The sequence below is a fragment of the Saccoglossus kowalevskii genome, chromosome 18 (assembly GCF_978046115.1).
Source record: "Saccoglossus kowalevskii chromosome 18, keSacKowa6.1, whole genome shotgun sequence".
Lineage (NCBI taxonomy): Eukaryota > Metazoa > Hemichordata > Enteropneusta > Harrimaniidae > Saccoglossus > Saccoglossus kowalevskii.
In genome coordinates, this window is record NC_140658.1 from 30,934,529 (window position 1) to 31,062,151 (window position 127,623).

General features: G+C 37.1%; 4 protein-coding genes and 1 non-coding gene across 5 annotated transcripts; 4 read left to right on the plus strand and 1 right to left on the minus strand.

Annotated features, from left to right (window-relative positions):
• Positions 1-1,892: 1,892 nt before the first annotated feature.
• Positions 1,893-1,999, plus strand: LOC146732298 (U6 spliceosomal RNA). Its single transcript, XR_014927108.1, has one exon. It is a non-coding gene; the product is annotated as a U6 spliceosomal RNA (small nuclear RNA).
• A 639-nt stretch (positions 2,000-2,638) lies between these two features.
• On the plus strand, positions 2,639-12,514 carry LOC100373913 (BAG family molecular chaperone regulator 2-like). The gene is made up of 2 exons (XM_002732869.4): positions 2,639-2,853; positions 12,031-12,514. Exons 1-2 carry the CDS (start codon positions 2,646-2,648, stop codon positions 12,393-12,395), a joined length of 573 nt encoding a protein of 190 aa, XP_002732915.1. The 5' UTR covers positions 2,639-2,645; the 3' UTR covers positions 12,396-12,514.
• Positions 12,515-15,007: 2,493 nt separating this feature from the next.
• LOC100374067 (ras-related protein Rab-23-like) lies at positions 15,008-66,190 on the minus strand. The gene is made up of 6 exons (XM_002732870.4): positions 65,888-66,190; positions 23,953-24,220; positions 23,373-23,458; positions 23,015-23,171; positions 21,927-22,093; positions 15,008-20,364 (listed from the first exon to the last, which is right to left on the minus strand). The coding sequence occupies exons 2-6, from the start codon at positions 24,105-24,107 to the stop codon at positions 20,225-20,227; spliced, it is 705 nt and encodes a 234-aa protein (XP_002732916.1). The 5' UTR covers positions 24,108-24,220; positions 65,888-66,190; the 3' UTR covers positions 15,008-20,224.
• A 195-nt stretch (positions 66,191-66,385) lies between these two features.
• LOC100373353 (ubiquitin carboxyl-terminal hydrolase 14-like) lies at positions 66,386-93,550 on the plus strand. Its single transcript, XM_002732865.4, has 13 exons — positions 66,386-66,482; positions 78,783-78,961; positions 81,560-81,664; positions 83,200-83,303; positions 86,283-86,472; positions 87,060-87,196; positions 87,516-87,630; positions 88,414-88,479; positions 88,924-89,016; positions 90,313-90,438; positions 91,274-91,382; positions 91,664-91,771; positions 93,001-93,550. The coding sequence occupies exons 1-13, from the start codon at positions 66,467-66,469 to the stop codon at positions 93,141-93,143; spliced, it is 1,491 nt and encodes a 496-aa protein (XP_002732911.1). The 5' UTR covers positions 66,386-66,466; the 3' UTR covers positions 93,144-93,550.
• A 9,648-nt stretch (positions 93,551-103,198) lies between these two features.
• On the plus strand, positions 103,199-117,438 carry LOC144348173 (uncharacterized). Its single transcript, XM_078007670.2, has 2 exons — positions 103,199-103,713; positions 116,463-117,438. The coding sequence occupies exons 1-2, from the start codon at positions 103,402-103,404 to the stop codon at positions 116,757-116,759; spliced, it is 609 nt and encodes a 202-aa protein (XP_077863796.1). The 5' UTR covers positions 103,199-103,401; the 3' UTR covers positions 116,760-117,438.
• Positions 117,439-127,623: the final 10,185 nt, after the last annotated feature.

Here is a 127,623-nt window from a genome sequence, read left to right on the forward strand (position 1 = left end):
GACAATCACTCATATGATAAGCTCCGCTCGACAAAGTCGACAGCGGAGCTAAAAACTGCTATATGCCGACTAGTGTACATTTTCTAATGTGCACGAGGCCGGTTATACAAGGAAAGTCGGAACTTGTATTACTAGTATCTAAAATAAATATTTTAGTCATTTGTTCACGTACTATTAGCGTGACTTCGAAGGCTAGATTTAGTAGTCACGTTAAAAATTTAATTTGGCCGGCGCGTGGGCACTTAGTTACGGAATTAATTTACCAACAACTAAACATAACATCATGATGAAGAAGCCAGTAATTAATTAGTACTGAGTCACGTGTACCATTATTGGTCCGTCATCGGAAACTCTGAAATCGTCTGGTCCGTGTCTTATTCATGTTCTATTTACCGTCATATGCTGCGCTATTTCTGGAATACGCTTTTTATCACCAAGTAACAATAACGGTAAACAATACCAAACCTTATAAAGAGCCTAAGGTATATGACGGAATACAGTATTCATATCATTAAAACATGAATAGGGGTATTTCTGGCTTGTACTCTCTGAGCCTAAGGTATATGACGGAATACAGTATTCATATCATTAAAACATGAATAGGGGTATTTCTGGCTTGTACTCTCTGAGCCTAAGGTATATGACGGAATACAGTATTCATATCATTAAAACATGAATAGGGGTATTTCTGGCTTGTACTCTCTGTGACGAATTTTAAATTTGCGACTCTTTTCGTTGAATCCGCTATGAGATAATGAGAAAAGCATTGTGAACTGTTCACATTTTTAACCTGTTTCAGCGGCCTAAAGTCACGTGAAATTGATTGACAGCAGTTAATTATTCAAGCTTTAATAGTAGCGCGTCCTATTTTCAAGTTCGTCTTTTTGACAATTATCCGACAAAATCTGAACTTGTACACTACTTATTGTCATAAATACTATATTTAATCACTGCTGTGATATTCAAAGTTCATGGTAACCAAGCTCCGGTAAAGACGAGTTTTCACAGCTTGATTATGTCGTACTAAATTGGATGTATATGACTATGAATATCACATCAGTGATTAGATATAGTATTTATGACAATAAATGATGTACGAGTTGAGATTTTGGCAGATAAAACTAAAAAACATGAACCGGAAAAGGGGACGCGCTAATAAACTTGAATAATTAACTACTGTCAATCAATGTCACGTGACGTTGGGCCACTGAAACAGGTTGACGTTTAATCTCCGAAAACATTTACACAGTTCCTAATGCTTTTCTCATTATCACATAGCGGATTTAATGAAAATCGTGTTCGCAAATTTAAAAAGTTGCAACAGAGAGTACGAGCCAGAAATACCCCTAGTCGTGTTTTCATGAAACGAATACTGTGTTTAGTATTGTTTACTGTTACTTGGTTACTTGATGATAAAGAGTGTATCCAGACAGACGATCTATAGAGTCATGAGTTGCCAATGACGGACCACAGGACTGTGAACGGGCCAATAATGTTACTTGCCTACTTAATGACTTGCCTACAGTCGCTGGCGGCGCTGTCTATTAAACGAGGGCGTTATTGTAGGTCAAACCGTCGGTCAAACCACTGTGAGTAACCGTGTCAAACGCTGTTCGGGGTAAAACTACGTCGTGGTCGAACTATGTTTAAACATACTGTAGCTTGTATAAATAAACTGTATTACTTGTGTTTAATAAAATGATAACTGCATTACGGGTGTTTGAAAACAAACGCTCTGCTACCATTCTATGGTTTTCACAATGACGCGTAACTACCTAATTTGCATATGACTGAACACATTGAACGTATCGTATACGTATATTGCGTTCACCATGTGTAGAATGTTTTGAATTTCTCTACGCTTATATAGCAAATGAAAACCCCTATAAGTTGTGCTTGCTTCGGCAGCACATATACTAAAATTGGAACGATACAGAGAAGATTAGCATGGCCCCTGCGCAAGGATGACACGCAAATTCGTGAAGCGTTCCACATTTTTTCCCTTCACACAAGACCCATCCATTTCCATTTTATATAGGACATGGGAGGCACTGACCTTCCATGTACAAGCAGTTACTCAGCGTTTATTTTTCTTTAATTTCTATCTCATACCTTCGTAAACGCACACTATTTAACGGACAATCATTGATACATTACAAAAAAAAAAAAAATAAAAAAAAATTGAATATTATTGAAAAAAATTATGATTGATTGAATAATGTTGAGGCTAGTATTTGCTTAAAATAACGTGTTTTGACTTTCAATAAAAATCCAGTGTTTAAACATTTGAAAGACTGGTTTCAACTGAAATATCTTAGATTTGTAGTAGATGCCAGTTATTGATATAATACCAAGTACAAATAAAGAAATTGTTATTATGCATTTTGACGTGTAACCTTTCAATGAAGATTGGTGTACACCGAAAATTAGCGTTGTTAAGCAGCCTACAAGAAAAGTTAGAGATATTATAAAATTTCTTTACGATGAAACAAGGCTTACATAGTTGTTGCTATGTTTTATTTTAGTATATTCCATATTGCACTACAACATATTGCACACGCACGTGCCGTGGAATTCCCAAGAGAACGGGTAAATTACTCGTTCTGTCGTGCCTGCGCCACCTACGTCTGTTACAGTATTTCAAGATGGCGGACCAAAAGAAGAGGGGCAAGTTCGATCGGACGGACTCGATGGCCAGTCACACAGACAGACTGATTGCTATGCTGGACCAAGTAGAAAAACGAGTAGAAACACTACGAGAACATGCCATCGCCATGGAGCAAGAAAAGGACCACCTCCTAGAAACTATCGATCAATTTCGGAATATGAAAGAGTTAGACTTCGTGAGTTCCGGTAAGATAATCAAAATTATCGAAACTTCGCGGTCAACTTGAATGCCTATTCGTGGCATAGCCTTTTCGCCCCTTTTTGATATATTATCAGACATTATTTGACAAAACATACTTCTATGAAAGATCTAAAAAGTAATCAGTTGCCACACACAGTATATATGACATGAACCCGGATATGAAAGTCCACAATATTGAGTCACACCCCTTGGACCTTGGATTTGTAGGCAAAGGCGTCCGTCGAACTCGGCCGGCGGTAGAAATCGTCGGTTGGCCGGTTTATGTGGCTGTTAATGGTCTGCGAGTTTTGTTCATTTCAGTCATATCACGGTAAAAAAATGAAATACTACAGGATACACGGGCGACCAGCATTGACAATGACAATGACAATTAGTTTGGATAATTAGAGTACTAACAGATTTTCACTTATGCTCCGGTTAGATATAAAATACACCACGAATATTCACTTTTGAGATATAATTGTTGGTATGTGTTGGTTCTTGGATATTTCATCTTCGTCGTCCTTTACTTGGTTTAGTAATTCGAACTTCCCAGTTTGCGTAAAAAGGTTTCGCGATTTCGACATCGAAAATGCCTGTGCATCATTATTTGCTGAGGGATGGCCGCTTAGGTATGTGCTCTGTAACTTGCAGCAAATGAACCTAAAAACGTTAGGTACTAAAGTCCAAAAAGTACGTTTAAGTTCTGCATTTTTTCATAGCATAAAAACGATTTACTCCCTTGCATATTGTGACACCTTCAAATCAACTGATTTCTATACCCCTCAAGAGTCAAAAAGGTATGTACCTCCATTTTACCACAACTTGTGAAAGTCTTTTTTGCTTAACGTGTTCATTTGCCTTCAATTGCGTTTCAGTGGCTGTCACAGTCGTATTCTGAATCTTGCCGATAACTTTTTGGTTCAAATTCACTTAGATATCGCTGAGAAAACTCAAATTTTCAACTAAAGCTAATTTGCATAACAATGTTTGTCGCATACGACTTATTTACCACTTCCGTGTCACTGAGAATGTTCTAGAACCGTACTGTGTCTGGGTGGAATATTCTAGATTTTTTTTAGAAACTGGTTGAATAGGTAATAGAACACTGTAGGAGGCAATAGAAGGTAATGGAACATTCTAGAAATTTGTAGTAAGTTCCAAACTCATTATGTATGCTGATGTAATGGTCTATTTGTATTCAACTTATTATCTTTTTTTTTTTTTTTTTTTATGCCTTTTTGTTCCCTTACTCTTTATGTGGTTATTTTTCTTTTACTAATATCTGATTTGTAACCCTTTTCATCCCCTCCGGGGGATGTTGTGTGTTAATAAATAAATAAAATTTATAGACATATTTATATATACTCCATATATAGGGGAGTTGTTCAGCACTGAGTTCAGATCTGAGATCTCGTTGAATTGTATTGGAGTTTAAGTATCTAGTCATTGGAGTAGTGGAGTTTTACCGCGTTATTGTACTTGATGTTTGCAGAGTATAATAATACCAGTACCAGTTGAAACCTCATCTGTTGGCTCCGTGTTCGTATTTTATCATCGCCGCCAGGGAAGTCTTTCTATTACTGTTGCCATTTTGGTATTTGAACCATCACACCTGTACTATACCAATTACGGTAATACCGGTATTACAATGCGTGTGACAATGTTTTTGCCATTGGTCGCCATATTGGACACCCATACAATTAGTTATTTAAAGATATGACCTTGGTAGTACTTATTAAGCTTAAGTTTACACATTCAAAGTCATTATATGCAAAATGACAGGAAGTTGTAATTGATACCATCTGTTTCAATTGAATAAGTGATCAGATGCTAGGCAGACTCCAGTGAACTAACATCCTGTAACAGCACTGTAATGTTTTTTGGGAAAGTCCAGGATTATTGAAGGAACCCGTTTTTGACTGAGCTGCTTTCGTGTTTTGACGCCTGATTGACACCTGCAACTCATATTCATTCTATTTTTTTCCAAATTTCCTATTTTGAATTTTGTTCCATTTTGAAGTTAGTCATTTGTGAATTAAACGGTTTGCTATTAGCATTCAACAATTTTTAAAATAACTTTTCATCAGTGTTGTGGAGTAGAGCTTTGAGTGCCGATCACAATGTCAAAAAATAACAGTCCAGTTTAGACATGGCCATACATGGACACAGTTTTTTATTAATGGGACAAGCTGGAACTGGCAAGACTAAAACTCTAATTGAACTAATCTAGAATTTGAGGAAGACCAAAAGAGTTCAAGTTACAGCTAGCACAGGCATGGCTGCAAGTCAGTAATTTTTTACTATCCAAGAAACGAATCAGGACGATTTCTTTTGTTTCCAATTCGTTGTAAGCCTAGAAACATGGCAACGTTGTTTTTGGTGAATATATAACATGTTCTGTTCCAATAAAGGATTTTGATATGCATAACAATTCCTTACTGAAACATTTCCTGTACAATGTCACTTCATGTTCAACATGTTGTTGAATGTTTGCGTCACTGTACGTAAAAACACACTCTCGAACTTGACAATTTGAAAGTTTAGACCATTGAGCAAATAGATGGAAATACCAGTTGCATAAATCATGAAAATTGATGATTCGACTGCTGACCGGGATAGCTGCATTTAGTGTTCTTTTCTATGCAATATAAAATCATATCGATGCTGTGGGCGTAAGTAAGTACTAGTAAACAGTCCGGGACATAGTCAATACATGCTGGTAGGCTGGTTGACAATCCGCTCCGCTCAAAAAACAAGCAACATGTTTTTAGCTGTTTCCATGGTAGGACATGAACGTGAAGCTAACGTCAGTTTATAACTAAATGGGCCCTGTATACGAAGTTCGCAAAAACCATTTAGTCTTTAGAAGTCACTTAGTTTATTACTAGGATGTATTCTGCTGTTACATTTATTATTTGCAACTGTTTTGCGATAGTATTTTCTAGAATGAAGGCAGCATTTACAGTTCATTCAAAGTTCAAAGTTGGGTTGGGATTATGTTGATACAATGTAACAACGTCTGCGTCGGTGATATCTTACCAGTGCGCAACGTAGCCAAAATAAAAACCCTGAACACTGCTATTACAAAACTGGTAGGAGGTAATACATTTGGGGCAAAAGTATTCAAAAATCAGTTTTTGGCTGTTGCAATGGCAGTGGTGGACCAGGATTTTTTTTCAATTACTGACGGTACGACCTACCTGTGAAGTATGAACAAAATCAGCCGAGCCAAAAAAATCACAGAAGAAATAATACGTGAAAACACTGGAAATCACACACAGACACACACACGAAACGACAAAAGTATAAGGGCAATCCTAGCGGAGCAGACCGCCAACAATGTTTGTGAACAAACATTGACAAACGATCATAAGATAAAGTTAAAACAATAGCGTTGTGGCTCCTTCCGTTAGTACCTTCCGTGCTTGAATATTTTCTTAAAGGCCGACTTATAATTATAATTTGGTCTCTGTGTGTCTGTATCTCAGAATCCCTTGGACAGATTCCGTTCATTCTTTGCATGTGCCTAGTACGTTATGTGGGACATATGCACATGCAGTGGTTTAGCCGGTCTAGTCAAACACAAGAATGTGTAAATGTGCATTTTTATTGGATATTTATCAATTTGGCCCGAAACGTAGTCACTGCAAAACTTGGCCGAGCAAAATCATGACAAAATGTACTCTATTCGTACTCATTTTACATACAAAATTGTACATGAACGTCATGTTGTGGTGCTTCGTGGATCACTATAAAAATAATCATCCTTGCTACGAGCCGGAAATAAAACATATTACCAACTAGCACGGCGGCAGCGAATCTCTTCCTTAATACCAGTCATGTGGAAAGTGTCAACAATTCGTTGAATGCTTTTCATGACATGCGCATCGCATTTCATTTCGAGCGATTCTACATTGAACACGGTTACTAGTAATCGTGATGATGAGTAATTAAAGGCATCTCATAACTACAGGCACAATTGTTGAGAACGGCCGTTTCTCGTTGACAAGTTGATTTCAACCACCGTCTGTGTTTTCAGACAGACATTTTATATTCTGTCTGGTTTTGACAACCTCATGCCCCACGTTGCAAAGAAGCTCGTCTGTGTTTTCTTTCCTGTAATTCATTCCATTCTATTCTCTAACATAAACAACGCACTCTGGCGTTTATTTCACCTCATATGCAAAATTTTGAAAACAATGTGTGCGGAGCTTACAGTCCCGGCAAATTCGAAACTCAACGCTTTTGAAACCCATTTTTCCGGCAAATCAACAATATGTCAGAGAACAATAGTGTTGTTGGGCATGTTGTGTGGCATATAGCTTTCTTTTGTAAACTTGTGTCACTGACCACTTCACACTTTGGCGATTACTGTAAAATCTGTATTAGAAGCTGCGGCTTCTATTAAAATGGTACAATGCAACAGAAGGGATGTGGCTTCTATTAGAGCGTCTAAACATATGAGAAATGGTGAATTTTTGGTTCTCAATTATTCAAAAAGAATGGGTGCGACTTTTATTAGAGATGCGGCTTCTAATACAGATTTTACGGTACAACTTTTATCGAACCGAGATTGACTGTATTCGTAGGCATGGTGACGACCGAACCCGACCAGATGCAAACTCTGCATGTTTAATCAGATAAATAATTAGTCTGAGACCTGCATTAGTCTTTGAAGACTAAACTAACTTTTAAAAAATAATTTTTATGGAAATAGTCACTATAAACCCTAACCCTTGCCAACCTCTGAGTATGTGGGAAACATGAGAAATCACTAGAATTGCTAAATATATTATGCCCCACCCCTTTGATAACACCCAAATGCTGTATGTTTTTCCCAACCTTCCCTATACCTATACTTTTGTCCATGGGTCCACAGGTAAGTTTCATGAGAAAATGACCTACTCCTTCAGGCATCTATAAACTTTGCTATCCCAAAATTAGCCCAATAGTTTTCCCACGTACAATATGTACATTTATGTGTATCACAAGGTGGGGTTGCCACTCATACGTCAATGCACGGTTACTAGAATGTGTAACTTTCAGAACATCTACGATACACAAAACATGTAGCTATTGACTGTAAATCTGATTGGTTGTTTGCCATATCGTTGCCATGCGACGTACACTATGGTTCAAACCTGTAAATCTGATTGGTTGTTTGCCATATCGTTGCCATGCGACGTACACTATGGTTCAAACCTGTAAATCTGATTGGTTGTTCACCATATCGTTGCCATGCGACGTACAGTATGGTTCAAACCTGTAAATCTGATTGGTTGTTCGCCATATCGTTCCCATGCGACGTACAGTATGGTTCAAACCTGTAAATCTGATTGGTTGTTTGCCATATCGTTCCCATGCGACGTACAGTATGGTTCAAACCTGTAAATCTGATTGGTTGTTTGCCATATCGTTGCCATGCGACGTACAGTATGGTTCAAACCTGTAAATCTGATTGGTTGTTCGCCATATCGTTCCCATGCGACGTACAGTATGGTTCAAACCTGTAAATCTGATTGGTTGTTCGCCATATCGTTCCCATGCAACGTACAGTATGGTTCAAACCTGTAAATCTGATTGGTTGTTTGCCATATCGTTCCCATGCGACGTACAGTATGGTTCAAACCTGTAAATCTGATTGGTTGTTTGCCATATCGTTGCCATGCGACGTACAGTATGGTTCAAACCTGTAAATCTGATTGGTTGTTTGCCATATCGTTCCCATGCGACGTACAGTATGGTTCAAACCTGTAAATCTGATTGGTTGTTCGCCATATCGTTCCCATGCGACGTACAGTATGGTTCAAACCTGTAAATCTGATTGGTTGTTCGCCATATCGTTCCCATGCGACGTACAGTATGGTTCAAACCTGTAAATCTGATTGGTTGTTTGCCATATCGTTCCCATGCGACGTACAGTATGGTTCAAACCTGTAAATCTGATTGGTTGTTTGCCATATCGTTGCCATGCGACGTACAGTATGGTTCAAACCTGTAAATCTGATTGGTTGTTTGCCATATCGTTGCCATGCGACGTACAGTATGGTTCAAACCTGTAAATCTGATTGGTTGTTTGCCATATCGTTGCCATGCGACGTACAGTATGGTTCAAACCTGTAAATCTGATTGGTTGTTTGCCATATCGTTGCCATGCGACGTACAGTATGGTTCAAACCTGTAAATCTGATTGGTTGTTTGCCATATCGTTGCCATGCGACGTACAGTATGGTTCAAACCTGTAAATCTGATTGGTTGTTTGCCATATCGTTGCCATGCGACGTACAGTATGGTTCAAACCTGTAAATCTGATTGGTTGTTTGCCATATCGTTGCCATGCGACGTACAGTATGGTTCAAACCTGTAAATCTGATTGGTTGTTTGCCATATCGTTGCCATGCGACGTACAGTATGGTTCAAACCTGTAAATCTGATTGGTTGTTTGCCATATCGTTGCCATGCGACGTACAGTATGGTTCAAACCTGTAAATCTGATTGGTTGTTTGCCATATCGTTGCCATGCGACGTACAGTATGGTTCAAACCTGTAAATCTGATTGGTTGTTTGCCATATCGTTCCCATGCGACGTACACTATGGTTCAAACATAACTAGCTTTAAACTAGCTTAGCTTGTTGTCATTTATTGTGATCTGTCTAAATATGTTTTATATTAGTGATATCAAAATTGACATATACATTTATTGTGATCTGTCTAAATATGTTTTATATTAGTGATATCAAAATTGACATATACATTTATTGTGATCTGTCTAAATATGTTTTATATTAGTGATATCAAATGTAGGTGAGGATACTTGCTTCTAGTCAAAGCCAAGTGTTACTGTTAGTCAGCTTCAGACTGTGCTATATACAATGGATGTAAAATACATTGTCTGTTTACATACTGCCCCTCTGAACTATGCATTGTTTATTAATAGACCCTCCAGTAGACCTCACCTTTCAAACTGTCCAAAAAAGACCCCGGTCGTTTGATTGCAACCCCACACTTTTTGAGTATTTTCTAGGTTTTAACTCAAATTGTGCCGCCCTAAAACCGACATCGCACACACAATTGAAAACTTATTACAGTGTTTTCTCCTAACCTGTGGTTAGTAATTTTTGCCGTATAAATAATCAAACAAATAAATTGTCACTCCCTATCTAATCCGACCGTTTTAACTTTCGAACTTACACTGTAACCAAAATCAGCACTCCCCGCGCTACAAAACTCCCGCAAAATATCTCACGGTCCTCTAAAAAACTCCTGTACTTTTACTTTTCGACTCATGCAAATAAATTGTCCCGCTTTCAAATCCAACCGTTTTAACTTTCGAACTTACACCACAACCGAAATCAGCGCTCCCTGCGCCAATAAACTCCCGCTAAATCACCTCCCGCCCTCTATAAAATTCCCGTAGTTACATCTTTCGACTCACACAAATAAATTGTCCCCCTGACAATTCCAACCTTTTTTAATTTCGAACTTACACTACAACCAAAATCAGCGCTCCCCGCGCCAATAAACCCCCGCTAAATTACCTCCCGCTCTCTATAAAATTCCTGTAGTTACACTTTTCGTCTCACGCTAATAAATTGTCCCCCCGTCAATTCCAACTATTTCTAATTTCGAACTTACACTACAACCAAAACCAGCGCTTCCCACGCTAATAAACTCCCGCTAAATTACCTCCCGCCCTCCAAAAAATTCCCGTAGTTACACCTTTTGACTCACGCAAATAAATTGTCCCCCTTTTAATTCCAACCTTTTTTTAATTTCAAACTTACACTACAATCAAAATCAGCACTCCCCGCGCTACAAAAACTCTCGCCAAATTACCTCCCGCCCTCTAAAAAATTCCTGTACTTATACTTTTCGACTCCTATCATTTCCAGCCCTCCCTAGTGGCTCGTCCCAATCGTCCTATGCCACTTTATCATTCATTTTTAGATGGTTCGCACCCACTTCCGAACCAGTCTTTCGTTTTTTCGTTTCTCCCACACTTTCGATCCCCAAATTTACCGCTTTTTCTCTCCCCTTAAACCACGTTTCTGATGGCTCCCTTTCGATTATATTACTTTTCAACAACATCCTCACGTTTTTTTATTTTTATTTACTCCCGCCGATTACTAGACTTGCGTCCAAAAACACCGCTGCTCAACAGCTGTCCCACCCCATAAAACCCATCGCCTATTTGCCTAGTTACGTTTAGTTTTGGTTTTTTTCTATCTCCCTTTACAATTCCCCCGTTGACACCTCGCCAGGTATTTACACTTCCCATCCTCACCGCCCCTTTGAACGACCGCTACCAATCAGACTGTACAAATAGTTATCCGCCACGGTGTCTACTCCCCAGTAGCACCGCCGACCATACATCGACGCCCTCTACGCCACGGTAAATGATAAGCGCCCCAAATTTTTACATACTGGCTCGCCCCCACCCCTTCGTTCATAATAGCAACAATGTCGTCTCGCACCTCCTCCCTCCCTGCCAGTCCCCGTTATTTCCGTTGATATATTTCACACCATTCCTACGAAAATTCCCAACAGACTTTTCTAGGATCTCCCGAAATAATCGAAGCTCCCCTCAAAAATCACGTTCCATTAGTATGTTTAAGTGTAAACTCGCATTTATTCAAGCCCGATAAATCGCGAAGCCACTTCTCATTGGCCGTTCCCCTACACTGAGTGTATAGGTGATTACTCTCTCTTACTATATTCTATATTTTGAATAATTAATTAGAACAGTTAATACCCCTTAGTGGCATGTTGGTTGCACTAGGCTCATTATTGGAAGAGCCAAGTTCAAATCCTACCTGGGTGAATGTGTCTTAGACTCAATGGGCAGGTTAAATCTACTGGCCGAGTATCAATCATTAATGTACAGTATATGACTAGTCCTGGTTCATGACAAGATAGCGTATTGGATTGCCATAATGCAGCAAGATGGTCACACAGCTCTGTCACATGCAATCTTTAGCATATATATGTGAACACTCCAACTTTTTAATTAATTTAATTTATTAAAAAGCTGTCTGGTCAAACAAAAAACCCTGCACCATTTTACTTGCATCCATTGCCTCAGCCCAACCAAAATTGTGAAATATTCAGTAGTTGAATCTTAATGGTCACAACTTATGCAACGTGTTGCCAAGTAACAAGACTTTGTTGTTGATTTCAGGTGAAAGAGAAGAATTATTTATAACAGTTGATAGACTACTATGTCGTTGCCTAACAGTGGACGTCAAGGTATCTACAATTAGGAATGAAGTACAACAACAAGCCCTAGATCGCATCAATCGTATGCTACAAGACCTTTCTGAAAAAAGTAAATCAGATTTGGTTGGCTGTAAAGAACTCGTTGTTATGTATTTGAATGCTTGTTCCTCTGATTCGTCAGGAATACCAGATCAGAAGTTTCAGATGACGGTCATAGAATGTACGGTAGATGACCAGAAAAAGATTCGAAAACGACTTCATGATTATTTACAAGTGCTTAACAATACAGAGGAAGAACTGAGCAAACATAAAATATCTGTCTCGTAGTATTTATTTATACATTTATACAAGTTTTTATCTTTACTGGATAATTATCAGCATGGAAAGTTTTTTTAAAAATTTAAAGTGGGAGGGTAGTTACCTGCTCACGCGTGCGAATTGAGTCCCAAGCGACGATAACAACTCACGCTAAAAATGCAAAGGCTCATGGGTAGACGCTTGTTTGTAAACAATTACACACTATGAACATTTGATGCATGCGTAGGTGACGGCTCTCCCACTTTAAAAGAAACCCCATTTTATTCTAATAGGAAGTTGGTTACAAGGAGTCTTTAGTGTATCCTTGTATTTTAAAGCCCCTTTCTGCAATTCCAGGGATTACATCAAACACTGTTGTTCATTTATTCTTTGCTTGCCATTATAATTTTAGTTCAGCTTGCACAGTGTATTGTTCAGAATTCTTCTATCATTTTACAAAGTATCAGATGCTTACCCTTGTGGAACGTTTGACAGAGACATGATTTATTTTGTTCACCTTACAGTGGCATTTGTATTTCTTTATATTTTTGTGAGACAATTTCTCTCATGAAAGTAAAAAAAACCTGGGACAAAAATACAAGGTACAGATAGGTTACATCTACTAACTGGTTACAATGACCTACATTGTAACTGTATCACTGCCTGAGAGATTACCATACATCCAAATAAAACACTTTCTGTGCAATCAGAACGAACTACGGACTGTGGTAGTAAATTAAATTGCATTTCAAGGCAGTCAGGTTAAGTGATACTGCATGGCATTAAATTTTCCCAAGGAATGATTGTCATAACAAGTCAGTATTTTTGAGAGAATCTGTGACTCCATGTCTGAAGGACTACACTCAAATATACCGGTAGTTTGCAATTTTTTTCCCTGATTCTTAAAATGCTGAACAATTTGTGTAAAATATGAATTTAAAACTAAGCATGCTTTGTGTTACTGTAAAAATCTGTTACATTCAACGTATGATTTCCAAACATAAAATAACTTGTGGAAATGTCAGCACATAATGCCTACTAGTATTTTCAATATATATTTTGTATTGATATTGGCTGATGACATCATTGATCTTTCAGTTGGATTCAACTGCCATTGACATTTATAAAATAGTTGGAATTGGTTTGTTGTCTATAGTTACGCAATAGCGCCCTCTTGGTTAAAGTTAATGATTTAATCAGTCCTTTTGTTTTTAAGTGCACAGGTAACTTTCTGTAGTTCACAATGCAAATATAGTGTATGAATAATGTATTAAGGAATATTGATCACACAAGTTTTCACAAAAACTTGATATTTACAGATTGAAATTAACTCAGTTTTGCTTTCACAATTTGAAATTAAAATGATTTATTCAACAGCTTTGTGTTTTTTCTACAGTGTAGCTTAGAATGAAATTAAAGTTGAACTGAAACTGTCACATTGCTTTTACAAGCTATGAAATAAGCTTAGATTTCTTATTAGTAAGTTAAGATCACAAATGTGTTTTAAAAAGCACTTTAATGCTTTCTGTATTAGGAGTTACCGTAGTACTGCTTAAAACATGTCAGTATTGTAAGGAGGAATGAATATCTGATAGGAAATGGCTCAACCCTAACCTCACAGTTGGACCAATCAGAGTACTGCTTGTCTGTCAAGTTTTTTTAGGACGCATTAAGCTTTGTTTATATGCTTAAATTCAGCCGGGAGAAGACGGATAGGCAACTACAGAAATTATATTGTAATCTTTTGCAAAGGTAATCACATATTCTACTAGGTGAAGGGACAAAAATGTTGTAAAATGTGACAAGGAACATTCATAAACCGATACTATAGTCTTGATCTTTGCCCCCCCCCCCCCTCAAAATGAATTGATGGGAGAACATGTTTGGCAAGTATGAAGTCCTTGGCTATTTTTTCACATATAGTGACCTTTTTCCTCAAAATGCATTACCGATAGTCTTGCAAATTGCTCACAAATCATGTGTGTCTTTTTCCAATAGTAGAATTATATAGTACCAAGACACATTGTAATGCATGACATGTGATGCTGCAGCACAGGTAAGTATGAAGCTGTAGTTGTAAAAAACTCAGTGAAAAGGCTAGTAATGTTATCACTGTTACTACAAAATTATCTCACAGCACCACGGCAAGAGACATGGCTTGATGTTTGGTAATTAAGGTAGTTTGCTACAATTAAATCCTGGAAAAATGATGTGTAATGATTTACAAGTGTAACCCTCATAATACATACATTTTTTAGCATAAGTCACCCAACAACATTTTGAGATATGATGGAGTGTTTCTGCCAGAGAGAGCCAATTGTAGACTATTAAAAACAAACATTTTTGAGATCATTTCGTGACCCTACATTTATGAGTCACGATATTTAATTAAGGCTTTTAATATCCCCCGCACGGTTATAACACGTCACTCGTTGAGATATCAAAGTCAACCATTAAATGTACCAGAAACAAGATCTTTCAAAGGGCTTCTAACCACATATTTTACATTAACATGTAGATATGCAAGATTTGAAACATCGGATATACCGAGTATATCTTTATTTTTCCCTTATAGCTGTAACCTGCTACATCTGTACATGCGCGCACACACACACACTCACTGAAAAACAAGGAGACCTGGATTAAATGGAAGATAAATTTTGTATTTTATTAATACACAAACTTGTGGAGGGTATGTGGTTTCCTACTTGTGCAGTGGTAACATTTATAACCATAACTCAGGTTCAGGTATTTTATGCCAGAATAATTCTGGAATAAAGCATAGTAAATTGTTATCACATGCATGGCTTACAGTAAACAATTCTGAAATCTACATGTAGCATATATATTCAATACAAAAAGCATAAATCAACTTGTCCATTTATTTTATTTTTTGTGGTACACACATTTTTGCCCAGAATTTGATAAAAATACAAAATACACTTTTACACAAGACAGATTAATTTGATGAGATATTTCTGGTTCCTTGATGTCACAATCAATTAAAATAATAGTAAAAAATGAGAGTATGCAACTGATATGACATGAAAGATAACAAAATCACAAGACAAATATATTGCAAGAAATAATGTAAATAATCAAGTCTGTGAATCTGCTGGTTAGTATTCATTGCAGACTGTTTTTGCCTGTGTTCTTACGTATCTAAGTTGCATATCCTTTAGGTGTTGTGTTTATCATTCTTGTTATATAGAATTTTCTTTCCTCAAACATGTCTCCACTTATGAATAATAATAAAACCACATACAAGCAAGCCAAGTGAAATCCTTTATACATTTTTCCATTGACTGTGAGATACCGCATCATGCATGAAATCAAACTTAAAAACATGACAAACAAAGGTCATAGCATCATAGTGGCAAAACAAAACATCTCATGGCTTTGACAAACACAAAAGTTATAATGTGCTTTACAAACTTGATGATGGTCAATTATGATGGAGTAAGGGTATCTAAATGCCACAACCCCCTTCTGAAAGATCAACTTTTCGGCATTGATCTAAAAAAGTTCAAAATCATGATTGTTGCAATATGCTAGATCTTACAATGAATGGAAAGTCATTTGTTGTTAACATTCACACAGAGATGCATAGATCATATGGAAACAATGACCTCTACTTCAAAGTAAATATAAATTTAAAAAAAATACAATTCTGAAATTAAAATTCACATACATTTAGAGAACTAATAATAAAACACTTCCCCTGTTTATTGGAGGCATCTGGAAAATTCTTTTAAAGAAAATGGAAAACGTAACAACTGTGTATGGAACCTGCAGCACACTTCTAGAAAGCTCTGGATTTTAACCACAACTTGGCAGTTGAAATCAGAATATATAGTACCAAAAATGACACAAATATTCACTAAAATTAGAGAATTGAAGGTATCGTCACAAAATGAACAAAACTGACTAAGGTCTGCCCGAGGTGTCCACACATAAAAATCAAAGCAATTGGGCTAACTATTTTCGAGAAGTCTGAAATAGCATTTCTTAACAAAAATATTCACTAAAATTAGAAAACTGAGTGTATTTTTACAAAGTTAACAAATCTAACTATGGAAGCCGTACGCTAACATGAGAAGTAGTAGAAAATGTAAGTTAATTCTGACAATCATTAATATGAATATCTCCACTCTGTCGTCAGCAGAGCAACATGATTATTACCTATTATAATACATGTACTGTGTACTGCCTATGATTAAAACATTTTTCTCATAAGTTGATCAGTAGCACATGCAAACAATAACTGGACATTGCTTATTAAAACATTCTTCTCATAAGTTGATCAGTAGCACATGCAAACAATAACTGGACATTGCTTGAGATCAATGTGACCATAACAAGATTTCTTGTGTGACTCAACATTTAATGTTTCCCTACATATATATGGATTTTTAACTCGCAATTTAACTTTCAGGTTGAAAAATCAGGGTCAATTTTAGGACTGAAACTGGGGCTAGGATGTTCACTCAAATAAACTTGACTCTGTCTTCTGTTATGACAACAATAATGAATGCCCAACAGTGTCACACTGTATGAGAAGGGTCTATGGCAAGATAATTTGTGAGGTGAAGCCAAACACATAGTGCCTAGACCATACTCCATATCTAATATAACTTATTTAGTTAAATTTGAAGGTTTTTTGTTGAAATGAATTTACTTACGATAGGAGGTTTACACCATAAAAATTTATAATTCTGATAATACTAGTAGTGATATATACCACACAATTAATGCACAGTCCTTTATTCCCTAAGTTATTTGATTGGCTCGGCAGTCAGGTAAGAGACGAGTGAAGCCAAACTGAAATACAGGATTTGATTTACCCTTTGAATGTCTACATTTCCCTTTCTAGAACTTGAATGCAACATATTGCACATAAAATTCTTATATTAATTTTGGCTACAGAAAAAATAGTTTTCATATTTTTGGTTGATTTCAGTGCCATGCCACAAAACTATAAAACAAAGAAGTTTTCTTGTTCACTCATAACAATTGGTATCACACACTGTTAAGTGACAATGTAATAAAGGAAAACATCAATTCAAAATTTTGGTGACCATTATTAATGAACAAGACCACAGTATTCATTATTATTTTTGGAAGTAGTACGGTAGTACTCAAAGCATTTATATACTGACATTATTAAAGAACCTGGATTGACATTATGAAGCATATAAAAAGTGGTGATATTCTATGCACACCCACAAATACACGAATATGAGCACACTGACAAGATGCAATGTGTTACATAATTTGTTGCCTTGGTAACCAAGACATACTGTAAACAGCAGCCCTTGGGCAATTTCCTCAATGACCAAACATATTGCTTTTCTCATCTGAAGAGTGTGCGGGTATATGTATATACTGAATATCAATCAGTGCAAGACAGCAATGTTCTATAAAGTTATAAAAGTTCAGACAACTTTTGACACATCCTGCCCACCCTGAAGAATTCCAGTGAATGACTGAAACTTGTGTCTACAACAGAGAGATCACTATATGCATTCCCCACATGTTAAAATGACATAAATTTATTTAAAAAAAGACAAATGTATTTAGCTGTGCAGTCATCTGGAATTTACTAAATCAGTGAACATTATTTTTTTTATTGACAGGCAACTACAAACAATATCAATTCTTCACACCCATTTCTATCACTAGAGGGCACAACTTATAGGAATACTCGATAGGTGTTCAAGATGCTATTCTAAATATTTTGCAGTTGTTATCAGTCGTAACACATTGCCTATATACAGAAAATGAAATTGGGAAAAAACACTGTCAGATGGTGGTGTGTCAATAATAGAAACTGATTGAATTAAATTGTAAATAAATTGTGATTTGGAGGTGAAACAAGCAGCCTATCGGCTGAGATAGCTCCGCTGTTAGCAATGCACATTTCAATTAAAGAACTGAAGACATCATTAGAAAATTAACAATATGAATAGTATCAAAGCAATCGGACTTACAGTTTTCAACAAGAAGTCGAAAATATCACTTTTTACCAAAAATGACAAAAATATTCACCAAAATTAGAGAATTGAAGATATCATCACGAAATAAACAAATCTGAGAGAGGTCCACATGTAGTACCTATATATGTAGTATCAAAGCAATTGGACTTGCGGTTTTTAACAAGAAGTCGAAAATATCACTTTTCACCAAAAATTGACAAAAATATTCACCAAAAATAGAGAATTAAAGATATCATTACAAAATGAACAAATCTGAGAGAGGTCCACATGTAGTACCTATATATGTAATATCAAAGCATTTGCACTTGCGGTTTTTTACAAGAAGTCGAAAATATCAGTTTTTACCAAAAATGACAAAAATATTCACCAAAATTAGAGAATTAAAGATATCATTACAAAATGAACAAATCTGAGAGAGGTCCACATGTAGTACCTATATATGTAATATCAAAGCAATTGCACTTGTGGTTTTTAACAAGAAGTCGAAAATATCAGTTTTTACCAAAAATGACAAAAATATTCACCAAAATTAGAGAATTAAAGATATCATTACAAAATGAACAAATCTGAGAGAGGTCCACATGTAGTACCTATATATGTAATGTCAAGGCAATTGCACTTGCGGTTTTTAACAAGAAGTCGAAAATATCAGTTTTTACCAAAAATGACAAAAATATTCACCAAAATTAGAGAATTGAAGATATCATCACGAAATGAACAAATCTGAGAGAGGTCCACATGTAGTACCTATATATGTAATATCAAAGCAATTGCACTTGCGGTTTTTAACAAGAAGTCGAAAATATCAGTTTTTACCAAAAATGACAAAAATATTCACCAAAATTAGAGAATTAAAGATATCAACATGAAATGAACAAACCTAAGAGAGGTCTACCCAAGGTACATATACACCAAGTATCAAAGCATTTAGGCTTGTAGTTTTCAAGAAGAAGTCGAAAAAGTAAAACATTGACACGGACGACGACGACGGACGACGACGACGGACAATCACTCATATGATAAGCTCCGCTCGACAAAGTCGACAGCGGAGCTAAAAAATGGTAGCTTGTGTACAATTAGGCAGATAAAGGACCACAAAACAACATAAAAGATAAGAGTGATTAAATGCCAAGCTTTCAGTATGGTTACATATCAAGATCAGACAATTTGGATTCTTTAATGATCTACATCAAATACATGATTTTGTTGGGGTCTTTTACAAAATATTTCATTAAATTAAAAAGAATAAAGTTATCACTATGTAAAGGGTCATGTCACTAGGTAACATTATCAAATCCTCCAGGACTCCATCATAACTCTTCCACCCTGTGGCAAAAAGCAGCCTGGCAGTGAAGTGAATATAGATTCAAAAAACTGCTATCATAATATTATCAAACACGCAAGAAAATTTATAAAATATCTCAAGAGTTACCAGAGTATCAACAACAGAGAGTAGAGATCCCATCAACTTTCCTTAGCACACTGTCAACCCCAATATTTCCAAATAATTGGTTTCACCCATAACAAATTCTATCTTGATTCATTTCACTATTTAAGACACCACTGAGAGGACTGGTTTCAATATTTATAAAAATGTTGATATATTTGCTATATAACTAATATATATGGATTAATGTTTTGCAGTTGCAGATATGAGTAAAATATTTTGGGACGGAATCCAAATTATTCTGACTTTCGTGTACATTACATATAACGACTAATATAAGTAGCATAGTCAGCTGACAACCCTCTAAAACACTCAAAAAGTTATTGTATTGATAAAACAGTGAATTGGGTGGAGAACAAATTTTTAAGCATAATTTTTCTGTAATTGTATTTTCGTTTTGCTTTGTAACGAAATCTTCAGAGTTTGAAACAAAAGCTTCTTTTTTTGCCATGTGTTCTTTGTTTTGTTGGTTTGAGTTGTATCGTACTACCAGTGTCAATATGTTTGTTTGTGTTGTTTACTGTTCCTGTTGTTCCGGCAGTGTCAAATATACTTCCTGAAAATAATATAAATATTAAAACATATTAGAAAGTTTGAAATTTCAATAGTCTTTGTGACTTAAAAAATTGTATGGAAATAGACAATGCAATGTAAAAATTTAGCTGGAATTTATTTCGGTGAGAGGACATTTTGACTGCCTTGTTTATTTTCACTAATTTTTGATGAGTTGAATGTAAAATGTAGGAAAGAAGGTATTTTCACTGGATTGTACTTCGACTGATTAACACCTTCAGTGAAAATAGCAAAAATAAATTCCAAGTGAAAATAAAATAATATGCAGTATTGTATTCTCAATCTCAGGACAATCTACACTAATGATGATATGATTATGAAGTGAGTGGAATGTCGCTCAGGCCAGGAAAAAAAAATTCTCTGTTTCTCATTTCATGGAAATTTTAAAATGAGGCGACGAGGCGATTTTTTTTTTTGAATGCTGAGCTAAAATGGGGGAAATTTGAGACAAGTGTGAGTACAAGCGCATTTTGGAATGCTTTAGAAGGAAAAAAACGTCTGAAGCGCATAGTTCAAAATGATGTACATGGAAACGAGAAACAGAGATATTTTTTTTCTCAGCCTTACATTCCAGGTATTAGGAGTGGCATATAGTGAAAAAGTTTGACATGAGGGGTTTAAGTTTGAATATTCCAAGATATATCACACACGCACAAAATCCAAAAAAACGTAAATTACGATTTTTGATGGTTGAATTCAAAAACCAAAATTATAACAGTAGATAATGAAATATAAGGATTTGTATACATTATACCTTAGAAAACATTTTATTATTGACTAGATCCAAGTTCATTGATTTTCAAACGAGAAGAAGTTTACACAACAGTATGAAAAGTAGTATTTAAACTGTTGTAAAGATATTTGACACCAGGTTTTACTATTAACTATTTGGTAAAGGCTTATATTTAGATTGTGGACTCAGGTGGTAAGTAATACAAGACACTCCAAGAGACGCTGTATGTTTTTGCCACAGTTGCCTGCACTCTCTATTCTCTTGTGCTTATGATTAACTGTCATAATGAATAAACGCCTTCATTTAGGACATAGATGATAACATTTCTCATAGATGACATCATTTCTCTTAGATGACATCATTTCTCTTAGATGACATCATTTTCCATAGATGACATCATTTCCCTTAGATGACATAATTTCCCTTAGATGACATAATTTCTCTTAGATGACATCATTTCTCTTAGATGACATCATTTCTCTTAGATGACATCATTTTCCATAGATGACATCATTTCCCTTAGATGACATCATTTCTCATAGATGACATCATTTCTCATAGATGACATCATTTCTCATAGATGACATCATTTCTCTTAGATGACATCATTTCTCTTAGATGACATCATTTCTATTAGATGAAATCATTTCTTAGATGACATCATTTTCCAAAGATGACATCATTTCTCTTAGATGACATCATTTCTCTTAGATGACATCATTTCTCTTAAATGACATCATTTCTCTTAGATGACATCATTTCTCATAGATGATATCATTTCTCAATCACACAACAACATTAGTAGAACTTACCAATCCGTGTTTGCTGTACTGGTGTCTCTTCTGCTTCACAATTCTGTATTCTTGCCAAGTACCTATCAGATAAATACCTAAATACATCATTCACATTTAAGTCTTCTTTGACCGACGTTCTGTAAAACCTAAGTTTTAATTTCTTGGCTAATGCATCTGCTTCTTCACTGAAAGATACAAAGTATGAATGAAGTTGTAGATTACATCCGGATGTCAATGATATCTTTGTGCTTGAGTTTTCAAGGTATAGAAATACAGCAAGATATCTTTTCATGTCGATGGTATGTACCTGAACACAGATTAATTTTATCAGGTTTGTTTGATGTTTTTTTTTAATTTTCATATTATTTCTTCCAGTTTTACTTGTTGGAATAATTGTGCCAATTGAGACTACCATGAATGGGATGTGAACGTGTAAACTATTCTTCGACATGACCTGTTGGCAAGCGTGAAAGATGTTTACCCTGTGAAAAAATGCGAATCACCTGTCTTTAGGGGGAAAAGAAATCATGTCTATCAGGTCGCATTTTAACATCCGCGTTGTGTCAGTATGACAAAGCATTTTGAATGGTTAATGAAATACTTGACCTGTTGAGTTAATGGATGTTGTTTCAGGTAAAATCATGCGGAAAACATCGGGGCGAGAATTGCTTTGCAACAAGAGTCTTTGTACAATGGAAAATATCCCACATTGAAGATAATGATAACAATCTTGCCTTCAACTTTTTTCCTACAATCCCTACCCATTTTTACACCATAAATTCAGACGGTATGTAAAAAACATCTTTGCTGAGATGATCCTCGAGTATAAGCCCCCCACCCCTCATCATAAATATTGAGACCCCTGAGCTTAAGATTGGGAAGTACGGTACACTTACTGGTCTATAAGGGCATTATCATAAATATTGAGACCCCTGAGCTTAAGATTGGGAAGTACGGTACACTTACTGGTCTATAAGGGCATTATCATAAATATTGAGACCCCTGAGCTTAAGATTGGGAAGTACGGTACACTTACTGGTCTATAAGGGCATTATCATAAATATTGAGACCCCTGAGCTTAAGATTGGGAAGTACGGTACACTTACTGGTCTATAAGGGCATTATCTACCAAGTCTATTTTATTCTGTACTAAAACCATAGGAATATTTCCAACTTCGTCTTCCACTTTCTTCTTCCAACTCTCTACAGCATCAAAAGAGGCACGATCTACTGTTGAAAAGGCTAAAACACAGGCTTGAGCACCTTTAAGGAAAAAAGATAGATAAGAGAGAAAGGGGGTAAGAATATATTTGACATGTACATGTAGCTGACATGGACTGACCTGTGTCTATGTCAGTATAGCTGGTTATACATCCTTATGTCCATTATGTATTAATGTCAGAAAATAATGGCTTGGGCTTGGACATGCATTTAGTTCACTGTCATCTAAGAATGGAGACTCACCTCTGTAATACGACTTTGTGATGGCATCAAATTCTTCTTGTCCGGCGGTATCCCACAACATTAACCTCACTTCTTCTCCACTAATTCTAAACAAAGAAATAGTTCATTAAATTTATAAATAAAATATCACCCACTGTAGTTTGTGCAAAACTTTGGATTAAAACATCACAAAGAAATTTTCTTTTTAGCACAATCTAAAAATGTCAAACTGTTTTGAACTGAATTTGTCTGTGTACAAGAACACAGCATACACCATTATTATTTTTTGGGACATCCTTAACCATGAGTGAAAGAAGAATTTATGAATCAGGGATTATTTTCCTGACTATTTTCTACATTTTACAACAAACCATTCATGCTGGATTTTAGATGTCAATGTGGCACCCTAGGACCCCAGTAAATGCCAATGTGGCTGCCTAGAACCCCATTAACTGTCAATGTGGTTCTCTAAGACCCCAGTAAATATCAATGTCTTAAAGACTTACAAAGACATGTTCAAAAATTTGTGATTTCCCTTGTGATTTATCCTAAGATATATGTATATATCATGTATCACCATTCATCTATAAAACATACTTACTCAATTTGTCTTTCTAAGAAATCAACACCAATGGTTTTCTTGTAATCTTTGGTAAATATTCCTTTACAATATCTTTGAATCATGCTGGATTTACCCACTGCACCATTCCCAACTACAACCACTTTTATCGCTACTTCTATCTCTTCTTCTCTCATATTTTTACAATTCTATAAAAGTCTATTTTGGTTTCAATCTTAGAAGACACTTGCAAGTGGTTGGTGTCTTCTTGCATAAGATCCTTCAAGCTATTTCTAACTGTCTCTACAACCTGCAAGAACAAAAAATAAAATGAAATTAGATATATAATGCAGATTACAATGTATACCATTTCATGGATTTCATTTTTTTCTAAAAGTTTGGTGGTTTGATTGGTCTTGTGTGGTGTTATTAGATGTACATGACTGGGTCAGTGCACACCATTGATACACATGTACAAGCGACCTGACATAGTTGAAATAGCTCCACTGTCCTACAAGAAAATTGTGGTAGCCATGTAGAGAAACACAACCCCACAAAAAAGGTTTGGTTTTGGCTGTTAAGAAGATGTTAACTTAACTTCATCAAACAAATTGTTCACAAAAATAGTTGGCAAGAAGAATTCGAAAATATAATATTTTACCCAAAATTACAAATATATTTGCCAAAAATTGAGATACCATCACAAAATGAACAAATCTAACAGAGGTTTATCGACATAACAAGTATTAAAGCAATTGAGCTGGTAGTTTTCAAGAAGTTGAGTCAATCACCTATGTGAACAGTTCCGCTCTGTCATCTACAGTGTATGATGAAAGCAGAGCTAACAAGTAAAACCATTTGACATAAATCAGTCAAACATTGTGAAGAGAGGACATGCCTAGATTCTTTAACATTCACTGAAAACAAGAACAGTAGCGAAAGACGGTGATTCACAAAAGACACAAATAAACAAACATTGTACGAAACACGTTACACATACATGTAATATCTTTTTCATTTGTTTTGTAAAAAAAACAAGCCCTTTCCCCCTCCAATAAATGGAATGACCAGATTATACCATTTACTTAGCAATCAATAGAAATTCTTATAATTTCCTGACTGATGGTTTGAATATTTAATGCTACTCTGAGGTTTTACATGAATTCCTTTTGTGTATAGAATAGCACAGACATGACGTGATGAATGCCGGGCTTTATCACAAATGGTTGTGTGTTAAACAAATGCAATAAAGATGGTCAGAGCTGAAACAGCATTATGAATTAATCAAATGAAACAAGTAGTCCAATCAATATATACATGTAGCAGACGTCAATTTAATTATATAGTCAATGTCATTAATAGATAAGCACTCTTATTAAGCCTTATTAAAATTAAATATCATTTCAGATAAAGGGCTTAAAACATGGCAAATAATTAGAAATATCCCAGACGCTAGTTATCATCCTGGACAAAATGTCCTCAGTGCAACATGCAACCGAACATGTAGATTTGGCTCTGATCGAATTTTCAGCAGCTTAGGGGTGTCATTATCGAACACCCTACATTTAATCATTCTATCCTGGAAAACCAACAATTCGACTATGTTATAATTCCAAAGAATCATTGCATTAAAACATCTTATACATGTACATCCGGGGAAATAAAATGTGATTCTATAAATCAAATTCATTGGAAACATGTGTTCAAGACTGGAAGTACGGTAACTGCAGAGAAAAAAGTACCAAGAAGAGACAGTCAGTTGTGTTGAGTGAAAGCATACAAGCTGGTGACTCAATATGATTCTTTAATTAAATACATAGCAAAATCTGGATATGTCATTTGCATTCAGTCTGCATTCAGTGTTATAAATGAATAAATGGCATCTTTTAGTGCCTTAGCTATCAGTTTACAAATGCAGATTCTTATCAGTACTACATGTATTGGTACAATACGTGGGTGGGGATTAAATTAAATGTACATGTACAAGGGGTATCAAACTCTACAGTAAATGCCAGGAACAGACTTAAAATTCATTGACTTATTCTTAAACTAAGTTTACACGCACAAAAGGAACTGTTCCATTTTTTGATCAAGAAAACTCTAGTGCCCACAGACAGTTTAAAATTATAGTCATTCAAGTGAAATCTGACAATTGTGTGTGGTACTACTGATACATGTACGACATGCAACTTTGATGTACATGTAGAGCGAACATACTATGTATTCCATGGATATGTAGACTGAACATACTGTGTGTTCCATGGATATATAGACTGAACATACTGTGTGTTCCATGGATATGTAGACTGAACATACTGTGTGTTCCATGGATATGTAGACTGAACATACTGTGTGTTCCATGGATATGTAGACTGAACATACCGTGTGTTCCATGGATACATGTATGTAGATTGAACATACTGTGTGTTCCATGGATATGTAGACTGAACATACTGTGTGTTCCATGGATATGTAGACTGAACATACTGTGTGTTCCATGGATATATAGACTGAACATAATGTGTTCCATAGATATGCAGACTGAACATTCTATGTGTTCCATGGATACATGTATGTAGATTGAACATACTGTGTGTTCCATGGATATGTAAACTGAACATACTGTGTGTTCCATGGATATGTAGACTGAACATACTATGTGTTCCATGGATACATACATGTATGTAGAATGAACATACTGCATGTTCCATGGATATGTAGACTGAACATACTATGTGTTCCATGGATACATGTATGCAGACTGAACATACTATGTGTTCCATGGATACATAGATTGAACATTCTATGTGTTCCATGGATACATGTATGTAGATTGAACATACTGTGTGTTCCATGTATATATAGACTGAACATACTATGTGTTCCATGGATATGTAGACTGAACATACTATGTCTTCCATGGATATGTAGACTGAACATACTATGTTTTCCATGTATATATGGACTGAACATACTATGTGTTCCATGGATATGTAGACTGAACATACTATGTGTTCCATGGATATGCAGACTGAACATACTATGTGTACCATGGATATGTAGACTGAACACTCTGTGTTCCATGTATACATGTATATAGACTGAACATACTATGTGTTCCATGGATATATAGACTGAACATAATATGTGTTCCATGGATATGCAGACTGAACATACTATGTGTACCATGGATATGTAGGCTGAACATTCTGTGTTCCATGGATATGTAGACTGAACATACTATGTGTTCCATGGATACATGTATGCAGACTGAACGTACTATGTGTTCCATGGATACATAGATTGAACATTCTATGTGTTCCATGGATACATGTATGTAGATTGAACATACTGTGTGTTCCATGTATATATAGACTGAACATACTATGTGTTCCATGGATATGTAGACTGAACATACTATGTCTTCCATGGATATGTAGACTGAACATACTATGTGTTCCATGTATATATGGACTGAACATACTATGTGTTCCATGGATATATAGACTGAACATACTATGTTCCATGGATATGCAGACTGAACATACTATGTGTTCCATGGATATGTAGACTGAGCATTCTGTGTTCCATTGATATGTAGACTGAACATACTATGTGTTCCATGATATGTAGACTGAACATACTATGTGTTCCATGGATATGTAGGCTGAACATTCTGTGTTCCATGGATATGTAGACTGAACATACTATGTGTTCCATGGATATGTAGACTGAACATACTGTGTGTTCCATGGATATGTAGACTGACCATACTATGTGTTCCATGGATATGTAGACTGAACATACTGTGTGTTCCATGGATATGTAGACTGAATATACTATGTGTTCCATGGATACATGTATGTAGACTGAACATACTATGTGTTCCATAGATATGCAGACTGAACATTCTATGTGTCCCATGGATACATGTATGTAGATTGAACATACTGTGTGTTCCATGGATATATAGACTGAACATATTATGTGTTCCATGGATATATAGACTGAACATATTATGTGTTCCATGGATATATAGACTGAACATAGTACGTGTTCCATGGATACAAAGACTAAAGATACTATGTGTTCCTTGGATACGAAGACTGAACATACTATGTGTTCCATGGATATATAGACTGAACATACTGTGTGTTCCATGGATATGTAGACTGAACATACTATGTGTTCCATTGATATATAGACTGAACATACTATGTGTTCCATGGATATATAGACTGAACATACTATGTGTTTCATAGATATGCAGACTGAACATTCTGTGTTCCATGGATACATGTATGTAGATTGAACATACTGTGTGTTCCATGGATATATAGATGAAACATAGTAAGAGATTCATGCGAATTTACATCAACAAACATTTTGAGTTTAAGAATGGCTTCTTGTTCTTGTTCAAACTACATGTACTACTTTAACTTGCCACTGTTAATTCAAATACAACAAATTTTTGAATAGGAGCACAACCATGTGTTACAATGTCAGTAGCCAAATAATTACAAATAAAATAGTTCACCTACATGTACATGTATCAGTAGTAATATCCCACACACAATTGAATTACTGCAAAAAGTGGTCACCAACTACAATGTAATACAGAGTGTGTTATAGACCACCAGGTGACAAACCATGCAACAATAAAAACTCATCAATCAACCGAGAATTAATGTTTAACGCTTTCTCTCTTTGTTTTCATTGTACACAAATGACTTGCAGTCAAAATGTCAAGAGATCTGACCTAAATGTATTCCTGTTCACACAATAGCAGTGTATAACACTAATATAATAAGTTCCATCAATGCGAAAAAGATGATTTTGGTGCAAATAATAAAAACGAATGACACAGCTTCATACAGCATCCATATTAAATTTGTACAAAATATCTGAAAACAAAGGTGTATGGTGCCAGAAGTATACATTATGAGAAAAATGAAAAATAATGACTTGCCATGTGCTTTTCCATCTAAAAAAGCAGTATAGTGTTAATAACAAATTTTATTGGTCCATCTTTCAAGGTTAGATTTTACGAGAATAAGGAACCATGTTTGGATTATTTGATTTGTGAAAATGCAGCTTTTTACTGCCTTATACTAAAATATGTAGACCCTCTGAAACGCTATTTCCTGCATTTTGACAGGGAAATTTTGCTGACACAAATGGTCAAATGTTTATTGGTCTTAGAAACTAGGGGAATTATCAGAGCATGGGTTTTATTTTGGAAATCCTGCCAGAGCAACTGCACAAATCATAAGGGCAAATAAATAGCTTCTAAGTATGGTATTCCCAGAACAGCACTAGTTGTTCATGACACTCAAAACTTTAATTCTCAACAACGATGAAAGGACCAGTTACTGCAACAAAGCCCTCCTCCCCGCCCGATACGAAACACACTTATCGAAAAGCTACTAGTATATTAAAAAGAAAACAATTTGAATACTTATTTACAATATATAGTTTTCCCTATGTATTGTACAAGAACATGTCTTTAAGACATATAACTGGGAGAAATACAAAAACAAAATTACAAGGACAGTGATGCCACACACGATGCGACTTTTCATTTGTAAGATGTGAGAAATACCCTGAAACTGATTTGACAGATGAATATAATAACAAATACCCAAATAAATTAGAAAATTAAAATGTAATTTATTGTAATTCCGGCAAGCCGGAAGTATAGTGACCTTACCCCGTTCACTTGTTGTATGATTGGAAAGGAATAAATCTTAAATTTAAAAAGAACTTCTCAATTGTAGTAGTTATCAAACAGTCAAGACAAGAATTTGCATACCTACATTGTAAAATGTCTGTGCTTTACACGACGTTCTTTGAAATTCACAAACATGCAATTGTGCTTCTGTGATTGGAACAGACACGTGTGTATTCATGACAAACAGATATGCAATTTCCAATATCATGTGTACATTGTATAACACTATTACATCTACTATCAATAATGTGCAGAATTCTTGTAGACAAGAATTGCACAGTTAGTAATAAGACAAAAGCACATTCAGGACGTAATAATTTATGCGTGAAAGCCAGACACTATTGTAGACTGCTAATAACCATTTATAAAGAGCCATCATTGTCTATTTATACGTAAAATCATCTACTCAACATTATAGTATCAGTGATGCACAATAAGCACTTAATTTCCATCCACCACTTTTACTTTATACTGATTGCAAGTATTGTGCAGTAGTGAAGTGTTGAACAGAAGGGAGGGAAGGTCAACGACCTAACACAACAATTATTGTTATAACACCCCAAATGTCAGCATTGTCTGGGAAAATACATACTGTTAAATACTATATTTTCGCTTGGAATTTACTTTCACTATTTTCGCTGAAGGAATGATTCAGGGAAAATAAAATCCAGCGATATACTTTTTTCCTATATTTTACATTCAACTCGTCAAAAATCAGTAAAAATAAATATCATACAAAACAACCAAAAAGTCTTTTCAGTGATAATTAATTACGGCTGAAATAAAGTATTTTACAGTATACCAGAAATACTAATAAGACTAATATTCAATGTGGTCACCAAATACAATGTACATACAACTGTATATATGTAAGCTGAAAAATGTTAAATTAATAATCACTATAGTAATACAGGCATTATGCACTTTATTACCGGAATGCATGATGACCAGAAAATTTGCCTGTTTTTAAACCATGTTTAAGGTCTCGACCATAAATCAGTGCAAAGACATGGTGAAATAAAGTTTACTTTAGACAAGCATGAACAATGTCCTTCCACCAAGACTTATTCTGAGGGTTTCCATTTTGTACTACAATAGGGTTTTTGTCTGTATCTTAGGAATGTTCAAACGTGAAGTACTTGGTTACAGTGACTCATACTGTAACAATGAGTCTCACAGTTAGTAGAAGAAAAGGAAATAAAGACTTTATTTATTGAGAAATACATTGTACATATAAAACACATCAAAATTACATGACATGGCTTATTATCTGTTGAATTGTCACTGCTATGTTATTGCAGTTTATTTTATATTTCATCCTCGTCCAAAATTTGTGTGCAACATTTTGTTTATTTTTTTCCATAATTTCTATTTATTTTGACTTAACATAATTTTTCATTGCTTACAGCTCTTATTCAATTGATTTTGAAAAAAAAAAAACCTATGAAGCTTATAATTGTAAAAGGTGAAAAACGTTGAATTTGGTTTTTAAACTGCAAGAAGGGAAATTATAAATTTTACTTTAGACCTTGACACATTATTCTAGCTTTTCAAAAAATCTAAATTTCAGTAAGACACTGCTCAAATTAGTGTTTTAAAGGGGCACTTAACAGTTAAACAAATTTACTTTCTGCATTAAAATTACAATAATAATAACAAAAGATAGATTAACTTTGTAAATAACATAAATAATAGGGTCCCATGATTCTTGGTACAATCCCTGGGATTGAAAGGTTCCTCTTTAAATGCTAACACAAATAACTATGGCTGCTGTTTTAAGAATATTTGCATAATGTTTATCTTTTGGATGGCTTACATGATACCGTAACATCTTATGTGTATACTCTGTTGTTGACGATTCTGATATAACGGTGATAAGCTTCCTGTTGCAAACAATGCATGTTTATCAAATGTCAATTGTCAGCATTATCAGTCAAGACTTTTGAGAAACACGGTCATAACTTTGTGCAACATTCTTTTAAATCACTTTTTTATTTTCTAATTCAATATTCTATTTTATTAACTAATTTACTAATGTAATGCCAAGGAAAAGAAGGAAAGCCATGTGATGGTTACTGCATGTGTAACCCACTTGTTATATGGTATAATCACAGGCATTTTTGACTGCTTATTGACCAATAAGCAGACAGTCATAGTGAAATATTCCTTACAAGGCATTTTATTACAGACCCTAGTAACCATCATTACTACAAGACATGGTAACATTGATATTTATGTATTACTTGCATTGGTACAGTATTCCTTGTAAGACATTTTATTACAGACCCTAGTAACCACCATTACTACAAGATATGGTAACATTGATATTTATGTATTACTTGCATTGGTACAGTATTCCTTGTAAAGCATTTTATTACAGACCCTAGTAACCACCATTACTACAAGATATGGTAACATTGATATTTATGTATTACTTGCATTGGTACAGTATTCCTTGTAAGGCATTTTATTACAGACCCTAGTAACCACCATTACTACAAGATATGGTAACATTGATATTTATGTATTACTTGCATTGGTACAGTATTCCTTGTAAGGCATTTTATTACAGACCCTAGTAACCACCATTACTACAAGATATGGTAACATTGATATTTATGTATTACTTGCATTGGTACAGTATTCCTTGTAAGGCATTTTATTACAGACCCTAGTAACCACCATTACTACAAGATATGGTAACATTGATATTTATGTATTACTTGCATTGGTACAGTATTCCTTGTAAAGCATTTTATTACAGACCCTAGTAACCACCATTACTACAAGATATGGTAACAGTGATATTTATGTATTACTTGCATTGGTACAGTATTCCTTGTAAAGCATTTTATTACAGACCCTAGTAACCACCATTACTACAAGATATGGTAACAGTGATATTTATGTATTACTTGCATTGGTACAGTATTCCTTGTAAAGCATTTTATTACAGACCCTAGTAACCACCATTACTACAAGATATGGTAACAGTGATAATTATGTATTACTTGCATTGGTACAGTATTCCTTACAAGGCATTTTATTACAGACCCTAGTAACCACCATTACTACAAGACATGGTAACATTGATATTTATGTATTACTTGCATTGGTACAGTATTCCTTGTAAGGCATTTTATTACAGACCCTAGTAACCACCATTACTACAAGATATGGTAACAGTGATATTTATGTATTACTTGCATTGGTACAGTATTCCTTGTAAAGCATTTTATTACAGACCCTAGTAACCACCATTACTACAGGATATGGTAACAGTGATATTTATGTATTACTTGCATTGGTACAGTATTCCTTGTAAGACATTTTATTACAGAACCTAGTAACCACCATTACTACAAGATATGGTAACAGTGATATTTATGTATTACTTGCATTGGTACAATATTTCTTGTAAGGCATTTTATTACAGACCCTAGTAACCACCATTACTACAAGATATGGTAACAGTGATATTTATGTATTACTTGCATCGGTACAGTATTCCTTGTAAGACATTTTATTACAGACCCTAGTAACCACCATTACTACAAGATATGGTAACAGTGATATTTATGTATTACTTGCATTGGTACAGTATTCCTTGTAAAGCATTTTATTACAGACCCTAGTAACCACCATTACTACAGGATATGGTAACAGTGATATTTATGTATTACTTGCATTGGTACAGTATTCCTTGTAAAGCATTTTATTACAGACCCTAGTAACCACCATTACTACAGGATATGGTAACAGTGATATTTATGTATTACTTGCATTGGTACAGTATTCCTTGTAAAGCATTTTATTACAGACCCTAGTAACCACCATTACTACAGGATATGGTAACAGTGATATTTATGTATTACTTGCATTGGTACAGTATTCCTTGTAAGGCATTTTATTACAGACCCTAGTAACCACCATTACTACAAGATATGGTAACAGTGATATTTATGTATTACTTGCATTGGTACAGTATTCCTTGTAAAGCATTTTATTACAGACCCTAGTAACCACCATTACTACAGGATATGGTAACAGTGATATTTATGTATTACTTGCATTGGTACAGTATTCCTTGTAAAGCATTTTATTACAGACCCTAGTAACCACCATTACTACAAGATATGGTAACATTGATATTTATGTATTACTTGCATTGGTACAGTATTCCTTGTAAGACATTTTATTACAGACCCTAGTAACCACCATTACTACAAGATATGGTAACATTGATATTTATGTATTACTTGCATTGGTACAGTATTCCTTGTAAGACATTTTATTACAGACCCTAGTAACCACCATTACTACAGGATATGGTAACAGTGATATTTATGTATTACTTGCATTGGTACAGTAATTCTTGTAAGGCATTTTATTACAGACCCTAGTAACCACCATTACTATGGCACATTGATATTTTATTTATAAAGTATTACTTGTTTGTATAGAATAGATGTTCATTCATCATTCATATTAAAGTTGACTTCAATTATTTTAAGCATGCATGCACACATAAGTCTGTCAAATAATTTATTATTGGATATTGTTCTTCATTTCATAAGTCCATAAACAAAATATTTTTTGAAGAAATGTTACCATTATTTATATAGTTGACATTAAAAATAAGGAAAACGATATTGTTTTTTGATCACATGTTGTGAAAATTGTCATTTACAATATAGACACTATGATTAATAAGGGTTAAGAGAAGACACCCATTGAGAAAACAGCATGGGATATAATGATGAATCCCTCTGCACTTCAGACATATGTACACTGTACATGTATAGACACTTAATATTTCTAAGCTGCCAATATAAACAATCCAATTAGAAATCATTTATACATGCACCTATAGCCACACACATACATATCCAACAAATATTTCTTTCAGCGCCATTTTTACCTCAAAACTTACATGTAGATTGCACACTGGTGATATTCCATACAAGAATCACAAATGGTCACTTGTTTGTACATGTATTTGTATTTTTCAACTTACAAATTTTAGTACAACATTTTCCCATAATTTATTTTTTAATATCCGACAAAATGAACAAACTAACCCATTGAGTACAGGTCTTAATAAATTTATTTGAGAATAAAAAAATGAAAACAATTATTTAAGTTGATTTGAAAGGTGGAGAAGTCCACTTTGGTTGTCCTGGGGGTTGAATTACCGCGTCCACCTTGGAGGTACATGTACTTGTAAAAAATGTTGTTTTAACTGAAATAAAGTTGTCAATTGTAAAAATTCAGGTATACAATTTGTTCTATTAGAAATACATCTCCAATAAACGCACATATGCTACTCACAGAACAAATTACATGTGTACAGTATGCTTTCAGTGTCCTTCAATGTCAAAATATGTAAACATTACAAAAAACAACACAAACAATAAACACACATATGTGCATAATTGGTCCATAGCGTATTATTATTCAGAATATACATTGTTATAAGTACATTATTAGTCTACTTAAAAACATACTTTATTTATATACCATAAAACATGCAACAGCTGTCACAACAATAGAATCTGATATGAAAAATCTCATAATTTGGAAAAAATTTAAAACAAGGAATTTCAATGACCCAATACAATAAACAGAATGGATTATTTTAAACAAGGGAACAGGGGTGCAGCACCCTCATGCCATGGCCATGCACCCCCTTACTCTGGGGAGCAGATCCTCTGGCAACCATCAAATTCTGAATGACCAGGGATCACATGTGGCCAGTCTTCAACTGTGATCGACTGATAGTAATTTTGGCCCCAAGGAAGCCATAGAATGCTCCATTTTAACTTAAAATTATCAAAAACTCCACACCCTGGTAGGGAGAACCCTATCTCCCCAACTTGGTGGTGTCGCTTTCTAGAAAAACTCCTGAACAGTATTCACAACTTAGCAGGTTTTTAGCCAGCCACCAGTCAACCTGTCATTTTAGACAGGTGCAATTTCTACAAACGTGATTTTGATTGAAAATTACCCATAAATTACAAAATAATAATAAATAAATTGATTCTTAGTCTGTGGTTACAGACTAGGGACTGCTAGAAAATAGAAGACATACTCAATATTTACTGAAAATGGAATTTGTAGACAATGTACACTGAATGAAATAGAAGATGAACTGTACTTCAATTATGATAAGCTCTCAATATAAATTTATACCAGTAGATCATCCTGTATACATGTACATTGATTAGAATTGTTGTGCACTTTGATTAGAGCAAATACAGTACATTTTTAAGATTATTATAGATTGAAACCTTGGAAGGTGAGCCCTGTCACTAAGCACATACTTACATACACATAAAATGTAGTCACACTTTGTCACCAGCTACAAACCAGAAATCTAACAGTACTTTTTACTCCATGAAATGAATAATTCTTAAGCACCCTCACTTTCATTATTTATTGTAAATAAATGTTGTCAATCATGTCATACAGCAAGAAAACACTGCTTCAAAATAGGAATCCAATTTTACTGCTTACTTTTAAGTAAAGTAGGTGGTCACATGGTGTCTTTTCAGTAAACTAGGTGGTCACATGGTGTCTACATGCATCTGATCCTCAGTAACAATTCAGTGAATGTAAGAACCGTCTAGTAAATCCAAAATAATCACAAAATGTATTGGATACATTAATTGATTGTTTAGAATACCTGCCATTATGTCCATATTTTCTACTAATACTAATACTACTGTAACATCATTTATCTTCACCAGTTACCAGCTGATTAAGATACCTGACAAGCAGTTAGATATGAATGACCATGATATTTTTCAAACAGATGTAAATTGAAATTCTGTAGGCGATGACATATTTTTAACTGAATTTTTTCAGAATATTTCAAACCTAAATATTTTTGTCTCAGCCATTGTTGCCAAAAATGATAATACATTAATTTATAATTGTTGCAGGCAAGTTGACTATTGGTGATTGGTTAGTGGAAACACAGAGTCTTATAAGAACTACAGATAAGAACAGAGTGGAAATCAAACATAACCCTGACAGGTATGCTTTGATTTGTACAATTTACATGAATTCACCAGGTTAAAAATACCACTAAGATATTGTCAGTAATTCCACAAGCAGGGTTCAAAATTAAGGGCCATCCACCTGTCTCACACAGGTTGATTTAAACTGCAACAGGTATGGTACATGTACAAATTGCCTCTCACTGTGGATAGCTGAATATAGATATCAAATTTTTACTAACTCAACTGACCAGATGATTTGGTAGTCTCAAGTTGTGTAATTTCTAGAAAATTACTTTCAGTGTTTCTTAAACTTATAAAATGATGATGAGGTAGTCTCAATTTGTGTAATTTCTAGAAAATTACTTTCAGTGTTTCTTAAACTTATAAAATGATGATGAGGTAGTCTCAAGTTGTGTAATTTCTAGAAAATTACTTTCAGTGTTTCTTAAACTTATAAAATGATGATGAGCGAGAATTAAAATAAAATTTCAAATTAAATTTTGTAATTTATCTTGCTTTACATCATCAAAATAGAGGCACTTTTATTCTCCAACCAATCAAATAACAGCTCGCCACAAGAATAAAAAGAAGAAAGAATTACGTCACTGTCATCCAACTGGAAAGAAAAACCAATAAAATGCATATAATAGGGAATAACAAAATATGCACACATCATACATGTATTTTAAATAAAATATCAGTGAGCAGTATGACTACTAGATAACATGGTATGTGAGTTTTTGATGTAGAAAGTAATAAGGGACAACTTTCATGTGAATACTTTTCATTACTGTCTGCCATTGTTATGTAAATTCTATACTGTACATCAGAAAGAAATTCTATCAGTGTCAGAATGGTGAAAGGATTGGTCAACAAATTTCCTTTCATTCCTTTTCTTTAAAAACATTTTGGAAAAGATTTACAGGCTGATAATGGAGTTTAAACCATTATTCTGCTTCCAGGACTCAAAATATACAGGAAATGTTTCTACGCATATGCCCAATTGTACAATAGTATCACATATACCATAGTGGTATGTCTAAGTCAGACTAAGAATTTATATCAATTATACATGTATATCATACTCAGTATAAATTTTTTTTTTTTTGGTTACTACATGTACAATGTATGTGCTTCTACTGGAAATACACTTCTACATGTAATAGAGAAAATATGGTCCTATTTAATGGTCCCATGTACATGTACAATAAATGCAATTGTGCTTCTAATAGAGATGATACGGTATAAGCGATATGACTTGACATACATATATTACCAAAATCTTTTTATTAGTTGGTTCACATGATTTGTACTAAGACAATAATTCTTTTTTATTTTTCTTCTAAAATTTCAACCACATTGCTGGAAAGTGGCACATTTTGATGTATTTTTCTTTTAGAAATAAGCTTTCAACAGCGAATATTGTAACAGTGATTTGACATGCATAAATACCGCTCGGTATATTTAATAAGTGACAAAGATATTGGAGTAATTTAACAAGTGTAGTCATTTTAATATGTTCCAATCAGAACATATTAAAATTATGACAAGTTTAAAAATCTGATATCATAGAAACAAAACATTTTGACATTCTATTCATCAGGTGTCAACAGAAAATCAACATTATAATTTGTGTGTGCAAAATTCGTCAAGACTTCAAAGATGTCTCCCACCTCATTTGCATCCTATTTCTTGATTACAATTTAATGTTAATTAATCGTCTGCAATTAAAAACAATATTTTTTGAATTGTCAACATCAATATACATTGGATTTTAACTACATTTTGAGGTAATTATAAAGGTTTCTGTTGTAACGACTTTGGTTTCGTCTGTTTTTTAATGTTCCCTGTTCAGTTTAGCCAGGTTTCAAGCGTTCTGTTAAGACAGGTTTCCATTGATTAGTTGAGTATTTAGTTTACACAGGTATTGAAATTGAATGAACAGTGTTCAGTTTACACAGGTTTCCAATGTTCAGCATTTGGTTTTGACAGATTTAAAATGAACAGTATTCAGTTTTGACAGGTTTCCAATGTTCAGCATTTGGTTTTGACAAATTTAAAATGAACAGTACCGTATTCAGTTTTGACAGGTTTCCAATGAACAGCGTTCATTCATTAAATGGATAACTACGCATCAATTATTGATCAGTAGAGTATGCACTCAAAGTAAGACACAATACCACAGTGAGTCTGAATCCAATGGATCAGATTACCTACATCATCATTTTCAGTACTGAATCTCAGCAAATTAGATTATTGTTGCAGCCAACTGTATGCGTATATACCTCAAGGATACATATATGTTATAATGTAGTTAACAATGTGTAGGTGGATGTAGATTGAAGACAGTCTCTCAGTAATCTAAAGCATGTGTTGATATAAGAAACATGCTTTTACTGAGGACATAGTTAGATACAAGCAGCCTCTCAGCTGAGATAGCTCCACTGTTAGCAATGCACACTTCAGTTATAGAAAATAGTGGTACCAGGTAGTACCTTCATGTAGTATATGTATAATATCAAATCAATCAGACTAGCGGTTTTTTTCAAAAATATCACTGAGGACATAGTTAGATACAAGCAGCCTCTAAGCTGATATAGCTCCACTGTTAGCAACGCACATTTCAGTTATAGAAAATAGTGGTACCGGGTAGTACCTTCATGTAGTATATGTATAATATCAAATCAATCAGACTTGCGTTTTTTTCAAAAATATCACTGAGGACATAGTTAGATACAAGCAGCCTCTCAGCTGAGATAGCTCCTCTGTTAGCAATGCACACTTCAGTTATAGAAAATAGTGGTACCAGGTAGTACCTTCATGTAGTATATGTATAATATCAAATCAATCAGACTTGCGTTTTTTCAAAAATATCAAAAAATATCTATCTAACTTAGAGAATTCAAGAGAGGTTCACCTGAGGTGCCTACATGTACACAAGTATATGTATAATATCAAAGCTATATCACTTTTTACCAAAAATATTCACCAAAATTAGAGAATTGAACAAAGCTAAGAAAGGTTAACTTAACACAAAATATTAAAGTAATCAGAGTAGTTTTCAAGAAGTCAAACATGTACATGTATGATAAGCTACGCTCGACAAAGTCAACAGTGGAACTAAAGAAGCCATATTATGCCTAAAATTTATTGTTCCACTAGCTATACATGTACATGTAATCTATCTTTCTTACAAAATTGCCTAAAAATGACTTTCTCTGCATTTGTAGGTTGATTTTTTTAGTTTAATACAGTGCATTTTTAGCACAAAAGACACATCTACAGTACAGTACAGTCCAAGTATAACATTAAGCAATCAACATGTATGGTCACTTCAGTTTGCTTTCAAAACTATCACAAATCCAAATTATAGCATAAATATGATAGTATAGAAGATAAATTATTGATGGCAATGACACTCACTTCAAAAATTAACAAGCCATGCATGGCAGTCAAATTACTTATCAAAATTTAGATATATAGTTTTGTTTATAGTAATATAGCTGGAACATAAACATGTCAGGAATATGATTATGATGATTGTTTAACATTTAAATGATTGACATTTGTATCTGATCATCAAACGAGTATTGAGAGATATTGCTCTGGAACAGCATTAATCAAAACATAATCAGCTATTTTGAATACATTTATAATGAATATATAAAATTTGAACATAATCAGTCAAAGCATGTCAGAGATATGGCTCTAGAAGCCCATTCATTAAAACAAATTGGCCGCTAGCCAGTCATTCTGAATCCGATCTGAAAAATAAAATGATGTGCATCAGGAACCCGTAATGTCTAATGTATGTACCAAGTTTGAACAAAATCCATCCATATATGCCAGAAATACTTGATATTTGATGATTTTTTAGCACAAAAATGGCCACCATTCAGCCATTTTTAATGGGATTGTCAAACCAATATATCTGTATATCTATGACATGATGTATAATGAATATTTAAAATTTGAACATAATCAGTCAAAGTATGTCAGAGAGAGATATTTTCGGACTGCGTCCAAACGAGGACTAAAAAGGTAATTTGAATAAGTTTGCATCAATAAGGCCTGGTTAAATCACAAAAATAGCACCTGTAGACCAAAGTCATATCAGAACATTGCAAGTAAAATGAACTATGTCATGTCATGATAAAGCACAAATTACATCTAGTGTGGGAGTTTTTGCAGATTTTTGTAAGTTATTGGTACAAAATTGCGCTGTTTATATAAAATTTCGTTCACCTCAGATTTTTGTTTCTTAGATTAATGGTTTGATTCTACCAATTTAGGTTTTAATCAATGTAAACAAAAACTGTTCAATTTTAAAGTAATTTTGTATTTTTCAAAACTTTTTGTTTTCACATTGACCATCCAAATTTTATACACATGTGCACTAAGCACTTGGCCATCTTGAATCACATCACATAAATACACAAGCATAAGTACAATGTGTGTGAAATTTAAACGTGATCACTTCAGGCATGTCAGAGAGACTGGTGCAGATGTACACAGAGATAAATACCTAAGTCCATGTTTTAAGACTTCGCCGGAAGAGGAACTTAAAAATAGAACTTGCCCATCCATTGAACAGATTAGACAATACACGCTTTTGTACAATGTTCTTGTCCCAAGCAAAATGCACTTCTCATATTTCCACAAACTGGGACATTATTTAATTAAAATAAACATTCCAACTGCATAATGTTTAAAAATAAAAAATCCAGGCATATAAAACCATCATTTTTTTATTTAATTTGACAACATTTATATGAAACTTGTTTTCACCTCTCCACAGCGACAGGCAATTTCTGCAATTATCTGTCTTAGCTAAAATGCCAAACTCTTGGTAACAAACCTAATTTACAGCAAAACGTTCACAGGTCCAGAGTAAATAGATCAATGAATGAAATAGTTCAATCATGTCTAAATTGCTCTACCGGTATTTATATTTCAAATTACAATCATACATGATGTAGTTACAAATATTAAGAAACCATGCATAAAATTCCAAAATATTGGTTGGTTTAAAGCGAGGGAGTTGTCACCTGCGCATGCATCAGAGGGCCATAGCGTGTGTTGTTATCGTCGCATGAGACTTAATTCCTGCATGTGCGCAGGTGACAACCCTCCCGTTTTAATCAAATTTTGACAAAATCCAGAAATATTCAATGTAATCTATTACATGAAAGTACATGCACTGTAAACTAAACTAATTTTATTTCATCATAGATGTAATTAACATGGTTATTTATAAACACACTATCACATCAATACATCAAGAAGTAAATTTTGGATTTCACTTATTTGATGTATCAATAAAGACAGCAAAGGTCTACAGGGAGCAATAGATCAGATGGAATAGTTAGCCTTACATGCTGCATCTAGGAGACTAACAATTATTTTCTTGTAAATGTTCTCAGGGAGAAGCATGTTTTTCATTCCTTTTTTTTGACATTCCTTTTAATTTCATGCATTTTTAATTCAAATACCACAATTTAAAGTGTTTTTTTTTTCAGATAAAATCACAACATTTCTCAGTTTAAATTCACCTTAGGGTGATGACGTGTGTGTATACAATGTATATACATGAATGAGCTGTCTGGATTGTCACAGACACACATAATGGGAAGTGTACTGTATGCAAACCTGTTAATATATGAGCTGGTAAGATATACCATGGCTCCATGGATACACAGTGTAACTGTAGAGCTCATTATGCACTGTTTGATACAGTAATCAAGTTGAAAGTCAGTAATGCAGACAAGATGTGACAGGTTAATTAAGTGTAAACCATTGAAGACAGGGAGGGAGGCTTATCAAAACCAATGATTAGTAATGGCCATCAATCAAGATAGAGCTTCCTTGCACACTATATGCAAGTAGACTTGCCCAGCTGTGATAATTTTATTTTTTATTTTTTTAAATCCGGGTTGGATGCAAAATTCCAATGACTAGGTCTATTGTGTGACTTATTCATTACATTTAATTATTTATGATACATGTATTAGATGTTATAGAACCAGGGTATAGAACACTTCTAATGACTAGGTCTATTGTGTGACTTATTCATTACATTTAATTATTTATGATACATGTATTAGATGTTATAGAACCAGGGTATAGAACACTTCCAATGACTAGGTCTATTGTGTGACTTATTCATTACATTTAATTATTTATGATACATGTATTAGATGTTATAGAACCAGGGTATAGAACACTTCCAATGACTAGGTCTATTGTGTGACTTATTCATTACATTTAATTATTTATGATACATGTATTAGATGTTATAGAACCAGGGTATAGAACACTTCCAATGACTAGGTCTATTGTGTGACTTATTCATTACATTTAATTATTTATGATACATGTATTAGATGTTATAGAACCAGGGTATAGAACACTTCCAATGACTAGGTCTATTGTGTGACTTATTCATTACATTTAATTATTTATGATACATGTATTAGATGTTATAGAACCAGGGTATAGAACACTTCTAATGACTAGGTCTATTGTGTGACTTATTCATTACATTTAATTATTTATGATACATGTATTAGATGTTATGGAACCAGGGTATAGAACACTTCCAATGACTAGGTCTATTGTGTGACTTATTCATTACATTTAATTATTTATGATACATGTATTAGATGTTATAGAACCAGGGTATAGAACACTTCCAATGACTAGGTCTATTGTGTGACTTATTCATTACATTTAATTATCTATGATACATGTATTAGATGTTATAGAACCAGGGTATAGAACACTTCCAATGACTAGGTCTATTGTGTGACTTATTCATTACATTTAATTATTTATGATACATGTATTAGATGTTATAGAACCAGGGTATAGAACACTTCCAATGACTAGGTCTATTGTGTGACTTATTCATTACATTTAATTATTTATGATACATGTATTAGATGTTATAGAACCAGGGTATAGAACACTTCCATTGACTAGGTCTATTGTGTGACTTATTCATTACATTTAATTATTTATGATACATGTGTTAGATGTTATAGAACCAGGGTATAGAACACTTCTAATGACTAGGTCTATTGTGTGACTTATTCATTACATTTAATTATTTATGATACATGTATTAGATGTTATAGAACCAGGGTATAGAACACTTCCAATGACTAGGTCTATTGTGTGACTTATTCATTACATTTAATTATTTATGGTTGTATTTTGTACGCAGTTCAAAATTGTTAATTATTCATTTGCATACTTTTCATTTGCATAACTTCGTTTGTTTGTTTAATTGCTCCACTGCGCATGTTTCTTGTAGCCAATTCGCTTCGTTCTGTTTACATGCACTGTTTACATCGCACGCTGTTCGTGCCCAGTCATTTCTGTTCGGGTTATTTTCAATTTACTTTCTCGCTATGCCAAGAAGTAAGCGGCGCTCAACATGCTCTGGCTGCAAGCTCGATGTGGAAGCTCACAACTGGGGCAAGCACGGAAAATTCTGCACCGGTCCACCGCCGGAGGAAGAGAATTGCCGTTCACCGAACAGCTCAACTGCCGTCCACCGACATCACTCGCCCACAGTCTCACACGCGGAACCACATGGATATTTTGACGAGTTTTCAGACGGGGATGAAGACGACCAAGCCGAGTTAGCTATTTTGCAGCGCCGGAAACAATCCTTGTTGGCGAGAATCGCGAAGCAAAAATTACAGGCGGAAATCTCCCAGCTAGAAACGGAATTCAAAAGTTGTTCCTTGAACGCACATCCACCAACCACAGGCCTATCATCCACGCGCCAACAGGGCACATCGTCTTCTGATCACCAAATCTCTGACATTTCCCTAGCGGAACTTCGCAAAATGACTAATCTCCGATCGCAGGTTGATCACGATTCGTCACCATACTTCGACGCCATTGGAGCGAACAAAGGACACGAGGCTGAGAACAAAGGACCAGCCGGTCAGTACATTATTCGCGACAGTCTCGTTAATTCCCCCGGGCGTCACGCCGGGAAAAAGTTGCCTGGTTTGAAATCTCCAGAACAGTTTGTTCCATCATTCTTTTCTTCACATGAACTGAAATACGACGACTTATCACTTGAACAATTTCTACAGGGCTACACGCTCTTACTGCAGGACCCATCCATGCCCAAAGCAGAACAAAAGGGCCGGTTACGTCTCCTGCACGATTTGTTTGTTAAACTACCATTGTACAAATGGCCCATTGTCCGGAGCTATCACGCGGCAGTGGCTCGTTTAATCGATGATAACAGACGTACATGGGACAGCGATTACTCAGACGTGAAAGATCTGTTTTTCGATTTCTCAGCCGACAAGTTGACAAACAACGGCAACAGAAATACCCCCAACCCGGACGATTCGCCCGTATTAGTGTGCACAGCTTTCAACGAGAAAGGTTCTTGCTCATTTGATCCATGCAAATTTAAACACATTTGCAATCATTGCTATGTCACCCGCAATCGTTTTAATAATCACAGCGAAAAGGACTGCAAACAGAAGTCCATGTCACCTCTGCACCGTGACAAACCAATCTCCTCGTGACTCCACGCGCAGCCCTCAGACAGCACGTCAACCACCTGTGACCTCCCCGTTAGATCAACGCCTTTACACGTATCTCCGGACGATAGTGTTATCTCGCTCGATTCGGTTAGCAACAACATCACCGGGTCTGACCCAACACTTTCAGTCATCACAAGTGTGTCAGGGGGCTCCACACCTACGCCACCAGCAGCTACATCACCGTTGTCTCTTACGCACAGGGCATTACCCAAGCTCAGCACCACAGTCTTCATCAATAATAACAAGTTCGAATCCCTCGCTCTCGCCGGTCAGTCAACAACCACACTGACATCAAGCATGATCAAAGCGCCAACATCGCAGGCGGTCCTCAGCGACATCAACTTCGACCCCACACCTCATCACAACACAAGCAGGTCGAGGGCTACACACTCGTCATTGACATCATCATCAACTACAACAACAACAACAACTTCTCCATCATCAGCTGATCATTCGTCACCGTCGCCCAGAAACTCTGTGCCGCCAGATCACATTATTTCTAACATTGACGGCAGTATTGCACAACATTACATTGATTTACATCGCAGAATCTCCGCTTCAGGCCTTTATAACTTTCAAGGTTGTCGCATCCCGGTCTCTTCCGGTCTGAACATTCAGTCTTGGCGCCATCTTCTACGCAATTACGACGATGACATCTGCGACTTCTTAGAATTTAGTTGGCCCATCTACTACTCGCGCGACTTTCTTCCTACTTCGCATGCAACGAATCACACCTCGGCTTTACAGTTTGCTGACCACGCGGACAGTTTTCTGGAATCGGAGCTACCTCTCGGCGCATCTGTTGGACCGTTCGACACTCCGCCATTGTCACACCCGCTCATTACCTCACCATTAACGACCGTGGCTAAGAAGGGCTCATCTTCCCGTTGCGTGGTCGTGGACTTAAGTTTTCCAGAAGGCTACTCGGTCAACGACGGCATCCCAGGGGACAGTTACATCGGGGATGATTACAAGCTCAGATATCCTACAGTTGACTCCACGTTAGATCACATCCGTACACTTGGTTCCGGTTGCCTCCTTTACAAACGAGACCTCAGCAGGGCATACCGTCAACTTCGCGTGGATCCGAGAGACTACCACCTTCTCGGCTATTCTTGGAAAGGGAAATACTACTTTGATGTTTCACCACCTTTCGGGTTACGCACAGCGGCCTTAATGTGTGAACGGTCAACCAACGCAGTGCGTCACATCCTACGCAACCGAGGGCACGAGGTGATCAATTATATTGACGATTTTGGCGAATCCCGCTCACTCCACTCAGCTTTTGCTTCTGGTTCTTCGCGCAACATTACAACTCAATGACGTGCTTTTTTCCTCTTCTGCCGTTTCTTTTGCACCCAGCCAGTTCCGGCCACAACACGATCGATTATTCGCTACACACAGTTCCTCGCCCACTCGTTTTCAAGCACGGCATCTATCCGCAACTACCTCAACGGTGTTCAGCTGCTGCATCTTTTCGTCACCGAGACCCCACCTTCACTCGACTCATTCGAACCGCGCCTTGTCCTCCGGGGATTACAGCGTATAACAGCGCACCAGCCTCGCCGCAAGTTGTCTATCACACCGGATATCCTTCTTCGAATTCATCGTCTCTTGGACTTTACACGCGCGCTGCACGCTACGCTGTGGTCCGCTTTCCTCATCGCATTTTTTTCGTTCCTGCGTAAGTCCAACCTGGTGCCCCCTTCAGATACAGCTTATGTCGCCCGCATTCATCTCTCGCGGGGCAGCGTCGGATACAACACCACAGGTTAGATCATTCGTATCACATGGTCCAAGACCATACAGTTCGGCGAACGGGTTCTGCACATTCCCATCCTGGCTATCCCTGGCTCCGCCCTCTGCCCAGTATTAGCCTACAAGCAGATGGTGGACATGTTGCCAGCACCTTCAGAAGCTCCCCTGTTCCTCGCGCCGTCATCTACCAGCAGACTGCATCCTTTGACCTACCAGTCTCTTGTTCGACGTCTGCGATCATTGCACAGCTCCACAGGGCTGGACCCAAACAGCTACTCCGGTCACAGCTTTCGTCGCGGCGGTGCCTCCTTCGCATTTCAGCCGGGTGCCGACCCTGAAGCAATTAAAGCGCAAGGCGACTGGCGCTCACAAGCTTACCTGCTCTACATGGAATCTTCATTCGGTCGTCGCCTCAGGACGGCATCATGCATTCGCGCTGCTATCAAGTCTGGCCAAGTCGATCTGACACTTTGAACATTTGCTTTTGGCGGCTTTCATTTTTGGCCTTTTAATGCTGTATTTCACTGTATGCCAGAAATGTAATTTTAGATTCAACAGAATTAAACTAACTTTTTATTTTCTTTTGCCGCCAATTCGCTTGAGTCGGGTTCGTTCTTTGCCAGTGAATAATTGTTGTATTTTGTACGCAGTTCAAAATTGTTAATTATTCATTTGCATACTTTTCATTTGCATAACTTCGTTTGTTTGTTTAATTGCTCCACTGCGCATGTTTCTTGTAGCCAATTCGCTTCGTTCTGTTTACATGCACTGTTTACATCGCACGCTGTTCGTGCCCAGTCATTTCTGTTCGGGTTATTTTCACCCACCCACCCACCCATTTTTCTATCATTTTGTATTAGTATCACGCTTTGTTTTGTTTCGTTCTTGTTTTTGAGTGCTTTTTATCGTTTTGTCACAGTTCTGTTTTTGCCTTTTAATGCTGTATTTCACTGTATGCCAGAAATGTAATTTTAGATTCAACAGAATTAAACTAACTTTTTATTTTCTTTTGCCGCCAATTCGCTTGAGTCGGGTTCGTTCTTTGCCAGTGAATAATTATACATGTATTAGATGTTATAGAACCAGGGTATAGAACACTTCCAATGACTAGGTCTATTGTGTGACTTATTCATTACATTTAATTATTTATGATACATGTATTAGATGTTATAGAACCAGGGTATAGAACACTTCCAATGACTAGGTCTATTGTGTGACTTATTCATTACATTTAATTATTTATGATACATGTATTAGATGTTATGGAACCAGGGTATAGAACACTTCCAATGACTAGGTCTATTGTGTGACTTATTCATTACATTTAATTATTTATGATACATGTATTAGATGTTATGGAACCAGGGTATAGAACACTTCCAAGAAAGCAAAGTAGGTGTGCATTTGCGCAAATAATCATCATAAAACTCTAAAATTTCGACCACTTTTGGATAATTCTTTTAAAAACTGTCTGGTTTTTAGAATACAAAATTAGGATAAATTTTTAAAAAAATTCAACAAATATAAAAGATGCGTTATATACAGTTGCAGAAATAGAATAGTTATAGAAAGTCATGTCTCTAAACAAATATTGGAGTAAAAATAAGTGAGCGATTTCTGGTGAGGTCAAAATTTTGGAGGCCAATAAATTAGAAAAATTCGCCAAATGACTCGGCGGTTGAATTTTTAGAGTAGGTGAAATTTTAGAGTGTTTATGGTATACACATTAGGGTCAAGTCTCTGTGTGGGTCAGTGTTGCATAAACAGGTTAGATCAAAAGCTGTTCCACAGAACAATCATTAGAATCTATATTTAAAATTATGGTGGAGAAAAAAAAACTTGCAAAGCATATACATGTAGTACAAAGATGAGCATTAAGAAATTAATGTGACAGTCATGATGTACATATACACAGGAAGCCAAGTCGGCGTTCTTTGAAACCTGGGCAAAATAAACGTTTGATCCCTGTAACAAACACCTCATGTGTATGTACAGCAGACCTTGCCTTTTGAGATGACTCTACTGAACACAGCAAGAGGAGTGATTAGAGGAGCTATGTGTGTATGTTATTAACATTTATTTTAAATGGTATGGATTGGAAGAGTGATAATTAGCTCTACTTGCTCTTGATTTGGAAGTGTGATGATTAGCTCTACTTGGTCTTGATTTGGAAGAGTGATGATTAGCTCTACTTGGTCTTGATTTGGAAGAGTGATGATTAGCTCTACTTGGTCTTGATTTGGAAGTGTGATGATTAGCTCTACTTGGTCTTGATTTGGAAGAGTGATGATTAGCTCTACTTGGTCTTGATTTGGAAGAGTGATAATTAGCTCTACTTGGTCTTGATTTGGAAGAGTGATGATTAGCTCTACTTGGTCTTGATTTGGAAGAGTGATGATTAGCTCTACTTGGTCTTGATTTGGAAGAGTGATGATTAGCTCTACTTGGTCTTGATTGGAGAGAGTGATGATTAGCTCTACTTGGTCTTGATTTGGAAGAGTGATGATTAGCTCTACTTGGTCTTGATTTGGAAGAGTGATGATTAGCTCTACTTGGTCTTGATTTGGAAGAGTGATGATTAGCTCTACTTGGTCTTGATTTGGAAGAGTGATGATTAGCTCTACTTGGTCTTGATTGGAGAGAGTGATGATTAGCTCTACTTGGTCTTGATTTGGAAGAGTGATGATTAGCTCTACTTGGTCTTGATTTGGAAGAGTGATGATTAGCTCTACTTGGTCTTGATTTGGAAGAGTGATGATTAGCTCTACTTGGTCTTGATTGGAGAGAGTGATGATTAGCTCTACTTGGTCTTGATTTGGGAGAGTGATGATTAACTCTACTTGGTCTTGATTGGAGAGAGTGATGATTAGCTCTACTTGGTCTTGATTTGGAAGAGTGATAATTAACTCTACTTGGTCTTGATTGGAGAGAGTGATGATTAGCTCTTTCGAGTGTTGATTTGGACAAGTGATAGATGAATGGAGTGATCACTCTCTTTTCAAAGTAAGATATGCATGAAGGAAAGCAAGCACATGATTTCTTACTGCAATTAAAATGCTTGGTTTAGCATGTGCATGTACATTTGTATCAGCACCACAAAAAATAATTATTCCAACAAACTGTTATCGATAAAATCTTTGAGGCATCAGGTTTATGTATTTTTAAAAGCAGAAACACTAGCTTGTTCAGTTTTATTTCTCTTACTAGCTTTCACAATCATATTACTTACATTTCTGGAGTTGTTTTAAGGTCAAAGAGTGACATACGTACAGCAGGGTTGAACACAGTGCCTAACAAAATAATCTGTAATGTAATTTAGGAGGGATAGAAAATGTTTTCCTGTAACCATCACTGGGCAGGTAGGAGTTCTTATTTACCCCCCACTCCAAAATGGACTATACTACATGTATCACATTTATGCCGTTAAATACATTCTCAGTTAAGAAAAAATTACTACAATTGCAAACAAAATTATTTCTGTAGATCAAGGCTAATTTGCATCAAAATTAGCATAAAATAATAAAAAAGTTTCACAAAAATATTGGTAGGAAGGGTTATCGAAACACAATTATTTTTTTTTCAATGGCCTCATAAGTCACTTATAAATCTTAATCAAAGTAATATAAATGTACCTGTTTGGAAATGGTGGCACCTTCTGCTACAAAGCTAGACATGAAATCAATAATTTAATATATTTAGTGGATTTAATAATACTAAGGAGACAAGGAAATCTACTCTACATGTAAATACTTCCACTTATTCATTCATTTATAAATTAACATGTTACTAAGTATTGAATTTATGATATTAATGAATCTATGATATATTATGATATTGGTGTATACCGAACTAAGCATGGTACACGTACCAGTACCTACCAATGGTGCTTTCTAACAAGGAGGTTCATTATCAACAGTGTTTTTCAGAAATTCCGATCAAATTAAAATTAAAATTTCACAAGTTCATATCACAATACATTCCAAAAAAGTGTGGTGCAATTGTTGAGTCTACCGTTTTACTGTTTATACATGTTCATATATTGTGAAATATTTCCACATACTGTAAAATGACTAATTTTCACTGGGTTTAAATTTCACTGATTTATCATTTCAGGCATATTCAGTGGGTTTTAAATTCACGGTTTCGTCATTTAGATAATGTGTTCTATGCTAAATTTTACATATTCACTGGGTTTTAATTTAGCGCATTTTCCAGTCAGCGAAATAAGCTAAATTAAAACCCAGTGAATAATTACTCCCTTTACAGTACATGGACATACATTTATATCTGTAAATTTTGCATGGCGATACAATGTAGTACATGTACTGTCCAAGCATATCTCCAAGACAGCAATCAGCTGTTATTAGTTAGTTAATTACTCTGAACTATTAGGATATACATGTACAATGTATTATGGTTTCAAAAGCCAGCTTTAAACCTTATCTGGTCATGTCAATGTAAAAGTACATAGGGCTGGTAGGGTATGGGTTAAACCTTATCTGGTCAAGTCAATGTAAAATTACATAGGGCTGGTAGGGTATGGGTTAAACCTTATTTGGTCAAGTCAATGTAAAAGTACATAGGGCTGGTAGGATATGGGTTAAACCTTATCTGGTCAAGTCAATGTAAAAGTACATAGGGCTGGTAGGGTATGGATTGAACCTTATCTGGTCAAGTCAATGTAAAAGTACATAGGGCTGGTAGGGTAAGGGTTAAACCTTATCTGGTCAAGTCAATGTAAAAGTACATAGGGCTGGTAGGATAAGGGTTAAACCTTATCTGGTCATGTCAATGTAAAAGTACATAGGGCTGGTAGGGTATGGGTTAAACCTTATCTGGTCAAGTCAATGTAAAAGTACATAGGGCTGGTAGGATAAGGGTTAAACCTTATCTGGTCATGTCAATGTAAAAGTACATAGGGCTGGTAGGGTATGGGTTAAACCTTATCTGGTCAAGTCAATGTAAAAATACATAAGGCTGGTAGGGTATGGGTTAAACCTTATCTGGTCAAGTCAATGTAAAAATACATAAGGCTGCTGGGGTATGGGTTAAACCTTATCTGGTCAAGTCAATGTAAAAGTACATAGGGCTGGTAGGGTAAGAGTTGAACCTTATCTGGTCAAGTCAATGTAAAAGTACATAGGGCTGGTAGGGTATGGGTTAAACCTTATCTGGTCAAGTCAATGTAAAAATACATAAGGCTGGTAGGGTAAGAGTTAAACCTTATCTGGTCAAGTCAATGTAAAAATACATAAGGCTGGTAGGGTAAGAGTTAAACCTTATCTGGTCAAGTCAATGTAAAAATACATAGGGCTGGGTAGGGTAAGGGTTAAACCTTATCTGGTCAAGTCAATGTAAAAATACATAGGGCTGGGTAGGGTAAGAGTTAAACCTTATCTGGTCAAGTCAATGTAAAAATACATAGGGCTGGTAGGGTAAGAGTTAAACCTTATCTGGTCAAGTCAATGTAAAAGTACATAGGGCTGGGTAGGGTAAGGGTTAAACCTTATCTGGTCAAGTCAATGTAAAAATACATAAGGCTGCTGGGGTAAGGGTTAAACCTTATCTGGTCAAGTCAATGTAAAAATACATAGGGCTGCTGGGGTAAGGGTTAAACCTTATCTGGTCAAGTCAATGTAAAAGTACATAGGGCTGGGTAGGGTAAGGGGTAAACCTTATCTGGTCAAGTCAATGTAAAAATACATAAGGCTGCTGGGGTAAGGGTTAAACCTTATCTGGTCAAGTCAATGTAAAAATACATAAGGCTGCTGGGGTAAGGGTTAAACCTTATCTGGTCAAGTCAATGTAAAAATACATAAGGCTGCTGGGGTAAGGGTTAAACCTTATCTGGTCAAGTCAATGTAAAAATACATAAGGCTGCTGGGGTAAGGGTTAAACCTTATCTGGTCAAGTCAATGTAAAAATACATAAGGCTGCTGGGGTAAGGGTTAAACCTTATCTGGTCAAGTCAATGTAAAAATACATAAGGCTGCTGGGGTAAGGGTTAAACCTTATCTGGTCAAGTCAATGTAAAAATACATAAGGCTGCTGGGGTAAGGGTTAAACCTTATCTGGTCAAGTCAATGTAAAAATACATAAGGCTGCTGGGGTAAGGGTTAAACCTTATCTGGTCAAGTCAATGTAAAAATACATAAGGCTGCTGGGGTAAGGGTTAAACCTTATCTGGTCAAGTCAATGTAAAAATACATAAGGCTGCTGGGGTAAGGGTTAAACCTTATCTGGTCAAGTCAATGTAAAAATACATAAGGCTGCTGGGGTAAGGGTTAAACCTTATCTGGTCAAGTCAATGTAAAAATACATAAGGCTGCTGGGGTAAGGGTTAAACCTTATCTGGTCAAGTCAATGTAAAAATACATAGGGCTGCTGGGGTAAGGGTTAAACCTTATCTGGTCAAGTCAATGTAAAAATACATAAGGCTGCTAGGGTAAGGGTTAAACCTTATCTGGCCAAGTCAATGTAAAAATACATAGGGCTGGTAGGGTAAGGGTTAAACCTTATCTGGTCAAGTCAATGTAAAAATACATAAGGCTGCTGGGGTAAGGGTTAAACCTTATCTGGTCAAGTCAATGTAAAAATACATAGGGCTGGTAGGGTAAGGGTTAAACCTTATCTGGTCAAGTCAATGTAAAAATACATAAGGCTGGTAGGGTAAGGGTTAAACCTTATCTGGTCAAGTCAATGTAAAAATACATAGGGCTGGTAGGGTAAGGGTTAAACCTTATCTGGTCAAGTCAATGTAAAAATACATAAGGCTGGTAGGGTAAGGGTTAAACCTTATCTGGTCAAGTCAATGTAAAAATACATAGGGCTGGTAGGGTAAGGGTTAAACCTTATCTGGTCAAGTCAATGTAAAAATACATAAGGCTGCTGGGGTATGGGTTAAGGTAACATATACATGTATAAATGAGGAAATGATTTGAATTGAACCTACTAATAGATAGAATGAAAACGACTGTCCATTTGTCAGTAAAATCAGATCTCAGCAATAAATAATGTACACTTAAATCCACTATGTTGTCTATCATATTGAAATTCATAAAAATCAGCCCAGACATTTCTAAGAATACTGTAGAATTTACATTTGTAGGCCTATTTCATGAAAAAAAAAAAAAAAAAAAAAAAAGCAAGACCAACAGAATTTCGTTCAAAATGTGTAACTGGGACTAAAATATTTTCCCAATTACTCAATGGGAATTTATTTCCCACAGTGCATTAATTGTCACATGCTTGAGTATTAGAATCATTTGAATTGGGTTCTAGTGGCCATGCCTAGTGACATTCACCACCACCGTAATGGACAGAGACCTTCAGCGGTACAACAATTAAAGACAGGGGGGCGAGAGTACACGCCACAGGTACAGAGCCCTTCACAAGTCAATGTCTATTGTCAGAGTCATCAGTACAACAATTAGAGCGAACAGGGAGTGAGATCACAGCACAGACACCCATCTCAGTGACCCTGAAACTACTGAGCCAGTAAGTACCATAGCAATGACTAGTCTTTACAAGGGGTAATCTGCATTATTCATTGAAAAGACAAACAATGCACAACAGTTACAAACAGGTAATATATGATGTACAATACTAAAATGGAACACCCTAGAGTGACTAAGACCATATCTCACATTGCCATGGCAACCAATAGATCTTGCTGTTACATTGTACATGGACAAAAGCCACTACAGAATAGTAGGGTTGTTCACTTTTTCAATGCCATCGTCAGCTTCAACACTTTAAATCAAGAATCAAGAAAACAGTATTAACATGTATATGTACATTGTACATGTATGAATCCACACACAGACCTTAAAAATAATACTGAAAAGAAAGAGTAAATTGATATTCTAGTTTTCAATTTACATGTACATTGATGGATAACAATTGTGTATTTTGATTATCAAAAAAGATTTTCAGTGAAAAAAAAAGGTAGGTACATCGGCATGGTTATAAAACAAGAGTTGACTGAGTGCTGCCTGCAATGAATGCTAATAAAGCTGAGATTAATATATCTAAACTTGTACTCATAAAATTCAATCCAGAAAAAAATGGATTAGCCAGTATGTAAGGCAAGGCAACAAACAGGCGACAAAGAAAACACAGATAATACATGTAAATGTTTTGAGTTATTTTTTGCTGTGAAATAATAATAACTGCATCATAGCTTTTAGATTGATGTATACAGTATAGAAATAATGTAATTAAAAATATTTCTGGGTGTGGCCTTACTTTTCTTACAGATTAGTTGTTTGCAGAAACAATAAGTGCTCACAAAACAGACAGACAGACAAACAGACAGACAGACAGACAGACAGACAGACAGACAGACAGACAGACAGACAGACAGACAGACAGACAGACAGACAGACAGACAGACAGACAGACAGACAGACAGACAGACAGACAGACAGACAGACAGACAGACAGACAGACAGACAGACAGACAGACAGACAGACAGACAGACAGACAGACAGACAGACAGACAGACAGACAGACAGGAGATGGTAACTGATCAGACCCTGGTGCAATACCAGTGAGTTATACCTTCTTGAATATTCACAGTGGTGAAGCCTGAATTCATTGAAGTGACACAAGCTTAGTGTTGGTCAATTATTTTTTAATTCATCTAAAAACTGAGTAAAAATGTTTTTTTCATTGTACTAATTATGCATGGGGTAAAATTTAAGATATACAACCTTGGCCATACTTAAATATTGCCAACTGTGTATGGGTAAATTTTGTCTGAACAACAATTTATTTCTAGATGTATTCATGTATACAGACCATACGACTTGACAAACCAAGTAGTATTAAATCAAATAATAGAAATGTGTGGTTCCTTGCCTACCACAAGGTTATTTTGTCCAAACATAATACATGTAAATAGGGCAAAATCACACAAAATTTCAATGAAACTTGAATGAAACTAAATTTACTACCCAGCATTTTTAGAAAAATGGGAAGAAATAATTGTAAACATCATTAAAGTAAACACAGGTTTTATTAAGTAATCACAAAAGAGGCACAAAGTAAATGTATGATAAAAGAAAAAAAATTTAAATCCAACCATATCCTGCCTGTTTTTTAAGTGCAATTTTGTTTAGCTCTTAACTATATACCCGGTACTCTTTTTTTTTTTTCATTTCAGCAAATTCAAAATATAAAGCTAATACATTGTAGCCCTTGCACAAATCATGTATAAAATACAAGTAACTTGTCAGATATAATTTTGGTGTTAAAGTGAAATAAAAACACAGAGGTGAGACAGGTAAAAATACTTCAGAATTGATCAACTGTAAACTGATATAAGAGTGAGTTAGAGCGGATAAACAGAGTATAATGATACATACTAAAAGGTTCTTGCCTTATTCTATTTCACAGTAAAACCATCGTCTTAGGGATAGGCCAAATTATGCATGGGGGTGGCCCCTCTATCAAAGATTGTTTGGCACTGCAACTCTACTAATTTCTCAAAGCAACTGAAATAACTAAATACACACATGTAAATATACATGTACAATATTAACTCTATTAGTAGTACTGTACATGTGTAGTGACAGTTACCTACATATGTAAGGTCAAAATAAATCTTCATTCCTTATCTAGATAGATAAATAAATAAAAGTTTATGTGCATTTTTAATAGAGATGTGCTTCTAATGGAACAAATACAATATTCATTTTTAACTGCTAGATGTATGCATTTCAACATACATGGTGAGGTCATCGTGCAAGTAAGTCTATAATAATAGATATACTGTATAGGCATAAATGTAAGTGAAAATGAATGAATTGGGATATTTTGGTAAATATTAAACTTGCATAGTAGTCATATCAACGAAAGAAAATTATCTAAGTAAATGCAAGTAATAAATGGACCAATTGTTTTAGTAGGGTGGGTGGGAGCCATGCTGAAAGTTTTCTCAAAATGGAATTCTGATTTCAAAAAGGTGTGATAGTTGTCATGCATGCATTCTCGTACATTCTTGTCCGAATTAAATCATTCAGACATGGTAACATTAGCTACCAGTGTAGATTCTTTGCAATGTGCCAATCACTGAGGATAGCTGACTTTAACATAACCAAGCTGTGTCACATGAACAGCCTCAAACAAAGGTCAAACTGTTTTCAAAATATCGGATGGAATTTAGTTCACTTAAATGTGTTTACACAGAAGTACATGATAGTTTGAATGTTAATCGTAGCAAACTGTCTGAACCAGTTCAGACATATTATATCACAACTAGTGACGACTTAAAGCGAGAGGGTCATCACCTGCACACACGCAGGAATTGAGTCCCAAGCGACAATAACAACACACGCTAAAAACGCAAAGGCTCATGGGTAGACGCTTGTTTGTAAACAACGACACGCTATAGCCATCTGATGTATGCGCAGGTGACGACTCCCTCGCTTTAAAGCAAAAAATGAAAAACATACCACAAGTGATGCAATTATTTCACCTAGTAGCATGGCTCACCTTGTGTACCTTTATGATGTACATGTATTTATTCTTATTATATTATATTATATATCCGGAATGCAGTTTTGCATTATTAAAACAAAAATAGTTTAATCCAGCTGTTCAATTGACAGGTCAGTGGAAATTATTTTACAACATTTTGAATTGTAATTTATTATTAATGAATTTGATCCAATCTACTACATTTAGTAACACTAGGCTAATCCACACATTATACTAATTTAAAAACGCAATCCAAAATGTCAGTTTCTGTGCTCCTACCTACATGTACATTTATACTAAATATCAAACTTATGTTATTGTTTTTTAAATAAGCACCAAAATTTACTGGTTTTCCATCCACAATGGTGAAATACTTTTAGATTTGAGATGTTTTTTACTACCAATGCCTATGATGAATTACAAATTAGGAATTATTCAGAGATAATGGCTTTTATAGGAAGGTAAAATAAACATTAGGTAAACATATTTAAAATCGGTTATATTTAGCATTTGCCAAGTGGTTATACAAATTGGTGGAAAAACAAGGGGCATGTAGTATATGTATCAGCCATTGTGAATACAACTATTTTAAACCTTAACATTAGCCTAGCTGTCAAAATTACCAGAAAACAAGTCATTAAAAATGACACAGTCCCCGTTAAATTCTCTTTGTGCTCGTCATATTAAAGCGGAGGGTTGTCGTGAGCGTGTCCTTGAAACTTGAGTTCCAAGTGTCGTATACAACAGATTGTTTATTTACATCAAAACACGTGTTTCGAGTTGGAGTAATATGGCCAAAATAAAAACAGCCGTTATTCGGCCATCTTTGATCTGATTATGAAACACACTGATATGTATGATGTATGTGCCAAATACGAATGAAAATAGTACATAAATTGTGGAAATATAGTAGTAAGGCCAAAAAGTCAGATAGCTGTCAATCTACCATCCTTGACCAGATTTTGAAACAAATTGTCATGGACATGCATCTTAACATGTATAAAGTACATGTATGTGCCCAATTTGAATGAAAACTGACAGAGCACGTCCAAGATACCGCATTAAAAAACAAAAACAAGATGCCTGCCAGTCGACCATCTTTGATCCAATTGCAAAATAAATTGCCATGGACATGTATCCGGACATGTATAATCTATGTACCAAGTTTAAATGACAACAGACAAAGCATGTTCAAAATACAACATTTTCAAAAAACAAGATGGCTGCCAGTCAGCTATTTTGAATCGAATCGCTAAACCACTGCATGTGCATATGTCCCACATAAGGTACTAGGCACATGCAAAGAATGAACGGAAACGGTCCACAGGATTCTGAATTATGACGTTGGACAGACTGACGCACGGACAGACGGCCGGACGGACAAACTCAGGAACTCACAGACAGTTGGGACTGTATGATCTATGTACTAAATTTGAATGAAAACTGACAAAGCATGTCCAAAATACAACATTTTCAAAAAACAAGATGGCTGCCAGTCGGCCATCTTTGATCCAATTGTGAAATAAATCGTCATGGACATGTATCCTAACATGTATAATCTATGTACCAAGTTTGAATGAAAACTGACAAAGCATGTCCAAAATACACCATTTTCATAAAAACAAGATGGCTGCCAGTTGGCCATTTTGAATCGAATCGCTAAACCACTGCATGTGCATATGTCCCACATAAAGTACTAGGCACATGCAAAGAATGAACAGAATCGATCCAAGGGATTCTAAGATATGACTCCGGACGGACGCACGGACACACAGACGGACGGAGACCGAATTATAAGTCCCCGTTTTCCGACTTCGTCCGAATGGGGACTAATTAAAGTACCCTTGTATCAAAGTTGTTCACATACAATGATGTACACTGCTAATTACATGTAGATATCTGCCAGGGTTAAATGAACCGATCACACAACATTAGGTATATAAAATCATGCATGTCACAGAAACAGTACTACATGTATGAATGGCAAATTGTTTTCAAAATACATACTTGGATTGGATGAATGAATAGACATGATCTACTGGCAGAGAAAACATGCCAAACTGTCCATCAATCGTGCCAGTAAATTGCCCAGATAGTAACAGTTTATTATCAGTTATTATATTTTCAGTAACGTTCATGAATTATATTTCTTAGAAAGAAGCTAACGTGTACATGTTACATAAAAGAGCTTCTAAACAGAAAACTTACTACCGGTACTTACATACACTGTATATAAGTAGTGAAGTATAAAGCAGAATTATGAGAAATCTGAAAATTTCATAAATCTACGGTTGTTTATTAAAGTAGGTCTTATTAAATCTGATTATGTTATTAATTTTTGTTTATTCCAGGGCAATCTGTTCCACATCAGTGCTATCAATTTCGTTAAATTAATAAACAGCCTCAAAAGTAGCTGCATATTTTTTAAGTTTTCTAATGTCTGATCAATATTATTACATTAGACATGAAGTACAGTATACTAATGCCCATACATGGGCATGATGCTGTCATTATTCTGCTTGTATAGTTAATCATCTTGGATTGGAGATAACAGTAGCCCAAGGCTCCACACACAGATACTGATAATTCTGCTCCTAGACAAGCATATCAAAATTGAGATATCAATGTGGCTTCAAAAACAATATGAATCAAGTGTTCTATATTGCAGTACACAAAGACAAAGAATGCAATAACTTGTGTGTGAGTGAAAATAAAATCCGACAGACTACACTACCCTGTACTACATAGTCTAATATCACAATTTCACTTGGTAGATTTGTTTAAATTTAAGCCATGGTGTTCATGTGAGCTGCAGCAAATGATAAACAAATTTGTATTCCACCTTTCACTGCGAAATAATTGTTCTATTATTGAACCATCTGCTTTTTGTTTCCTTCAGCAATCTAATACCTGGCAGAAAATGGCTACACCCAGATGCTAACCTTTTGTATGTTTTGTGAGATTGTTTCAATGTTTCTTACTTGTTTGGTATAAAATTACCGTACCTCTATTGACACCTTTTATTTACAATCATTGCCACCAATAAAAACACACTGACTTCATGGAATTGCTACAGAATGAAAACATTATTATACCAGTAGCACAGTTCATAAGTAAAAGCTTTGAAGTCAGGAGGCAGGGTCTTAGTTGCCATTTTTATGCCTGCTATCATTTTAGTAATCTCATATTTTTTTTGGTATTTTAGTGATTTTGTATCATTTAGTGATTGTATTTTGTTATTTAGCACATTGTTTTCTATTTTTATTTTTTTTTCTGGTACCTTGTGACCATTTTCTTTCCCTTTGGGGATTGTGTAAAAGTCAATAAGTAAATAAACTACATACACTGAAAAATTAAAGTAAGCAGTCCCTATAGTGTATGTTGTTTTTATCGGTAATTGAATTCTGTGTTCAAATCACATGTACATGTCTACCAAAGAACTCATCTATTTGTCAATTTCAATGTAGTATCAGAGCATAGACAGACAATATATGGTAATATTTTATCACACATACATACATACATACATACATACATACATACATACATACATACATACATACATACATACAGACTGAGAAACTAGCATGGCTTCCATAAAAAAAAATCAAATTTATCAATGGCTATATTTATATTGGACAATCTACAAAAAAAATATATACTGTATACTTGTAATCCAATATGTATGATCCTGATAGAAAGCCCTACTCAATTGCGCGAAATGATTCTAGACACATTTACAAACTATAATTTTACAATTTTAGACAAAATGGGCATCAATTTGACGAAGCCACAAAAGATAACATAACCTATAGTATAATGGGTATACCACTTTTGTGCAAACTTACAACTGAATATTAGTGAGGAATTGGCTTACAATGTAGACGAAAATATCATCACCTGCACCTAAATGCATAATCCTTATCTTAAGTTTGAATGAAATTGCCCAATTTATGTTCAATAACAGTTCCAGACATGTTCACAGACTCTGATTTTAAGATTGTGGACTACATGTAAATGGCCTCAAATAAACAAATTATAGATCATACATGATCTTTATGTTAAGTTTAAATGTGATCAGTTAAAGCATGCCTAAAAAATGACACCAGACAGATACAAAAAATATTTCACTTTTTTTTTTTTTAACAATTCAGCCATTTCCAAAAATAATTATTTGTTCATACAACGTATTATTGTTAAAATTAAAAGTACCGGGTAGTACCGGTACATTTTGTAATGTGCCAAGATTTCCAACATGATCAAACTCTTAGACTGGCAAAGTCAGGACTTCTTTTTTACAAAAAAAAAATAATTAATTGTCAATTAGGCATTTTGAGCGCGATCATGAAAAATAGCACGACTTTGAACAAAATCTTTTGTGGTCACATCTGTTTTCGCGATCACACTAAAATAATTAAAACAAATAATTATCTTTTTTTTGTAAAACAAACAAGAAATTCCGACTTGGCTAGTCTATCAAACTCTCTATACTGACTGATGTAAGTTACTTGTGTCTAGTTTCATTTCTAATCCAATTTTATGTAAACACTGCCCCAAAATTATGGTTTTCTTCTCTAATGAAGTCTTGAGTACAGCAAATACATGTACATGTATGAATGTTTGTGACCACTTTGTGCATTAGAAATATGAAACCCACTGAAAAAGCAGCTCATACTTTATTTTCACTTGGGATTTACCGTAGTTGTGTTATTTTTGCTAAAAGATCACTGTAAAATACTTTATTTTTGCTTGGAATTCATTTTCGCTATTTTTGCTGAAGGAATGATTCAGTTAAAATAAAGTCCAGCGAATATACCTTTTTTTCCTATACTTTACATTCAACTCGTCAGAAATCAGTGAAAATAAATTGTCTACAAAACACCCAAAAAGTTTTTTCAGCGAAAATTAATTCCAGCTAAAATAAAGTATTTTACAGTAATCATTGAAAATAAAATCCAGCAAAAATAAGTGTTTTTTTCTTTATTTTGCATTAGCTCATCAAAAATCAGTGAAAATAAACTTCCTACAAAACAAAATTGAAAACGTCCTTTCAGCAAAATTAATTCAAGCTAAAATAAATTATTTTACAGAATTTAGGTTAACACATCACACATATCAGCTATCTGAAAAAGCTGTCAGGAGGCAATGTGTTAATGGTTTCTGAGTTGATAAAAAAACATTCTCTACTCTGGTTGATTATTATCTTTCCCTGCATTTTTGAAATCCCTTCCCAGCAAAGTGCATTGCATAACACGTACAGCAGATGTGACAACCCTGGACTTTTGAAAGTCACATGATCAAATAAACGTGTTGTAATAATCATCACAAGTCAACCAGTCTAGGATACTTGAATAGAATAAATGCATTTTTTCAAATTTATTCACTTTACCAAAAATGAAATAACTGATTCAGACCAGGAAGCAATGATAACTACTAAGCAATATTCCAATATCACAGAGAAATTAGAGCCAACTAAGAATAACGAATTATGAGAAATAGCAATGTAACAAATTACAGGGTGTACAATACAAATACATAGCATTACAACCAATATTGTAATACCGTACTTCCCCTAGTATAAGCCCCTCCTCAGGTATAAGCCCATCCCTCTGTTTTTAGACATTTAACAAGTTGAGGGCATCCCAGAGTATAGGCCCAGGGTGTTTTCACCGAGCGACAGCAGGTGTCGACAACATTTATTAAAATATGCATGAAAAAAGTGTAGGTAGATGAACCAAATGTTGCTTTATTATAATTTTTGAAGCACATCTCTAACAGGTCAAATATAGAAATCTTGTAGGTCCTATACATGTAACATGCTTTTCAAAAATAGAGTAGATAAAGTAGTGTGTTTTTTTTATTTTCTATACATGTATATTTTTTCTTTGTTACAACTGTTTATTGTTTTTGCAGATACATGTACATGTATGACTGTTATAAATCTCATATGTAGTTGTTTACATACCCATCAAAGCCTGCCATAATTTTGTGATGTTTTCTCAAATACAGTCAAAAAAAAGTTTAGGGTCGGCAGTAAAAAAAAAAATAGCGTAGGTCAGGTTGTAGGAAACACCTTTTTTTGCTTCTTGGCGTTAGCACGCTTGTACATAAATACTTGATCATTAAAAATGACTTATTTTAACCATAAACATACCACTGCATGTATGATACTATACATGTTGTCCGACTTCAGAATTCATAATTTAAATTTTGGGATAATAAATTATGCATACTGAGACAGGGAATAGCAGCTCGCATTGCAGGATATAGTCCAGGGCACATTTCACAGGAGAGACAGAAGGCAGCAAATTACAACACCCAGTGTTTCCAAAGATAATGTGCAAAAGAAGAATTTTCTTTTTAGTGTTTATAATCTTGGTTTGCTGAGTTTTGTCGAGAAACATGTATCAAATAGTGCACTTGTGCTTTTGCTGTGTTTTAGTGACGAATATATTTTAAGTGATGAGTTTAAGTTTTTTGGGGAAAAAAGTAAAATTATACTGGTTTGTAAAGAGAAAACACTTCTAATGATTTATGAAGTTTTAAGTGTTTCATATTGGAAATTAGTAACAACGAAAACAATACTGGATAGGTACATGCACATGTAGGAAAGGCTTTCAATTTTTTTAACCAATTAAGTTGTACTCATTATTACAAGAACATTATATTATTACAGTCTACATACTTGAAAAAGGTATGCAAGTTTTCAAGATATACATTTCCTTTATACTCTTTTATAGTGCTTAGTCATTCACTTCATGCATGTACAAGGAAGTAGAAATAAATAACATCAATGATGGAATGCCTAAAAAATAAAATGAATAATTTTGGTCTGATTTCCTGCAAAATATGGATCAGTAGAGTTATTGGACACGCATGCTTTATTTTTATTTGGCCATGGTGACACTCGCATGACAGCATTCTATCAGAGCTGAACAACTGCTCCTCCCACCGATTAACAGGAGACTGTCTCCAATGCTTTCACACTGGTGGGGGACGAACAAGAACCGTGATCTGTCAGAATTCAATTCAGTTCATTCAGAGCCGAACAGAGCAGTGCCCTCAAATACTTCACATAAAAAAAACATGGCTGAAAACGGTTTTGGTGTCGTGCTTGTGTTGTTTCTTTACATGGCACAAGTCTGAGCATGGAGGTTGAAAAGACAATGTACTGGTGTACATTGTACATGTGTATCTCGAATAAACAGGAAACACAGCAACTAAAATATATTACAGCCTATTCGCTTAAGTTATTGTCATGCAAATTACCATTTTGTAATTGTTCAACTGTTGCGATATGTGTAACAGTTGTCAATCTAACTAAACCTACTGGGAACACGTCACCGTACCATAACCGCTTCTACTATTTTTATCGAGACGACTTGAGCAAAACGTGTATACACAGCCTCTATTGCTGGCTCGAGCCATTGAACAATGCTGAACAAGTTGTTTATTTTTATTGACAAGAATCTTAATAATTTTCAACAAAGTAGCATTTAGTAATTTAGCTAGTTTTCCTTTATATCAAATTATTCACCCACAGTACACTGCATATGCTAAATAAACAATGTTAAATTGTTAAACCTGGAATTCTTCAGGTAACTTTCATGAAATAATGTCCCTATGAATGAATGCCCTCCAATTATTACATCGTAACATTTTGTGAATGACAATTTAACCGCTTTACACCATACAATTTACTAAAATTTACATTACAAATACGAATTCAAATACTGATAATGTTCTACCACAAGCATTTCCTTCATTCTGTCAAAACACAAACAGCTGCAAACAATAAATAAATTAAAGCCAGGTGAAGTTTATTCATTGACTGGTGATTGTCAAACATGTAAAAATAATACGTTTCAAATCAATACATATCCCAATACTAAAATAATAGTATGAGCGTAGAACTCCAGCTCATAGGTACGATAGTTTTCAAGATCTCATCCACAAATGAAGCCCGGTATAATGGACCAAATTACTCAACCGTAAAATGCGGAAACGCGTTATTTTGAATTGAAAAGAGTTTTTAAATTAAAATAATAAAGGTGCCAATCAATAAATAATGTGAGAGTTTGCAGCATATACAGTACTCAACAAATCATTAGCTCTGTGTTGTTTAGGGCAAAACAGAAAACGGATCAAAGTCCGTCCCAAATTACGAAAGTTGACAGTTGTTAAAGGTGACTCAACCAGTGAATGACCGAAGGGCGCAAACATGAACCATGCATGGAGGTAAAAAAAAACATGCAAGACAGCTCACTGTTTCTATGATTGCCACTACAGCTGAAAAACAAGAGCGAACAAGTTCAATTACAACGACCAGTTTCCAAGTGTGGTCGCTATGTAAACTATCAACAGCTGATGCATAGAGATAATCACATACGCTCCAAATACATACAACATCAACGTGAAAACTTACCGCACACAGCGTACACAAATTACGAAGATACAGCAAGTCACCGGTAGCTTTATTTTACAACGGTGGAAAACCAAACTTCAATGATGTTCACCGATAAATCAGGCGACCATTTGTTTCACAAATATATTATTGATACCAGTGTTCCAGAATATTACTCCTTATAACAGCAATTCAGGATAAAATATTGATAACAGGCGCCGACTTTTCCGTCGCCGTAGACACTTTCTGGGTGGAATTTCAGTGTATCCGACATGCGTCACGTGATCATCCGTCATGGGTGCTAAGCAGTCCATAATATTATCTTTAAAGCCGCAGGTGTACTATAAAGACGAGTATGCACTATAATGAAACGAGACTACATTAATTCGCATTCATAATACAATGGAAGTGAAAACACAAAAGTGGAATATTTTACCATAATAGTGCCACAAAATATACTGAGATTGTGGTAAGAAGACTATTCATTGGACATTATTTTATAGTTAATGTACCCTTTGGCGAAAAGAACTAATAAACAAACAACATCTTCCGGTTGTAGTCTGAATTTAAAAGTTGTCCGGTTTCAGGAAATCAAACGAAATGCCGGTTTACAAAGGTAGGGAAAGTTTAGTTCTAAATTTACTGACACAATGAACTGGTGTCAATATTAGATTTCGTGATTTTATTTATCTAAAATGACGTTGTACCTTTTAGAAGCATGTCAAACGGCGTAGATGGGAATGACATGTGTGTTTCTTTATCATCATGGCAGACACATGAACACATTCAGCGAATGATATACATGTACATGGAATTAGTTTTAGCTGAGTCACAACATGCCGATTTAAAGTTCAAGATACGTCAATATTCCGACTAAACAAAGATTGTATCATTCATTCGACAAAGTTAGGGATTTAATTGTACTAAAAATGTATACTTGTTTTTATATTTATATACCCTAAATATAAAATATGTTTTTGAAATGCAGTCCCTCGCCCCCTTGGACATTTTCGCCGATATTTAGTCGCCGGAGTGATTCACGTCCCAAATTTTGGTTCTCCGGGCGTCTCTAATAAATACCCTATCTAACCGCTGGACCGAATTAGCGAAATTATGAAAAATTCATAGAAGATTGGGCGAAAATCGGTCGTTTTTGGCCTCAACGTTTTTTTGCTCGGAAACGCAAGGGCGATAAGACTCGATTTTGGCACAGATCTAGAAGCAGTACCTACACACGAATCGGGGTCGTTTCCTCGGTATATACGAATTGGTATATACAAATTACAATAAAGATACTTAAGACATTACACATAAGGTAAAACAAATCACGTGACAATATAATGATAATAACGGTAATAAATCCTAGCTTAACAGTTGAACAGAACGCTCATATAGTCAGTCGGGTGACGCCGAGGGTCACGAACTGTGTTGCAAAATGGCCGTGTGGTTGAAACTGGGTCATGACGTGACGGGCGAGGAAGACATCATTAAACACTCAAAATCACAATAAAACGGGGAAGTGGTTGCATATTATGGCGTAGCCAACATGGGAAATAAAAAAACGCCCAATACAAACGACATGGGTTCAAATCACACTAGATACACACTCTCCAGAACCAAAGCAATCAGAAACCAGCAATCGTTTTGGCTTTTCCGTTCAACTCATCGGAACACTGGAGTAGTTAGAAAAATGAACACCACTTAACGACCAACGTCTTGGCGTGGTACACAAGCGTGCCATCAAAATAAAACAAAATTAGCTTGAAAAGACAGTGGGTTCGAGTCCCGCTCAGAGCTACCGTAAAAACGTAAATCAAATGAACTGAAATCTCTCAAACCGTAAACAAGTAAACAAAGAACGTCGCAAAAAAATACTAAACCTCACAAAACTCCACCATACAAAACTGAATGAATAAATAATAAAATAACTGACGTCTTAAACTGGACGACGCGCAATTTGTTCAACAGTTTCCAGATTGTGACAAGAGATAAACAAGACCCTAGTCAAGGTAAGTTTTGTTAAAGTGTCGATGGCGTTCCCTATATTACGAAAACAATTCAGGCAACAGACGAATATCTTCTGTGGTGTTGTTGAATTTATACTGTGTCTGCGGTATTGTTGATTGAGGGTTCGAAGCCAGCGGTTAACATTTTGTTAGAAAGTTTCACAATTGAATCAAATATCCAATGATGCCAGTATATTTATTTCATTATTTTAACAACTTGCAATGGTGGAAGTTGGTCAAACACGAGTTCTTACACCTAAATAATTATCAAATATTTGTCGACACATTTATTCTCTCAACCTTGTAGAGGTGGAAATTAATTAAACAACAGGTATTTACTCACAAATATAATGGTCAATATTTGTCCATACATTCATTCTGTCAATTTAAGAACTTGTAATTGTTGGAATTAATCAAATGAGAGTTGTCTACACCAAAATAAGTTTCAAATACTTGTCCATACATTTATTCTCTCAATTTAACAACTTGTAATGGTGTAAAATTATTAAATGAGAGTTGTCTACACCAAAATAAGTCTAAAATATGTGTCCACACATTTATTCTCTCAATTTAACAATTTGTAATTTGTGGAAGTAAATTAAATGCGACTTTTCTACACCAAAATAAGTCTAAAATATTTGTCCACACATTTAGTCTCTCAATTTAACAACTTGTAATTGTGGGAATTAATCAAACGCGAGTTGTTTACACCAAAATAAGTCTCAAATATTAGTCCATACATTTATTCTCTCAATTTAACAACTTGTAATGGTGTAAAATAATTAAACAAGAGTTGTCTACACCAAAATAAGTCTAAAATATTTGTCCGCACATTTATTCTCTCAATTTAACAACATGTAATTGTGGGAATTAATCAAACGAGAGATGTCTACACCAAAATAAGTCTAAAATATTTGTCCGCACATTTATTCTTTCAATTTAACAACCTGTAATTGTGGGAATTAATCAAACGTGAGTTGTTTACATCAAACTAAGTATTAAATATTTGTTGAGACATTTATTCTCTCAATTTAACAACTTGTAATGGTGTAAAATAATTAAACGAGAGTTGTCTACACCAAAATTAATCTCAAATATTTGTCCACACATTTATTCTCTCAATTTAACAACATGTAATTGTGGGAATTAATCAAACGAGAGATGTCTACACCAAAATAAGTCTAAAATATTTGTCCGCACATTTATTCTTTCAATTTAACAACCTGTAATTGTGGGAATTAATCAAACGTGAGTTGTTTACATCAAACTAAGTATTAAATATTTGTTGAGACATTTATTCTCTCAATTTAACAACTTGTAATGGTGTAAAATAATTAAACGAGAGTTGTCTACACCAAAATTAATCTCAAATATTTGTCCACACATTTATTGTCACAATTTAACCACTTGTTAATAGTGGAAATTACTTAAACGCGACTTGTTTAATCAGTTGACATCAATGCAACTTACCCGCAGACAGTGCACAACAGAGTATCATTATTGAGCAATTATAAACAGGAACGTGTCTTGGCATTAGGGTTAGGGTTGGGTCAGGTATGGGCAACGGAATTATTAACAGGAACGTGTCTTGGCATTAGGGTTAGGGTCGGGTCAGGTATGGGCAACGCAAATGGCAAACACCCAATTGGCAAGATGTACACTAACGGGTTATGGCATGCATATAGTTTACACAAGTAAAAACACAAAATTGGCAATTTTTTGGACAATTGTAACTCAATAATAGAAATATGTTGTATTTCTATATATATACACACTATATAGTCTTATCAAATGCAAACACATCCAGTCAATCCATTGTGGTCTTGTGGGTCAGTTCTCTACATAGTGATCAGGAGGACCTGGGTTCAATTCCCTTGCCTGCCCATCTTTTTCTCGCAAACACCATTTGGAAATAAAGCTAAATATGACAACAAATTATTTAATTTGCATGACTACCCACATAGCTCAGTTGATTTGTACTATGTCAGCAATGTGAGCGATCGCTGGTTTGAATCCAGTATGTTTAGTTAGATTTTTGAATGCTAGTGAAGACAGTGAATAGGACTTAAATCCTAACTCCTGTGTGAAGACACTCGTGGTACAGTGGACAAGACAGTGCGCTGGGAACTCAAAGATCGCAAGTTCGAATCACGGATTGGACACCCCTACAAAAGACATCAAAGACGTTAAAATCATAAACAGCGGATTCAAAAACTCAAGTCAGGAAAACAGAACACAAGAATACTACTCCACATGAAAGCCAGTCGAAGTCGTCGAAGAATAATGCGACGTACCGTAACATAGGACGATTTTTGTTATAATCAGTGAGACTAATATAATGCCACGTACCGTAACATGGGACGATTTTTGTTATAATCAGTGGGACTAATATAATGCGACGTACCTAACATAGGACGATTTTTGTTATAATCAGTGGGACTAATATAATGCGACGTACCTAACATAGGACGATTTTTGTTATAATCAGTGGGACTAATATAATGCGACGTACCTAACATAGGACGATTTTTGTGTTAATCAGTGAGACTAATATAATGCCACGTACCGTAACATGGGACGATTTTTGTTATAATCACTGGGACTAATATAATGCAACGTACCTAACATAGGACGATTTTTGTTATAATCAGTGGGACTAATATAATGCGACGTACCTAACATAGGACGATTTTTGTGTTAATCAGTGGGACTAATATAATGCGACGTACCGTAACATGGGGTGATTATTTTATTATCAGTGGGACTGATATAATGCGACGTACTGTAACATGGGGTGATTATTTTATTATCAGTGGGACTGATATAATGCGACGTACCGTAACATGGGGTGATTTTTTTCATTATCAGTGGGACTGATATAATGCGACGTATTCAAGTTGTTAACACCTTCCTTTAGCCGTGAATTTTCTTTCTTCTTGTTTGTAATTTTGCGTATAAGGTGCGAGAAGTCGTGCATTTAACATGGCGACAAAGTGAGGCATCTTGCTACATTGTTACATTCCGACTTCTGTTCTTAATTTATTCACGTAATTCCCCATGGAAACACATTTAAACGAACAACAAAAATGCGGACCCTGAGCGGAACTGAAATGTATTGCTCAACAACCGGAAGCACAACGTGCAAAGAAACAGTTAATTTGTTTATTTACTGATAGACCAATAAAACTATTTTGTCTGCCTACATAAACTGCTACATAATTCATTACGCGACAAACCACAAATGTGTATTCGAACCCTGACTGAAACTGATTGTATTAGACGTGTATTCAAGTTATCTGTCTGCGGGCCACACACGTCTACGTGCATACAGTGCACAAAGGCGGCGGCGAGTAAATGAAAAACATCTTGCATTGTGTAAAATATGGCGTGAAACCGTAAAAATTCACTGCAAAAGACGAAAAATAAGTTGTTAAACAAGATAGTCAATCATTCGTTGTGCATTTAACATATTAACATTAGATATGAACACGTACCAAATATAATTTATACCAGGGCCGGATCGACAAAACTGTTTTGGTGCCGGAACGTCCAAACCAGGGCCAGAACGTCTTTTTTTTACCAGGGCCGCAACTGACCAGGGTCGGATCGTCCTGATACCTATAAATAGTCCTCTACTCCCCAGAATTTGACAATGGTACTAGCCCAGAATTGACTTTCTGTTCAGTGCGTCTTTGATTGTAGCAATGTTTACGCCATTGTACGAAAATATGCACACTCGCGAATCTGACAACATTCACTTGAGCGTTTTAGGATAGTGGGAATATAAGCAAATAGATGGAAATGCCAGTTACATCACTCATGAAGATTGATGATTCGATTGCTGGCCGGGATAGATGTATTAAGTGTCTATTTCTAACAATATGACTACACATGCGATTCTCAATTTCGATGTGTAAAATCATATCGCTGCTGTGGACGGCAACAGATTGTTTTGGTTTTGCGGCTCTCTTGGCATGGGCAACTGATTTTTAGATTTCTGTTTTTATATATTCTGACATTTACTTGGTCGTATTTTGTATATACCACTCAGACACTGACAACAAGCGAGTAAAGGGACCGGGACATAGTCAACATGGGACTCTGAAGCCCCGGAAAAAGCGTCATCTTACAACATTAATGAACGAAATTTACAATATTATTCTTCCGAACAATCTGATATTTATGCTGGATAACAAAGTATACAAGTACTGTCTACGATATACTGCAAAATGGAAATAACATATCTATTTAACTGTTGTTGATTTTTTTTACAATATTCCAAGAACACAAAACAAACAACTGACAACAATCGACAAAACAAAAATACTTCACAGTCACTGTAGCCACACCAGTAAGAAAAAGATACTGTGGAAACTCATTGCAAATGTAAATACAAAATAAATGTCAGTGAATACAATATTTATTAATTTGCAGCCTCCATGGACAAGTTCACAGAAGAATTAATACGTGAAAACACTGGAAATCACACATACAGACACACAAAATTGATTTATCCTAAATTTGTAGGAGATACATGTACATTTGGCACGAAGCTAACCAGTTTTTTGGCTGTTACTATGGCAACGGTGTGACCTGCTTGCCAAGTTTGAAGGAAATAGGCCAAGCCAAAACAATCGCAGAAGAATGAATATTTGAAAACACTGAAAATCACACACACAGACACACAAAATTGATTTTAAGGGCAATCCAAGCGGAACGGATCGTCAATAGTGAACAAAAATGTTCGTAAATATTACTGACCGCAAAAGACGGTCACCGCGAAGTGACTTGTTTATGAATCAAAAAAATATCTTCGAAAAATATTTTACCACATAATAATGAGCTTTCAGAAGAAAAAGAATTGGAATTGTTATTTATATTTGTAGATTTTCACCATACTCAATTCCGCAGTTTCAAATTTAGTGTACACTGTGGGATAGTTAGGCTCATGACCACAGTAACTTGGGGGCTGAAAATCAATAAATACTAATTTTTTTAAAAAAATCATCTGCTATACGTAGATAAATAAACAAGTTGTAAAACATGGCACCTAGTAAATCGACACCCTGTCGGTTTCAAATTTCGATTTCTTGCCTTAAAATGCGAAACAAAAATTTTAGAGGGAATCAGGTGTTACGTTAATAACCATTGTTCATAATCGCTAACTTGGTTTTATTCAAAACTGCACAAATCCCGCATTTTCTGATGATACAAATGTATCAGACGATTTCATGAACGAAAATGGCCAGCAGCCAGAATCAAGGGGGATTCACACAGAGTTCTGGGTAAATCAAGGAAATACTCGCTGTTACGGCACGCCTGATTGGCTTAAAATGAGTATGTTGAAATTTGTTTTCAATATCATCATTCAAAAGTGTTATTCCCTTTTCAAAATCGCACTTCAGTGCTTGAATGTGTTGGGTGATATAATATTTTGTAGTTGGTGTTGGATCGTGCAATGTTTTAGTCCCGTAATTTTGTTGACATACAGCCTCATTTACAATGCGATGCACTTATTAGAGGGTATACACCATGATGATAACTGTACAGAATTGTCACACGCTTTTTTCAGAAATTCCACTATGCTCGAATATTGAGCAGCCATTCGGTATTTGATCTCCTCGTGAGATGTCCCCAGTTTGACAAGAAACGCGTCCGACTGTTGTCATATTGTTATTATACTTACGTACCGACCGACAAGCATCCTGCCAGGCGTGGATAATAATTTGTAAACAATAGGCATAGTCGTGCGATGTGGTATTGGCTTTAAACAATACAAGTCAATTTTGTAAAATTAGCACCTCTTTGTTTGTAAGTAAATATTTTCTGACGATAGACGCAGTCTTTAGATTGAAAGCTAAAATTCATTCAAAATCAATTCCACCCCGATGTAACATGGGCAAAGCGGAGTTTACGATCAGTTTACGCTACTCAAGAAAAAACAACGTGTTTATTGCGTGATTGGGTAAAATACATCATTTGAACTGTTATCATCGTGAATCATGTAAAAATTCTTCTTTCAAGACTTCTTTTACCTTTCAAAAATTGCTAATCACCTCTTTCGAAAACCATCATGCAGTTTTCATCTGAAATCCATACCAACACATCGTGCTACGACATCGCTTTACTTCTGCAATGTAATTTTTATGATCACGATCATTCGAAAAACTTCGGGTTCTACCGGCATTACCATGCGGCATTCTGATTGGTTAATGGCGTTTTTGACCCAACGGGTCAAAGGACACATGCGGTCAACTAACGTGTCACAGCTATCATGGTGGGTCTGTGTTTTTCACAAAGTGATCGAGTGATCAAAAATAATTTCTCCCGATAAAACTAGTTCAAATTTTACGTTTTTTTCATATAAAAAAAGAAGTATTCAGGTATTGCGTTAACGCGGAATTTCGCGTCCGGGAAGCATAGTTTTTCTGTGGGACGCATGAATTTTTCAACTGGTGATTCCCTGGGACGCATCCGGTGAGCACACGTCTCGGTCGTATTATGATAGGTCTAAAGGCATTGTGTGCGTTTGCGATGCCATTGTCCCGCATACAAAGTTCATAGAGCTTTTAAATTCACGTACAATATTGTGCCATTGTCTTCAAAAACACCTATTAGCATCTACATTTCACAATGGAAAGTGTGAAGTCCCGTCTGAAGTACGGCGAGACAGTCAATACTGAGACCTGCTAATTTAACCGCCTAAAACTTACAATGTCACCCAGGGTAATTTTTCTCCAAAAAATTACTTTAACAAACCTGGTACGTGAAATAAACTTTATTTTCCTAATTTTATTGGTAACGAAATTATATTTTAAACAAAGTAAAAACGATCACAACTGCCGAGCAACAAATGATCACGGTTGCGCAATCCAGTCATGCTGAGTTTCACAATTGTTGATTATTACTCAGTAGTGATTATAATAACGTTTAAAAAAAAACAAATTTGTTGAATTGTAATGAAATGCAAATAAAATTCAACTTCGTTTCGTCGTAAGCAAATAATTCCAGTCGCAAATTAACGCTCGATGCTGTTGAGTATCCGCCATGTTCCTTGTCTTGCATGGTTGACCTAATACTAGTAGGTCAAATCTCCAATTAACCAATAAAAATGCTGGATAACGCCAACGTGTTCAAATTACCATAGCTCATTTAAATATGTTAATGTTATTTAACACAACGCGGAAGAGATTTGCCGATGTTGTAGTACGATCATTTGGCTTGGATTTTTACGGGGAAAACGGCATGATTTTTTTTTTCAAATCAAAAAATAGTTGTTTTCAAAAGATAAACTAAGCGTTTGAAGACTAATTTAACATAATTTACAGTGACAACAACTCGAACCGAAGTTTGCGCACTCACGCTAGTCACAAAAAACGTACTCTTGAAATTGAATAAAAACTTAACTCTATTTTAGGCGTCAGGAAGGATTGAAATGACGGCAAAATATTTAAATAACAAATATTAAATAAAATCTGCCGAAAAATCGCCGATTTCTTGGTCCCATTTAATTTTTTTTTTAAACCATAACTGCCCAGATGCGAATTTACTGCAGAATTTGGTACTACTGAGTACTAGTATGTACAAATTTTGGGTGTATTGTTTTCTGGGGGCAATATTAATCGAAACAATGAACTATTTAATTATATAACACAAGTGACTTTGGGAAAAAAATAATCACTTTTCTAGAAGCCATGGATCGATTCGTTATTTGCAAGATCGCCTCCCCGGCAGGTTCCATGTGGCAATGCCTTTTCTTGTCAGAATCGTATTAAGTCTAAGTTAAGTGTGATACCAGCTCATTTATCTTGGCTTATGAAGAACTTGAAGGTAAACCCAGTAATGATTTAAAATTTTTACAAGCAGCATTACATTTTAATAACAGTAAAAATAGAAGTAAACCATGTAAATAATGCAGATTGCTGACATGTAAAGGCTGGAATGAACATGTAAATAAAGTACAATATAAATGTGATTAATGCCTGTTTATGTTTATTGTGTAATAGTTCGTGCAAAAAACTATTTTAGAAAAATAAAGTGCAGTAGCGGCAGGGACCCCACATATTTTTAAGGGACCCACACATTTTATAAGGGGTGGGTCCCAGGGACTCCACATTATCGAACACTAATGCAACCCCTGGTATTTAATTTTTGCATGGCATCATGTCTGAGTAAGAGAAATTATTGGTATAACCGGTGTATAACATTGCGAAGTATGTTGTGTCACGTCGTAACTTTGATGATTGTTTGGAAGTGTTATTTGTTCGTTCATTTACTGTAAATGTAAACGTTGTAGAAGCTGATGGTCGGAATAATAACCAGCAATCCGCCAAATAATTACGTCGTCGATTTTTTGAAGGAGAATTTTGTAGTAAATAAGATCATGAAAGTCTTGAACATAATCCTGGCTGGAACGTTTCAGATGAGTTTCATTTAACCTTTTACAATTTATTTGTTTCTTTTTAGTCTGCAGCATTTGCATTTCGAGAATGTTTCATTTTTAAATTCAAACTCTTCTAAGTTGTAAAAAACGTAATATTTTGACTCCAAAAAAAAATATTTGCACTGTGACGGAGTTCATTAATATTACAAAAGTGCCCAAAATAAAAGTGTTTATAACACTGTGTAAAGCAAATAAATATCTGCCACATTGTTTTTGAAAATATATGTTGTTTATTGTGTGGGTGTAAATGTGCTTTGGTCAATTTCTATTATTATGTAAATGATATGCAAATGATATGCAAATTAGGCCGCCACAGTGGTTTAAATTCCTGGGGAGAACACTGAATTCATAAATTTAAATTATGTCAAAAACCAAAATGTCTGATTCCAGAAAACATTAGAAATTCACTTGGCCGTCATTAGCCACAGACCGAGCAAGCACATTTTGTGATTAGCTAAGATGCGTTTCGATTTGGTCAAAACTATCCCACTATTCCACTGTGATTTGGAATTGCAACTATTGTTCAATCATATAATTTACTGACATCATCGTTGTAACCCATTGGGCGATTTCACGGTTGGTGGGCCCTTATTTGGGGTTCAAAATTTCAAAAAATGATCATCAAATATTTTTGGGACAGGGATCTCGCCACACTGGTCGGCAGTGGTCAGCCCCAACCAGCACTCAAAATTAGCGACCACCACAGAAATGCTTCCAACCAGGACTATTGTCCGATTGTTATTATAATTATGTACCGACCGACACGCATCCAGTCGTGGATTATAATTTGTAAACAATAGACCTAGTTGCACGATACGTAGTGGCTAGTCAATTTTGTGAAGTTTGCACCTCAGTAAATACTTTCTGCGATAGACATAGTCTTTAGATTCAAAGCTAAAATTCTTTCAAAATCAATTTCACCTCGATATACATGTACATTGTAACATGGTCAAAGCGAAGTTCACGATCAGTTTACGCTACTCAAGAAAAAAATCAACGTGTTTATTGCGTGATTTGGTAAAATACATTTGAACTGTTATCATTGAGATTCATGTAAAAACTCTTCTTTCAAGACCTATTTTACCTTTTAAAAATTGCTAATCATCTCTTTCGATAACCATCGTGCAGTTTTCAACTGAAATCGACATCAACACATCGTGCTACGACATCGCTTTACTTCCGCAATGTAATTTTTATGATCACTACCATTCGGAAAACCTCGGATTCTACCGGCATTACCATTCGGCATTCTGATTGGTTAATGGAATTATTGACCCATCGGGTCAAAGAACACATGACAGTCAACTAATACGTCACAAACATCATGATGGGCTGTGTTTTTTACCAAAGCGTTCGAGTGATCAAAAATATCCACTTCCGATAAAACCAAGTCAAACTTTACTTTTATTTCTTATCAAAAAAACGAAGTAACATTTTTTGCTTGGCATCATGACTGAGTAAGAGGAATTTATTGCATCTTTAGAAATATTTGTCCATTGGTTGACAGCAATAAAATGTTAGTAATAAAAAATACAATACCCTATGCATATATGTAATTGTTCATAAACACTACGTCAGTATCGTAACTTGCACCATATTGATTTGTTAGTAGAATGTGATGGTAATGAATGTGAACACAAAACACACGTGTGGTGCAATGACCACATACATTTTGTTGCGAATTTGACTATTTATTTATAAATTTGTAGTGAACAAAAAAAAATAAAAGTTTACTCTTAAAAGTGATCTGCCTGGGCTATCCAATGTTTAGAACATCTCATATTATAAATATTTTAAATTAACATATACTACATGGATGACTGCGAGTGAATAGAGAACTTGTGTATCAGTTTAATAGTAATAATTTTCAGTACCCATACTGCATACTCACAATAAACTGCATACTTCATTAAGGAATTTAACAGTGGGGGGCTGGATGGTTATTCATGGATAATTGAATAATTTAGAATATACTGCATCCTCTAATGATATAGTTGCAATGATGCAGTCTTCCCATGATACAAACAGGATGGTGGTATGGCCGTGCTGCTCTATAAGGCCACCATGCTCAAAATCATTACCACCTACTCAATTTCTTCTTATTTTTACCTTGCCTGTATCATCAAGATGGAAGGGAAAGGTACATGTATATTAAGGGGAAACATCTCGCTGTCGTTGTCGTCGTCATTAAAAGTTGTTGTTGTACATGTACATGTATGCACAATAACATTACTAATTCTTTTTCAAACTTTATCAAACTTGGTCACCTAATTCATCAGTATAAAATTTTAATTTTAGAGCCAACAGATAAAATTTGTGTCCATTTTCAGTTTTTACTCAATAAATTTGGCTATTTTTGTCCCAATCTTCTGAAGGAAAGTACAGACTATAAACAGGACTATTTTGTGAATTTTTGATGAAAAGCGGGAACTGGTATAAAAATGTTAATATTTTTTTTTTTTTTCAGTTAACATAAAATGGGGCAAAGAGAAATTTGAGGGCATTGAATTAAGTACTGATGAACCACCAATGGTATTCAAAGCGCAGTTATTTGCTTTGTCTGGTGTACAGCCTGATAGGCAGAAGGTGATGATGAAAGGAGCGGTGCTCAAAGACGATACATGGGACAGATTTAAACTTAAAGAAGTAAGTAGAGGTTGAAGGTTAAAGCACTACAGCCATGATGCAAAACATCTTCTAATTTTAATATTGTAAAATGCATTTATTATTAGTCCCCGTTCGGATGCAGTTCGAAAACGGGGACTTATGTTTTGACCTTCGTGTGTGCGTCTGTGCGTGCGTCCGGACCTATATCTTAGAAATGCCTGGACCAATCACAATCAAACTGCACACATACATCATACATGATATTATACATATGCATGTCAATTTGTTTCACAATCTGATTCAAGATGGCCGAATGGCGGCCATTTTTGTGCTAAAAATCATCAAAATCAAGCATGTCTCGGCTGTTAACAGATGGATTTTGTTCAAACTTGTATATACATTAGACATTATAGGACCTTGATGCACATCATTTTGTTTTACGATCTGATTCAAGATGGCTGAATAGCGGCCATTTTTGTGCTAAAAAATCCTAAAAATCAACCATTTCTCAGCTGTTTACAGATGGATATTGTTCAAACTTGGTATATACATTAGACATTATGGGACCTTGATGCAAATAATTTTATTTTTCAGATAAGATTCAAAATGGCCGACTGGCAGCCATGTTGTATTAATGAATGGTTCTCGTGCCATATCTCTGACTTGCTTTCACTGATTATGTTCAAATTTTAAATATTCATTATACATCATGTCATAGATAGACAGATATATTGGTTTGATGATCCTATTCAAAATGGCCAAATGTTGGTCATTTTTGTGTTAAAAAATCATCAAATATCAAGCATTTCTGGCATTTATGGATGGATTTCGTTCAAACTTGGTACATATATTAGACATTACAGGTTCCTGGTGCACATTATTTATTTTTCAGATCGGATTCAAAATGGCTGTCTGGCTGCCATTTTGTTTTAATGAATGGGCTTCTAGACCCATATCTCCGACTTGTTTTGACTGATAATATTTTCAAATTTTAAATATTCATTATATATCATGTCATAGATAAACAGATATATTGGTTTGACTATCCTATTCAAAATGGCCGAATGGTGGTCATTTTTGTGCTAAAAAATCATCAAATATCAAGCATTTATGGGTGGATTTCCTTCAAACTTTTTATTTTTCAGATTGGATTCAAAATGGCTGACTGGCGGCCATTTTGTTTTAATGATTGGGCTTCTAGAGCCATATCTCTTAAATGCTTTGACTTATTATATTTAAATTTTATATATTCGTTATACATCATGTTATATATACATGTATTCAAAATGGCTGATTTTGAATGCTGTTCCAGAGCAATATCTCTCAATATGGACAAGTACTTGTTTGACGATCAGATACAAATGTCAATCATATTAATGTTAAAAAATCATATTCCTGACATGGTTATATTCCAGCTATATTACTACATGTATAAACAAAACTATATATCTTAAATTTGACAACTAACGGGGACTGTGCCATGCATGGCTTGTTAACTGAGTTTCGATATTTTCGCTGATAAGTGAAATCCCCTAAATTAAATCTATGTGAACATGTAAAATAATAATAAACTCATTTATTCCTTGACAAATTTGTGAAATGAAAACACTGAACAACTTTTTAGCTTCGCTGTCGACTTTGTCGAGTAGAGATTATCATATGAGTGATTGTTCGTCGTCCGTGTCAATGTTTTACTTTTTTGACTTCTTCTTGAAAACTACAAGCCTGAATGTTTTGATACTTGGTGTATATGTACCTTGGGTAGACCTCTCTTAGGTTTGTTCATTTCATGTTGATATCTTCAATTCTCTAATTTTGGTGAATATTTTTGTCATGTTTGGTAAAAAGTGATATTTTCGACTTCTTGTTAAAAACAACAACCGCAAGTCCGATTGCTTTGATATTACATATATAGGTACTACATGTGGACCTCTCTCAGATTTGTTCATTTTGTAATGATATATTTAATTCTATAATTTTGGTGAATATTTTTGTCATTTTTGGTAAAAAGTGATATTTTCGACTTCTTTTTAAAAACTGTAAGTCCAATTGCTTGGATATTACATATATAGGTACTACATGTGGACCTCTCTCAGATTTGTTCATTTTGTGATGATATCTTTTATTCTCTAATTTTGGTGAATATTTTTGTGATTTTTGGTAAAAAGTGATATTTTCGACTTCTTGATAAAAACCAAAAGTTCAATTGCTTTGATATTACATACATAGATACTACATGTAGACCTTTTTCAGTTTTGTTCATTTTGTGATGATATCTTTTATTCTCTAATTTTGGTGAATATTTTTGTAATTTTTGGTAAAAAGTGATATTTTCGACTTTTTGTTAAAAACTGTAAGTCTGATTGCTTTGATACTACCGGTATACATATTGCTCATTTTCTAATGATGTCTTCAGTTCTTTAATGAAATGTGCATTGCTAACAGCGGAGCTATCTCAGCAAATAGGCTGCTTGTTTTGTTGATGTCTTCTCTTTTGTTCTACTTGTACATGTTGATCTATGCCGCGTTACAAGCCTGTATTTGTTATAAACATGTACATGCCATGTTCAACTGGCGAGTTGATTCTTTGCATTGCACATTTACTATTATTGTTTATTTTGTTGCTTACTTCTGCAGGGGAGTACTTTACTAATGATGGGTACTGTTGCTGCTTTGCCTCAAGAACCTGTCAAGAAGACTTTGTTCATGGAAGACATGTCTGAAGAGCAGCTAGCAACTGCAGTAAGCAAACATAATGATAATAATAATTATAATTATAATAATAATAATAATAATAATTTATTTCAGTAAAGCGCCTTTGCCCATCATACAAGAATAAATTGTAGAGTAACAAAATTTAGTACAAATAAAGTAAAGTTAACACTGTCCTGCACAATTGTACAAATCATAAAAACAAAAGTTACTGCAAAAAGTCATTCCTTATGTTGAATCATTTGTAACTTGTTGAAATTTTGAATTTTTGTTTTTTGTTGGGTGAACATATTTTTGGAATATTTTTGCTACATGTATGATGAATGTTCTCAAACAGTGAACAAGTAATAGGAAAATAATACCACAGAAATATTATGAGTAAAACAGTAAGGACATATGTAAAATATGTATTAGAAGCCACATCCATAATAAAAGCCACACCCATTCTTTGAGAACCACAAATTCACTATTTCTAATATGTATGGCTTTCCATATTCAAAGCCACATCCCACTTGTACTGCTCTATTTTTAGTCTTCTAATACAGATTTTACAATACTGCCACGCCTTTGTGTCTACCTTTGTCATCGCTGAGTAAGCAAACATTGAAAGACAGCTACAAATCTCGACATGCCAATTTTTGTGAATTTGATATCAATCTTTTATACATACTGTAAAATACTTCGTTTTTGCTGGAATTAATTTTTGCTGAAAAGTTTTTTTAGGTGTTTCGTATGGAATTTATTTTCACTGTTTTGAATGTAAAATATAGGAGAAAAAAGTTATTCGCTGGATTTTATTTTCACTGAATTGTACTTTCAGCAGAAATTAATTCCAAGTGAAAATAAAGTATTTTACAGTAGTCTATCATGCTTGACCAGTTTACCTCTTAATCATCTGAGTGTAACACAAGATATTAGAGAGTACAGGGAAATGTAAGATGATGATGTTGTCACTTGCCTTTTTCTTTTATCTCTAGTATCTACTATATTTATAATATTTTGATATGTTAAATGATTCACCCATTTTTGTACACCAGTGACTTCTGTTCAGAATTGCCTTTAAACACCTCTCTGCAAATGAGTATTCAAAATCAAGTTCCGTTCTCAGCAACCAATCAGAACTTACCTTACTGGATGAGACTTGCTCTATTTTGTTGATACATTTTGTAACTCCTACATGTACTCAGAAAGAAGATGTCTGAACATGACTTGCATACATGTACACAGCTATTTGGTTAGATGTGAGTAGAGGCCATATCCACACAAGAAATACAGATTTAAAAACAAACAAACTTTATTATTACTGTGGTGCAGTGATTCACCTTCTATCTGGAATGTTGCAAGTTCAATCGCCTAAGCCAACAGTGCACTATAAATATAAACATGATTACATTCTGCCATTGGGACAAGGTAGTCCTATCAGATAGGGATGTGCACAGTTCCTGTCTCTGTCCATTTCCTCAATAACCATGTTTTTTTGCTGGTGAACTGGAGCCTATACATGGAATTATCTTTTATTGGCTTCCAAAATAAATGAATATAAATAAATTTTGTTTTGTTTTCAGCTTGAGTTGCCTGCTGGTTTAACCAATCTTGGTAATACATGTTATATGAATGCGACTGTACAATGCTTGAAATCTGTGCCTGAATTAAGAAATGCATTGCAGAAGTAAGTATTGAGTGGTGATGCAAGTCTTGGAATCTGGCCTTGGATTCACCCTCAGATTCCTGCCTGGGATTCAGTATCAGATTCTTTCATTGGATTTAGTGTCTGATTCTGTCATTGGATTCAGTGTCAGATTCTGTCATTGGATTCAGTGTCTGATTCTGTCATTGGATTCAGTGTCTGACTCTGTCATTGGATTCAGTATCAGATTCTGTCATTGGATTCAGTGTCTGATTATTTCATTGGATTCAGTGTCTGATTCTTTCATTGGATTCAGTGTCTGATTCTGCCATTGGATTCAGTATCTGATTCTGCCATTGGATTCAGTGTTTGATTCTGTCATTGGATTCAGTGTCTGATTCTGCCATTGGATTCAGTGTCAGATTATGGCCTTCGATTCTTGCCTCATTGGTGTCAGATTCTGATCACTATAAACAAAACAAACAACATTTCTGCCATGATTATAACACACCACATGCATTGACAAAAAGTGCTGCCCTGGTTAGTCGTCAAAATCTCATGATGTGTCTTTTTTATCAAACCAGATTAATTTTTAATCAAAATATCAAGGATTGCAATTAATGAATATAAGTGTGATCATGATTATTAAGTAACAACTGGCACATGAGTTGAGTCAAATCATATATGCAAGGCGGAGTCTGATATATCAATAAGTTCTCGACCTCACCATCAAACAAGGGGCGAAACTCCTATTCTGGCGTATAACTTTATACTATGATGTTTTAAGTCACCTATAGAAATGCAAATTTAGGTATTCATAAATTAGCACGTGGTGCCCATTTAAAATCAGCTTGCGCTGTGATCAAGTATCTCTATAAAAAGACTCAACACTTGGTGAGGACTCTCCTTCTTATTCCACTGTTAAGAAGTGGGTTGCTAACTTTAAGCAAGACAAGGAGAGTACCAAAGATGAACCAAGGTCTGGATGCCCAAAATCTGTCACCACGGACAATCAGGTTGAGACCATCCATTGAATGGTAATGAATTACAGACGAGTCGCTATCCAACATATCAGGCATTCACTAGGCATTATTATTACATATGTACTGCAGTTTATTTTGATTCGTCCCTGAAATCAAAATCGGTATTTCCACAACCCATATGCAAATGAGGTCTGAGAGCAAACAAAGTAGTCCCTTCAGGAGTACAGTTTTTCGAAATAAACAATATTTAGAAGTATGATATTTTCCTCTTGGGGTACATGAATATACTTGGCCGAGTGAAATGAAATTTGAACAACAGTAATGGTACTTTTAGGCAGTCAGTTATTTTGGCCCAAACTAATTTGCATATCACCCATGCAATAATGTTTTCGGTATTTTCACGGTCGATATGCAAATGAACATGGTATTTTCATTGGCTACCGAACTATTTTTATTTTGTAAACACATTTTCTGGATTTTTATCCAGTTCAAATCGTTCAACAACATTTTTGGCATGTAAAGTGTACATCACATGGAATACTACGATTGGGAGAACTTAATGTATGTTGACCACCTGGAAACCGAGTTTTATAAACCTTGAAGGGCTCTCAGAAGATCCACCAGCAGTAAAATCAGCGATTACTATGCAGCCGCAACCATCAGCATCGAGATACCAGGTTTCTGCTGGCGACGTTGGGGCGTTACTCAGTTCCAAATAAAAAATACCAACGCCAAAAGAGCAACATTTTAACCGGTAATCAAGACTCAGTCAATCCACGACCAGCAAGCAACATCACACACGAAGTTGTAGCGTGCAGCTCAGTGACAACCGCTGTCAACGAAAGTCATCCCGTCAGTGGAGTACCGCAGTTGCACGGCATGTTTGCCAATGCACAATTCTGTGGCGGACCTTTTAACTTCAACATAAACTGTGTATCATAGTCGTCCAGTTCAAGTTCTGGTTCTGCCATGGTCCCAACTAAACGTCAACGAGTTATTTATTCGGACAGTGACTCAGATTAGACGTCTGATTATTTTAATTTCAAACAAACAGTGACACGCATTCTCCGGGCGCGTTCGAGATGCGGTGTATACTGCTGTACTTTCACTCGCTTTGCTCGTGAAAGTATGGCCGCAGGATACACTGCATCACTCGTAAAAATAACTTCCATACGCAACGAAAGCCACGGGGAGGGTGTGGAGTTCTGTCATATTATGGCGCAGTGATGAGCAAGCTGTCTGCAAGGTGGGTGCCCCGAATGTTGACTCCACATCAGAAGTTGAACAGGTTGGAAGTTTCAAGGACGCTTTTGGCTTGTTTCCAGTCAAATCCTGGCAACTTCCTCCAGAGATTTGTGACCCAGGATGAGACATGGGTTCAACACTTTGATCCAGAATCAAAAGAGCAGAGCAAACACTGGACACACAAAGATTCACAGCCGCCCAAGAAGTTCAAGCAAGTGGCATCAGTTGGCAAGGTGTTCTGGGACAGCAAGGGAGTCATCATGATTGACTACAAAAATGTCAACAAATCAATGGTTCAGAACTGTGACAGTTAAAAGCAGCAATCAAAGAGAAAAGGAGAGGAAAGCTTCGAGCTGGTGTGCTATTTCTCCAGGACAATGCACCTGTCCACACAGCACTGGTGGCAATGGCAGCAGCAACCGAATGTGGCTTTGAACTCTTACTTGACCCTTCTTACTCACCTGACCTGACATCATCAGACTTCTACCAGTTTCTAAAACTGAAGTCCCACTTGCGTGGTCACCGTTTTGAGACTGATGATGACTTCATTCAAAATGTTGAGGCCTATCTAAAGGATCAAAATGAAACCTTCTTTCAGCAAGGAATAGGAAACTGCAACATTGATGAACAAAGTGACTATGTTGAAAAATAGTGTACGAATCTTCCTTCTGTAATGTTTTATGAGGAAGGCCGAGAACTTGTTGATCACCCCTCGCACAAGCTGCTCTCTAATTGGTTAGACAATCAGGTACCATATTTTGTTGACTATTCTGTATATTTGTATTTTTTTTAGATTCAAAGGTGGTATGACTGAAGGTGGTGCCATGTTACCAGCACAGTCTATAACAGCTGCATTACGAGAACTCTACACTGCTATGAATACAAGCTCATCTACAATTCCACCTATTGTCCTCCTACAAGTACTGCACATGGCTTTCCCTCAGTTTGCCGAGAAATCAGAACATGGTAGTTACCAACAACAGGTACATTTTTTTTGCTGTATTTAGGAAGCTGTATGAGCTCAAAATGTTTGAAATAGTTCTCTATCTGCTTCCTTCTGATGACATAATAAACTTAGCCCAAAATGGCCACCAAAATCTTGGAACGGATAGAGCAACAAGACTTTGTTTGCTTCTCAAATAGTATTTCATTTTCTTTTGTTATCGCCTCTTCTGTTCCAGTTACCATGCTTACAGATATGAGTGGATTAGTGGCTGAGATGACGTGAGACAATGAAACAGAATAAAAAGATCTTAGCGACAATTTGCGTTTAGGGTTTAGAGTGGTTTGTAATTCAGTAAATTTGTCACTAATATGGATCAAGCCTTCTACAGTTATGATTTTTTTTTTTCCTGAATTTTAACTCTGTACTCAAACATAAAGGCAGTTGGAGCCAAATTCAAATGTTGCTCTACTGAGCATGTTACTGCACATATATGCAATGCATTATGAGAGAGAACTTTTTATTGCATGTATTATTACCATCCTAATATGTTAATATAATGTTAATGTTTTAACAATATTACAGGTATAATAAATGTCTTGAAAAACATTTTTTTTTTATTTGCAGGATGCAAATGAGTGTTGGACACAGATTGTTAGATTGTTGCAACAAAAACTGCCTGGTGAAGGAATGGCGGAATCAAATGAAGCAGCGCCTGATAAAAGTTTTATAGATCAATATTTTGGTATTGAAATGCAGAGTGTGTATCCTTGCTATGCAAATATTAATACTTGTAATGGCATATTGTTAACACTAATAATAACATATTGATGAATACTGCTAATGACTCATTGATGAACACTTTCGACATCATGATGAACACTTATGACATCATTATGAACACTTGTGACATCCTGATGAACACTTGTGACATCCTGATGAACACTTGTGACATCCTGATGAACACTTTTCACCTAGATTAATAGATGAACACACTGTTTTATCTCTATAAATCTGCCAGTTTGTTTAAATATTGTTCATATATCTGGGTTTGTGTTTCTTAACGTTGTTCTTCCCAACTAGAATGAAATGTATAGAAGCAACTGAGGAAGAAGAGACCAAATCATCAGAAACTTTATATCAACTTAGTTGTTTTATATCACAAGATGTCAAGTACATGCAGACAGGATTAGCCTCAGTGAGTATTTATATGTACAACTGTCAAGATGAACTATAGAGGGCAGTCTCACAAACTTCCTGTTCCAATTCAATTTGACTAAATAGCAGCAATTTTGGTGTTGAAAATCATTTCTGCCATTCTGGAACCCAGATCTCAACCATGCATGGACATATGTCATTCAAACTTAGTATGTCTGTTGACATATTGGGTTTGTGATGTGCATAATTTTATAGTACCAGTGTCATCAAAGATGATAGAGCTTTGATATGCAGATGCCATGAATGTTTTTTGCTTGACTTTCATCAAAGATGATAGAGCTTTGATATGCAGATGCCATGAATGTTTTTTTGCTTGACTTTCATCAAAGATGATAGAGCTTTGATATGCAGATGCCATGAATGTTTTTTTGCTTGACTTTCATCAAAGATGATAGAGCTTTGATATGCAGATGCCATGAATGTTTTTTGCTTGACTTTCATCAAAGATGATAGAGCTTTGATATGCAGATGCCATGAATGTTTTTTGCTTGACTTTCATCAAAGATGATAGAGCTTTGATATGCAGATGCCATGAATGTTTTTTGCTTGACTTTCATCAAAGATGATAGAGCTTTGATATGCAGATGCCATGAATGTTTTTTGCTTGACTTTCATCAAAGATGACAGCACAGCTATTCATATAGGTCTATTTGTCCGTATTCCGTCCCACTTTCTGTCAACTACTATTTTTGACTTGAAAACCACTTTTATACGTTGTATACTCCCATTTTTAATAACTATATTTTATTTTATTTTATTTCAGCGTATGAAAGAACATATAGAGAAGCATTCACCAACCTTAGATAGAAATGCACAGTATCAGAAAGAGGTGAGTAGCTCTATTAGTACCACATGTGCTTTTTTGTAATGACAATTACCAGTGTTATTTATAATGATCGAGTATATAATACAATTTTTGGTTTATTTATGCTTTTTTTTGGAGATGTATTTCTAACAGAGCAATTGTTTGATAAAGCTCACATCCTATTGTAATACATGTGAGCAAGTGTCAATCAAACTTAAATGGATGCTTGTATGTAACCATGGTAACAGTGGACGCTTGTCTGTAACCATGGTAACAGTGGATGCTTGTCTGTAACCGTGGTAACAATGTATGCTTGTCTGTAACCGTGGTAGCAATGGATGCTTGTCTGTAACCATAGTAGCAATGGATGCTTGCAATTATTTGAGATACTGACAGATTTGTGCAATCAGGTCACTGTACTTGTGACTTCACTCATTGATCACTGTATATTTTTTTTGTACTTTTCAGTCTAAAATTAAACGTCTACCAGCATATCTAACAATACAGTTTGTAAGGTTTTTTTACAAAGAGAAGGAAGGAGTCAATGCTAAAATATTAAAGGTATGAATATTCCTAATATTTTACCTTAGACGAATTATGTCTGGGAAAATAGCCAAATTGTATATCAATGGAAATTTAATGTTCTTGTCTTAAAAATGTTGTGGTAATGCGATTCTAAGTTACAGTTATGTCAAATATACCGTAGTTGTTGGGGTAAGCACCAAGGTCCTGAACATGGAAAAATTGCCAAAAAATAGGGGTGGGCGTTTGCCCGGACATCCTGTGCAAAAAAACGAAAATTCACGGGAAATTTTCCATACAACTGCGGCAGATAATAAAATGGCAAACGAAAAAATCAACTGAAATAAATGAACAATATGCAACATTAGAAGCATAACAAAAATAATTTATTGCTTATAATGTGACAAATAAACCAGAAATAAAAATCGACAGTGAAGAATTATTTGAAATTTCCCCGCCGCAAACACGTCCAATACGCATATTAAACTAAAAATTAACTAAAATGTCAGAGGTTAAATTGCGTAAAATTATTTCCAGGTTTGACAAATTTACACAGTAACTATTACGAAAATTCATAGTTGTTTGAAAAAAACTTTCAGATCTCCATTTGGACATTCATTGCCATCTTCGTCAAAGTCAAAACCCTCAAAGTCAATGTCACTGTCCCCCTCCAACAAAATCCCTACACTTTCATCCTGAAGTTCGTCAATGTCATCGCACACAATTTGGACTTAGCACTGTAAATCCACCGATTTTGTTGTCTGTCAGCTTGGCACTTTCAATTCATTCTAATCACAGTAAAGAGACCAGAAAAATTGGGTCGCGTGCAAACGACTCTGCTCTATCATTTTTGACCTTTAAGTATCTGCTTTTCTGATTGGCTAAGAATGACATCACTACTAGAGGTCAAGCGTAACATCAAAAAATTGCTGGCCCCAGTTCTGGATTTATGAAACCAAAACAACATGCTTTCAACCACTCTCCCACGTACGGGTTGCTACAATATTGCAACAATGGTTTCATTGTCGATGACGCTAAAGCGAACGAGTGCAGCACTTGCTTCGCAGCTCTCAATACTGTAAGATTTGCTTAAATCGTTTCTAAGGAAGCACAAACCAAACAAGCCTTTTCAAGAGAACTAAATAAAGAGAACTACCGTTTCTGCTTTAATATAAATTTTGTAGACTTGCTGATTGTTATGATTCAGTCTTGAAACAAAAAAAGCAACTAAATTATGACTTGATGGAATTTATATTTAACTTTTTTTTGCTGAGCAAAACCACCTTGTTTCAGCTCCATTATATAATGATGTTTTTTTGATGTTTGGATTTACAGGATGTTAAATTTTCTACAAGTTTAGATATGTATGACCTTTGTACGCCAGAATTACAACAAAAATTAGTTCCAATGAGAGACAAGTTTAAAGAAGATGAAGATAAGAAGGTGGAGGAAGCACAGAAGGTAATACTTGTGTTATTTCATTTATTCTCACTGATATTAAATCATGTAAACATGATAAGCACTGGAAAAACATTGGCCACTGTGAAAGGTATCACATGACACTGTGAAAGGTATCACATGACACTGTGAAAGGTATCACATGACGCTGTGAAAGGTATCACATGATGCTGTGAAAGGTATCACATGACACTGAAAGGTATCACATTACAATCACATTGTAATATTATTGGGTCTTGTAAAACATGGATCATTGAAAACAAATGCAGCTTTTGTGTTAATAAGTGTCACCTGACTGGGATATATTACAATAATTGCATGAAGACAGTATGGTGACTGAATATGATGTAATACTTTAAAGAGAAATAATTGCCCAAAATGTTTTATAGGAATGTGTATGTATGATTATTTACGTTCAATGGAAGTATTCTCTTTTGTTGCTTCATTTGTTATGTTTTAATGTGATGTAAATGATGTGAAATGTTTGTGCTGTAGTTTACTCAAAATAAAAGACATTTTGAATGTATGAATGAGTGCGAAATATATTTTGAATGAATACAAATACAGTTTTTTATGAAACTGACCAATGTACTATAATTTGCACCTGTTTATAAAATTCTATTGAATACCTTGGCTGTTGTTCAATGGTTAGGGTGTTCACCTTGTATCATGGAAGTTGTACATGTTACATATTGAATACCTTGGCTGTTGTTCAATGGTTAGCATGTTCACCTTGTATCATGGAAGTTGTACATGTTACATAGACCAACACTTTGTTATTGTAACTGTTTCTCTTTTATACATATACATGCAATATTATTTGCTTTCATTGTGATAGGCTAAAGAAATCCTTGGTAAGCAAAAAGATAAGGACACAGTCGCACCAATACCCATGGAGGTTGATAAGAATAAAAAAACAAGACTAGAACCATTCTCATTTGAAGATGGTGAGTTTCTTCTACTGTTGCTATCATATCAGTGATTGGTATGTGGCTGGGTTTGTGTTTGTTTGTTTGTTTGTTTGTTTGTTTGTTTGGGGTGTAAGTTTTTATGAATACAAATTTTGAATAACACAATGTTGCGTGTATGTGCCTTAGTTGTGCAATCAGTCATACAAGATTTAAAATTGCAAGAATATCCACAATTTAAATTTAACTTTGCCCTTTGACTAATAGAAACCTAATTTCTATCCATGTAATATTAACAAGCTTGTGTTTAATGTTACTAGATATTGGTTCCAGTAACAGTGGATATTATGAATTACAAGCTGTGTTAACACATCAAGGCAGATCAAGCTCATCTGGTCACTATGTTGCATGGGTTAAAAAGAGCGGAGGTGAGTTGTCTTTGCCTTGATGCCTCTGTCAGGATCTAACTGGTTAATAAGGCTTGTAATTTATTTTCTACAAAGACCATGTGCTAGTTGTCTTTATCAACTGAAGCTTGTATCCAGTTTATATTGACATGCTTTGCCATGGATCGATCTGTGCAATATATTTGGATGGGACAGTAGGGGTTTTCTAAGAAAAAACTGCAAGAGCGTCACTGCAATTCAGTGGCGCCACCAAATGGGGGAGATGGGGTTCTCCCTACCAGAGTGTGGAGTTTTTGAGAATTTTAAGTTAAAATGGAGCATTCTATGGCTTCCTTGGGACCAAAACTACTATCAGACAGGTCACAGTTGAAGACTGTGGTCACATGTGATCCCTGGTCAATTGGAATTTTAAGGTTGGCAGAGGATCTGCTCCCCAGGGTAAGGGGGTTCATGGCCATGGCATGAGGGCGCTGTGCTCCTGTTCCCTTGTTTAAAAAAATCCCTGGGACAGCATAATTTATGTTCACACAAATCTACCTCATTAATGAAATTCATAGCAATAACTGCTTTTTCAAAAAAAACAACAAAAAAAAACTTCCATAATCATTCGCACTATATAATTCACAGACACACCAACAAAGCCATGTAACCAACTATTAATCTTTTCATCACCAGTTCCTTGTTTTCATCACAAAATGGTTCTTTTTATAGTCCACACTTTCCTTCAGAAGATTGAGACAATAATAGCCAAATTTTTTAAGTAAGAACTGAGAATAGACTAAAAATTTCCCTCCAAAAGTAGGGTTCTTTTTTTTTTATAAACTATATTTTATTTGTTCACATATGTGTTTACAGTAATGAGAGAAAGAAAAATACAAGGTGAAAAAAATACATTTCACATTATTGTTTTCAGTTACGATCTCAATTTGAGCTCAGAGAAAAACATTTGGTACAAATTGACTGTATTTAAATTTCCACTACTTTTGTGGAGCAGCCATGACTTATAAATTACAAACATTGCAATTACAATCAACAGATTTCCACTCTGACTGTAACCATTCATTCCATTTATAAGTATTGGAATAGTTATTGTCGCTGTACAATTGTGTAAAAAAATTAGGGTTCAATTTCCAGAAATATTGATGAATATAAGAAAATAGTGCAGACAAATTTGTGTAAGAAAGTCTGGTGTGGAAAAGGTTAATGACTGTATGAGTTCATTTACTAGCATTCTGTTTATTATTTTGTAGATGACTGGGTGAAATGTGATGATGATAGAATCTCCATGGTAACAGCCGAGGATGTCCTTAGGTTATCAGGCGGTGGTGATTGGCACTGTGCTTATGTGTTGATCTATGGTCCAAGAAGACTTGAAGTAGAACTGGAAGACTAAGGAGGGTCTCAACATAACAGCTGTTGCTTAGCAACGTTTGACTTGTTTATATGCTGTAAATTTTCCACTCAGTATGAATGAGAAAAATCATTGATCTTGTCAAAAATCACTGTTGCTAGTTCAGAAATGTTCTTCCATTTTCAATCACATCTATATGTCTATACAAAGCTATAAATAGCATGTCTTAAAGTGAGCCCTCTAGAGTTCTTATGTGGATATCCATTGAATACACCACTATAAAACCATTATTCACTGGTTTTTAATTTTACTGATTACTGAAATGCATTATGGGACTAGTTATCTTGAATGTAACTGTTTGATTTGTTCACTGACGCGAGTATTAGGTTCTGTGAATTTACTATTTGCATGAAAGTGAAATAAAGTGAAATAAAATTCTAGTGAAATTAGTTTCTCTATGTATATGTACTGCTAATACTGTCTAGTTTTTCATACAATGAATATTTATGTTTTCTAATTATACATTTACGGCTCCAGAGGAATCTCTAGAAAAAAAACTGCAAGAGGTAGCACTGCAATTCAGCGGCGCCACCAAGTGGGGAGATAGGGTTCTCCCTACAAGGGTGTGGAGTTTTTGATAATTCTAAGTTAAAATGGAGCATTCCATGGCTTCCTTGGGGCCAAAATTACTATCAGACAGGTCACAGTTGAAGACTGTGGCCACATATGATCCCTGGTCATTCTGAATTTTATGGTTGCCCCTGGGTAAGGGGGGTATGGCCATGGTATAAGGGTGCTGCACCCCCTGTTCCCTTGTTTAAAAAAATCCCTGCGTTTTATAAACAGTCTCTCGCTTGTAAAAAAAAATATAAAAGCATTCATTTGAAAGTCTGAATTTTTCCTTTAAACTATGTCTCCAGCAACATTTATGCGTTCAAAGTTATTGATGTCACATGCAAACACTTTCTTTGTATACATTGGACGCACAAGCACTATAGCACTCCACAAATATAGAATTATATTGCTGAACGCAAATGTCTGTACAGCAAAAAACATTTTTGTCATTTCTGTCTATAATCTCTTACTAAATTATTACTACAAGTAGGAACATAAGGTTATCGCAAGAATACTGCAAAGTATGCGCAAAGGCAGTACTGGCCACAATGACTTCTACTATGTGTTTGTCAATATGATCACTGTACTGCCTTCATGCATACTTTGCAGTATTCTCATAACAACCTCATAATATGTCATGTTTTTAGGTGCCCAAGCCCATAGGGCAAGGCCCCTATTGTTATTTTTCTTTTTTCTTTGTTTTTAGTTCCCATTCAGATGCAGTTGGAAAATGGAGACTTATGTTTTGACCTTTGTGCATCCGTGTGTGCGTCTGGATCTGCATCTTAGACATGTCTGGACCAATCACAATCAAACTTCACACTTGTATCATACATAATATATACATATTCACATCAATTTGTTTCACGATCCTGGGCCGATTGCTCAACAATGTCATTATATTAGAATATAATGTACACAACTCCTCAGTATGGTTGTCATTAATACAGTTCGGATTACAACAGTTTAGTGCATCCTTGGGTTCAGCTCCTTAGCGGTCGCTATGTTCCAATTAAGAAAAGTTGCATGTTCACTGATCATTTGGTTGTTATTTCTAAAATGAACTAGACCTGCCAACTTGACTGTCACACTCATTGGAAAATGGTCAAGACAAAACATTGTGCATAATATTAATATTTGATATAGCATTATGCATTGAATATGTGCTAACACAATGGTCCAACCAAGCCATGGGTTTCACTATAAAACATGAATTTATCATTGTCTTTGCCAAGCAAACTAAAATCAGAAATAAATAAGCTGTTTTCACTGGAAAAACGCTCAAGTTCCAGTCCAAATGATATTTCAGGTCCAGCATTGAAATCTCCCAGAACAATGACATTCGCCGAATCAAATTCTTGAATGATACAATCAATTTTTTCTAAATACATAAGAAAGCTGTCATAATTGTCATTTGCACACGTAGGCAAGTAAGAGCATACAATAATAAGTTTTGTTGCATCATTACAAAGTTTGATTTAAGGTTTTCACATTTTACTTCCAGATTGATAGACTTCTTCAGGTAACTGCAAATGTCCTCCAACTTTGTGGTCGGTGCAAATCTAGATACGAATAACTTGAAGGGAGGATTAGAGCGAAACGCGCACGATTCACCCACACTGGCTATTCCAACTGTCGGCTGAGGGTGCCTTCGTCGCCGGCTCTTGACCATTGTGAAGCCATTATCATCACGCACAGGTGCCACATTCATGGTTACTTTGACAACATGCGGCTTCACTATTTCGAAACCACCATGGTTATTAAAAGGCGTTAGATTCCTACTTACATCAGAAACACTCGACTTCAATTTTGTTGCATAAGTGGTCGTAATTGCCCTCTTTCATAGAGCCAGTATAAGCATGACTAGACTGATTATCGCCCTTGTCTTGCTTCTCGTCTTCCAATACCGTCTCATGCAAATCCTCGCAATCCTCAGACTGTACACTTCCAGGCCCGGCCCGTATATCCTGATTTGCAAAATAACTTTTCATGAAATTCATTTCCTTGCGTAGGTTTTTAACTTCTTGTATCAATTCGTCATTTATCTTTGATTGAGATCGTAGAAATGATTCCTTCAACTCAAATACTTCTGATCTAACGATTTCATCTCCCTAGTCATTACGCAGACATCCACATGAGTAAGATCAATTGGTGGTAAATTACCAAATCCTTGGCAGTAAAAACAGCAGATTTTTGGCATCCGTTTCGTGAATCAATTTCAACATATCCTGTATATTATTGGAGCGCTTGTTTTGGCCCTGTCGACATTTAATGTATCGCGATGTAGAATCATTACAACATAAAGCATTTTTTATTACAGTCAGAGCAAAGTTGAATATCACCCTGGGAGCAAACTACCAGTTGAGACACCTCGCCACAGTCTTCACATCGAAGAGAACTCATCACAATCTACAGTCAGTTACCTGACACAACAATGTATACCTTTCACAGCACACTTGCCGAATTCATAAGCATTGAATAGTCTTTCAAACACCAACTCTTTCTAAGATGTTCACGAGACATTCAGAAAACTATATACTCACTTCTACATCCAATAACTCGTGAATTTTGAAGAAATATTTTTTTTTTTTGCAGCAACACAAAGAAGGCATGTGTCTGTTGTCTTTTCTGTGGTCTTTTCTCTGAATTTGATCTGCCTAATAAGTGGGCTGTCAATATTATGCCTGTACCAATACATGATTTTAGGTGACAAAATAGCAAACATTTCACTGGCAACTTGAAGGGCAGTTATAGATTTCAAGACGATACTTTTAAGTGATTAGATGTGAGTAACTGCTGAGTTACTAGAAAGGGAAGCTTGCCATACTAAGTTATTGGAAAGGGAAGCTTACCATACTAAGTTACTGGAAAGAGAAGCTTGCCATATTAAGTTACTGGAAAGGAAGCTTGCCGTACTAAGTTACTGGAAGGGAAGCTTGCCATACTAAGTTACTGGAAAGGGAAGCTTGTCATACTAAGTTCCTGGAAGGGAAGCTTGCTATACTAAGTTACTGGAAGGGAAGCTTGCCATACTAAGTTACTGGAAGGGAAGCTTGCCGTACTAAGTTACTGGAAAGGGAAGCTTGCTATACTAAGTTACTGGAAGGGAAGCTTGTCATACTAAGTTACTGGAACGGGAAGCTTGCTGTACTAAGTTACTGGAAAGGGAAGCTTGCCATACTAAGTTACTGGAAGGGAAGCTTGCCATATTAAGTTACTGGAAGGAAAGCTTGCCATACTAAGTTACTGGAAGGGAAGCTTGCCATACTAAGTCACTGAAAAGGAAGCTTGTCATACTAAGTTACTGGAAAGAAAGCTTGCCATACTAAGTTACTGGAATGGAAGCTTGTCATACTAAGTTCCTGGAAAGGAAGCTTGCTATACTAAGTTACTGGAAGGGAAGCTTGCCATACTAAGTTACTGGAAGGGAAGCTTGCCGTACTAAGTTACTGGAAAGGGAAGCTTGCTATACTAAGTTACTGGAAGGGAAGCTTGTCATACTAAGTTACTGGAAGGGAAGCTTGCCGTACTAAGTCACTGGAAAGGGAAGCTTGCTATACTAAGTTACTGGAAGGGAAGCTTGCCATACTAAGTTACTGGAAGGGAAGCTTGCCGTCCTAAGTTACTGGAAAGGGAAGCTTGCCGTACTAAGTTACTGGAAAGGGAAGCTTGCCATACCAAGTTACTGGAAGGGAAGCTTGCCATACTAAGTTACTGGAAGGGCAGCTTGCCATAATAAGTTATTGGAAGGGAAGCTTGCCGTACTAAGTTACTGGAAAGGAAAGCTTGCCATACTAAGTTACTGGAAAGGAAAGCTTGTCATACTAAGTTACTGGAAAGGGAAGCTTGCCATACTAAGTTACTGGAAAGGGAAGCTTGCCATACTAAGTTACTGGAAGGGAAGCTTGCAATACTAAGTTACTGGAAGGAAAGCCTGCCATGCTAAGTTACTGGAAGGGAAGCTTGCCGTACTAAGTTACTGGAAAGGGAAGCTTGCCGTACTAAGTTACTGGAAAGGGAAGCTTGCCATACTAAGTTACTGGAAGGGAAGCTTGCCATACTAAGTTACTGGAAAGGGAGGCTTGCCATACTAAGTTACTGGAAGGAAAGCTTGCCGTACTAAGTTACTGGAAAGGAAAGCTTGCCATACTAAGTTACTGGAAAGGGAAGCTTGCCATACTAAGTTACTGGAAGGGAAGCTTGCCATACTAAGTTACTGGAAGGGAAGCTTGCCATACTAAGTTACTGGAAGGGAAGCTTGCCATACTAAGTTACTGGAAGGGAAGCTTGCCGTACTAAGTTACTGGAAGGGAAGCTTGCCATACTAAGTTACTGGAAAGGGAAGCTTGCCGTACTAAGTTACTGGAAAGGAAAGCTTGCCATACTAAGTTACTGGAAAGGGAAGCTTGCCATGCTAAGTTACTGGAAGGGAAGCTTGCCGTACTAAGTTACTGGAAGGAAAGCTTGCTATACTAAGTTACTAGAGGGGAGGCTTGCCATACTAAGTCACTGGAAAGGAAGCTTGCCATACTAAGTTACTGGAAGGGAAGCTTGCCATACTAAGTTATTGGAAAGGAAGCTTGCCATACTAAGTTACTGGAAAGGAAGCTAGCCATACTAAGTTACTGGAAGGGAAGCTTGCCATACTAAGTTACTGGAAGGGAAGCTTGCCATACTAAGTTACTGGAAAGGGAAGCTTGCCATACTAAGTTACTGGAAGGGAAGCTTGACATACTAAGTTACTGAAAAGCAAGCTTTCTATACTAAGTTACTGGAAGCGAAGCTTGCCATACTAAGTTACTGGAAAGGGAAGCTTGCCATACTAAGTTACTGGAAGGGAAGCTTGCCGTACTAAGTTACTGGAAAGGGAAGCTTGCCGTACTAAGTTACTGGAAGGAAAGCTTCCTATACTAAGTTACTAGAGGGGAGGCTTGCCATACTAAGTTACTGGAAGGGAAGCTTGCCATACTAAGTTACTGGAAAGGGAAGCTTGCCATACTAAGTTACTGGAAGGGAAACTTGTCATACTAAGTTACTGGAAGGGAAGCTTGCCATACTAAGTCACTGGAAGGGAAGCTTGCCATACTAAGTTACTGGAAGGGAAGCTTGACATACTAAGTTACTGAAAAGCAAGCTTTCCATACTAAGTTACTGGAAGCGAAGCTTGTCATACTAAGTTACTGGAAAGGGAAGCTTGCCATACTAAGTTACTGGAAGGGAAGCTTGCCATACTAAGTCACTGGAAGGGAAGCTTGCCATACTAAGTTACTGGAAGGGAAGCTTGCCATACTAAGTTACTGAAAAGCAAGCATTCCATACTAAGTTACTGGAAAGGGAAGCTTGCCATACTAAGTTACTGAAAGGGAAGCTTGCCATACTAAGTTACTGGAAGGAAGCTTGCAATACTAAGTTACTGGAAAGGGAAGCCTGCCATACTAAGTTACTGAAAGGCAAGCTTGCCATACTAAGTTACTGGAAAGTGAAGCCTGCCATACTAAGTTACTGAAAGGGAAGCTTGCCATACTATTTTACTGGTAAGGGAAGCTTGCCATACTAAGTTACTGGAAGGGAAGCTTGCCATAATAAGTTACGGGGAAGGGAAGCTTGCCATACTAAGTTACTGGAAAGGAAGCTTGCCATACTAAGTTACTGGAAAGGAAGCTTGCAATACTAAGTTACTGGAAGGGAAGCTTGCCATACTAAGTTACTGGAAAGGAAGCTTGCCATACTAAGTTACTAGAAAGGGAAGCTTGCCATACTAAGTTACTGGAAGGGAAACTTGCCATACTAAGTTACGGGGAGGGGGAAACTTGCCATACTAAGTTACTAGAAGGGAAGCTTGCCATACTAAGTTACTGGAAAGGGAAGCTTGCCATACTAAGTTACTGGAAAGGGAAGCTTGCCATACTAAGTTACTGGAAGGGAAGCTTGCCGTACTAAGTTATTGGAAAGGAAGCTTGCAATACTAAGTTACTGGAAGGGAAGCTTGCCATACTAAGTTACTGGAAAGGGAAGCTTGCCATACTAAGTTACTGGAAAGGAAGCTTGCCATACTAAGTTACTGGAAGGAACTCACCACTAATGACACTATATTGCTTCGCAGTGTTTAGAGGAACTCGCCACCAATGACACTAGATTGCTTCACAGTGTTTAGAGGAACTCGCCACCAATGACACTAGATTGCTTCGCAGTGTTTAGAAGAACTCGCCACCAATGACTCTAGACTATTTCACAATGTTCAGAGGAACTCGCCACCAATGACACTATATTACTTCGCATCGTTTAGAGGAACTTGCCACCAATGACTCTAGGCTGCTTCACAGTGTTCAGAGGAGCTCGCCACCAATGACTCTAGACTGCTTCACAGTGTTTAGAGGAACTCGCCACCAATGACACTAGAATGCTTCGCAGTGTTCAGAGGAACTCGCCACCAATGACTCTAGGCTGCTTCGCAGTGTTTAGAGGAACTCGCCACCAATGACTCTAGACTGCTTCGCAGTGTTCAGATGAACTCACCACCAATGACCTAGATTGCTTCGCAGTGTTTAAAGGGACTCGCCACCAATGACACTAGATTGCTTTGCAGTGTTTAGAGGAACTCGCCACCAATGACACTAGATTGCTTCGCAGTGTTTACAGGAACTCGCCACCAATGACTCTGGGCTGCTTCACAGTGTTATGAGGAACTCACTACCAATGACTCTAGACTGCTTCACAGTGTTTACAGGAACTCGCCACCAATGACACTATATTGCTTCGCAGCGTTTAGAGGAACTCGCCACCAATGATACTAGACTGCATTACAGTGTTCAGAGAAACTCGCCATCAATGACTCTAGGCTACTTCACAGTGTTCAGAGGAACTCGCCACCAATGACACTAGATTGCTTCGCAGTGTTTAGAGGAACTCGCCAACAATGACTCTAGACTGCTTTGCAGTGTTTAGAGGAACTCGCCAACAATGACTCCAGACTGCTTCACAGTGTTCAGAGGAACTCGCCAACAATGACTCTAGGCTGCTTTGCAGTGTTTAGAGGAACTCACCACCAATGACTCTAGGCTGCTTCACAGTGTTCAGAGAAACTCGCCACCAATGACACTAGATTGCTTTGCAGTGTTTAGAGGAACTCGCCACCAATGACACTAGGCTGCTTCACAGTGTTCAGAGAAACTCGCCACCAATGACACTAGATTGCTTCGCAGTGTTTAGAGGAACTCGCCAACAATGACTCTAGACTGCTTTGCAGTGTTTAGAGAAACTCGCCAACAATGATTCCAGACTGCTTTACAGTGTTCAGAGGAACTCGCCAACAATGACTCTAGGCTGCTTTGTAGTGTTTAGAGGAACTCACCACCAATGACTCTAGGCTGCTTCACAGTGTTCAGAGAAACTCGCCACCAATGACACTAGATTGCTTCGCAGTGTTTAGAGGAACTCGCCACCAATGACACTAGGCTGCTTCACAGTGTTCAGAGAAACTCGCCACCAATGACACTAGATTGCTTCGCAGTGTTTAGAGGAACTCGCCACCAATGACACTAGATTGCTTTGCAGTGTTTAGAGAAACTCACCACCAATGACACTAGATTGCTTCACAGTGTTTAGAGAAACTCGCCACCAATGACACTAGATTGCTTTGCAGTGTTTAGAGAAACTCACCACCAATGACACTAGATTGCTTCACAGTGTTTAGAGAAACTCGCCACCAATGACACTAGATTGCTTCGCAGTGTTTAGAGAAACTCGCCACCAATGACACTAGATTGCTTCACAGTGTTCAGAGGAACTCGCCACCAATGACACTAGATTGCTTCGCAGTGTTTAGAGGAACTCGCCAACAATGACTCTAGACTGCTTTGCAGTGTTTAGAGGAACTCGCCAACAATGACTCCAGACTGCTTCACAGTGTTCAGAGGAACTCGCCAACAATGACTCTAGGCTGCTTTGCAGTGTTTAGAGGAACTTACCACCAATGACTCTAGGCTGCTTCACAGTGTTCAGAGAAACTCGCCACCAATGACACTAGATTGCTTCGCAGTGTTTAGAGGAACTCGCCACCAATGACACTAGATTGCTTCGCAGTGTTTAGAGGAACTCGCCACCAATGACACTAGGCTGCTTCACAGTGTTCAGAGAAACTCGCCACCAATGACACTAGATTGCTTCACAGTGTTTAGAGAAACTCGCCACCAATGACACTAGATTGCTTCGCAGTGTTTAGAGAAACTCGCCACCAATGACACTAGATTGTTTCGCAGTGTTTAGAGGAACTCGCCACCAATGACACTAGATTGCTTCACAGTGTTCAGAGGAACTCGCCACCATTGGCACTAGATTGCTTCACAGTGTTTACAGGAACTCACCAACAATGACTCTAGACTGCTTTGCAGTGTTTAGAGGAACTCGCCAACAATGACTCTAGACTGCTTCACAGTGTTCAGAGGAACGCGCCACCAATGACACTAGATTGCTTCGCAGTGTTTAGAGGAACTCGCCAACAATGACACTAGATTGCTTCACAGTGTTTAGAGAAAATCGCCACCAATGACACTAGATTGCTTCACAGTGTTCAGAGGAACTCGCCACCAATAACACTAGGCTGCTTCGCAGTGTTCAGGGGAACTCGCCACCAATGACACTAAGTTGCTTCGCAGTGTTTAGAGGAACTCGCCACCAATGACTCTAGGCTGCCTCACAGTGTTTAGAGGTACTCGCCACCAATGACTCTAGCCTGCTTCACAGTGTTTAGAGGAACTCGCCACCAATGACACTAGATTGCTTTGCAGTGTTTAGAGGAACTCGCCACCAATGACACTATGTTGCTTCGCAGTGTTTAGAGGTACTCGCCACCAATGACTCTAGCCTGCTTCACAGTGTTTAGAGGAACTCGCCACCAATGCTCTAGATTGCTTCACAGTGTTTAGGGGAACTCGCCACCAATGATTCTAGATTGCTTCGCAACTATCAAGATAATCATCACTTTGTTATGATAAACGTCACAATATATAAATGCGACTACTTGACCTTTCACCTCAATGTAATCTCTATGATATATGACTCGAAAACAAAGCACCGCGACGTGTCACAATCCTCACAAATTACGTATTGGTGGCAGACAACACTGTTGGCCTATTCCATTGAGAGTTTGCTGGTGTCTTAAAATAAAAGCATAGTCACAGGGGAGAGAAGTATAGATCCCCTTCTAGTTCTTGTTTGTTTTCGCTCGCTCAGCTACGTCAATTATATCCGTCCCTGGAACTAGAATGCTTGAGTCCACATTTTCAATGAATGCAATGTGCGTTGATCAATATAAAATGCATTGGGCGTTTTTAGTCCCTCATACCGACACATCCAACTCCCTGCCCAAATAAATGGTACATGCGAATGCAACAGGTTTTCTTTCTTTTGCAAACAAAACACAACGGCCTGGACGTGGGTATTTCTATAGCCCATCGGTGCACTATCACACTAATCCAAGCATAAAATGAAGTGATTATCCGTATTCATTTGCATCACATTACCAGTATATTGGTGACAACGTCCACTTGATACCAGCACCCCTTGCTGTATGCGTAAATTTACCGGAGGTGTGGCTTCTCACGTACGATCGATATTCGGAGTTCGTTTTCTGGGTCATAAACTGATATGTTCTGGCGCTTAAATATCTAAATTTACAGCCTCGTTAATGGTTCGTATATCTGGCAACTTTCTATTTATAAGCATGGATAGTATTTCGCACCATGGACAAATTCAGATCGCCCTCAATGAATCGGGGCACCAGACAAGAACTGATAAGCTTACCAATAATGAAAATGACGACTCTGATAAGTTGACGCACGCAACAATCACGAACGATTCTCGGGACATAACGTGTTCTACAAGGACGATAAATATGAACGGGTATGGTAGCGATGGAAATAAATCAGGTTCTTCTAAGACGTGGAAAGAAACTGAAGCGGAAATGGAAGCCAAAATTACATGGGTTCGAAATGAAATAGTAAGTAAATATCTTGAGCTTCACCAATTCTTCCCATCACAGCTCGTCCCCAACCATGCACACACACACACACACAATTCAAGACATATCTAGATTCCAGTAATCGCGCCCCTTAGCTTATGCGTGGTATTCAATTTGCTGGTGATATGTGCACGCGCCATTAAAAATCGCTTGAGGCGAACTGGCCCATTAAGATTCAATGTACATCGTTAATGGATAGCATCTCAGGTCAGGGTTAAAGGTGTTTGTCTACTGAGGCCGAGACGGATATATAAAACAGGCGGTAACAGTTGACCTATGTACCTCTGTTGTGGGTAGATATATTTAAATAATTTTGAAACTTGGAGCGGACATCACGCTTATAACAATTCGCCATCGAAAAACTGTTGTTGCTTCTTATATACAAGACAACACTTTGTTATTGATAGTTGACGTAGAAACATGTATAAAACATCGCCACCATTTACACCTTGTATTTTCGGGCTGGTTTGAACGGTATTTCTTGTTGTGGTAACATACCCAACAACTCCCATGTACTTAAAAGAAGACCATCAACTTGACCTCAAAATAATAAGTTTTTTATGGAAATATGGCAATGGGTACATTCAGGTGTGAAATGACACGCACCAAACAACAACAACAACAACAACAACAACAACAACAACAACAACAACAACAACAACAACAACAACAACAACAACAAAAGTGGTCCTTTCTTATTCCAGATCTTTTCTGATCTTGCCATTATTCAGTGCAGTAACAACTGAACAATCCGATCATTGTTCGATACAGGGCCATGCGAATCACCTGCAGTACGCTGGTCGGTGGGGTTGGTTGCGACGAGCAACTAAGGTAAAAGACATGGGCGGAAATAAACGACATCCATTGAATAAACTTATTGTAAATATATATTGTTCGATGTTAACGAAGTTCAAAGTCAAAATTCAACGATGAAAGTAGGCGTGACTGTGAACAATATTGTACTTACTTTGCAATGAATCCAACCGTATATAACCTACATACAAGTATCCGTACATCTCAACCCTAGTAGTGAAGTTTACTTTTATTACGTTTTACAAAATATTACTTACATGTTCTTTTCATACCCCCCCTAACTTTGATCACAGTCTGTAGAAAGTTTGAACTTATGTCTACTTAGTCAACATTATCAAACGAATGATATAAAAATAGGTCAAATGTTGATAGAGATACCGAATACGATACAATCTAAAATTTATAATTCTCTGACAATGATGTTTTGTTTTATAAACGCATTATGTATAAATAAAAGCAGCTGATGCATAACATAGTGGTTTGTTAGTGATAACAACATTACAAAGTTCACTGTAGTTGGGTATGTGTTTGAATAATGAGACAAACCATCTACAACACCATATACAATATATTCAAAAACAATAAAACATGAAATTCCCTTGCTGTCACGTAAATATTTCAAGATTTTACGATATGCGCAAAATCTATTTTTCGGCACTTGTTTACGTCTGACGATTTATATAATAAGTATGTGTACAAAACATCAAACAAATATTTCTCCTGTTCAAGTACACGTACCATACGTACACAATCTACGCAACCATGTTAACGAGTCGTGCCTGACGGGTGTTACCATTCACCGTAAGTCCACGCTTACTGGAGTTGCCAAGCAATGGCTGGAGTGTCCTTCCCGATAACAACGTATAAACCAAGTAACCGCCCATGAATTAACAAAAATAAAATAGCAATTACACTGTACTCATTACCATGCAAGGTCGTCGTACTGTTTTATTATTTTGTAAACGCACAATTTGAATAGCTGTTACGAATACGATTTCACTAAACAGTGGTAACACCGGCAATATGAAAGAGATTATTTCTTTAAACATAAGATAACTCACAGCACTATACTTATATGTTACGTTCGACATACTTGGTGAAGGTCATTGATAAGATATGAATTTAATTGCGTTTGAACTTTGTTTCAGAAGCAAGATAGTTTGCCCTGATGTGAGTTTCCTGCCGTATCTTCTATTTCGTATTGCACGTATAATAATGACGCAGGTGAAATATTTTGACGGTCTTCATGTTGAATGGAAATTCACTAGGATTTAAATTCTCAGTTTTTTTGAATAAAACAATACATTCTATTGCTTGTATTTGACATTCACTGGGTTTTAAATTCAGCGTTTTGTGAATGAATAATACATTTTATTGTTAAATTTAAATAATTACTGGGTTTTAATTTAGCGGATTTATCTATCAGCAAAATAGACGCAATTAACACCCAGCAATTAATTAAGAACCGTACAGTCCTTGATACACAGTTTCTTAATAAAAAGAAAAATTATAATATAGTAAACAATGTAACTCGTTAAGACGTTACAGGTAGATTAACACTCCAAACTTACCTTCTCGTTTATGCTTCATCACAGTGTTCAGTAACTGTCTGAATTCACGCGCAGATTAAACAACTAAGTCTACGTTTATAACTATTCAGTTGTAAAATAATCAACACAGTAAGTATTTCATTATATGGATCACGTACATCTACACGCTATTGTTGTGTATCGATTTGCCAATATTGTGTATCAGAGTCCGTGTTTTTTGTTGTAGAGTCTGTGTAATTTATTTGTCGCATCGTTATATCGTCAAGCAATTATAACATGAATTATATAACATTATATATGTTTTGATAAACATTTTATTCATACAATTACATAAAAGTCTGGTTTAACTTGCACTAACTTGTTTGTTTGTTTGTTTACCCTAATTGATTAATGATATTGTCGACTGATTTCATCATATCTATTACGTGCAAATAGTTAGCATTCCAGTCTTAATTACCCTACATGTAAACATACACATTCACATATCGGCTATTTTGCATCATTTTGTATTTTTACTACTCAGTATGACCTTTGACCGTTCCTAAGATGGTGTTGTATGCTTATGCTACTTGGTAATGAATAATGCGAAATACTATTAACAATTCAATTCAAAACACATAGAAATTTTAATAAATGTAACTGAGCACTGTCTGCTGTATGAATAATATAGTCTTCCCAATAAAACAAAAGCTCTTGGTCAAAGTACACAAAGGTAACACCAACACACAATTCCTTTTTGTTATATTTTTATTTTCATAATTTGGGGGATAGAAAATATTAATTATAACACACGGGAAAATCAAAACAGAAAAAAAATCACAAATATGTATCACCCGAATAGTCACAGCACAATGTTACGAAAATTAAGAACAGTATATTTTCCTGCTGAAGAGAAAATATGACAAATGAGAAAACGAAACTTAGAACATACACTAAATTCAAAGTCTAAGAATTTCTGTAACTAGGTTCAAAACAAATAATGACTAGAATCTCCATTAGAATATTGTAGAGATTGTTCATTGCATGTAATATTGTAGAGATTGTTCATTGCATGTAAGATTGTAGACATTGTTCATTGCATGTAAGATTGTAGAGATTGTTCATTGCATATAAGATTGTAGATATTGCTCATTGCATGTAAGATTGTATAGATTGTTCATTGTATGTAAGATTGTAGACATTGTTCATTGCATGTAAGATTGTAGACATTGCTCATTGCATGTAAGATTGTATAGATTGTTCATTGCATGTAATATTGTAGACATTGTTCATTGCATGTAAGATTGTAGAGATTGTTCATTGCATGTAAGATTGTAGATATTGCTCATTGCATGTAAGATTGTATAGATTGTTCATTGCATGTAAGATTGTAGAAATTGTTCATTGCATGTAAGATTGTAGACATTGTTCATTGCATGTAAGATTGTATAGATTGTTCATTGCATGTAATATTGTAGACATTGTTCATTGCATGTAAGATTGTAGAGATTGTTCATTGCATGTAAGATTGTAGATATTGCTCATTGCATGTAAGATTGTATAGATTGTTCATTGCATGTAAGATTGTAGAAATTGTTCATTGCATGTAAGATTGTAGACATTGTTCATTGCATGTAAGATTGTAGACATTGTTCATTGCATGTAAGATTGTAGACATTGTTCATTGCATGTAAGATTGTAGACATTGTTCATTCCATGACAGATTGTAGACATTGTTCATTGTATGTAAGATTGTATAGATTGTTCATTGCATGTAAGATTGTATACATTACTCATTGCATGTAAGATTGTAGACATTGTTCATTGCATGTAAGATTGTAGACATTGTTCATTGCATGTAAGATTGTAGACATTGCTCATTGCATGTAAGATTGTAGACATTGCTCATTGCATGTAAGATTGTAGACATTGTTCATTGCATGTAAGATTGTAGACATTGTTCATTGCATGTAAGATTGTAGACATTGTTCATTGCATGTAAGATTGTAGACATTGTTCATTGCATGTAAGATTGTAGACATTGCTCATTGCATGTAAGATTGTAGACATTGTTCATTGCATGTAAGATTGTAGACATAGTTCATTGCATGTAAGATTGTAGACATTGTTCATTGCATGTAAGATTGTAGAGATTGTTCATTGCATGTAATATTGTAGACATTGCTCATTGCATGTAAGATTGTAGACATTGCTCATTGTATGTAAGATTGTATAGATTGTTCACTGCATGTAAGATTGTATAAATTGTTCATTGCATGTAAGATTGTAGACATTGTTCATTGCATGTAAGATTGTAGACATTGTTCATTACATGTAAGATTGTAGACATTGTTCATTGCATGACAGATTGTAGACATTGTTCATTGTATGTAAGATTGTAGACATTGTTCATTGCATGTAAGATTGTATAGATTGTTCATTGCATGTAAGATTGTATACATTACTCATTGCATGTAAGATTGTAGAGATTGTTCATTGCATGTAAGATTGTAGACATTGTTCATTGCATGTAAGATTGTAGAGATTGTTCATTGCATGTAAGATTGTAGACATTGTTCATTGCATGTAAGATTGTAGACATTGTTCATTGCATGTAAGATTGTAGATATTGCTCATTGCATGTAAGATTGTAGACATTGTTCATTGCATGCAAGATTGTAGACATTGTTCATTGCATGTAAGATTGTAGATATTGCTCATTGCATGTAAGATTGTATAGATTGTTCATTGCATGTAAGATTGTATAGATTGTTCATTGCATGCAAGATTGTACACATTGTTCATTGCATGTAAGATGGTATAGATTGTTCACTGCATGTAAGATTGTAGAAATTGTTCATTGCATGTAAGATTGTAGACATTGTTCATTGCATGTAAGATTGTAGACATTGTTCATTACATGTAAGATTGTAGACATTGTTCATTGCATGACAGATTGTAGACATTGTTCATTGTATGTAAGATTGTAGACATTGTTCATTGCATGTAAGATTGTAGATATTGCTCATTGCATGTAAGATTGTAGACATTGCTCATTGCATGTAAGTTTGTAGACATTGCTCATTGCATGTAAGATTGTAGAGATTGTTCATTGCATGAAATATTGTAGACATTGTTCATTGCATGTAAGATTGTATAGATTGTTCATTGCATGTAAGATTGTAGACATTGTTCATTGCATGTAAGATTGTAGAGATTGTTCATTGCATGTAATATTGTAGACATTGTTCAATGCATGTAAGATTGTATAGATTGTTCATTGCATGTAAGAGTGTAGACATTGTTCATTGCATGTAATATTGTAGAGATTGTTCATTGCATGTAAGATTGTGGACATTGCTCATTGCATGTAAGATTGTAGACATTGTTCATTGCATGTAAGATTGTAGACACTGTTCATTGCATGTAAAATTGTAGACATTGTTCATTGCATGTAAGATTGTAGACATTGTTCATTGCAGGTAAGATTGTAGATATTGTTCATTGCATGTAAGATTGTAGACAATGTTCATTGTAGATAAGATTGTAGACATTGTTCATTGCATGTAAGATTGTAGACATTGTTCATTGCATGTAAGATTGTATAGATTGTTCATTGCATGTAAGATTGTAGACATTGTTCATTGCATGTAAGATTGTAGACATTGTTCATTGCATGAAAGATTTTAGACATTGTTCATTGCATGTAAGATTGTAGACATTGCTCATTGCATGTAAGATTGTAGAGATTGTTCATTGCATGTAAGATTGTAGATATTGCTCATTGCATGTAAGATTGTATAGATTGTTCATTGCATGTAAGATTGTAGAGATTGTTCATTGCATGTAAGATTGTAGACATTGTTCATTGCATGTAAGATTGTAGACATTGTTCATTGCAGGTAAGATTGTAGATATTGTTCATTGCATGTAAGATTGTAGACAATGTTCATTGTAGATAAGATTGTAGACATTGTTCATTGCATGTAAGATTGTAGACATTGTTCATTGCATGTAAGATTGTATAGATTGTTCATTGCATGTAAGATTGTAGACATTGTTCATTGCATGTAAGATTGTAGACATTGTTCATTGCATGAAAGATTTTAGACATTGTTCATTGCATGTAAGATTGTAGATATTGCTCATTGCATGTAAGATTGTAGACATTGTTCATTGCATGTGAGATTGTATAGATTGTTCATTGCATATAAGATTGTAGACATTGTTCATTGCATGTAAGATTGTAGACATTGTTCATTGCATGTAAGATTGTAGACATTGTTCATTGCATGTAAGATTGTAGACATTGCTCATTGCATGTAAGATTGTAGAGATTGTTCATTGCATGTAAGATTGTAGATATTGCTCATTGCATGTAAGATTGTATAGATTGTTCATTGCATGTAAGATTGTAGAGATTGTTCATTGCATGTAAGATTGTAGACATTGTTCATTGCATGTAAGATTGTAGACATTGTTCATTGCATGTAAGATTGTAGACATTGCTCATTGCATGTAAGATTGTAGACATTGTTCATTGCATGTAAGATTGTAGACATTGTTCATTGCATGTAAGATTGTAGACATTGTTCATTGCATGTAAGATTGTAGAGATTGTTCATTGCATGTAATATTGTAGACATTGCTCATTGCATGTAAGATTGTAGACATTGCTCATTGTATGTAAGATTGTATAGATTGTTCACTGCATGTAAGATTGTAGAAATTGTTCATTGCCTGTAAGATTGTAGACATTGTTCATTGCATGTAAGATTGTAGACATTGTTCATTACATGTAAGATTGTAGACATTGTTCATTGCATGTAAGAATGTAGAGATTGTTCATTGCATGTAGGATTGTAGACATTGTTCATCGCATGTAAGATTGTAGACATTGTTCATTGCATGTAAGATTGTAGACATTGCTCATTGCATGTAAGAATGTAGAGATTGTTCATTGCATGTAAGATTGTAGACATTGTTCATCGCATGTAAGATTGTAGACATTGTTCATTGCATGTAAGATTGTAGACATTGCTCATTGCATGTAAGATTGTAGAGATTGTTCATTGCATGTAAGATTGTAGTTATTGCTCATTGCATGTAAGATTGCAGACATTGTTCATTGCATGTAAGATTGTAGTTATTGCTCATTGCATGTAAGATTGTAGACATTGTTCATTGCATGTAAGATTGTAGACATTGTTCATTGCATGTACCGAACACATACCGTAAACCGTGAAACAAGGCGCCTTTAATTTAATTATTATTTGTAGTAAGGTGATCGAAATGTTAACATTATCGACTATCTTAATATTTTTAATGCGATTAAAAATTATAAACAAATCACGTAAATGTTTATGGATGTTGAAATGTATAAAAAAAAATTTAAAAAGAAATGCACCATGAACTACCGTGTTCGTTGACAATTTCCAACAGTGTTTTTTAGGCCCAGTTAGAGTCGTTGGCAAACCAAATACCTCACCATTCAGTTATTCCAGTGTACCTTTACACGACAGCAGTAGACAGTGTTTTTTCACATTCTTACACCTTACTCATGTTTCATTTTAACTACTTTGTCCCTCAGTAACATGTAACACATCCCCTGTACGACGACCTTTAACGGTCAGTCACTAGTATTCCACGGATGGAATAATTTTTGCTTGTGCTAGTCAAACACAATTATTTTTATTTCAGTAAATGTTTGATTCATAACATCGCGAAATCCATTTGTCCTGTATGATTGTATGCACGGGACTGTGGTCATGCGCGTCATGACGTAACTGCGAACAAGTTTATGACGTAATCGAACATACCACCACGTGATTACGAATATCATAGATTATCAGTAAAATTACGAACAATACTACAATAAAATAATAGTTTTATCACGTGGGTCGTGCAAACAGCGATTGATTCAACAAACATGTAACTGTTTCAGTTGTTATTTATACCAGAATATAATACATACCAGTATTAATAAAAAAAAATGAAAACTATTGCTATATTGCACATACAGTTAGACGACGAGTCACGGCCAATTTCAATACACAATCGGCAACTTGTGTCGGTTTGAAAACTGGGTGTTCAATTGGATGCTCTTGAGTTAAACGCCCACTGAAGACTCATTGGTAAGACATGTTTTCATATCTAAACACGCTATTATAACTATTCAAGTGGTATTTATTGACTTTTGTGTTTGTTGTGTGCCTAGCTTTGCATATTTGTTCTACTTTCATGAGTTTCCACAGTTGACCTCTTATGCAGATCGTTCTCGCTTCAATGCTGATTTGTTGACTGAAAGACGTGACCTCTGGTTCTTAAATCACAGGAATTGTATTGCAGTCTGAGCGATTGGAACAATGAAATAATTAGTTACAAAATAGTATGTCAGCGTACATGTTAAATGTTTCAATGCGTCGCCGTTTAACTCAGCGAGATACACGTATTCACTGTGTTGCCGTTTAACTCTACGCGATACACGTATTCCCTGTGTTGCCGTTTAACTCAGCGAGATACACGTATTCCCTGTGTTGCTGTTTAACTCTACGCGATACACGTATTCACTGCGTTGCCGTTTAACTCTATGCGATACACGTATTCACTGCGTTGCCGTTTAACTCAGCGAGATACACGTATTCCCTGTGTTGCCGTTTAACTCTACGCGATACATGTATTCACTGCGTTGCCGTTTAACTCTACGCGATACACGTATTCACTGCGTTGCCGTTTAACTCTACGCGATACACGTATTCACTGCGTTGCCGTTTAACTCTACGCGATACACGTATTCACTGCGTTGCCGTTTAACTCTACGCGATACACGTATTCACTGCGTTGCCGTTTAACTCTACGCGATACACGTATTCACTGTGTTGCCGTTTAACTCTACGCGATACACGTATTCACTGCGTTGCCGTTTAACTCTACGCGATACACGTATTCACTGCGTTGCCGTTTAACTCTACGCGATACACGTATTCACTGCGTTGCCGTTTAACTCTACGCGATACACGTATTCACTGCGTTGCTGTTTAACTCTACGCGATACACGTATTCACTGCGTTGCTGTTTAACTCTACACGACACACGTATTCACTGCGTTGCCGTTTAACTCAGCGTGATACACGTATTCACTGCGTTGCCGTTTAACTCAGCGCGATACACGTATTCACTGCGTTGCCATTTAACTCAGCGCGATACACGTATTCACTGCGTTGCCGTTTAAGTCTATGCGATACATGTATTCACTGTGTTGCCGTTTAACTCAGCGAGATACACGTATTCCCTGTGTTGCCGTTTAACTCTACGCGATACACGTATTCACTGCGTTGCCGTTTAACTCTACGCGATACATGTATTCACTGTGTTGCCGTTTAACTCTACGCGATACACGTATTCCCTGTGTTGCTGTTTAACTCTACGCGATACACGTATTCCCTGTGTTGCCGTTTAACTCTACGCGATACACATATTCACTGCGTTGCCGTTTAACTCAGCGAGATACACGTATTCCCTGTGTTGCCGTTTAACTCTACGCGATACACGTATTCACTGCGTTGCCGTTTAACTCTACGCGATACATGTATTCACTGTGTTGCCGTTTAACTCTATGCGATACACGTATTCACTGCGTTGCCGTTTAACTCTACGCGATACACGTATTCACTGCATTGCCGTTTAACTCTACGCGATACACGTATTCACTGCGTTGCCGTTTAACTCTACGCGATACACGTATTCACTGCGTTGCCGTTTAACTCTACGCGATACACGTATTCACTGCGTTGCCGTTTAACTCTACGCAATACACGTATTCACTGCGTTGCCGTTTAACTCTACGCGATACACGTATTCACTGCGTTGCCGTTTAACTCTACGCGATACACGTATTCACTGCGTTGCCGTTTAACTCTACGCGATACACGTATTCACTGCGTTGCCGTTTAACTCTACGCGATACACGTATTCACTGCGTTGCCGTTTAACTTAACGCGATACACGTATTCACTGCCTTGCCGTTTAACTCTACACGATACACGAATTCACTGCGTTGCCGTTTAAATCTACACGATACACGTATTCACTGCGTTGCCGTTTAACTCTACGCGATACACGTATTCACTGCGTTGCCGTTTAACTCTACGCGATACACGTATTCACTGCGTTGCCGTTTAACTTAACGCGATACACGTATTCACTGCGTTGCCGTTTAACTCTACACGATACACGAATTCACTGCGTTGCCGTTTAAATCTACGCGATACACGTATTCACTGCGTTGCCGTTTAACTCTACGCGATACACGTATTCACTGCGTTGCCGTTTAACTTAACGCGATACACGTATTCACTGCGTTGCCGTTTAACTCTACACGATACACGTATTCACTGCGTTGCCGTTTAACTCAGCGAGATACACGTATACACTGCGTTGCCGTTAACTCTACGCGATACACGTAGTCACTGCGTTGCCGTTTAACTCAACGCGATACACGTATTTACTGCGTTGCCGTTTAACTACGCGATACACGTATTCACTGCGTTGCCGTTTAACTCTACACGATACGAGTATTAACTGCGTTGCCGTTTAACTCTACGCGATACACGTATTCACTGCGTTGCCGTTTAACTCAGCGCGACACGTATTCACTGTGTTGCCGTTTAACTCTACGCGATACACGTGTTCACTGCGTTGCCGTTTAACTCAGCGCGATACACGTATTCACTGCGTTGCCGTTTAACTCTACACGATACACGAATTCACTGCGTTGCCGTTTAAATCTACACGATACACGTATTCCCTGTGTTGCCGTTTAACTCAGCGCGATACACGTATTCACTGCGTTGCCGTTTAACTCTACACGATACGAGTATTAACTGCGTTGCCGTTTAACTCTACGCGATACACGTATTCACTGCGTTGCCGTTTAACTCTACGCGATACACGTATTCACTGCGTTGCCGTTTAACTCAGCGCGACACGTATTAACTGCGTTGCCGTTTAAATCTACACGATACACATATTCACTGCGTTGACATTTTTATGATGACCAATGCCAAATTGTACAAAGCGTCTTTAGCAAAAATAAATTCTTCAGTTTATAATTTCTGCAATAATCGAGATGAAATAATATTGCAGCGGTTTATGAATGTGAAATCATCGAGAACGTCTGGCAAAACATTTCGGTGTATTTAATACAGGTATTTTCCATATTCTCTTGATATAGTTCTACTGCACTGCTATCACGTCTAGTGAAAAATTTGCTACTTGTATAATCTGCGGGTGTAATGGAGCAATGCCGTCATTTTAGAATTGCAAGACATTTGTTAAAAAAATTCAAGCGATAGAAATGTTTAATGCCGATTGGCGTATATAGCCCGACAGGATCGCGTGAGTTGCGTCCTCCACTGTGTTCCAAACCCAACACAGTGAGGTATGATGCCGTGAGGGTGTCACTCACGGATACATGTCAGGATAACAGGCGTAATGGTCTCTGGAAACACCTAAAAATGGGAGATTTTTTTCCAATAATTGGCCCTGCTGTGTCAGTTTATTTTGTTGTAGACTTGTGATTGTTGCCTCGTTCCAGCGTACTTCGGGTGACAATTTAATAGTTATTTTGAACGTTGCCAGGCACGGTATTATAAACAAGTCTTATAATGGGTATACCATTCCTGTCATAGCTGAGGATTCCGTGCAATGTACATATTTAAATTCTTCTGATATTAATCTAGGTAATTAATTAATTAATTAATTAATTAATCAATCAATCAATCAATCAATCAATCAATAATGTAATTAACTTATTTACTAAATAAAAATGTCAAGCATTATTTGTCGATACATACAATCAATTCGACATTTCCTTTTATTTATTTGTAATATTGTAATTGTATCTCAAGCGGCACTAAACTAGTTTCCAGGCATTGTTCCGTACATTGAACAACAACGCAAGTATAACGTGACACCTCCAATGTCGTCAAAACACAAAATGACATAATACATTGAATTATACAAATGTGATCTTTCACACCCACGTAACAATCTATCAATGTGCTATGTAGGTGTATATATTGGAATAAATATGATGAGATGTACATTTACAGCCATGCAATGAACATCAATACAAATTAAGGTTGTAGCAACGACCCTGTGGGTCCCATAGTGACGTATACAACACGTTTAAAATACATTGATTATTTACACGTGATTCGAACACGCGCTGCGTGACGACCACTGATATCTATCCTGACTGCTATATAGTTCTTCTGCTGCTGATAACAAAATGTCATGTTATTCAATAAACTTGAACATGATTTGAACGTATCACATTATTATTCCTTGTACATGGATTATGCTCATTTTCTGTTTATTTTCTAGAAATCCTTGAAGTTGCAAGACCAATCTTTGATGCGGCAATTCCTGGATCTCCGGTCTGTCATCAATCAAATGAAACTAACCCGTTGTGGTTCCGTTGGAGACGTGTCCCTTATTGACTCTAGTACCGAAGAGCTGGATGAGCGACCATTAGAAAATGTGACGTCATCTTCGACGTCATGTCTGATGGGAGACAATCTGCCGTCGTTCATGCGAGGGCGCACTACCTCACTTTCTGGTACAGGGAGATTCGCAAAGACATCGAGACTAGTACCAAAAACAAGTGAAGTTTTCCTGTGAATATTTACAGCACATACATGGAATCACAAACATATAGTCGAATAGTGAAACAATTTTGTGCATGGACATTTTAATTTTGATATTTTAAAATTCACAAATTCAGGTACGGTTCGATATAAATCAAGTACATCCCAAATAGTTGTCGACTAGTCCTGTCATGAAAGCTCTAAAGAAAATAGAACAAAAACACGAAAAGTAGAACTTTTCTGATTTTTTGTAAAAAAGTTGGATTTACTGTATTATAAACAGATTAACTGGGGTGTATTTTTCATAGAACATAGTCGTTTTTGAAAACGAATATATGCAACAGGAACGTTTTTAAGGGTTTGAAATTAAAACAGAAGATTGTACATTCATATATTTACAATAGTGTTTTAAATGTAATGTGCATATGTGCCAACTCTTTTATTTTATGTACTAGGAGTCTCATCTCGTATTTATAAAGTTATTTCATACTATCTAGAAAAACAAGTTTATATAATAATTTTTTTGAAGTTTATAAACAATTTACAATTTTCCACAACGTGCAGAACACCGTGATGTAAAACTAGCTTGTTTTTTTAATATATATTCGAGAATTTGAATAATTAAAAACATACTGTACATATCACAGGTTGCTTTTAAATAACTTAACAGTACGGTTTATATGAATAATTAAACTGCTTGGACATAATTTCAACCGTATGTTCATTTAATGTTTTAAAAACATCATTAATAGCAGATACCTTTGCAAATTATTATTAAAATAAATAAACAAGGAAGAAAAAATTACGAATTTCAAACATACATTATCCATGGCCTCCAAAATTTCACACATCCTGGTACTTTCGGGGGTACAAATTCACAAAATATGAAATTCTCAATTTTTTTTCTATAAGGGCAAGCAGTTACCAAAAACAGAACATGTATGTAACTTTTTGGGCCATGCAAAAGCTAACCCATTCATAGCTCAAGATTATAGTCTCTGCCTCCCTGAAGTCTCAGAACTCTTGACTATGACGCAAGTCTCTGCCTCCCTGAAGTCTCAGAACTCTTGGCTATGACGCAAGTCTCTGCCTCTCTGAAGTCTCAGAACTCTTGGCTATAACGCAAGTCTCTGCCTCTCCGAAGTCTCAGAACTCTTGGCTATGACCCAAGTCTCTGCATTCACAGCTGTCTAGGGGAACCAAACATCCCTGCATTCACAGCTGTCCAGGGGAACCAAACATCCCTGCATTCACAGCTGTCTAGGGGAACCAAACATCCCTGCATTCACAGATGTCCAGGGGAACCCTATATCTCTGCATTCACAGCTGTCTAGGGGAATCAAACATCCCTGCATTCACAGCTGTCTATGGGGACCCTATATCTCTGCATTCACAGCTGTCTAGGGGAACCAAACATCCCTGCATTCACAGCTGTCCAGGGGAACCCTATATCTCTGCATTCACAGCTGTCTAGGGGAACCAAACATCCCTGCATTCACAGCTGTCTATGGGGACCCTATATCTCTGCATTCACAGCTGTCTAGGGGAACCAAACATCCCTGCATTCACAGCTGTCCAGGGGAACCCTACATCTCTGCATTCACAGCTGTCTAGGGGAACCACACATCCCTGCATTCACAGCTGTCTAGGGGAACCAAACATCCCTGCATTCACAGCTGTCCAGGGGAACCCTATATCTCTGCATTCACAGCTGTCTAGGGGAACCAAACATCCCTGCATTCACAGCTGTCTATGGGGACCCTATATCTCTGCATTCACAGCTGTCTAGGGGAACCAAACATCCCTGCATTCACAGCTGTCCAGGGGAACCCTATATCTCTGCATTCACAGCTGTCCAGGGGAACCAAACATCCCTGCATTCACAGCTGTCTATGGGGACCCTATATCTCTGCATTCACAGCTGTCCAGGGGAAGCCTACATCTCTGCATTCACAGCTGTCTAGGGGAACCACACATCCCTGCATTCACAGCTGTCCAGGGGAACCAAACATCTCAGCATTCACAGCTGTCTAGGGGAACCCCACATCCCTGCATTCACAGCTGTCCAGGGGAACCAAACATCTCTGTATTCACAGCTGTCCAGGGAAACTCTACATCTCTGTATTCACAGCTGTCTAGGGGAACCCCACATCCCTGCATTCACAGCTGTCCAGGGGGACCCCACATCTCAGCATTTACAGCTGCCCAGGGGAACACCACATCTCAGCATTCACAGCTGTCTAGGGGAACCCCACTTCTTTGCATTCACAGCTGTCTAGGGGAACCCCACATATCAGCATTCACAGCTGCCCAGGGGAACACCACATCTCTGTATTCACAGCTGTCCAGGGAAACAGTACATCTCTGTATTTACAGCTGTCTAGGGGAACCCCACATCCCTGCATTCACAGCTGTCTAGGGGAACCCCACATCTCAGCATTTACAGCTGCCCAGGGGAACACCACATCTCAGCATTCACAGCTGTCTAGGGGAACCCCACTTCTTTGCATTCACAGCTGTCTAGGGGAACCCCACATATCAGCATTCACAGCTGTCTAGGGGTACCCCACATCTCAGCATTCACAGCTGTCTAGGGGAACCCCACATCCCAGCATTCACAGCTGTCTAGCGGAACCCCACATCTCAGCATTTACAGCTGCCCAGGGGAACACCACATCTCAGCATTCACAGCTGTCTAGGGGAACCCCATATCCCTGCATTCACAGCTGTCTAGGGGAATCCCACATCTCAGCATTAACAGCTGTCTAGGGGAACCCAACTTCTCAGCATTTACAGCTGTCCAGGGGAACACCACATCTCAGCATTCACAGCTGTCTAGGGGAACCCCACTTCTTTGCATTCACAGCTGTCAAGGGGAACCCCACATCTCAGCATTCACAGCTGTCTAGGGGAACCACACATCTCAGCATTCACAGCTGTCTAGGGGAACCCCACGTCTCAGCATTCACAGCTGTCTAGGGTAACCACATATCCCTGCATTCACAGCTGTCTAGGGAACCCCACATCCATGCATTCACAGCTGTCTAGGGAACCCCACATCTCTGCATTCACAGCTGTCTAGGGGAACCACACATCTCAGCATTCACAGCTGTCTAGGGAAACCCCACATCTCAGCATTCACAGCTGTCTAGGAGAACCCTACATCCCTGCATTTGCAACTGTCTAGGGGAACCACACTTCTTTGCATTCACAGCTGTCTTGGGGAACACAAATCTCAGCATTCACAGTTGTCTAGGGTGAACCCCACATCACTGCATTCACAGGTGTCTAGGGGAACCCCACATCTCAGCATTAACAGCTGTCTTGGGGAACCACACTTCTTTGCATTCACAGCTGTCTAGGGTACCCCACATCTCTGCATTCACAGCTGTCAAGGGAATCCTATATCCTTGCATTCACAGCTGTCTTGGGTAACCACACATCTCTGCATTCACAGCTGTTTAGGGGAGCCCCACATCACTGCATTCACAAGTATCTAGGGGAACCCCCACATCCCAGCATTCGCAGCTGTCTAGGGGAACCACACTTCTTTGCATTCACAGCTGTCTATGGTACCCCAGATCTCTGCATTCACAGCTATCTAGGGAACCCTACATCCCTGTATTCACAGCTGTCCAGGGGAACCCCACATCCTAGCGTTCACGGGTGTCTAGGGGAACCCCACATCTCAGCATTCACAGCTGTCTAGGGGAACCCCACATCTCAGCATTCACAGATGTCTAGAGGAATCCCACATCTCAGCATTCACAGCTGTCTAGGGGAACCACACATCTCAGCATTCACAGATGTCCAGGGGAACCAAACATCCCTGCATTCACAGCTGTCTAGGGGAACCAAACATCCCTGCATTCACAGCTGTCCAGGGGAACCCTATATCTCTGCATTCACAGCTGTCTAGGGGAACCAAACATCCCTGCATTCACAGCTGTCTATGGGGACCCTATATCTCTGCATTCACAGCTGTCTAGGGGAACCAAACATCCCTGCATTCACAGCTGTCCAGGGGAACCCTATATCTCTGCATTCACAGCTGTCTAGGGGAACCAAACATCCCTGCATTCACAGCTGTCTATGGGGACCCTATATCTCTGCATTCACAGCTGTCTAGGGAAACCAAACATCCCTGCATTCACAGCTGTCCAGGGGAACCCTACATCTCTGCATTCACAGCTGTCTAGGGGAACCACACATCCCTGCATTCACAGCTGTCTAGGGGAACCAAACATCCCTGCATTCACAGCTGTCCAGGGGAACCCTATATCTCTGCATTCACAGCTGTCTAGGGGAACCAAACATCCCTGCATTCACAGCTGTCTATGGGGACCCTATATCTCTGCATTCACAGCTGTCTAGGGGAACCAAACATCCCTGCATTCACAGCTGTCCAGGGAAACCCTACATCTCAGCATTCACAGCTGTCTAGGGGAACCCCACATCCCTGCATTCACAGCTGTCCAGGGGAACCAAATATCTCTGTATTCACAGCTGTCCAGGGAAACTCTACATCTCTGTATTCACAGCTGTCTAGGGGAACCCCACATCCCTGCATTCACAGCTGTCTTGGGGAACCCCACATCTCAGCATTTACAGCTGCCCAGGGGAACACCACATCTCAGCATTTACAGCTGCCCAGGGGAACACCACATCTCAGCATTCACAGCTGTCTAGGGGAACCCCACTCTTTGCATTCACAGCTGTCTAGGGGAACCCCACATATCAGCATTCACAGCTGCCCAGGGGAACACCACATCTCTGTATTCACAGCTGTCCAGGGAAACTCTACATCTCTGTATTCACAGCTGTCTAGGGGAACCCCACATCCCTGCATTCACAGCTGTCTAGGGGAACCCCACATCTCAGCATTTACAGCTGCCCAGGGGAACACCACATCTCAGCATTCACAGCTGTCTAGGGGAACCCCACTTCTTTGCATTCTCAGCTGTCTAGGGGAACCCCACATATCAGCATTCACAGCTGTCTAGGGGTACCCCACATCTCAGCATTCACAGCTGTCTAGGGGAACCCTACATCCCAGCATTCACAGCTGTCTAGCGGAACCCCACATCTCAGCATTTACAGCTGCCCAGGGGAACACCACATCTCTGTATTCACAGCTGTCCAGGGAAACTCTACATCTCTGTATTCACAGCTGTCTAGGGGAACCCCACATCCCTGCATTCACAGCTGTCTAGGGGAACCCCACATCTCAGCATTTACAGCTGCCCAGGGGAACACCACATCTCAGCATTCACAGCTGTCTAGGGGAACCCCACTTCTTTGCATTCTCAGCTGTCTAGGGGAACCCCACATATCAGCATTCACAGCTGTCTAGGGGTACCCCACATCTCAGCATTCACAGCTGTCTAGGGGAACCCCATATCCCTGCATTCACAGCTGTCTAGGGGAATCCCACATCTCAGCATTAACAGCTGTCTAGAGGAACCCAACTTCTCAGCATTTACAGCTGTCCAGGAGAACACCACATCTCAGCATTCACAGCTGTCTAGGGGACCCCCACTTCTTTGCATTCACAGCTGTCAAGGGGAACCCCACATCTCAGCATTCACAGCTGTCTAGGGGAACCACACATCTCAGCATTCACAGCTGTCTAGGGGAACCCCACGTCTCAGCATTCACAGCTGTCTAGGGTAACCACACATCCCTGCATTCACAGCTGTCTAGGGAACCCCACATCCCTGCATTCACAGCTGTCTAGGGAACCCCACATCTCTGCATTCACAGCTGTCTAGGGGAACCACACATCTCAGCATTCACAGCTGTCTAGGGAAACCCCACATCTCAGCATTCACAGCTGTCTAGGGGAACCCTACATCCCTGCATTTGCAACTGTCTAGGGGAACCACACTTCTTTGCATTCACAGCTGTCTTGGGGAACCCCACATCCTTGCATTCACAGCTGTCTAGGGAAACAAAAATCTCAGCATTCACAGTTGTCTAGGGTGAACCCCACATCACTGCATTCACAGGTGTCTAGGGGAACCCCACATCTCAGCATTAACAGCTGTCTAGGGGAACCACGCATCTCAGCATTCACAGCTGTCTAGGGGAGCCCCACATCACTGCATTCACAGGTATCTAGAGGAACCCCCACATCTCAGCATTCACAGCTGTCTAGGGGAACCACACTTCTTTGCATTCACAGCTGTCTATGGTACCCCAGATCTCTGCATTCACAGCTATCTAGGGAACCCTACATCCCTGTATTCACAGCTGTCCAGGGGAACCCCACATCCCTGCGTTCACAGGTGTCTAGGGGAACCCCACATCTCAGCATTCACAGCTGTCTAGGGGAACCCCACATCTCAGCATTCACAGATGTCTAGAGGAACCCCACATCTCAGCATTCACAGCTGTCTAGGGGAACCACACATCTCAGCATTCACAGATGTCTAGAGGAACCAAACATCTCAGCATTCACAGCTGTCTAGGAGAACCACACATCTCAGCATTCACAGCTGCCTAGGGGAGCCCTACATCTCTGCATTCACAACTGTCTAGGGGAACCACACATCTCAGCATTCACAGCTGTCTGGGGGAACCACAGATCTCAGCATTCACAGCTGTCTAGGGTAACCACACATCTCAGCATTCACAGCTGTCTAGGGGAACCACACATCTCAGCATTTACAGCTGCCTAGGGGAACCACACATCCCTGCATTCACAGCTTTCTAGGGGAACCCTACATCCCTGCATTCACAGCTGCCTAGGGTAACCAAACATCTCAGCATTTACAGCTGTCTAGGAGAGCCCACATCCCTGCATTCACAGCTGTCCAGGGGAACCAAACATCTCATCATTCACAGCTGTCTAGGGGAACCACACATCTCAGCATTCACAGATGTCTAGAGGAACCAAACATCTCAGCATTCACAGCTGTCTAGGAGAACCACACATCTCAGCATTCACAGCTGCCTAGGGGAGCCCTACATCTCTGCATTCACAGCTGTCTAGGGGAACCACACATCTCAGCATTCACAGCTGTCTGGGGGAACCACAGATCTCAGCATTCACAGCTGTCTAGGGTAACCACACATCTCAGCATTCACAGCTGTCTAGGGGAAGCACACATCTCAGCATTTACAGCTGCCTAGGGGAATCACACATCCCTGGATTCACAGCTTTCTAGGGGAACCCTACATCCCTGCATTCACAGCTGCCTAGGGTAACCACACATCTCAGCATTTACAGCTGTCTAGGGGAGCCCACATCCCTGCATTTACAGCTGTCTAGGGGAGCCCACATCCCTGCATTCACAGCTGTCCAGGGGAACCAAACATCTCATCATTCACAGCTGTCTAGGGGAACCACACATCTTAGCATTCACAGCTGTCTGGGGGGGGACCACGCATCCCTGCATTCACAGCTGTCTAAGGGAACCACACATCTCAGCATTCACAGCTGTCTAGGGTACCCCACATCCTTGCATTCACAGCTGTCTAGGGGAACCCCACATCCCTGCATTCACAGCTGTCTAGGGGAACCCCACATCCCTGCATTCACAGCTGTCTAGGGGAACCCCACATCCCTGCATTCACAGCTGTCTAGGGTACCCCACATCCCTGCATTCACAGCTGTCTAGGGGAACCCTACATCCCTGCATTCACAGGTGTCTAGGGAATCCCACATCTCAGCATTCACAGCTGTCTAGGGGAACCCCACATCCCTGCATTCACAGCTGTCTAGGGGAACCCTACAGTCCAGCATTCACAGCTGTCTAGGGGAACCTCACATCCCTGCATTCACAACTGTCTAGCGGAACCAAACATCTCAGCATTCACAGCTGTCTAGGGGAACCAAACATCTCAACATTCACAGCTGTCTAGGGGAACCCTACATCTCAACATTCACAGCTGTCTAGGGGAACCCTACATCTCAACAATAACAGCTGTATTAGGGAACCCCACATCCTTGCAGTCACAGCTGTCTCAAGGAACCAAACATCTCAGCATTCACAGCTGTCTAGGGGAACCAAACATCTCAGCATTCACAGCTGTCTAGGGGAACCAAACATCTCAGCATTCACAGCTGTCTAGGGGAACAAAAAATCTCAGCATTCACAGCTGTCTAGGGTAACCCCACATCTCAGCATTCATAGCTGTCTAGGGGAACCCAACATCTCAGCATTCACAGCTGTCTCGGGGAACCAAACATCTCAGCATTCATAGCTGTCTAGGGGAACCCCACATCTATGTATTCATAGCTGTCTATGGGAACCAAATAAACACCTCAGCATTCACAGCTGTCTAGCGGAACCAAACATCTCAGCATTCACAGCTGTCTAGGGGAACCAAACATCTCAGCATTCACAGCTGTCTAGGGGAACCAAACATCTCAGCATTCACAGCTGTCTAGGGGAACCAAACATCTCAGCATTCACAGCTGTCTAGGGGAACCAAACATCTCAGCATTCACAGCTGTCTAGGGGAACCACACTTCTTTGCATTCACAGCTGTCTATGGTACCCCAGATCTCTGCATTCACAGCTATCTAGGGAACCCTACATCCCTGTATTCACAGCTGTCCAGGGGAACCCCCACATCCCTGCGTTCACAGGTGTCTAGGGGAACCCCACATCTCAGCATTCACAGCTGTCTAGGGGAACCCCACATCTCAGCATTCACAGATGTCTAGAGGAACCAAACATCTCAGCATTCACAGCTGTCTAGGGGAACCACACATCTCAGCATTCACAGATGTCTAGAGGAACCAAACATCTCAGCATTCACAGCTGTCTAGGAGAACCACACATCTCAGCATTCACAGCTGCCTAGGGGAGCCCTACATCTCTGCATTCACAGCTGTCTAGGGGAACCACACATCTCAGCATTTACAGCTGCCTAGGGGAACCACACATCCCTGCATTCACAGCTTTCTAGGGGAACCCTACATCCCTGCATTCACAGCTGCCTAGGGTAACCAAACATCTCAGCATTTACAGCTGTCTAGGGGAGCCCACATCCCTGCATTCACAGCTGTCCAGGGGAACAAAACATCTCATCATTCACAGCTGTCTAGGGGAACCACACATCTCAGCATTCACAGATGTATAGAGGAACCAAACATCTCAGCATTCACAGCTGTCTAGGAGAACCACACATCTCAGCATTCACAGCTGCCTAGGGGAGCCCTACATCTCTGCATTCACAGCTGTCTAGGGGAACCACACATCTCAGCATTCACAGCTGTCTGGGGGAACCACAGATCTCAGCATTCACAGCTGTCTCGGGTAACCACACATCTCAGCATTCACAGCTGTCTAGGGGAACCACACATCTCAGCATTTACAGCTGCCTAGGGGAACCACACATCCCTGCATTCACAGCTTTCTAGGGGAACCCTACATCCCTGCATTCACAGCTGCCTAGGGTAACCACACATCTCAGCATTTACAGCTGTCTAGGGGAGCCCACATCCCTGCATTCACAGCTGTCCAGGGGAACCAAACATCTCATCATTCACAGCTGTCTAGGGGAACCACACATCTTAGCATTCACAGCTGTCTGGGGGGGGACCACACATCCCCGCATTCACAGCTGTCTAAGGGAACCACACATCTCAGCATTCACAGCTGTCTAGGGTACCCCAAATCCTTGCATTCACAGCTGTCTAGGGTAACCCCACATCCCTGCATTCACAGCTGTCTAGGGGAACCCCACATCCCTGCATTCACAACTGTCTAGGGGAACCCTACATCCCTGCATTCACAGGTGTCTAGGGAATCCCACATCTCAGCATTCACAGCTGTCTAGGGGAACCCCACATCCCTGCATTCACAGCTGTCTAGGGGAACCCTACAGTCCAGCATTCACAGCTGTCTAGGGGAACCTCACATCCCTGCATTCACAGCTGTCTAGGGGAACCAAACATCTCAGCATTCACAGCTGTCTAGGGGAACCAAACATCTCAGCATTCACAGCTGTCTGGGGGAACCAAACATCTCAACATTCACAGCTGTCTAGGGGAACCCTACATCTCAACAATAACAGCTGTATTAGGGAACCCCACATCCTTGCAGTCACAGCTGTCTAGAGGAACCAAACATCTCAGCATTCACAGCTGTCTAGGGGAACCAAACATCTCAGCATTCACAGCTGTCTCGGGGAACCAAACATCTCAGCATTCACAGCTGTCTAGGGGAACAAAAAATCTCAGCATTCACAGCTGTCTAGGGTAACCCCACATCTCAGCATTCACAGCTGTCTAGGGGAACCCAACATCTCAGCATTCACAGCTGTCTCGGGGAACCAAACATCTCAGCATTCATAGCTGTCTAGGGGAACCCCACATCTCTGTATTCATAGCTGTCTAGGGGAACCAAATAAACACCTCAGCATTCACAGCTGTCTAGGGGAACCAAACATCTCAACATTCACAGCTGTCTAGGGGAACCTCACATCCCTGCATTCACAGCTGTCTAGGGGAACCAAACATCTCAGCATTCACAGCTGTCTAGGGGAACCAAACATCTCAGCATTCACAGCTGTCTAGGGGAACCAAACATCTCAGCATTCACAGCTGTCTAGGGGAACCAAACATCTCAACATTCTCAGCTGTCTCGGGGAACCCTACATCTCAATATCAACAGCTGTCTTGGGGAACCCCCACATCCTTGCAGTCACAGCTGTCTAGAGGAACCAAACATCTCAGCATTAACAGCTGTCTAGGGGAACCAAACATCTCAGCAATCACAGCTGTCTAGGGGAACCAAACATCTCAGCATTCACAGCTGTCTAGGGAAACCAAAAATCGCAGCATTCACAGCTGTCCAAGGTAAACCCACATCTCAGCATTCACAGCTGTCTAGGGGAACCCCACATCTCAGCATTCACAGCTGTCTAGGGGAACCAAACATCTC

What these genes read in the sequence shown, in the direction of transcription:
- LOC100373913 (XM_002732869.4), top strand. Translation starts at nt 2,646, where the DNA reads ATGGCGGACCAAAAGAAGAGGGGCAAGTTCGATCGGACGGACTCGATG. An exon ending in GTTAGACTTCGTGAGTTCCG is followed by an intron (nt 2,854 to 12,030) that starts GTAAGATAATCA and finishes TGTTGATTTCAG; the next exon opens with GTGAAAGAGAAGAATTATTT.
- LOC100373353 (XM_002732865.4), top strand. An exon ending in TTAAGAAATGCATTGCAGAA is followed by an intron (nt 83,304 to 86,282) that starts GTAAGTATTGAG and finishes TATTTTTTTTAG; the next exon opens with ATTCAAAGGTGGTATGACTG. An exon ending in ATGGGTTAAAAAGAGCGGAG is followed by an intron (nt 91,772 to 93,000) that starts GTGAGTTGTCTT and finishes ATTATTTTGTAG; the next exon opens with ATGACTGGGTGAAATGTGAT.
- LOC100374067 (XM_002732870.4), bottom strand. Translation starts at nt 24,107, where the DNA reads ATGAGAGAAGAAGAGATAGAAGTAGCGATAAAAGTGGTTGTAGTTGGG. An exon ending in TTCTTAGAAAGACAAATTGA is followed by an intron (nt 23,459 to 23,952) that starts GTAAGTATGTTT and finishes TTCTTTGTTTAG; the next exon opens with AATTAGTGGAGAAGAAGTGA. An exon ending in CACAAAGTCGTATTACAGAG is followed by an intron (nt 23,172 to 23,372) that starts GTGAGTCTCCAT and finishes TTTTCCTTAAAG; the next exon opens with GTGCTCAAGCCTGTGTTTTA.
- LOC144348173 (XM_078007670.2), top strand. Translation starts at nt 103,402, where the DNA reads ATGGTTCGTATATCTGGCAACTTTCTATTTATAAGCATGGATAGTATT. An exon ending in CATGGGTTCGAAATGAAATA is followed by an intron (nt 103,714 to 116,462) that starts GTAAGTAAATAT and finishes TTTATTTTCTAG; the next exon opens with AAATCCTTGAAGTTGCAAGA.